At 48.8% G+C, this 126458-nt stretch overlaps 2 protein-coding genes across 3 annotated transcripts; one reads left to right on the plus strand and one right to left on the minus strand.

The window, feature by feature from the left end:
* Positions 1-15961: 15961 nt before the first annotated feature.
* On the minus strand, positions 15962-37411 carry LOC122390516 (ras-related and estrogen-regulated growth inhibitor-like protein). Its single transcript, XM_043383553.1, has 5 exons — positions 36737-37411; positions 34849-34905; positions 34412-34488; positions 17770-17951; positions 15962-16556 (listed from the first exon to the last, which is right to left on the minus strand). Exons 1-5 carry the CDS (start codon positions 36918-36920, stop codon positions 16301-16303), a joined length of 756 nt encoding a protein of 251 aa, XP_043239488.1. The 5' UTR covers positions 36921-37411; the 3' UTR covers positions 15962-16300.
* Positions 37412-57708: 20297 nt separating this feature from the next.
* Positions 57709-115331, plus strand: LOC122390517 (sodium channel protein 60E-like). 2 transcript variants are annotated; one of them, XR_006258168.1, is made up of 2 exons: positions 57709-57725; positions 113806-114196. XR_006258168.1 is itself a non-coding variant. In XM_043383554.1 (2 exons), the coding sequence occupies exons 1-2, from the start codon at positions 79316-79318 to the stop codon at positions 113863-113865; spliced, it is 366 nt and encodes a 121-aa protein (XP_043239489.1). In that variant the 5' UTR covers positions 79250-79315; the 3' UTR covers positions 113866-115331. The 2 variants fall into 2 exon arrangements, 1 of the variants encoding a protein (XP_043239489.1); XM_043383554.1 differs by lacking the exon at positions 57709-57725 and adding an exon at positions 79250-79621 and having other exon boundaries at positions 113806-115331.
* The last annotated feature ends 11127 nt before the right edge of the window (positions 115332-126458 follow it).

Below are 126458 nucleotides of genomic sequence, written 5' to 3' on the forward strand. Positions count from 1 at the left end.
CCAAAATAATGAATTTCGTAGTCGCAATCGCAAGATTTGGCTGCGTTTCTGGCGCATGCCGTTCATTTGTGGCGCAAAATAATACTTGGAAACAAAGAAGAGTAGGCACTATGTACCCCCGAATTAGAATCTAATTAATTCTAAACCGAATTAACTCTAATTCAAATTAGAATCCTTACAACCAAGCAACGACAAGGCGATAACAAACAAAAACCCAAGCGTCGCTGTTTGAAACAAAAGCGCCATATACTGCGACTTTTTTATAGAGAAGGACAACGCATTTCGGTGGGTGTTACAAGTACTGCAAGTACTGCTTCTTTTTTGCAAAAATAAAAACCTTTTTCACATACGAAAATGTGCTAGGAAATTTTCATATTTTATAGAAACTACAGTAGAAATAGTATAGATGTCGAGTAATTTTTATTTAATAAACAAGAAAGCTCATTATCTCCCTTTAAGCTGGTACTGAAATAATTGTTTTACCTACCATGCATTGACAAACCAATTGCTCAAGCTTCAAACCAACCGAAATATAGCCCCGTGGGCCGTTTTTTTTTGGGGGGGGGGGCCTTCGGCATGGGGGGCCCAGTACGAAGGTCGTGCCCCCCCATTCAAAAATCCTGTGTGCGCGCCTGGTTGACCTTGACACATCAAAAGTCGTTTATGATAAATTCCTACCCGTTGGCCACGAATCTGGCATCTATTTTCCCCTAAGCCTTTATTTAGAGCCTCCGGATGGCAAAATTGTCTTATTTATTATTACTAACTTGAATCAGTGAAATAGCCTCTACCAAGGACTCTCTTCTGTTACCTTGACATTTGAGCAGCCTTCTATCGTAAGATGAACCACAAATAGGGACCTGATAAGTCTCAAAACATTTCAAAACATCTTGGAAGTTGACACGCAAGATGTACGAAAAAGTGCAAAGTTTGAGGTCAATTTTGAGCATGACCTTGACCTTGACCTTTGATGTTGAGCACATTTTCGGAATTCTCAGATGATTCTCTTCTTTCGTTTGACACCCAATTTTGCCGGGTTTATGCATCCTGCCGTCCTCTAGAACGCTCACTTTGAGATCACTACACATGTGCCGGTTTTTGCCTTTGACCTTGACCTCTGACCTTGAAATTGACCTGAGGTCAAAAATTTTGGGTGCTTTAGAATTGTCACGTAAGGGCCTTTCGTTTGGTATCTCTTTTGTTTGCGTAGCTCCGTTATTTACGGAGTTAGACAGGGGGCGAAAAACGCCCCTCCCCGGGCTGCGGTGGTTGGAATTACCCCCCCGGGTCCGGCCGGGTTAACAGAAGAGAGGATCTTTCCCCAGAACCCTGCCAGTTCCGAGAAACATCGGTGAGGCGTTTTACCTCGACGGGGCGACTTGCCCCGGTCTACCCTACGTGTGGACAAAAGTACTTCACGGACAAAAGTACGTAAAGCAAATGTACGTAGGGTATTAAAGGGACACTCCCACCTTAACATTAGTTTTGAGTTGAGATAGCCAAATTGGTGGCCATGGCCTGCAAATACCGGTTTGGGCACTCACAACATCGAAAAATGCTTTAATTCGAAGATATGGAATTTCAAACTTGCAGTTTTCGGATTCTAAGGGGCTAATGCATTGGAATGCCCCCTTAGAATTTGTGACGTCAGCGGAGATCTGACGATTTTTAAATCTTAGACTAAAGCCATCGTTAACACGTGGTGGTTGCGCTGCTTTGCGCGCAACGTCTGCCGCACTTTAAAGGTAGTGTGCCACCTTTGAAAGATTTCCCATTTTATTTTTCCTAGGATAAGAAGCTTCTGTTTTTACCTAATATCGCAAAAAAAATCAAAAATGGGCCTGGAATAGTGCCTTTTTCGCCTAAAAGTTTTTCGGTTTTTAGATATGTATAAGTTAACAACTGTAGTGGGCTCACCTGCAAACAGGCGTCGGGCAACAATCGCGAATGCGGCGCACTTGTGACAATAAGCAAAGGTCATTATAGTGTTACGACCATACGACGTACGGGAATGAGTTATCAGCTGTCTAATCGTAGACAACACAATGTCGAGCCTTAAACTGTAAGCCCGTATTGGTATTGTTTCTTTTATTTGGCTGTCGAACATTATTTATGGTTTGAAATATAATTTTATGTAAAATAATTGATATGAAAAAGCCGTCTTATAAGTTATGACCCCATTTCACCACGCGCAAGTGGCAGAAATGACAATGATCAGCTGACGCATTTTTCTTGGCCGAAGTCAGAGCGCGCGGCCCGACGCACCACGCGTATTTGGAAATTCCGACCTCGACGAGCATCAGAAGCCACCTAACAGGCGTGTTCAAAACCGCAGGAGATGATGATGAACGGGTTTATCGAAACTTGATTGGATGAGCATATCGGTAATAGCGATTTCAGTGTGTGCATTTATTGTTCATAGTGGTATGAAATGTGGTTGGGGTACGACCGACAACCCGTCGGGGCGAATTTCGCACTGGGGTACTCAAAATTTGAAGAATTTAAGACGTTTCCATGAGTTTTGAAGGTATGGATAAGTTCTAAAAATCCGGTTCTCCTTATCTGGGCCATTAACTCCATACGGTCCAAGAAAGCTGGCACACTACCTTTAAGGCTGCCAAATTATTGCTTCCAAATAAAGTCGCTAGTAACAGGGGAGATCCCAAAAAGTAAACAAAAGTAAAAGCCTAATATCTTAAAAACCAGTGAATATTTTTCGGTGAAATTTGGTAGATATTCGTTTTCGCTCTTTCTGAACCAAGGGACATCACTTTCATGCCAATTCATTAACTTTTTTGAAGGTGGGAGGGTCCCTTTAAGTACGTACCCAACCCTTGGGTTAAGTTGATCAATGTGTAATACCTTTCTTATTCTTTATTTAATGAGCATTTGTTACAAGGCATAGCAAAATTTCTCGATGAGTAAATGGGCGAAATCGACAAAGCTATATTATTTGGTATATGAATTTATCATGGTCGTTCCCTGTAGTATGGCAACAGAGCAGCAATAAAGAAAAAGTGGCTCAACTTACACTACTATACCCTACTTCTAGCTTACGTACTTAATACACTACGTACTTTGGCATACGAACCGTACGTACTTTTGGCATACGTACTTTTTACACTACGTACTTTTGCATACGAACTTTTGCGTACGAACATTCGCGTACGTACTTTTGGCATACGTACTTTATACACTACGTACTTTTGTATACGTACGGTTCTCCAGTAAAAGTCTTGTTGGTTTTGCTTTTTCGGACATATCTGGTCCTATATGATGTTCAAATGCATAAGTCTCAACCCGAATTATGTGTATGCACATTTGCCACGAGACTGTGAAATTGCATCGTTGTATGCCAAATACTTTCCGAGATATTCACCAAAAACCTCATTTTCTGCCGTTTGGGGTATTCTGGCCGCAGTCTTCCTGGGATCGCCTATGACATCAGTAGAGCCATCTAACGACAGGAACGCGGAAACACAGAATCATGAATGAATCGAGCGCGTAGTAAACGGTGTATGAAAGGGAGACTCGGCAGAGGCTATCCGGGTGGCCGGCGCGCGGCGCGCCCTTAGGCATCGGCCGACCCTTCGGACCGCGTGGGGTCAGAGGTCGCGCTCGGGAAGTCTCGGCTCTGGATTTTAGCGCTGTGCAGTCAGGAAGGGAGGATAGGATAGCGCTAGCCCGACTGACTAGTATCTCGGCTGATTCGTGTGGGGTGGAAGGGAGCACAGAACCATGGCTATTGGTGGATGATGGGATGGTGGTTAGGTTAGTGCGTACTGCGTAGAACGTAGCTGAACATGCATTGTTTTTTTCATGGCAAACAACATGCAGCATAATGGGCGGGATTATGCCAGAACTCATACAAAAAGGAAATAATATTTCGGCCGAGGGAGTGGATGAGTGCCGTGACAAAGCATGACGATGCTGCCAAAATCGGGATGCTTTTTTGTCCCCATTTTTTACCCCTAATATGCAGCACTTGATCCGAACTTAGAGGTCCCCGACTGACCTTAGACCTTAAAACCGCACCCGTCCGGTGCGCCACCTTTTCTTCAGGGGCGCTCTTCTTGGTTGTATCTGTTCTTATCAATAACTAAAGCAAATTGAATGTATCAAGTAAAAAAAAAGGCATACCTCAAACACAGTTTTATTCACACCCGCTCGTGTGCATACTCGTTTTGACCTATACCTTCTTGCATCATAATATATCACTTCAGTGCTTAGCCCTCAATGGAATTTTGGGTTTTCTGCATATACCCCGGCCGAGGGGGGGGGGGGCGATTACGACCCCTCTCCTTCTTTTTGCCCCTAATTGAGCGAGCGCCTTGCGGATAAAACTGAGCGCGTGAGTCGTATGAGATGCAGCAACTGGTACCCGAGTTGAATGTCTCAGGTCAACCGATAAACTCTGAGGTCAACTTATAAGTGCTCCAAATCGCGGGATCGGTTTTTGGTAAACAACAACCATAAGTGGTTACAGAGCCAAGATAATGGCACCATCGAGTTTTGCATGCTCAAGCGCGTCGAATAGTATACGCTTTGTTTTTGTTGAGGTCAATTTAAGGTGTTCATATCAGGTCATGGTCAGGGCAGAGCCACTCAGGCCACGAAGCTGGCCCAAGGAGGTCATATCGCTTCTTAGATTCGGTAGGTCCTCACAAGTTCACTGGTGGCTTCCCGACTCGCTAGCTCAATTTGATCGGGACTTTTTGGTGAAAACTCCTGTGACCTTAGTGACGTCATAAATGAAGTCGCCTATTTTTAAGAATGAAAAAGTGAATGCTGGCCGCTGGGGCTTGCAAAGATTGTATAAAATTGCGAATTAATGCGCTTGAGACAGCTTTAGATGGCTCCCGGCGCCAAAATAACAGCTTTCATATTTCCCAATTGATTAATAATCGTGAGGTTGCGTGACCGACCTGACTTCAGGTGACTCTTGAGAGAAATACGAGATAACTACATACAAGTTGTGAGGCCTATGGGAGATAGTACTAGATCATATAAGCTTCATTCCCCGTTGAAAAGTCCCCCTGGCACGAAGGGTGCTGCGACGTCGCGACATTTTGGGACCTTACAGAGGTTCACTTTTGACGTCATTGGTCAACGGCCTGACCTTAACTTTCGCACTTTTAGGAGGGTGTCGAACAGACCTCCTACCCTCAGTTTTTCGCAAATAACTCGCGCAAAGAGCGACTGATTGCGACGAAACTTCCAGTACCCTCAAGTTAATCAATATTACGCCTACCCTATAATTTGTATGACCCTGACTCAAAAGACCTTTGACTTGTGACCTGTTTTCCGAGACCATGTTTGGCGGGAATCGCGTTTTGGCGTATTTCGAGAAGAGCGCGTTTTATTGTCTTTTTGTGGCTTTAAGCGATCAAACATGTGAAAGGATGTTGATCCCATGGATTGTAGTGGGTATCAAGGTCACGTGAAGGTCAGTCAGGTCACTGACCTTTGATGACCTTTGTTCACTCTTTCGAGTTCTACATGCTTCTAGGGTAGATTTTGGAGTTGATTTCGCATTTAGAAACCGTTTGAACATTTAAGAAGTAGTTTTGGTTCCCTCGTAACATGTGACCTGACCTGACCTGACCTGACCCGACCTGGCCTAAATGCACGAAAACATAATCTGTGATCAAATTCAAAACTAACTTGAAATTCGTGATCAGCACCCCGCAAAACCTTATAACAGCTTCACTTTACGAAGCTCTAACAGGTCCCGATTCCCCGACTTTTGAGTTATATTGTCCTGTCAACCAATGACCTAGGACCTTAAAATTGGGTATGCATCGACCTCCGCTCGTCACGGGCAACACGCTCTTTTTCCGCGAAGCTCTAGCTCGATCAGGGACTGAACGGCAAAGGGGTCCAACGGACCCTCCTCCACCCCCCCCCCCCCCCTTTACGATAGACGCTGGCAAAACACCAATATGGGCGAGGGTGAAAATACAGCTGCTGTCATAAAAATTCAGCTTGAATCAAACGTCAGGCTTGCCAAATTTCAGCTCTCGCAGCTATCAACAAAAATACCACAAACGGGACCAAACGGTGAAAATGGCAAGAAAATCTAACGAGCTGTTTTCGAGGGTATCAAGATGACCCAAATCGCGGCAGAAACGCTAAACACCCCCCTAGAGAGGTAGCTCAGGTTGGGATTTTCAATAGAAGATCACAATTCTAAAGAATAGTGATTTTCTAATTGAAAAGTCCCAACCTTCGGAGAAACATGTGGAGGCGGCCCCCCCCCCCCCCACCTCTCCTCTCGGCCACTGCCAGCGAGGTTTTAAGCGTATCATACGCGTTACAAAGCATCATATCAAGATGACACACCCCAGCAGCCATATGCACTGAACAAAAACTTATTACCCACGCTAGTCTATCGGCACCATAGCACATGGTCGAGACTGTCGTCAGCCACGGACCCGCACTCGATCAGCCCTCTGAGCCCGTTGACTGCGGATGACCTTGACATGTCAAGCCTGATTGGCGGTCGGCCGCTGTCGTGCGGTCGTTACACGCGGAGGGGAGGGAGACACAAAGCTCTACGTTATAGCTGACCTCTGACCTTTCCCTGCGCCCTGGTCACTGACCCCGCTCCATGTCGCTGGGCGGTGGCATGGCGGTGGAAACCGGTTCTAGCCTCTACACATGCCACCATTCTAACCCTCCCCTCCCCACGCTACTACGCGGCGTGGAGTACGCTCGTGCGTAACTGGGCGGAGCAAGGGGTCACGCGATACAGGGGCGGAACTGGTTGCCCTCCCGCTCGCCGAGCGACCAACGACTAATACCCTGGAGAACCGTACTTCTGCGTACGAACATTTGCGTACGTACTTTTGTCATACGTACATTTTACACTACGTACTTTTGCATACGTACTTTTGCGTACGAACATTTGCGTACGTACTTTTGGCATACGTACTTTATGCACTACGTACTTTTTCATACGTACTTTTGCGTACGAACATTTTCGTACGTACTTTTGACATACGTACTTTATGCACTACGTACTTTTGCATACGAACTTTTGCGTACGAACATTTGCGTACGTACTTTTGGCATACGAACTTTATCGCCTACGTATATTTGCGTACGAACATTTGCATACGTACTTTTGTCCTACGTACTTTAGCGATACGTACTTTAGTCCTAAAATCGTAATCCTGGGAGGTCTGAGGGCAGGGGAGAGAGCTGCCCAAATATCTGAGAAGTGTGGCGAAACGATGAGACAACTGGTAGCTATGCTTGGTGACAGCGTAGTGACAGCCATAGTGAACGGGTGACAATATTCCGTAAAAAAGTAGGTAAGATAAATTTCCCTTAATTACCTACCTACCAATGTAGCCAGCTCGAGTCACTTGGCAGAATCATGCGTTGATGAAGGCTGCACAAATTTATCTTAATTTGTGCACACAGCGAAGCCATCGCGTCTTCTAATACCGAAACTTGGATTACGAGCAGTGAGCATGCAGGCGCCTGATGTTTCAGGCCCACTTCCACCCGCACCCACGCACCTACTGGATCAGGATTAGCTGGTTATTGATATAAAACGGATACACAGTGCACACGCCAAAGTGTGACAAAATATAATGAACGTTCCAAGCACCGAAGCCTTGTCCAACACGAGTAATTCCATCTTCACGACCAACATTTTTTTAGTCATGATCAGATGTCCTTGTTCCAAGCTGTTGGTCATCCCTAACAAACAATTAAGAACATCTGAAGCGGGAGCGTGATGCTTTGTTGACTCTGTCGGATTGACCCGTTTGAGCTGCTGGGTCATTTCCTACCAGAGTGTTTGTCCCAAGAGACGTACACATCTACTGCGAATCACCAACCCGTGTTGTATTGTATTGTATTAACATCTTGCAATCATCCATGAACACATGGCTATTATGATTCGCGTGTCAAAAACAATCAATGGGAACTGGGAACAGACACTCATGCACACAACTACATACAATCCGACACCTATTAATCGCCGTTTTGACGCTCGAGCAGGTGTTTACAGAGGTTCCGTGGGAAGAGTCGGGGCTCCATCTCACGGAGCGCTTGTGGTAGCGCGTTATACGCACTGACAGCATCAGTAGCATCAGCAATATCAGCATCATGCGCTCTCTAAACTTCATATCTCACAACCCTTGAGTGATTTAATTAACCGCTAGACCCCAATAAAGCAAAATATTTCTTACCTATTTTCTGCAAAGTTGTTGCAATAACAACATCCAGTAAAAAAATTGTTGATAACTTAACTCAGTCCGAGGTGCAAAGTTAAAGTAAGGCATGGTAAAGCTAATGTAATTGAAAAAAAAAACATTCACAATGCATCCTTTTTATCGACTTCCACAACAATCAATAATATCAATAACTTCAAAGCTAAGCCGCGTTCAGCTATCACTAATGGTACCGATACCGTCTAATCACGCCGTGGAGTGCTGATGATGCACATTGCAACCACACCGCCTCGCCGGCGTGCGCAACAAAAAGGCGACGTCTCTGACATTGGGGAGGGTGAGTGGAGGACTCCCAAGGCGCCGCGGATGGCTACAGAGGAGGCCGACCGGGCCTCGAAGCTCAGAGAAGAGAAGCCGAGAACGTTTCGTTACCAAGCACAGCGGACTGGGGTGGCCAAAATGCTACAATACCTCAATAGCTGTTGTTCGAAGTGTACCAAACGGAAATGCCTAGGAAGACCTGTTTTCATGTCTAACGGAACAGGCTACCACTTAGCTATCTAACATTCCATTTGTTGGTTGTTTCTTACCGTCGCAGGGAATGGGAAAACAGCATAACATGCTATATTTTCCCTTAAAGTTCGGCGTTTATATCGGCGTGCAGACCTTGGTCAATTCCGATCGACTCGGCCACCATGGGATGGCAGGCCAGAGAGAGAGAGAGAGAGAGAGAGAGAGAGAGAGAGAGAGAGAGAGAGAGAGAGAGAGAGAGAGAGAGAGAGAGAGAGAGAGAGAGAGAGAGAGAGAGAGAGAGAGAGAGAGAGAGAGAGAGAGAGAGAGAGAGAGAGAGAGAGAGAGAGAGAGAGAGAGAGAGAGAGAGAGAGAGAGAGAGAGAGAGAGAGAGAGAGAGAGAGAGAGAGAGAGAGAGAGAGAGAGAGAGAGAGAGAGAGAGAGAGAGAGAGAGAGAGAGAGAGAGAGAGAGAGAGAGAGAGAGAGGAGAGAGAGAGAGAGAGAGAGAGAGAGAGAGAGAGAGAGAGAGAGAGAGAGAGAGAGAGAGAGAGAGAGAGAGAGAGAGGAGAGAGAGAGAGAGAGAGAGAGAGAGAGGAGAGAGAGAGAGAGAGAGAGAGAGAGAGAGAGAGAGAGAGAGAGAGAGAGAGAGAGAGAGAGAGAGAGAGAGAGAGAGAGAGAGAGAGAGAGAGAGAGAGAGAGAGAGAGAGAGAGAGAGAGAGAGAGAGAGAGAGAGAGAGAGAGAGAGAGAGAGAGAGAGAGAGAGAGAGAGAGAGAGAGAGAGAGAGAGAGAGAGAGAGAGAGAGAGAGAGAGAGAGAGAGAGAGAGAGAGAGAGAGAGAGAGAGAGAGAGAGAGAGAGAGAGAGAGAGAGAGAGAGAGAGAGAGAGAGAGAGAGAGAGAGAGAGAGAGAGAGAGAGAGAGAGAGAGAGAGAGAGAGAGAGAGAGAGAGAGAGAGAGAGAGAGAGAGAGAGAGAGAGAGAGGAGAGAGAGAGAGAGAGAGAGAGAGAGAGAGAGAGGAGAGAGAGAGAGAGAGAGAGAGAGAGAGAGAGAGAGAGAGAGAGAGAGAGAGAGAGAGAGAGAGAGAGAGAGAGAGAGAGAGAGAGAGAGAGAGAGAGAGAGAGAGAGAGAGAGAGAGAGAGAGAGAGAGAGAGAGAGAGAGAGAGAGAGAGAGAGAGAGAGAGAGAGAGAGAGAGAGAGAGAGAGAGAGGAGAGAGAGAGAGAGAGAGAGAGAGAGAGAGAGAGAGAGAGAGAGAGAGAGAGACCCCTCCCAGAACACCCCCAAGTGGGACGTGCGCTCCATCACGCACGAGGGCCCCACGTCCCCACGTCCGAGTGAGAGGAATCGAGGCGACCAATTAAGATCCAGCCGTGATTAACGACTGCAATTACTGTGTCTGAAGTAGGATTGGTAGGATTCCTTCAAATAATATGACTAAGGCCGCTCGGAACCTCAGAATCGCCTAGGGACGGCACATTCTTGGCAGGGTCTTTGCCCTGGTCTCGTAGCTAATGCGCTCAGTGTTCCACCAACATAGGCAGCTCATGTATGTACGGAGGAATGATCATGGAGGTAAACAGTGAATGTTGAGTGCAACTCATTGACCTGAATATTTATTCCAGTAGAGACAGAGACATAGACATAAACATATGTAGACATATATTTTCACATTCCGAACAAAAGAAACAAGAACAAATACATATGTAAGTTAGATTGCTGCAAAAAATTAAAATTCTTTCTTTTGCAGTATTCATTGCATCAATAAGTTTTCAGCTTCAACCTCAACTTTCAACAAAAGCGTGCATAGAAATGTGTTCACTGAGGACGCACAATATGCATACCGACGCGGCCGTGGCGTGGAGGACGCCCTGATCGACGCTGTCGAGTGGATGTCAAAAAACATCGATTCTGGTCGCTTGATATCGATCACAGCTCTGGACCTCAGCAAAGCATTCGACAGCGTCGATCATGGCGTCCTCAGTAAGATGGGTTGGTATGGCATTCCATCACATTGGTTTGCCAGCTACCTCGGAGACCGGAAGCAGATGGTTCGTGGCGGTACTTCAGTGCTGCCCGTATCCTGTGGGGTCCCCCAAGGATCCATACTGGGTCCTGTTCTCTTCTGTCTTTTAGTTAACGAAGCTCAAAATTTTCTTCCCCATGGACGGCTAATCAGCTGAATCAGCTATGCCGATGACACCCAGTTGTTTGACTGTTCTTCAAAGGACAGGGACAGTATGGCATCTCTCAAGAACCGCCTTGAAGAGTCCATCATGTCCATCCAAAAGTGGCTTGCAGTGAACTCGTTGAAAATGAACCCTACAAAAACCGAGTTTACTCTCATAGGCACGAGACAGGCCGTGAGAGAAAACGCAACTTTCTACTTCGAGATGTCTGGCCATCAGTTCAAGCCGTCCGAGCACATCAAGGTTCTAGGCGTAGTCATCGACCAGTGTATCAGATGGGACAGTCACGTGACTCGCGTGGTACGCCGATGCACAGCAACCCTTATATCTCTTTACCGGTTCCGTCGCCATTTTTCAACTGCAGCTCTGCTCACCATCATTCGTGCTCACGTTTTCAGTCACATTCTGTTCTGCTTACCTGTCTGGGCAAGTGCCTCTGGTGAGCAACGGAAGCGCATACAAAAAGTAATCAATTTCGCGGCCCGTGTGGTGACTGGCACGCGAAAAACTGAGCACATCACCCCTGTCTTGCGGTCTCTGGGGTGGCAGAACATCGAAGGCATGATTTTCGAGCGGGACTGTATCAAGGTGTTTAACGCGCTCAATGACCAGTATGCTCCAAACACGATGCGCAGCATGTTCAGCAAAATGATAGCAGCAGCAAAATGATAAACCGAGCCGCGACAGCGTGGAACACGCTCCCGCCTACTGTAACACAGTGCACTTCGAGAGGGCAGTTCATGGTCAGGTTGGGAGAGGTGCAACAGAGTGGAAACAGTGCTTAGGTGTGTGATATCTGTAGGTATGATTTATCATCGAGTGTTTATCTAGAACGCCTCAGTTTGTCTTATTGTGTGTATGTGCAGTGTGCATTTATTGTATGACGCAAACTTCCGAACAGCTGTGCGCGCACGGATGGAGTTTAATATACCATACGATACCACAGTGAAATGGTATGGATCATGGATGTCAGTGGACAGCTCGCAATGTTAAAACATGATATTGGGTGGTATTAAGTGTTTGGTGTTTTGAATGTTTTCTGGTATTGTTTACATATGTAGGTGACGTTTATATTATCTGCAGTGCTGCAGGGGCCATAAGCTGATTGCGAACTCACTACAGTTAACCAGGGCGAATTCCGTTCCAGCTGCTGTGACATTGCGGCTCAATGTTTGCTTCTGTCATAACCTGTTTGTCATTGGTATCCGAGAAGGCAATTGGTTTTCATGGCTACGTACGAAGAGCGCAGCAGAACAATATGATCCTAAATAGATTCTGATGAAACCGCAGTAAAACCGCCCTAGAATTTGTTACTCATTAATATGCTGGTGAATATGCTTTCTTTACGGCTATATCTTCACAACTTGGATTGATGGCCAAACACTTAAACAGGCAATCACAACACACATTTATGGCGTCTGAGCTGCGTCGTTAACATTTTATGGGGTGTGAAAGCTTTGCTTTATTGCTCAACCTAAACATTCTATTTAGAAACGGAATATCTGACGATGGCATAAGACACTGAATGCAAGTGATGCGCTCGGGTGAAGTTTTTCGGGCGTACCTATGTGATTGCGCAACTTGCATACCGTGGTCTACTTAGGTATGTCTCATTGACTTATTCTTCGTGGAACATACATTTCAGGTAAGAAATTAGACTAACACGGGTCTTGCCAGCGTTTCCCGAGCAATTTGAAGACATAGAACCCTGCTGTAAAGTGGGCGAGTCACTTTAACTCAATAGCCGCACTTCTTTCCTGACCGTTGCCTGCTCCGATCATCATAGAATTGAGGATCATGACTGTAGTGTGTTGTAAATCTCTCGAAACTGACAGGCCGATGTGTAATCACCGCCCATATTTAGGTCCCTTTTCTCAGGGTGCAGCTAATCTGCAATGAAAACGCCTTTGGATCGGTATTAGAGCATAACAATTATACGCTCCTCCCTGGCATATTTTACCTTCCAGTCATGAGTTCCTAGTTATGCGCAATGCTTGCATTAGAGAAAAACGTAATCCCTTTATAGTTCTTTGTAGGTACTCGACTAAATGCAACTTCAGAATGTCTAAAAAACCTAACCACTGGCTAATGAATGTCCGCCCAGAAGAGTTTCATTCCCTCCTGCCTCAGCTGCGCCTGATACTCCTGCCGAAGTACCGTGTCACCCTCCTCTATAAGTGAGCCTCTCTCTCAGCTGCTGGGACTGCGTGTGGGTAGTCGAAGGTCGCCATTACGTGCTGCAGTGGGGTGCTCGCGCGGCGCGGCGGTTCGGGCGACCGTACCTCAGCGCCGCCAGAACCGGACCCTGTGCGCCATACTATCCATTCAATGGCCGGGAGTGGCAGCGGTGCGGCGGACTCCACCCTACGACACGAGGGCGGACCGGTCCGGCAGCAGCGGGGTCACCCCGGCTCAGGAGCCTCCAGACGGCGCAGATCACTGCGTTGAACACTGCGCAGTGACCGAGTGAGATCTAAATTGACAGTCTTTGATAAACCTAACGACTGTTTGCTGCGCCATGCAGCGTGCATTAGCGATGAGGTCAAACCCACGTCGTTAGGGCTCATTTGGAGCACCATTAGCGTGTCTGGGGATTATGTGCAACAAGAGCGCAGAATACCGCTCGCTGAGACAGATTACACTCCGGACTGAGCCCAGGGGATAGGTATAAACCACCGTTAACTGGTGTTCTGCCGGAACGTATAGCTCCATTTGGTAGATGGATGCGGCCAACCACCCTGGTTTCGACCTTTCCGGTGCCTTTTCTGGGTCTGACCTGCCGGAGTCACGCTACACTGAGGGCTTTGTTTATTGCTGCTGAGTAAATATGCAACGGGATGCAGCTAAGCTCATGGCGTCTCCGTGAATATTGAAGCGATGACGTAGTTTTCATATGGACTTTGCCCATGGGAATATATCAGAATGCAAGTTAGTGGATTGCCGTGCTGTTTCCTTCCACCCGCTTTTCATTTGAGTCTCGTACGATGAATGGCATGAACGAAAATCGTTTCGGTTATTTGTTTGTCAATGTCTTCTTACCTCTACCCATTCGCTTTCCATGGGGCGAATCAACGAGATTTGGTCCAATTGACATTGTCGATTAAGCTGTCAGTCATCATCGTTCCTTGGCTTTCATATGTAGTGGGAACACTCAGTAAGCCAGTAGAAACACCTACAAATTCTCATACAATGCAACACGTTTGTAGAGCTGACTCTCGTTTGTATTCGGGCCACTAACGGACCCCGATGTGGGTGGCCTGGAATCTTTTGACAACACACGAGAATAACCAGATGCATGCAGGCCGGTGTTCCTCTCTGTGTGCTGAGCACCTCCACTCTAACCCGGTCACATTGTGCACGGACATACATATAGCGCGCTCGGCGGGGGTCCGTGGGGACAGGCCGGTATCCCGAGCGGTGCTGCCCGCGCTCAGTGTCACCCGTGTCACTCGGTGTCAGTCTGAGTGACACAGTGACACGCTCGCTGCGTGCGCCGTGCGTTCTGAGGGCGGGTGTGCGACTCTGCCTCAGTGACCGACTGTGCGGGGAGATTATGCAGCTCTCTGACATTGGTCTGAAAGAGTGGATAGGGCGTATCTGATGTAAGGAGCGACAGTGAGTGCTAATGCTGAGACAGTCCAGTTATACGGCCCAGGAAGCAGAATATGAATTTGCGATGAGACACCGTCCCAATAAGAGACTGCATAATGACTGCACGTGGCTAGCTCCAGCTCTCTGAGAGCGGATAATCGTCTGGCTCGTGACGCATGCGACTGACGCTGGCAGCTGTAGTGTGCAATGTGCAATGTGCAATGTGTATTGTCAGTCGCTTAGTGGTCGACTGGTTCTTCTCCCGTGGAACGTAAAATAAAGCTCGCTTCTGATAACTACATGCTTCTGACTGCTTTTACAAATATTTTTCTTCTTTGTGGGCTTGTTTTCTGATTCTCTGTCCGTCGACATAGTACGACCACTGAAAACTGAACAAGTCCATTTCTATTGCCAACGCCCCTCTCTCAGTAGCTGATTTACCCACCACGTGAATTTCACGTGCCGATCGCTGGGGTGAGTTATCCCCGCCGCTGGCCGGCTCACTGCCCCCGTCTCATCCCGCTGTGAACTGTGCTCTGCAGAGTGCAGCTCCATCTCACTGAGCCTCTGCAGTGGATGCCGGGCCGGCCCATCACCCCACCCACCTCCGGTCCCCCGGCGACCATATAAGCGCAGCCACCTGTCAGCAATGGCACATTACCCGTCCGCCGGAGCGCCGTTCTTTACCTTCTGAAACCACTGACGTCATCAGCTCTGCAAGGGGACAGTAGGCAAAGGCTCGATAAGGAGATGGAGCCATATCGAGGGACAGGGACCTGTGTCTCCTGTGCAGAGGAGGGCAGCAGAAGATGGGTAGAATGGGGAGCATGGAGGTTCAACAGAGGACACAGCTATTCATGCTAGGTCACGTCCGATGACTGATGGGAAGATGGTGTACCGCAGAGGCCTTCCTTTCAGTTGGCGGAGTAGGCCCTGGGAAAAGGAATACGTAGAACGACGTCGACTGCTGGCTTGGGAGGTGAGGGAACGGAACGAAGTTTTTTTCAAGGTGTGGAAGCTATCGAGGATAAAAACGCTGGATGATCGTTTGCACGATGATGCCCAATAAAGGTGCTTTACGGTCGGCATTTTCAGGAATGCGAGTCACGACGCGCACTGCTCCGTACGACATTTTGCGGCTGTGTCACGAGAAGACTACTCAGCTGAAATTGAGTTCCGCCTCGTCATCGTCATCCGTCTTCGGAGTCGCCGAGTCCGTCATCGTTACTGCGACAGTTCCCATTCCGCCATTGCGGATGTGTCTCGAAGAGGCTTGGCTCTTAATGTGGGCATGAGCTCAGTTAGATCGTGACGCAAAGTGGGTCTTCGGGCTTTGATTGAAGGCTGGAATGATAAAGACTTTTGATGGAGACCACTGATGCTTGAAATGAAGTCAAGCTAAAAAAAAATCTTCGAGCATTTAGGTAGAAGTACGAGGAAAGTGACTATAAAAAAAGCAACGTTTAGGCTCCCTCTCGGATTCCCATCAAAAGCGCTGAAAAAATTATATGGATTCTATACATTTCATTCTTCACACTTGTCAATGTCTCAGAACAAAGGTCATTGCTTAAATCTCATGCGAACATCCTTAGATATTCTATACGACTCAAAAGGCAGAACAAGGCAGTTTCAACAGTATTGTACTGTTTAACAGAACAATGGCATCACTCAAAGTGTAGTAGACCCTTCTCTGAACGCCTATCCTAAAGCCACATATCTAACATCAGTTAAAACATGCCACAAAAGTAGCTTGGCAGTTAATCCAATTCACATCATAAGCGAACACAGTTCCAACAGCGCAAATTACATACATTGACACTCCACACTGTTTTTAAATACTGAGCGAGGGCCTCTTCTTCTTGTACTTGCCGTTCTTGCCGAAGATGTTGCCGAGGACTTTGGAAACGCTGTTGACGCCGGACCGGCGACGGATGGGCAGCATTTTGAGCAGCTGCAGGCTGCGTGCCTCCTTCAGCAGGGTGTGGAAGGCCAGGGCGACGCCTGTTGCGCTCTCGGCCGCTGACACCTCGTAGAACGGACAGCCGTACGCCAGCGACAGCTCGTGCCCGTCCTCCGTGTCCACTTGCCTGAAATGGAGAGAGGGTGTGTCAACGGGGGATTTTTGTGCTTAGGAGGGGCACAACCACAAACAATGCAAATGATTTTTGATATCTTACAGCAATGCATGTGCTCTTGAACTTAATTTCCGTTTAATATTGGAATCTCCGCTCCCATACAGGAAAGATGAAACTTCTTTGTTCTCTGCCTTTTAAAAGTGACATTATTTCAACCAAAATTGCGCTTTTGACTTCATTTCAGGCATTTTAGTAGGCCTTTGAACTGTTTAACCTATTAATGATTACTTATTGAAAGATAGTATTCCGCAAAATGAGTTTGAGACCTTGAGTGGAGGCTGCTGCAACGCTTTGAAACCATAAAATGTGCCTTAATCTTGTTGTGTTGACGTAGGTGTATACCAACAACGTCCGGGTCCTTGACTACGAGAAAGGGTTATCTGGCCCACTTTTGAATGGAAAGCTCATTAATTGCCTTTCTATCAGTCCGACAAACACGATCTTTCTCATGCCACAATCCGCATCTTGCCATGTATCACAGCGGTAACTGCCCCACCGGTCACCTTCGTTGCGATAGTGGTCGGTAGGCTCATTTGTGCGGTATTGAGCCCGTTCCCCGGCTCCCTCACATCTCGGCGCAGAGGCCGCCGCCCGGTCAGAATAACAATGGTCTCAGTACCGGCGCGTCTGGCAGGCTGAGGGAGCCACCCGGGCATCCACCGGACGGACTGGGGTGATTTACAGACGGCACGGACCACCACCCGGTGGGGTGGACCGTCACCGGTCACAGGTCATGACGGCGGGATGGCAGAAGGGACCCACGAGTCACTACCGGTGACAGTGGGGACTCCAGTCACAGGTCATGGCGATGGCGGCTCACGGAAACCCCCTGTCCAGTGTATGCAGTGTAGTGACACCACTACAGAGACGGCACCGGCAGCCACTGGCGGCTCCATGTCAGCCACCCGGACACATGTCATGTATGCGGAAGGAAGCCACCCCCGAACAGGTGCGGCGCGTCACCCGCGGTGTACGCGGAACCGACAGCGACTGGACGTTGAAAAATGCCAACAATGATGACGGTCCTCTGACTTGCAGCAGCCGCTGTATTCCGGACGGCGCAAGGTCTGCCATTGTCGTATACCGGTCTGCGTCGTCCCTGATGCCTTCACCCAGTGCCGTGGTCCCGGTCCCGTGGGACAGCCAGCTGACCAGCGGAGCTCACCTGGCGTGCTCGATGTCGCGCTTGTTGCCCAGAAGGACGGTGGTGAAGTAGCCCGGCAGTTTCTCCTGGCTGAGGGTCTCCAGGAATCCGCGGGCCGCCTGGAAGCTGGACCTCTCACACACGGAGTACACCACCAGGAAGGCGTCGCCCCAGCGGAGGTGGTCGAACAGACAGCCAGTCGCCTGCAAACATAGCACGTGACCCAGCGTTGTCAGTTAACCTTGATAGAATGAAGGACTAGAAACGCCTAACTTATGTGTACGTTTGACAACGATGAAATGTTAACATGGTCCTATGATAGCCGCAGGTTGTTTGAAATAGAGAAACACTTTCCGTTGGAATTGTTTTTTTTTCTATTGGAAAACAACTATTGGTTGCAGCGCATAAGTGCAGCGTGAATTAACAACACTAGACGTGTCCCATCCAGACCCACTATGTAGTGCTGTTTCCTGTACATTCCTTCTCGCACCGTCTGTTACGGTAAATGCCCTTGAACGTGATCCCCGTGAATGGTCTTATATACTATCAACAGATGTGTACAGTGTACAGTATATCTAAAAAGTATGTCCCCTGGTTTGGCTCTCCCACAGGAGGCGAATCGGTAACTTGGCTGAATCCCAGTTGCGGCACCCGGCCGCCAGGGTCGCTGCCGCGCGAGCGGCCTTGACCGCTCGCATGTCATTGGCAGTTCGGTCCCTCCCCATCTATACCGAGGTGGGGAGGGGAGAAGAGGGGAAGAGAGGGGAGGGAGCGGCATCCGCTCGGCACTGGGCTATACCTGGCTGATCCCGCGCTCCCTCGCTGACCTTTGTCCTGCCCTCAGGCGAAGACCGACTTCCTGGCCAGTAGCGGCCCAGCGGAAAACCGAGCTCGCGGGGCGCGACTCCATTGGCCCAATCTTATAAATGGAATGATGTCGTATTCACGGCATTAGATAATATTAATAGTGATACCAGCAGTGGATGTGGTAAAATGCAGTCCAAAACAAACGAAAGCACACGATTCGTGCATAATGCGCCCTCCCATTCAAATAAGCCCGCCCACTTCGATAGATGGTGTAGTTTCTTAGGGCGTAAAAGATGCAAAACACTACCGATTTTTTTTTAGCTCGGCCACTGGGACCGACAATATACAATTGACTGAAATGCATGAAAACCATTTTGCATTTAGGTAATAGCCGTTTTATGCACCCAAACTTTAGCCAGTGACGCCCTGTCCATTCTAAAGCGTTTATAAGATTCGTCCCAGCACCCGATTTTATATGAGGAAGTCGTTTAAAAAGCATCTTATTTCTAACGAATTTATTATTATGGCCACTTTTACAGGACGTCTATAGAGCTTTGATTTTACATTTCCTACATGCCGGGGTATGTCTTAAGCACAGCACGAGCCGGGCAGTAAAACTATGACCAAGAAACTGTCGGTGTCAAAATGCCATGTTATTTGATAGGCCGGGCAGGAGACAAAAGTTTACTGCCCGAGTTTACTGCCCAGGGCAATGACGTCTAAACTATTGTTTATCGCATTAGCCCAGAGGTATAATTGACAGGGAATGTATAATTGACATCATTATTGCATGATATTTGCCGCGTAAATTTAGAAAACTAATATTTTTTGGTAAATATCTGCTCTGCTTATCAACGGTTTTGAAATATTTTGTAATGGTTACAAAGCCGAAATTATGGTAAGATATGCACCTATTAATCGAAATCCGTTATCGCTTGTTGTCTTATCTTCGTTTGATATGTCCACTGATGCCTTGGGCCTGAGTTAATGCGTTTTTGTTTGGCAGTTGTAGTCCTTTCCTCGAAACAAACATGTTAAACATGGAAAATATTATGTATTTAACGAACGTTTAGCCATAGGGCATATCAACAAAGTACCTACGATTAAATAAATAAAGCAAAGATTCTTGCAAGAGCACTGGGAAAATTCACGTTTAATCACTAGGAATATTATACCTTCTTCTTGTTCTTATGTCGTGGCAAATCATTCAAGTATTATGTTTCTTGGATATCCATTTGTTGTGCCATTCTGAGATGATATTTTCAGACGTGATTCTTTTTGAAGTAAGGTATTTTGATGCATTTTCTTCTATAAATTTCCTTTAAGGCTTTATCCACAGCAGTAGCGCAATCACTGTTAGGAAAATATGGACAAAACAATTGCATAAAAGTGTCACCAAAACCTGTCGAAACTAACCTAGCAGGTATGCGGCATGTAGGAAAAATCTTACTGACCTCAGCCGTACGAAATTATTTGGAAACTCGGCTTGCAAAATTTGACTCCGGCCCTCGTGCTTCGCACTCGGGCCTACGTCAATTTTGCAAACCTCGTTTCCAAATAATTTCGTCGGCCCGGTCAGTAATATATATTCTTCCTCGTTCAGGAGAAACGTTTTAACCCTCACCGGACCTTCAGGTTTTCTGAATACCGAGGGGGCGATGGGGGTTGGAAGTGAGGAAACAACCCCCTTCGCCGATTCGCCCCTAATTGAGCTAGAGCCTCACGAAAGAAACGATCGTGTGCGTCGTTACGAAATGCAGCGATTGGTCTCCGATTTAAGGACCAGGGTCAGCCGATGACTTCGGAGGTCAGGTCATGTGGCCCAAGGCACAAGTTCGGTTTTTGGTAAATAACTTCGCTAAAAATGGTCGTAGATCCGCGATTTTAGCAGCATCGTGTTTGTCTAGCTCAGGCGTGTCGAATGGTATACTTTTTCTTCGGGTGAGATCAACTTAACCCTCGCCCGCATAGAGGGAGGGGGGGGGGGGGTCGAACGGACCCCCTCCCTCGGTTTTTCGCGAATAACTCGCGTAAAAAGCGGCTGATCGCGACGATACTTTCAGTACCCTCGCGTTAATCAATTTTACACCCACCCTGAAATTGTCATGACCCTGACCTTAATGACCTTTGACCTGCGACCTACTTTTCGAGACCATGTTTGGCCGGAATCGCGATTCGGCGTATGTCGGCTCGCATTAGCGGCGCGTTTGCAGTCTTTTCGTGGTTTTAAGCGTTCAAACATGGGATATGATGTTGCTTCCATGCATTAGGGTGGATGTCAAGGTCACCAGAAAGTCAGGTTAGGTCATTTACCTTTGATGACCTCGGTTCACTTTTTCGAGTTTTACATGTTTCTAGGCCAGTTTTAGTAGATGAATTCGAATTTAGCAGCCATATGAACATTTACGAAGTAGTTTTGGTGCCCTCGTAACATGTTGCGAAGCTGTCAGGGGCGGTTGCCACCTACTACTGTTAGGGCCAAGTAAAGCTGCATATACCACGACACGGTGTATTGTGCTTCCAGCGACCGAAGACCAAGCACGGACACGGCGACCCGCCGACTGACCCAGTCTGGTCACGGTCGCGCCCTTATATAACCACGGCACAGAGCGCATGCGCGATGACCGCGCGGCGGTCAGGCGGCTCGCCGGCCGGACGGCCGGGCCGCCGACCCCGCCCTGTTCCACGGCCCCACACGGCCGGTCCGCGGTCACAATATCCCAACACTCCTCCCCCCATAAAAGAAACGTTTCCACTTGGTCAAGTAACAAAGAAACGCGACACACTACGCGACCGGAAATACAAACTGATTCAGACACTGGTGATGCACATCGAGAGCATCCGAGGCCTAGCATTGAAAACGATCTGGGGGGAGCGACACTCTGCCAGACCTGGTCACATACGCGCCCCGCACAGATGTACCCCCATTCCCCACCTGATCTCGGGCCCGCCGGCAGAGGTAGTACAACGCCAGTGGATCCGGTCCAGTCTCCTCGGACCCCGTCTGCTTCCTGGGACGCGTTTCTGTGGCTGTGTCCGACGCGTCGTCCCTCCGGGTGCTTCCAGACGTTTCCTGTTTGTGGGACTCCCGTTCCACAGCTGGCTTTAGCTGGTTGAAGTGCAGAGCCTTTTCCTTGCCCTTGTCGTCACGGACGAGGTACGTTACTCCTCTCTCTCCTCCGAGGCGGCCGATGATGGTGCCCGGGCCTTTGTAGTACAGTCCCAGCTTCGGCTTCCCGCCGACCGAGACCCTATTATCCCGAATCCATACCCGGTCACCAGCCGCGAACCCTTTTCCGCTCGCGCGCTGGTTGAATCGGGTCGCAGCCTCCGTAGCACTGGCCCGGGTTTTCCTGATAGTCGTCTGATAAGCCTCTGAAATGGCCTTTAGACGCTCTTCAAGGTAGCACCGGATATTTACCGCCCGATCTGGAGGGTTGATGACCGCGTCGAGTGGCGTTTTCGGGTGGAATCCGTGCAGCAGAAAGAACGGGGAATATCCGGTGACGCTGTGCACAGAGGTGTTGTAAGCCATGCAGTACGCCTTGATGTCAGCGTCCCAGTTCGCTCCTTGAGGGTCAACGTATTTGGCGACCATGTCCTTGAGTGTTCTCATAAAACGCTCTACCATACCATCACTCTCAGGGTGATAGGGCGTTGTACGCGTTTTCTGGATGCCCAGTCGCTTGCACATGCCCTGGAACAATGCAGACTCAAATTGGCCTCCTTGGTCCGAGTGAATCCTGTCTGGCACCCCCATGTCGTAAACCCAATCCAACAGCACCGTGGTTACGGTTTCGGCATCCTGCCGTCTGACTGGGTACACTCGGACGTATTTAGAAAAATAGTCCATGATGACTACTGCATATCGGTTGCCATTCTTCGACACCGGCATCTCAGTGATGTCAATAGCGATTCTGCGGAATGGTTGACTCGTGACCTCCGTCACCAGAGGAGCCCGTTTCTTCGGTGCAGGGCGATGGCGCCGTTGGCAAAGGTCACACGTGCTGCAGTACCGACGGATGTCCGCGAACATGCCGGGCCAGAGGAAGCGCTGTCGCACTCTTTCCGTTGTTCGACTCCGTCCCAAGTGTGCGGACGTCGGATGGTCATGGGCGAGCGTCATGATTCTTGATCGCATCGAATCGGGGACCAGGGCCCGGAAGCCCCACTTCGTCCTCATGCCGAGAACGCCCTCCCGCACTTCGAGCTGCGTCCAGCTCCCACGCAGTAGCTCCCACTCGGCGAGAGAGTGATCGGGCGGTGGTTCCCGACTGCCCAGACAGGCGTTCCGCATGACACTGAGGATCTCGTCCTCTTGTTGCGCCGTCTGCAACTCCGATTGTCCTGGTGCTTCAGTGATTAGGCGTCCCGCCTGGTCACCCTTCGCACTAGGTGGCGCAGTAGGCAGTGCGCAGACTTGGTCAAGTTCTGCTGCGCCTCGAGTCTTCCCCACACATTCCTCCTCTCCACCCGAAGCAGGTTCTTGGGCTCTTGTAGCTGCGGTATGCACGGGTGCTTGACCGGCTTCGGCGGGACAAGACTTGCTGCGCTTGCCCGTCCAGATATTGCCGTTGACTGGTCGCTGCCGGGACATCGCATCGGCATTGCCGTGATCACGGCCCGGCCGGACAACCACCCGGAACTGGTAAGAGCTCAGCTCGATGGCCCAGCGGCCACGTCTTCCCGTCCCGTCACGTTCCACATTGATGGACTCCGGTACACCCGTGAGTGGTTTGTGATCGGTCACGACTTCGAATTCTGCTCCAACTGTGTACTGGTTGAATCGCCGGATGGCGTGAACAATGGCCCAGAGTTCTTTATCATATGTTGGCCATCTGCGCTGTTGCTTTGTCAGCACCTTACTGTCGTAGGCGATGACTCTCTCCGTGTCACCCACCCGCTCCGCGAGCACTGAACCGACTGCAGAGTCGGATGCATCCGTGTACAAGACGAATGTACCACGGAACGTAGGGAGGGCTAACACTGGAGGTGCAGTCAGCGCCTGCTTCAGACTCTCAAAAGCTGCTTCAGCTTCCGGCGTCCACGTCAGGTGGTCACCCACCACCTTGGCTTCCCTCAACGGCTTCGTGAGATCCATGTATTGTGGGACAAAACGGCTGTAATATCCGCACAATCCGAGGAAGCTCTTCATGCCATCTTCCGTCTTCGGTGGAGCCCAGTCGAGTATCTTCTGGATGTTATGTGGGTCCGGTAGGAGTCCCTCCTTTGCGACCCGGTGACCGAGGAACGTAACTTCGCGCTTTGCGAGGCGGCACTTTTCTGGTTTGAGCTTCAGCTTCGCCGACCTCACTCGCTTGAAGACATCACGGAGCGTTGCGATGTGCTCGTCCTCGGATCTGCTTGATATGATGATGTCATCTAGGTAGACTAAACAGCGTTTCGAGTCCAGACCTGCAAGCACCAGTTCCATGAGTCGCTGGAATGTGGCTCCAGCATTTTTGAGACCCATGGCCATCACCCTGAACTGATGGAGTCCTTTGCCCGTGGAGAACGCCGTCTTTTCTCGGTCCTCTGTGGCCAGCGGGACCTGCCAGTAACCGGTCGCCATGTCGAGCGTCGTGTACCACGTTGCCCCCGCTAGGGTATCCAACGCCTCGTCGACCCTCGGCAGAGGATGCGCACATCCGCGAGTTCGGCTGTTGATCGCGCGGAGATCGACGCAGAAGCGGAAACTTCCATCTTTCTTTCTGGCCAGGACGACTGGGGAGCACCACGGACTTGTACTCTCTTCAATTATTCCATCTTTCATCATCTGCGTCTTCTGCATCTCGACTTGCTCGCGGAGTTTAACTGGTACCCGCCGTGGTCTCTGCTTCACGGGAGCCTCCTCCCCTGTGTCGATGTGGTGTTCGAGCAAATCTGTCTTGCCGATATCACCTGCATACTGACTAAAGATGTCTGCATATTCGCTGAGAATGGTTCTGAGCTTCTCCTTTCCTTCCGCTGAGAAGTCAGATCCGTCCACATCAAGTACTTCTGTCACCGTCGTATTCTGACGCCTTTCTGTTCTGCAGCTCACATCATCAACGTCATCATCATCACTGTCCCCAACGCCTCCGTCTGCAGCCAGGCACAACTTGTACTCGCAGTCCTTCTCGTTTGTGGCATCATAAAATGTCCCTAGGTCGCTGCCTCTGAGAACACGGACTTCTTCAGACCCAACATTTGTCAAAATGATCGAGACGCACCCGTCGTCGTCTGCAACAACCAGAGCCCTTGGAGTCAGGAGTCCCTCCCGCTCCGCTACGGTTGATGGCTCGAATATCCCGGCTGCACCCCTTTCATCACTCTGCACGCCGTCCACTCTCTCCAGCTTACCAGCTACCACGCTCTCTGACCGTGCTGGAATGACGACGTTCGACAGTAATCGCACTCGCGCACGTCTTGGTCGAACCTGCTCCCGGCTCGGCAGGGGAACGCTCATGGTTCCAATCTTGAATGAGCCAGCGTCGTCGTCAATGACCGTGCGATGCATGCACGTGAAGTCGCGACCTAGTATCACGTCGTACACGAGGTCGTCTGCCACGGTCACTACCGGGCATCGGAAGCTGACTCCATCAATGCATAATGAGAGGTTTTCCAACTCACCAACTATCTGGAGGGAGGTACCTCCCGCTCCGATAGCATTACGCGTGCTCGGGCTGAGCCGGATTGTTCTTAGTGCTGGGTTCCCCTCATAAAATCCTCTTCGCATCATGGTGAAGTCGGCACCAGTGTCCACCAGCGCCCATGTCGGAGCGCCGTGAATGACGACCCTAACGGCCGACGCCGTGAGTGGGGACGCTTTAGAGAGGACTGGGACCTGTCCCACGGCTCCAGTCCGGTTCAGTTTTCCTGATGCGCACCGGCGCCCCGCCGGGGATCAGCAGCTCTTGTCTCGGAGTGGCCTCCGCCAGTGCTGCCACCCTGGAAGTATTGGCACCCCGCCATTCAGTGGCCCTGCTGCCCGCAACATAAGCAGAGCGGCAGCGCGCGCCCATCCCTTGTCGACGGCAATGAAATGGGACAGTGTCGCTTGAGGTGTCCCAGTTCTCCACAGCCGAAGCATCTGACACTCGGTGAACCACGGCTACGCTCGGGGCAGTCTCGCTGAAAATGACCCGGTTGCTCGCAGCGGTAGCACCGGGGAACTCGGCGAGGCTTACTCGCATCATTTGTCGTCTTCGGCGCCATTGTGATTGCCGATATCGACTCGTGCAGCCCGCGAATATGATCTTCGATGGCTGTGAGCCGGTTGTTGTCTGTCACGGTCTTTTCTCCTTGACCCACGGTTCCTTCATCCCCGACCGGGCGGACCGCCCCGATGACGTCAATTTCATGGTTTCGCACCGCCTTGATCGTCTTCCTCGTCTCCTCGAATTCTTTACTAACGCGTACCGCGTCAGTCAGAGTGGATACGTTTTGGCTGATTAACCTCTCTTGCAATTGCGTGTCGCGGAGACCACATATGAATCGGCCGCACTGGAATCCCTCCATAGCGCTGTGGTCGCTGGGCAGAGCCGGCTGGGCTAGCCCACTCAGCTCTCTGATCCTGGCTGAGAAGTCTTCGACAGACTCCGAAGGTGACTGGCAAACTCGGTTGAGTTCGGCATGAGCCTGCAACGTGCTCATTTGCCGACCGAACCGACTTTTCAGCGCTTCAACCACCCTGCCGTAGTCCTTCCGTGACTCTTCGGTGAGTGACGCGAATGTGTCCAGTGCGACTCCGTCCAAAAGACCCACCATAGCCGCCAGCCGGTCCCCGGCTTTCATGCTCGCCGTCTGAGCTTCGAATCGGCAGAACCATTTCTGCCACAGTTCCCCCGACTCTCCACTAAATTTCGAGGCTCTTGAAAGAAAAATGGTAGATAAATCCATAGTATTGTTATACTGAACTCTACTGGAGAGAACCTCTCATCACCCAAAGTCTCTACTCACCGGCTCCGTCCACCTTTTCCACCGTGAGCTTGCGTAGGCCGTCACAGAACTCTCACAGCAATCTTCTTTCTTAAAAACTCATATGCAGCCCATTTACGTTATCTGTCCTACCGACCGCGCCAAAATATGTTAGGGCAAAGTAAAGCTGCATATACCACGACACGGTGTATTGTGCTTCCAGCGACCGAAGACCAAGCACGGACACGGCGACCCGCCGACTGACCCAGTCTGGTCACGGTCGCGCCCTTATATAACCACGGCACAGAGCGCATGCGCGATGACCGCGCGGCGGTCAGGCGGCTCGCCGGCCGGACGGCCGGGCCGCCGACCCCGCCCTGTTCCACGGCCCCACACGGCCGGTCCGCGGTCACAATATCCCAACACTACGAATACCCTTACTGGTTGACCTGACCTGACCTGACCCGACCTGGCCTAAATGCATGCATCTGTGATCAAAACTAACATGATATTCGTGATCAGCACCCCGTAAACCCCATAGCAGCCACGCTTTACGACTTTCTAACAGGTCCCGATTTTCCCGACTTTTGGGTCATTGACCTGACCTGGAAAGTCAACCGATGACCTAGGACCTTAAAATTGGGTATCATCGACTTCCTCTCGTCACGGCCAACACGCTCGTTTTTTTCCGCGAAGCTCTAGCTCGATTAGGGGCGAAACGACCCCCCCCCCCCTTATACGTTTGCGGCTGGAAAAAAAAAAACACCAATACGGGCGAGAGTTAAGGTGTTAACCTCGGGTCAAGGTCAGGTCACAGCCCGTCAGGTCACGAAGCTGGTCAAAGGAGGTCATATTGCATATCGATCGATTCGGCAGGTCTTTTCATGTCCATTAGTGGCTTTATTGACTCGGTAGCTTTAGTTGATCGGGAGTTATTGACGAAAAACTGATAGCCTTAGTTACGTGATAAATGACGTCACGCAAGATCAACAAAGCAAAATTGAAGCATCAGGCCTTGCAAGGAGCGCATGAAATCACGATTCCGTGTGCTTGAGAATTTGAGATAGTTGTATATCATTTCCGGACCAAATTAGCAATTTCCATATTCCCCTGACTTTTAATGGTGAGAGACCGACCTGATCTCAGGCGACCCTTCAGAAAATCCGAGATATACATTTATACAAGTTGTGAGACCTCTCGATCATGCTACCTATAAGATCCTGTAAGTTTCATCTCCCTATGAAAGCTCTGCACTGAAGGTGTTGCGAAGTTGGAGCATTTTAGCACTGTGCACACAGTCCTAAAATGATCATTTTAGGACAGTTTAGGACAGTTTCACACAGTTCATTTTAGGACTGCTCATTGATGACGTCATAGATCAGTGACCTGACTTGACTTAAAAATGCGGTTGGCGTAAAAAAAAATCCGACTTATCAAATCCCGACTAAAAAAATCGACTTATAATCCGGTTAATCAAATCCCGCCCATGTTTTTACCTGGCCATTGATGTTCTAGCCTTACAGGTGATTGTTTGAACGCGGAAGATGCTGAATCTTGGTTAACCCCATACTTATCGTATGATAAAGAACGTTAGTGTTAGAAAGTTAATTAACAATTTTATTTAGGATAGTTTAATTCAAGTGGGTATAATCCGACTTGACAATTTACTAGGAGGGTTTTGCAGCGCTATTAGTTCGGCATGTAATTATAAATCATTGCTGATTTCGATCCAGATATCGTTATTCAATGCTGGCCTTTGCGTCCTCAGAAAAGTTGTTTATAGTCATGAAGGCTTGCATTGACCCATACTTTCCATTTTTCAGCACCATTATTCGCCGTAGTTGACCAGGTGCTTTTCTTCAGCTCTCCCCTGAATCCTTTGCTTAGACCTGGCGTATCACCCGTGCATCGCAAGACGCACCTACCACACACAAGTTCATGATCCCCACGAACCCACATCAGCGTCCGTTCGCTTGGTGTGTGACCCCTTGACCTTTGGCCGCGACAACTGCCAGCTTGCTGGAGCACCCCTCCCTACACGCGCTCCCCGCCCGCTCCCCCCCCCCCCCCCGGGGTCGTGTCACGAAGGTTCGGGCTTACGCTACTACCGGCCGCTGCGCAGCTGTCACCTAGCGCTTGGGAATGGGTGGTCTGGTGCGGATTCAGCCAACTACCGGCTCGCGACACCAGCGCCACGTAGTGGCGACGGTACATTCTTTTTAGACATACTGTACACGTAGGGACTCCCCTTAGTCCCTGACGTAAAATAACGTCCAACTAACTACTTTTATGTTCATATAGTCACTCTCGTACCCATCTGTATTTCCACACATTTACCAACCGTAGGCTTCTCCATATGCATCGTAAAACTGGGAAGGTCTATGAATGAAGATCATTGAATGAAGTCATAAGTACCGTGACTAGCGATGATTTTATTCGCGTGACTGGCGATGGGGATGATTCGCGTGTGTGCATTCTGCCTCTTTGCTGCATGCTTTTGGAAGTAAAACAGCAGTTGACTACAGAGGAGAGCAGTGAATCATTCAGTTCACCGAAAATTATAATTCGATTTATTCCGGGTACTTGAACTAGTCATGATTTGAAAGGGTGTATCAAGGATACCTAAGCTTGTTAGCTTCTTTTTGCACATCGCTGAAGACCGCGCAAATATAACATCGACAAGGAAATGAAGTCATGATAGGTGCGCTTCTTACAGCACAATCAAAAGTGGCGAATAAATTCACTGACTGGTCATTGATGGTCTTGGTATTAAGATAGTCCTCTCCGTGGCCGAGTGGATAAAAGCGCCGGAATTCGACGCTTAACCGGTAGTGATATCCCGGTCCAAGCCCCGGTGCGGGCGGCCACATTTAGCTCCTACGTGTAATGGCGTGCGTGTCTGTGGCAGGGGCCGCACAGAAACCAGGTAACGTGAGTGAGCGGAGGGGGCCGTGTCCACTGTCCAGTCGTGAGGGCACGCTAAACGTTCGGACAAAATTCTGCCATACAACTGGAATTGCACAATCGGGTGGTGGGGGTCAGTGTCAGCACAACAAGCTATTCTTAGTGCGGGCTCTGATTCCTCAAAATGCGCCCATTCAACCATTCGGACTAAATTTGTAAAAAAGGATGTTAAGAAGCTTGTCTCCGATTCCTTGACCATAAACTTTTTTGTGTTTGTTTTTTAGGTGCATTAATCATATAAATTTATGGCGTTACATTTATTACCACAATAAGTTAATAATTTTCCAGTTAGGTAGCCTTATTCGCTAAGCTATCTTCTTACAAATGGGTGTATTTGCCAGGGACAATACAAGAGCATCCATCAAATGACTGCCACGCTGAATCAAGTTTCCTGGAATATGCAATGAGGAGGATCTTTCAATTGAAACCTGAGAGTCACCATTACGCGTCGCTATTGTCTAGATTGCGTAACGCACAGCGTAATCGTTCCCTGTCCATAGCGATCTGCGCGACCACCTGCGCTGCCGCCCGTTCTCGCGAACATTCATCAATCGCCATTAGACTGTCGTTGAGAGTTTCGGAGCTTCATTGTCCTTAGGAATGTGAATTGTGAAGAACCCCTAGAGGTTTCCCAGGGGAACCGCGGCTACGGCCATAGGTCAGTTACTGCTCGTGATGAAGTCATTATCTATCTCTTGATTATCAATCATAAGGAACAATCACAGATGTAATTGTTGAGGATTCCAAGACGTAACTGGAACGTGCATATAACTGGTCAAACTGGAGTCGACTTCGAGTATTCAATAGAATCAGTTGAGTAATGATGACGGATTCATATAATCTATCAGAAGTTCATTTGGGTGTGTGAGACTTATAGAGTGCTGACGCTATAATTTGCTGTCCGTTAGCGCTTGGTTAGTGCCTTGTGATGTGAACTGTGATACGGAAGTGTGAAGTTCACACAAGGGCGAGAAATTGCGCGAGATCAACTTCAGAAAATCAAGTCGGATTGTTGGGGAGGCAAAAATACAGTGGTTTTTGGGAGACGATTTGTGTCGGGCGGATTGATTTCTCATTTGCTTATCACAAGCTATTTCGGCTTTAACGTATTTAGCAGTGGAAATAAGAATGGCTCCAAGATCAGGGAAGAATAAGACGGGGAAAGTGGAAACAGGGCAGTTTGACCCCCGGCTGATAACGGAATTCGACGGATCAACTGATGTGATGGAATGGCTTTCACGGGCAGAACTGATATGTTCACATCGAGGTGTGGACGCCATCGAGGTGATACCTCTACGTCTTACTGGCGGTGCCTTCGCGGTGTGGTCCCAGCTCTCCCCCGATGCTAGAGAATCATTACCGGCCGTGAAGGCCGCCTTACAAGCCGCGTTTGCGCTCGACGAAAGCGCTGCGTACGATGCGTTCGTGACAAGGCGGCTGCAGCTTGGGGAGTCCGCGGATGTTTACCTCGCTGCTCTTCGACGGCTGGCAGATCGCTTTGGAGGCGTGCCGGAACGGGCTCTGAAGTGCGCCTTTCTCGCCGGTCTTCCCGAGTCCGTACGGAGGACACTGCGAGCCAGCTCCATCGCCGATGGTTTGGGGATCACGGATATACTTGCAAGGGCTCGTTCCGTGATGGGAGACGAGCGGCTGGTGATGGCGACAACATCGACCAGAGGACGGCCTCAGAGCTCCCGCCAAAGACGCCAGTTGTCGGCGGCAGATGCGGAAACGCAGAGGCCGTCTCGCGGTGCAGTGGAGCCGCGCCGTTGCTGGGTGTGTGGCGAACCGACACATCTGGCTGCCCGCTGTCCACACCGCGCGGCGGCGGGAAACGCGCTGGGAGGTGGCGCGTCAGCGCAGGCGTCGTCTCCCGCGCAGTAAGCTGTGGTGCGCTGCCGGTCACCGACATCATCGTGAATGGCAGGAGATGTCGGGCGTTAGTTGATAGCGGTTGCACTGAGACGCTGGTGCATGAATCGGTTTGTCGGGAATGGGAGCGGCAGCGCACTGCTGTTACCACACTGAGCGGCGACCCGGTGTACTGCGCCGGCGTTGCAACCATTGAGCTGAGGACGGTGTCTGGCCAGTCGGCAAGAGTCGAGGCACTGGTGTTGGAAGACAGGCCAATGGGAGTTGACTTGATTCTCGGTGTTCCCGGGATCTCAGCGCTTGGTGGTGTTACAATCGGATCCCCGTCCGACGTGCGATTTTGTGGGATGGCGATGGCGTGTCAGGCCGTTCCCACGGTGAATACGTCCGACTTCACTGTGCAGTTTGATACTGAGAAGAAGACGTGGACAATGGCTTGGAAATGGCGAGACGGAGCTGAGCCAACACACCTCAACAACAATGTGCCAGGGTACGCCGTGCCTGAGGAGAGCCGAAGCGAGTATGAGGAAGAATTGAAGGTGTGGATTGAGAACGGCTGGCTCACACCGTATGAAGAAGACGTTCACGGACCACCGCGCGGACTGATTCCACTGATGGCTGTGATACAAGGCAACAAGTCGAAGGTCAGGCCAGTCATGGACTACCGTGAGCTTAACAGTTACGTGCCCGCTCACACCTCCGATGCAGACGTTTGTGCGGACACGCTAAGGAGGTGGCGCCGACACGGACAAAACCTGGCCGTGGTGGACCTAAAGCGGGCATATCTACAACTGAGGACGGATCCGAGCCTCTGGCCCTTCCAGACCGTGATGGTTGACGGGACACGGTATGCTTTGACCAGGGTCGGGTTCGGTCTCAATATCGCGCCGCTAGTTATGAAGGCGGTGGTGCGTGCGGTCCTGTGCCAAGACGCAGATATACAGCGTGCGACGATCCCGTACGTGGATGACCTCTGCGTGAACGAAGATATCGTCAGCGCAGACCGAGTGGTGGAACACTTCGCAGCTTACGGCCTGGAGTGTAAGCCACCAGAGCGCGCTGCAGATGGAGCTCGAATGCTTGGTTTGCGCGTCAGGGCTGTGGCAGGAGCGCTGCAGTGGAAAAGAGACAACGAGGTCGGCGAGCCACCTGAAGTTGTCACTCGGCGATCGGTCTTCTCGTGGTGCGGCCGATTGGTGGCACACCTGCCCGTGTGTGGGTGGCTGAGACCAGCGGCTGCATGGCTAAAGCGCCGCGCCAACGCGGTGACGAGTGGCTGGGATGACGTCACAAGGGACCCGATGCTGCTGGATCAGCTCCAGTATGTAGCGGAGCGGCTGGTCAGTGATGACCCTGCGCGCGGTCGCTGGAGCGTTCAGGGCGAGAGCGCTGTGATTTGGACTGACGCCAGTTCTGTCGCTGCCGGAGTCGTCCTCGAGACACCAGACGGGCACACCATCGAGGACGCCTGCTGGCTGCGGCGGGACGAGACAGCTCATATCAACATGGCTGAACTCGACGCAGCCTTGCGAGGTCTCAACTTGGCAGTAGCTTGGAACATGAACAAGGTCGAACTGAAGACAGATTCGTCAACGGTTTACCGCTGGATCAGTGACGCTCTCAATGGTCGCGCACGGCTCCGGACTAAAGCCCAAGGAGAGATGCTGATCCGACGCCGGGTAGATACCATCCGGCAGATCGTGGAAGAATTGCACATCGAACTCACAGTAACGCTGGTGCGGTCGGCAGAGAACAAGGCGGACTGCATCAGCCGAGTGCCCGCTGCGTGGCTGCGGGAGCCGGACAGTTCACCGGAGCCCGTCTGCGCGGCAGCCGGGGCAGACGGTGTAACGGGAGTGAGCACAGGTTCCGAGGCCAGTGGCGCAGATGGCGGCGAGGCGACGAGCCTACACTCGGCTATCAGAGACGTGCACGCTCGAGCCGGTCACCCAGGGATAAGGCGCACGCTATATTTCTCGCGCCGTGATGTTTCTCCGACAGTGACCCGGAAGGACGCGCGTGCGGTGGTCACACAGTGTGATGTGTGCAGATCCATTGACCCGGCGCCGGTGAAGTGGCGACACGGCGTACTCAGTGTCAAGGAGACATGGTCCCGTCTGGCCATTGACATCACTCATTTCCGAGGTCAGCTCTATCTCACAGCTGTTGACTGTGGACCGTCTCGGTTCAGTCTGTGGCGGCGGCTGCGGCGGGCTGACACCGCACACGTGACTGAGGAGCTGGATCAAATCTTCAGCGAGCGCGGAGCCGTCGAAGAAGTCCTGGCAGACAACGACACGGCTTTTCGAAGTCGAGAGTTTTCAGCCTTCATGTCCAGCTGGGGAGTGCGGCTGCGCTTTCGCGCGGTCCATCAACCGAGTGGCAATGGGATAGTTGAACGTAATCACCGGTCGGTAAAAGTGATTATGGCAAGAAAACAGTGTTCTGTCACAGAAGCTGTGCATTTATATAATGTGACACCACAAGACGGGGAACGAGCTGAAACATCTCCCGCCGCCCAGGTCTACAAGTACAGGGTGCGGGACAGAGTGCTGGCCGGCGCCACTGACGGCAGGAACGAGGCGCCACCGACAGCACGTGCGGAAGATGCAGAAGATGGCGGGTATAGGATAGGCGACGAAGTCTGGATGAGGGTCCCAAAAACGCGATGTGGGGAGCAGTCTCGGCGAGGGGTGGTAACTGGTTTTATATCGCCTCAGGTGATGGAGGTAGATGGTGCCCCGTGGCACGTCCGTGACCTCAGACATCGCCAAGAGGTGTAATGTGATCTTGAGGATCAGGGGGGGATGTGATGTGAACTGTGATACGGAAGTGTGAAGTTCACACAAGGGCGAGAAATTGCGCGAGATCAACTTCAGAAAATCAAGTCGGATTGTTGGGGAGGCAAAAATACAGTGGTTTTTGGGAGACGATTTGTGTCGGGCGGATTGATTTCTCATTTGCTTATCACATGCCTTTATTTCAGTATTTGTACCATTTATCGGATCTTGGGACACTTAAAATCGGCTTCAATAGCTATAAAAATAACCAATTACCTAAGTTTGTTGTTTCTACGGGAGATTAATGCAAGTGTAACTAATATGAAAAGCAGTGTACTTACTATACATCTGCAGCTGTCCAAAATTTCCACCCCCGTTCGGGCTCCATCCAGGGTCACCGAATGGGTGTACCGCATATCTGAAATAGACGGAAGATTTGATCACACTGGGCCGAGGACACGCTGCTGGTAGACGCAAAGTTGATAATTGTGGGAAAACATTTTCCTACACATGACAAACGTGAAACATTCGTACTTATATAAACATTACCATATGTAACGAGTAACGACCATCACAGTACAACAAAGACTAGCAATGCCGAGGAACTCAACACTCATGAAACATTCATGCCGTCTTTGTGAACAGTTAGCCCTGACCATCAGGGTCCTTGTCCTGCTGCGTAAATGCTCACACACATGCAAATCGTGCATCGTCTCACAGCTAAACGAGTCTGTTGTTCACGGACATGAATATTTAGCTGGCGTGTTGTCAAACTCACCTCCGCTGGAGCTGTATTCACCGATGTATCGTTTCGTCAGGTACCGCACGCATAAAGCTGAAAACAGAAATGACCAGCTCAGCAAGAGACATAACAGATTAGCGATTTTCACAGCAGTCAGTGGACAGGAGCTACAGAGCCGCCCTAAGCTAGGTATTATCGGTAACGGGACGTTCACATGGCGCACAAGCACGTTTCTGTGGTATTGTCGTCTCGCATAAAGTCAAACTTCGAACGGGAACCCATATTGACTGTTCCATGTTTCTAATTGAAACCCAAATTTCGGGAATATGCGTGTTCATGTGTTCGATAACCATCTCAGCTGCATTTGCTTTTTTAAGTTTGCCCAAGACAACTGGCTTATTTAGTCTCAGTAAAATATAGGATTCCTTAGGTCTTACTTACAAGCAAATTAAGTAATTCACTCCCTGATGATCATCCATAAATCACTACAGTACGCATGCGTTATCAACAATCCTATCCACCATCAACGCGGGCTGTTTTGGCGCCAATACCATCAACTGTGCTCCATCTGCTTGACCCATCAGATGGGGTGGCAGGGTGACCGTGAACCGGTCTAATGCCATAATACCAGGGGGATTGAGGTGCTTTTAGCGCGTGCCCCATGCCCCATTAATCGGCCCTTCGCTAATAATCTACCTTCTTGTCTAACCCCTGATCTAAGAGGTCCCTGTTCCCGCTGTTTGTAGCACGTGCTATCCCCGTTTCCCCAAATCTCTCGGTCATCCCCTCCTGTGCGGACCATTCCCCCAGTTAGTCCCTGCCCCTCTCAGCCGTCCCTCCCTCCCGCGCTCCTCCGTGGCGCCGCGTGGGTCCACCAGGTGCTCTGCCGGGACGTAAACAGGGACGGTGACGGCAGGAAACCTGGGCCGTCGTCGCCTTCAAAACTAATGGGAGACGGGGAGGAGATGAGAGGATAGGTTAGGAGAGGGCGGACGAGTTGTGCTAACAAAATAATTACATGGGTTTTTGAAAATGGCTTCAAAATTAGAGGTGGCAAATTGTGGACCCGAGGACCCGGTCCAAAGAACCAGTCTGGACCCATATGGGTCCAGACCGGTTCCTGGAAATTTTTATGACGGGTCCAACCGGGTCCTACCATAAACTATACATCTTGCACACTACACATTATTACAAAATATGAAGGGAATTAAGCGAATGTTTCTTTGCACACAATAGCTCATGAGTATTCCCAGTGGGAAATAGGCTGTTTTACATGATGCAACTAATGATTCCTACAAGTAGTTTGTATTAATTGACTTTTGGGGAACGGGTCCAACTGGTTCCGGTTCCAACTAAGACCGGGTCCGACTGGTTCCAGAAATGTTCAGCCGGGTCTGGTTCGAGTCTGGTTCCCAAAATTTTCATCTTTTGCCACCTCTATTCAAAATAGATCAATGCCTAGCTTGCAGTTATGAACAATCTGGGAAGTGTAGCAGTGATGCAAAAGGGGCCGTGCAAAGTGTGTGTGAGAAAACATCAAATAATTTCAGACCCGAATGCCAAATCGTATAAATGAATCTATCGCGACTAGCATAGCCACTAGCCAGTCATGCCTTTCGTCAGAACCGCCATGCTGTTTGCTACATTTGTATGTCATGCTATACTGTATTTTGTCACGGTAATTATTTTGATTGTCATTATTGGTACGCTCAATTCAAATTTTAACCAAAATTTGTATGGGTCAGTACAGTTACACTACTTCTTCAACGGGGTAACTACTTAGGAATGAGACATCCACTTTCTGAAGCTTTTATACTCATACCATCATGTACACCACATCTATGTAGACTATTTTTCATTTTGATAAAATCACCGACAAAACGCATCATCATCCAATCCTCGGAGACGCGCTCCGTCTTCTCACCTGACTTTCCCACGCCGGGCGCTCCGAGCACGAGCACCTTGATGGGCTCCGCGGCGGCGGCCGTCTGCCGGGGCTCCGTGTTGGTGCCACTCGAGGCGCAGCTGCTGGTCGAGATGCTGCTCTGAGAGGAACACCGACTGGTGATGAGCATCGCCGGCCCGGAGGTCACCGTGCCGGTCACCATGGGTCACCGCCGGTCACCGGGTCACTGGGGTCGCGTCACCGGTCACCGACACGTGGGCTACGTCCGCAGAGTTCAGCAGTGGTGCGTGGGCGCGAGGGAGTTACTTGATTGGTCCCATGCCTGAACCTTATGTCGGCGCAAGGCTGTATTTTACGCCCGCGGTGCTAGCGACCTGTTTTCAGTTGAAGTCTCCGTTACACCCCTACCGGGCGTTGCAGTCTCTGCTATATTCCCACGTGGCGTTGCAGTCTCCGCACCGTATTCGCTCGTGTGATAAATCAAGAGCCCGTTGGTGTCGTTATCACTCCACGAAAACCTCTCTGTCCACACGCTGTCACAGTGTCACAGGCTTCGTCCTCGCCCTCACTCCGCCACCTGCTTTGCCTCGCGTGGCGCTCACCGCGGCTCTCACCCCCGGTCTGCGTGGCGCTCACCCTGGCTCTCACCCGGTCTCACCGCACGCACCCGCCGCCACCGGCCGTCCGCAGCGGACTGAGCCGACACGTTACACCGCGGACCGTGCGGCACCGCCGGAGCCACGAGCGCTGCTCCCTGCGCCGGCCTGAGGCGGCCGTGGAGCGGGTGGTGACCTGGCCATGGTGTGGTGGACATTAGCCGTTTCACGACGAACTATCTGGCGAATGCACCTAATTTGACCAAATCTGCACCAAATCTTGAAAAGAAAATATCTGCATGCCATATATTTTTTTTAAGTGAGCTTATCGATTATAATGTCTTATGATTTGACAAAGCAGGCATATAAGCAATTAATGCAACCCTAGCTGAAAGCTACTCACCTAATTTGACCAAATCTACACCAAATCTGCACCAAATGTGTAGCAGATTGTTAAATGACTCAAGAGACGCAGGAACAAGGGTCCCTCGACATGTGTGGTGCTGGTTTGGTTAGTGAAACCATAGACCACCATATAAACAATGGTAAAATATAAAGAAGTTATGTTCTGTTTTGAATGCAGGAAGCATGATTTTATTGTGGACAAGAAACGCGTCCCCTTTGCATGTTTAGACAGTCTGTAGTCTCGTTTATAGATGGGAACATATCCTGTTTCAGTGTTGTGAAGTCCAGCATTCCAGAAGACAAGAGACAATAGGGCTGCATTCCATTTAACCAGTCCCGTCGCATCTCCTTTGGTTTCTGAACACGGTTCTGGCCGACTTCTGCGCCCGGCCGAGCGTGCGCATTGTCCGCATTGTTCCCCCGTTCCTTGTAGTCAGCAGACGGGCTGCTCTAATTCCCTCTGAGCAGGACTGTCCAGCTACACCGCACGTGCTCGACCACGGCCAGCGTCAGGCTGCGGCGAGAGGAAGCTGATGAGTTGAGTGCTGTGACGGCAGCTTAGACCTCGGACTGCTAGTGACTGGCTGTCCCGCCAGTCAGCCGTAAAAATGTCGCCGTCGCCTGCGCGAATATATGTAGGGGCGTCAGTGACGCGCGGGGCCGCATCAGATCTAAAAGGTGATACGGAGACGCGTGTGGGCGAAATGGATGCGACACTGACGGACTACAGCGGCGACTGTGTGTCGGTGTGAGGTGGCCTCAATGGGAGTCTTGCCCAATCACAACGGAACGTCATTGCCTCTTCATTTCTGTTATATTTGTCTGTTCTGTTCTGTTCTTTTGTGTTCCTCTGTTCTTCTCAATCTGATGGCATTTTCCTTTGTTCATTTGCGTGTGTGTGTTTTTTTCAACGCTTGTGCCTTACTCGAGCCAGTTGCATGGTGAACTGTCTCACATTACGTTGCGTGAAAAGCGTGCTGCGTTTCAGGTTAACAGTTTCAGTAAAAACGAACATGAACTCTGCTGCGGGTCTGAATTACAGTTTGCGTGGGTCACGCCTGCTGATTTGTTGCAGGATAAAATGTAACACATCTGAGCTCGGTAACTCCATACGGGTTCTTTATGCGCCGTAACGCATGCTCACAAACGGGGCGAACCAATACAGAACACCAGAGTCTTACTACAAAGTCAAAGTGATTAGGCGCAGCACTGCAATATCGGCATATCTGATCATTTATCGACTGTGATTTCGCAGCAAGGGCGATTGTCGCTAGTGAATTAGATGTAACATCCAGCCCTGTACCAACCTATTCACCCCCTCCGCCCTGTCTGAGGGCGCTCGGCTAGACATAACATACAGCCTGTCCCTCCCACCTCCCTCCTGCACTTCCCTAGGGCGCTCGGGTGGGCCGGGCAGGCTCAGCCCAGCTGTCGACGGTCCCGAGGTCGCAGCGCTGACCGACCCCGCCCTCCCGGCCTGAATATGCATGGCTGCGCTCGTTAACCCAGTAATTTGAGTTATGCGCGGGCCGGCTCCTCATGTGGTCGGCAGTGGCCGGCGTGGTGGGAGCAGCGGGTTCTGATGGGCTGTCGTGCGTCGGCTGTTGTTAGGGAGGATGGGTGGGGAGGTGGTGATGTGGGCATCCATTGAAAGTCTGATGGTGGACGGCGACGCTGGTATGCCTAACGCGGATGCCTCACTGGAGAGTTTTCGTAAGTTCATGAGCGTGCAATATAGCATTGCATCCAACCCCAACGATATTTAGACCGAGAAGTGTTACGTGATAATGTCCGTCCACAATGTTCTTAGATGGAGCTCGATTTCAATCGATAGGTATATTCATTAACCCGCGCCCCGTTGGGCTCTGCCGAGCAACGCGCCCCGTAGGGGGGGGGGGGGCATTTTGGCCCCCCATAAGATCTCGAGAACCACGCAACCTAGCGACAAGCGGCAAACGGTGTTGGATAGCCCTATCAGGGAACTACCTTGTGACCTAATTTTATTGACCTAGGTCAAACCGATGACGTCACAGGTCAGGTCAAAGGTCTAATTTTCACCGTTTACAGGACAGGCATTTCAAGAAATGCGTTGTAAAATCGAGTAAAATGCATTTCATTGAAAATCATCGATAGGGAAATGTTCTTCAAACACATATTTTGCTAGTTGAGGTCACTGATACCAGGTCAGGTCACAGAGGTCAGGTCACTGGGGGGGGGGGGGGGGGGGGGGTCACAATATGAAAGTGTCGTGTGATACATGTTTTATGGTCTATTTTACATGACAAATGCGATTATGTGGGTCAGGCAGCCTTTGGGGCCAGCGTAGGTCACGTTTTGGTCAAGGTCAGGTCAAATTAGGTCAAATTTCAAAGTTGATATTTTTGCATAAAATGGGTATCGAATCGATGCAGCTCGTCACGGGGAGTTCAATGGTGGTCTTTGTTTTGCCGCACGAGGTCTAGAATCGCTAAAATTGAGTTAAAGATTTGACGTCATCATTTTTGAACAGTTTTTTTTTTTCGCTATAACTTGGCCAAAAAACGAGATATCGATCTGAAATTTGGTAGGTATATAGCAGAGCGCAGGGACTATCACATATATTCCGGTTTTTTTCGAAATTCGGAAAAAATTTTGGATTTTTTTTTGTTTTTCTAAAAAAATAATTTTTTTGATTTTTTTTTGGTCAAAAACCCAAAATTTTGAAAATCCGAGATAGCAGTTTTGTAGCGCCGCTTTTTGTCTACGAGACCATATACAGAACTTTGAAATTACTTGATAACTGTAGATTTGGTGAGCGTTTCAAGATTGCATGTTTTTTGCTCATTTTTGCTCGAACATGACCTCAGTTTGACCTCAATAACTCCTGACCTAAGGTGACCTAAGACTTGAAATTTGGTGTGAAGGTGTCAAATGGATACCCGAGAAGGTATTGAAAATTTGGCGGCGCTGCGCGCCGCCGTTTTCTTGCTATTCAGGAAAAACCACAGGGGGGGGCAAAATGGCCCCCCCCCAACGGAGTGAGGGGTAAAGCCCTAATCACGTGTCCGCCCGAGCTGGCGGAAAATGCCGCTGTAGTGGTACTTGCAGATGAACCGTTTCCGTTGGCCACGTTACGGGAGATTGATGTGTGACCTGCTGTAAGGAAAACAACGTCAGCAAAAATAAAACAGCTCAAACAAAACAGCTTGAGCAGGTAGTCTGTTCAAGGGGGTCATGCACTCAGGCTTATGCAACTCCGGATGTTTCACCTTGCCTAAGGCGTGGGTGTGACCTGCAGCAACATGTCGAAACCGCTGCAACTTGGGGCGGCTCTTGACGGGGATTGATCACCCACGCATGTGCAACTCGGGGTGTGGCTGCGCACGCCGATCTGAGCACAAGCAAACGCTCTCGGCCGCCGGCTCCGCTAGTGATGGTGCCTTTTGGTCATGGTAGGGAGGTGGCAGCTGGTGCGGGTTGTAGGCACTCCTTTGTTCGAGGACTTTCTCCTTATGGCGGGACGGTTTTTGCGCCCGTACGCCGCGAAGGGCTGCTCCCGATGAGCGAAGATATCAGCCCAAGTGGTCCAAATCGACGCAGAACACTTAGTTAATCGTTTGGAGTGAGTTTATTCCATCATTCAGGACATCATTACCGTCCGTTCCATTTGTCTTTGTAAGATGTTAGATAGGATGAAGGCTTTATGTGATTGCGGGGTTGCATTTTTTAGACCGTCATTAGGTGGGTGCACGTCAGAATAGCTAGTGACATTTGAGCTAGTGACTTTTGAACTAGTACAAAACAGCTAGTGCCTCAAAACAGCTAGTGACAAAACAGCTAGCGTCAAAATAGCTAGTGAAGCAAAATAGCTAGTGCTTAGAAACAGCTAGTGACAAAACAGCTAGCGTCAAAGTAGCTAGTGAAGCATAAAGAGCTAGTGCCTCAAGACAGCTAGTGACGAAATAGCTATCGTCAAAATAGTAATTTCGTTGGACCTCTGTTTCCTTCCCATTCACTTCGCTTCAAAAATGCAAGATATCTATGACTGTAAATATGTATTTCCCGCGATATGCCATCTCTTTAAGTCCCCGGTGCCCCGCTTCTAATTTGTTGTTTGTCCTAGGGATCCCGTCCTCTGCCCTCCTAGCATTCCAAATAATTTTGTCAAACTACGGTGCTCTTCTGCTCCTTCTACCCGTGGGGACTCTTCGTCGGGAAAGAATCTATAATAGCTGCTCTACGAATAAGCTATTTTGCTTATTAGCTATTAGTCGACGCTAGCGATTTCTATAGCTACATGGGGATGGGCGTAGGAACGGCTGGAACATTGTGGGTGCATGGGTGCAGAAATCCAGCCATGGCCGGTGAAGCCGGGGGGGGGGGGGGGAGGGGGTAGGGAGCGGCACCCGAGCGGAGGCTCCTTGTGAGCTTGAGGGTGTAGCATGTCGAAAAGGTACCTACCGATGAAAAGTGTATTTAGAAGCGTTGATAATGTCAATATTGACTACCGCAAAAAGTACCTAAATGCGGCTAACTTAGCCATTTTCGAAGATAGGTATCGGGCTAAAACTTTTGACAGTGGGTCATCGGTATGTGTTCAATCACATGTGTTCCGTCGCTTCCTTTTTTACTTGAGCGCAAATGTAAGTTTTGAAGACCATCACAGTAGCAAACGCTTCTAAACGTGGAAAGTGGGCAAAATATCCTGAATTTGTTGTGCTGCATGGGAAGTAGTGTTGATGAGAAAAGGGGTTTTTGTTCCAGATTATTGTGGGTGCAGAATACATTGTCTGCACTCACTGGAGAATTAATGTGGGTGCAACTGCACCCACTGCACCCATGGTTCCTACGCTTATGACTAGCTGTAATGAAGCACTAGCTATTTTGCTCTACTAGCTATATTGACGCTAGCTGTTTAGTCACTAGCTGATTTAATGCACTAGCTTTTTTGCATTACTAGCTATTTTGGCGCTAGCTGTGTTGTCACTAGCTGTTTTGAAGCACTAGCTCTTTTGTACTAGCTCAAAAGTCACTAGCTCAATAGTCACTAGCTGTTTTGACGTGGACCCTCATTAGGTATGTTACAAGGTGCTTAAACCGATATAGGCACCCCGTAAATATGAGGTCGTGGCGATAGGGAATGTGCCGTCAGTAAAGCGACTTATAAGCCCAAAAATTTTGCCATACTTTTCACGTATTGACCCCGGTCGCACTGCGCCAGCAAATCAAAGGCCATGATTTGCTAGCATCAGTGGCGGTGGAACACCTTCAATTAAGGGGGTCCTGCCGACTTTTGGTCCCATTCTTTCCATGCAACGCCAATAGGGCTGATGTTAAATTGACAAAATCGAAGGGGGGGGGGGGGCACGGTGCCCCGGTGCCCTCCCCCCATTCCGCCGCTTATGGCTAGCATGTCATGCGAAATCCCATCACTTATGACTTCCCAAAATGTCTACCAAGTCACGACTTTGTATACGATCGACTGTGTGGGAGAGCAAACCAATTAACCACTGACAGAAACGAGTGAGATCGTGACTTTTGGGCCGTTGTGTCACAAAAAATAGAGTGCTATCGGTGTCTTCTTGCAGTTGTGGGTCACGAGTTTCGATTTTATCTCTCAGCAGGACATAAGTGTTCCCACAAGTCTTCATGACGACCGCATGACGACTACATTCGAGCGAGAAAGCGTGACTCATTTATCAAACGGTGATGTCATAGTCGATATGTTATGTGCTACTCATGTCACTGGAGTGTCCTCGGCAATACAAGAACATATTCTCTGTTCTCTGGTACCGTACACTGTTCTGTGAAGGTATTTTTCTGTGTGTGAGGACCCGGATATCTTCCCCATAAGCTGCCCCACCTTAGATCAGAGGAGACCGACCCACGGACCTCCCTGCCGCGGCGAAAGTTCCTCGGATTCAGCCTCAATGCGCACGCGCCGGGCTATTGTTCAGCCAGAGGAAACCGAAAGCAGATTTGTCATTAGTTAATTGCCGATGGCTATCTGCGCCCGGGTCCCGTTGTTTACGATTATGGGGGATCCGGGGTGCAGTGGGACGGATCGGGCGCGGTGAATAAGGGCCATGGGATGGAGAGGGACGGTGGGGGGGGGGGGGGGGGAGATAGCTGGTGGGGCGGGGCTGAGGTTAACTAGAAGGAGAGAAATAGGCAGCGCTGATCGAACGACACCAACTTCAAAGGAGGGGGGGGGGGGGTGTTAGGGTGGTGCTGCATAGTCAGAGTCGCTTGGACTGCGCAGCTGAGCGAGTGGGACAGGGCCTAAGGGACGTGTAAGGAGGGGAATAGGGATATTGCTGGCGCATTGACATTGCGTTTATTCATCAGAAGTGTCAATGGAATCCCAGTGATACATCACTATTGGCTTCGCAATAACAGTGACAACGCGCAAATAACAATATGAAGAAACAGCAATGGGGAATACTGCAGCTATTTCCAGACCGCTTAGAGACGACGCTCTGAAGTCTAAGGAGTAAACGGCTGCTATGTGGGAGATGCTGGATTGGATAGTCATCTTTCATCACTCTCGTAATAAATCATGTTTTTTTACGATTCGTTCCCCTCCGATTGCGCTGAATTTCCAGCTGCTCTGAACCCTTCCCACACCTGCAGCCAGGCCTGGATTACCCACAGACGACCCCCCGGCTGCCCGAGCCGACGCCGTGAAAACCCTGTTGATCTGATTATCCATTTCTAACCGCTCGGCGGCGCACCTCAGCTGTGTTTTGGCGTTGAGGTACCATATTCGCCCGCAGGCGGTCTTCGTCCGGGCAGGTGCGGTCCGCGGTAAACAGCGGCGGGGTAGAGGCGGAGGGGTGCGGACAGGGTGCTCGACAGGGTGACGACCGGATTAGCGCGACACCCGGTGTGACCTCGACTCGGTGTAGGGCAGGAGGCACGCTCGTATGTCGGCGGCACCGGCCCGCGGAGCTCTATGAGTGATGGTGAATGCTGCACCGGGCGGTGATGATGGGGTAGCGGTGGGATTCGACGTCCACCGCTCCCGTCAATGGGTTAACACGGGTGCCCGATACGATCAGCGGTGGGGCCGGCAAGGTCAGACCGCCCCGTGGTGGGCTGTTTGGCCGATGACCGCACGATAGCAGCGGCCACGGGAGAAAGTTGCGTAACGTATGGCACCATGGGAGGAGGTGGCTTTCCAGGGAACTGGCCCATCAGAGTTGTGAAGGAGCGGGTCTGGCATATACGAACGGCTCACAGCTAGCTCTACATGTTTGTAAATGTGAGGGAAGGCCATAGATGCTTCTGTCAAACGGCACTGTTTATATCAAGGTTGTGGAGCTGACTCGAATCACTCAACCATTGCATCACAAGTAACATTTAGTCCAGACATGTGCTTGGATCCGGAAAAATGGATCTGAGATCCGATCCCATGGATCCCGATCCGAGATCCATTCAGATCATAGATCCAACCCCTCAATTTTGTCGAGAGATCTACTGGGATCATAGATCTGACCCTTCAATTTTGTCGCTAGATCCACTCGGATCATAGATCTGGCTCCCCAATTTTGTTGTGAGATCCATTGGGATCATAGCTCATAGGTGCTCAAAATGTTAACAACTTTCTTTCATAAGAAGTTATGAATACCAAAGTATGGTTAGAAACAAACAATCTTATACAAAGACCATATTAGTAAAGGCATCCAGTTAGGTACATTATACAGAATACAAAATAAAGGAGGCTCATGACGGTCACAACTTGAGAGAATTGAGTGACATGAAGATTGTTCACAGTTCACATACCAACAGAAAAGTTTGCATTAACAATTAACATAGAGGTAAGTCAAAGTAATGACTAATGAACAATACATAACTAGGTACCTACCACATCACAATTCATGTAAGAATCTACATAATGATATTGATAAGACAATCTCATTGATCTTGCATTAGACAACAATGAGGCTTTCCAGTTTCCAGCTACCACAATTGATTGATAAACAATAAAAGATGATACTGACACATGTGGCTTGGTTAGGTAAAGGTATTTCAATCTATTGAAAGAAATATTTGATGAAATAAACTGAGATATAAACAAAAGTATAAAAATATTCAACAGCCTGCGGAAGCGATGGGAAGCGAAATATCAATTGTGATGGCCTTGGATATTTACCGTAAAATGATTATTCATTATCTAAATTGAACTCGTGACGTCATTTCAAATAACAAATGAGCTATAGTTCGTTTTTTTTCAAAAGGACGCTGGCTCCAAGTATGTTTTTCGAACAAGCACGTGTTTTTGCGAGCAAAACGAGCAAAAACTGAACCTGAGAAACTCGAACGTCGCCTGATTTTAACATGTGAATTATTCCCGATAAATTCCATGCCTGCGTTTTGGAACTAGACATGAGAACAGTGGTGACGTCATGCTGTGGAACTTGCATTGCAATGCAATGCATAACTATCATGGAAAGAACCGCTTACTCGATTCGGGCCTCGGTAAGAGCAAAAAACGAAGTTTTCCCAAAATTCGTTGGCAATGAATGCTTTCGTACGGACATTGGGTGCCAGCTGCCACCAGTGACGTAATCATAGTATGCTCATTTTTGAAGTCACAATTTCCATGTATTTACCGAGCACAATTTGAAATCGATCATTTTTTCGGCAGGAAATTCTTAGCCAGACGCTGAAGTTGCCAAAACTCACGTGAGAGCTTCGATAATGAACTTTGAGCCAGCGTCCTTTTGAAAAAAACGAACTATAGGCGTTCTACCTTCGAGTATAATGAAAATAAATAAAAAATCAAGCTGAAAATTCAAAAGTCTGGAGTTTTTTTTAAAGAATGTTCATTTTTTTCTGCTTCACATAATTTTACGATACGATTGTTTGTGAATATCATCTTTGTAGCGTTGAATTTAATGACGTAAACGTAAGCTGAAACGGTATTATATGGCCCTGCACTGAAAGAAAAACTACACCTGAAGTTGGAATATTATTACGGTACACAAATCTCCACCCCTTTTAACTTCATTTTATGCCAGAGTAAAAGACGTTTGCATGGACAATTGGAGATTAATTCTGCCACCCGGTAGTAAGTAATATATCCTCGTAAGCTTAGAACTACACCCGTTGCGGAATAAAAGTACGGTACACAAATCTCCACCCCAAATCAATTCATTTTACACCCCAAGGTAAAGGGTGTAAAGGGGCGTTAGGAAGAATTAAGCATGTAATTTACGATAATAATTTTACGCCACAGTGCAATTTAAGCCAAAACAATTTCTACGCCTTGCGACATGGTGTAGAAATACCAGCGGGCTGCGAAGCTGAATGTGTACAATTTAAGTCAAGATGTAAAAATAGCTCACGTTATAATCCGCATACAAAACAAAAGTGAACGATAATAATTGTATGTTCTTTTCCAGAGGGAGTAAAAATACGACTGGGTAAATATACATCGCCAGCCATAACTATCCCCCAGCGTGATTGTATCTACTATCGTCTTCTGAGCACTTTCGATAAAGTCAACTATGGTGCATCTCTCCAACGTATTGTTTATTTAAAATAACTTGAAACGACAGATCACAGGTTGCTACAGATTGGTTCCTCCCAACACTGACTTCCCTGAGGATATCACAAGCTGCACAAATCACATTTTATTCACAGCACAGTTCATCAGGTCACTAAGTCACGTTTCATCATGTACTTTAAAAACAACTGAGCATTTCTTCGTGTAACGAGTATCGACACCAAACGTACGGTCTCTGAAATCAAAGCACAGGTCCAGGTGTACGAACTAGGAAAGCACTGACAACAAAAACTCCGTTAAAAAAACTGACTGAGGCCTTCTCAACTCACATCATCTTCAGTGCCTATAGGTACTGAAGATGTTTCACGGCACGACACTACAGTGCGTTACGTGTATCGCGGTGCTGAGTTCCTTTTGGAAACATCCATGCACATACTGGAACGCTCTCAATGTTGGAGCGTCCAAGTTTGTAGATGTTTCTATGGAAACTCAATACCGCGATACTAGTAGCGCACAGTAGTGCCGTGCCGTGAAACAGGGCCCTGCTCGGTCACCCGACCACTGCACTGGTGCCTCTGAATCGGCAACAGTGGATTATACGAAGGATGGCATTCTCGGCCGCACTGAGAGGAATCGCGAACTTCATAACCCGTGCATATATGACCTCAAAAAGGATCATGCTGGGCCCTCTAAAAGGCAAATATAGCACAGCGTGCGCCGCAGCGAAGGCAGCCAGCATCTTCATCTCACTGTTTGGGAGACGATATTTCACATAGCTGACCAGGCACTGGGTTTCTGGGTGAACGGACACAGAGTTGCGCCCATCCTGCAGCTCCGAAATCGTCGTGCCGCCACCGATCACCAAGGTGGCCGCCAGGTCGTCATCTACCAAGATTGAAAGATAAAAAGAACCATTAACCACTGCAATCTTTAAGTTAAGAACGACTTCGTATGTCAGGCCGTCCATCCGTCCGTCCATCCGCCCATCCATGTAAATTGAAGGATGTAAAGAAATATTAAGCACTGTAATCTTTAAGAAAATAGCAATTTTGAATGTCGATACTTAAGAATTGACAGATGAATCTATTAACCCGCGCACCGAAGGGGTTCTGAGCCAACTTAGAAGCGACGAGAGGGTGGATGACCGCCCCCCAAAGATCTCAAGAACTAAGTAACTTAGCGAGAAGCGGCAAACGACATTCGAAAGCTCGTAAGAAGGTCTATGAAAAAAGTACTTCGGTCATTTTTCGCTAGGGTTCAAAATGACGTCATCAGAGGTCATCGAAGGTCAAATTATGCGAGTAACCGTAAAAAGACCGACAACATTCAACAAACGACTCCGTAGCTCATGAACAGAAGAGCTAAAAAGTCGTATAAAAAAGGAATCTGATGGACATAAGAATGACTTGAAATTTATTCCATTGACTTATAATGGGCAGGTAAAAAATTACCTATTCGTAGGTCATCGATATGCAATTCTGAGATCAGGCGCGGATCCAGGGGGGGGCGACGGGGGCGGCCGCCCCCCCCCCCCCCGGCAAAGTGGCGCCCTTTCAGCTGTCCGGTGCCCGGCGCCTGACGGCGCCGGGCACCGGACAACGCCATATACATATAAGGCGCGCTTTAGCACTATCAATACCCACGACCCATGCAATGGCGCCCCACACAAAGCTCCGACGCAACAGTAGATGGTAGTGGATTGCATACGCAGTCGCTACCAAGGCAAGGCGCCCCTTTTATCGCATGGAGGCGCCCCTATAAACTTCATAGGCGCCCCTCTTTCACATAAAGGCGCCCCTCTTACTCACCCCATTCCCTTAGGCAATGGCGCCCCCCTTGGGCGATGGCGCCCCCTTGAGGGATGGCGCCCCCTATAAGTTTGTCCGCACCACTTTTAGCGTGGTTACGCCCCTGATCTGCAAAGCATAACAGGCGCCCCGCCCCATTGAAGATCACAGGCGACTGGGCGCCCCATTGAAAAAAAAAACATGGCGCCCCTCAGGCGCGGATCCAGCGGGGGGCGGCGGGGGCGGCCACCCCCCCCCCCCCTCCATCCGAAAAGGCGCCCATAGCCCGCGGCAGAGAGGGGGCCCCGAGCAGAAGAGCGGCGACACAGCAAAGGTTGAGGAGAAAAAGGGCGCCTCCACTCAGAAGTTGGGCTCACCAAGCACGAGAGCGACGCCCAATTGCCCGTTCCCAGCAGATGAGAGTCGCCCCAGCAGAAGAGCGGCGTCTTATTAAAAGAATAAAAAGATACCTTCTGTTCAAGAGGGGCGCCCCTGGCAGCGGAAGGGCACCTCCAGCAGGAGAAAGCACCCCTGAAGAGGAGCGACGCCCCAGCAAACGGAGAGAGGCGCCCCCATTCCGAGAAGAAGAGAGGCGCCCTGACAGCAGATGGGCGCCCCAGCAAAAAAGGAGCCCCATAAGAAGAAAATGGATGCCACTAAGAGAAGAGGGGTGCCCCCGGCAGCGGAGGGGGCCCAGAAGAGAAGGGTTTCCAACAGGAGAGGGGCGCCCCCACCAGAAGAGGGGCGTCCCAGCAGAAGAGAGGCGCCACAGCAAAAGTTGACCAGAAATAGGGAGTCTCCGGGCTCCGGCAGACTTTTGGCTCGCCAAACAGGAAAGGGGCGCCCCATTGACAATATCCGGCAGAAGATAGTTACCCCGGCAGCAGATGGGCTTCCCAGCAGGCAGCAGTCGTCGGGTGCCCCCAGTAGAAGAGGGGCGCCTCATTACAAGAAGAAGAGGAGCATATTCTGCACAAGAGGGGCGCCCCTGACAGCGGAAGGGCAGCCCCAGCAGAGGGGCGGTGCCCCAGAAAAAGGAGAAGGGTGCCCCACTCCGAACAAAAGAGGGACGCCCCGGTAAAAAAAAAAAAACATAAGAAAAAAGGGGGTGCCGCTGGCAGAAGAGATAAGTCCCCGCAGTGGAAGGGCGCCCCCAGAAGAGGTGTCTCTAGCAAAAGAGAAGTGTCCCCTGCAGAACAGGGGCACCCCAGCAAAAGTTGGACAGAAATGGGGCGCCTCCAGCAGAATTTGGGGTCGCCCAACAGGAGAGGGTCGCCCCATTCACAGTAGAAAAGGGGACTCCCCAGCAGCAAAGGGGCGCCCTAACAGAACAGGTGCACTCCAAGTAGAAGTGTGACGCATCAGGAAGAAGAGGGGCGCTTCTAGCAGAAGATGGCCGTCCCAGATAAGTGGGTCGCCTACAGCCAATAGGTCGTTCTTAGAAGAAATGATGCGACTCAAGCAAAGTGGGCCTCCCCATGAGGCATTGGGCGATCCAAGCAGAGGTTGGGCGCCCTCAGGAGAAGTGAGGCAAACCAGCATAAGTGAGACGCTTCCAGAAAAAAAAGAGAAAAAGGATGCACCAGCAAATGGAGGCCACCTTTTTGCTAATATTTTTTGCTAACGTAGCGGCGCCCATCTATGACTTTTAACCCGCGCCGTGCTGGTGGTCTGAGTTTTCCGTGTCGTGCTAGGGGGGGGGGGGAGGTCACGTCCCCTCGTCTAAATCGGCTCCTAGGTCGCGTAGAACTAGAGACACGCGGTAAGCGGTTTTCTAGGATAGGTCAAATAAGGTCAGGTCACCAAAGGTCATCAAAGGTAAAATGTTGCCTATTTCAACAATTTTCGAAACGCCGGCACATAGCTCGGAAACCAATAGAGCTATAGTGCCGCGGTAAAGCGCATTCAATAGCCCTTTCAAAGGTGCTTCTGTGAACTGCCCTCAGAATTGACCTCTGGTCAACGGTCTAGCCTCCAGAGGGCAAAAACTCTAAAAATAGCAGTTTTACGAACAATGTTTTCCTGCAATAGCTTTTGACTCAAGAGAGGCTCGACATTACGTTTGCCAGCATCGCGTTTCTGTCGTCGAGTAATTTTGTAATTTTTTGGTCATGACAAAGGTAATTTTGATAATTTGACCTCAGGTCAAGGTCATGACCTCACCGGGAAATGTCATGTTGCATATCAGTCGATCTGTATCGTCGAGCTGAACACAACGGAGGTGTTTTTATCGTTCTAGCATATGTATCTATCAAAAGTTATTTTCAAAAAACTGTTCAGGACCTTTGATGACCTGGGATGACCTGTGGGACACAATGAATGGTCACAGGTGCAATTTTCTTATTCAGTGTGTTGATTTTACATGTATCCTAATGCTTGCGATTGTCTAGAATGGCGCTCGTCCAAAAGCCTTTCAGTTGTCTCACATAAACTTAGGTATACCTACCCGGTATACCTAATGGAGATTGGAGAGGTCGCAAAACTGACTTGACCTTAGCCCACAAATATCAAAATTCCGAGATATACATTTCATGAATATTGTTGCTTTCATCAATCGTTGACAGTTTCAAAGCGACCGTTCTGTCGGTATAGCAATGGTGAGCATTTTAACATTCCATGGGGTTAGGTCACTTGTCATGACCTGGTGACCTGCCGTTGCATGACCCGGGCCTGACACTTTCACAACATGTGCAAAAAAGGTGCATGATAATGTGTGCTGAAAACGGCGGCGCTGCGCACAGCTGTTTTTTCAGATATTTGCGAAAAACCTGAGGGGGAGCATGACAACGTCCCACACCACGGCGCGGGTTCGACGACTCTCGATTTTGACGACGGTTTGGCGCCCTTTCGTATGAAGCGCCCCCAGATTGCCAGGTCGCCCCTATTTTGACTTGCCGCCCCCCCTCCCGAAAAATCCTGGATCCGCCCCTGTCTGAGATATACGAGTTGTAGGTGCTCATCACCAAAATTATTTCTGTAAGTTTCAAGATCTGCTTTCAACAACGAGATAGCAAACTTCGAAGATTGTGTTTCGAGGTGAGGTCACTTAACGTGGCCTGGTGGCTTGACTTTTTTAACCCTCGCCCTGGCAGGGGGGGGGGGTCGATGCGACCCCCCCCTAAGGTTTTTCGAAGATAGCGTAAAAACGGCGGCGCGCAGCGCCGCCAAATTTGGCACAGCCTATGGGGCAGCCTTCTTACATATGACCTGAAAATTTCAGGTCCGGGTGACCTTAGGTCAGGTCACCAGGTCAGAAAAACCGGTACAAGGTCATGGTCAAATCTCAATTTTCTTTATGCACCTGTCCAACTCACATTTTTTGACTGATTTCCTTCAAACTTTCAGGATGTGCTAAGTTCACCGAGTTGTATAACATATAGTCCGGCTTTTTTGAGGTCACTGACCTGAGGTCAGTTAGAGGTCATTACGTCGTAATGTTAAGCCTATGGGAAAATACTAAATTCGGAAAATACTGGAGATATCCGCTTCGTTCTATCACTTTTGTGCTTTGAAACCACGGTACTTGACAGCAGGTCACTTGGTGCTTCTTTGTTTGGTGTACTTATCCATGGGTCAGGTCAAATGAGGTCAACTGAGGTCAAATGACGTTTTTGCCAATAACTTGGCACATAATGACGCTAGAGCTTAAAAAATGGTATCATTGTGTTCCTGGTGATCAGCCGAATCGAATGATATGGAATATGATGCAATTTGGTTAACTTGAACTTAATTTATTAATTTAAGTTTACTTAAAATTTAAGAAAAGCTTTAAGTACACTTAAGCAAGCTAAAAAGTATATCATTCGACGCGCCTTGACGTGCTGAGTTCACTGGTGCTTTTCTTTTTGCTCTATCTTAATTAGATCAAAAGTTATAAGCGAAAAACGTTTGACCTGTTTTTAGCGAAATTTTTACATTTATACCCCCCAAAACCCCCCTAAATATTGACCTAGAGCAACCAAATTTGCACAGGGGCGAGAACTCCAGGGGGCCCACCTACCTACCAAATTTGGTGTTTCTAGGTGCCATAGGAGCCAATCGCGAGAGGGGGTCGCATCGACCCCCCCCCCCTGCCAGGCCGTGTTATGAAAAATGCCCTGCCAGGGCGAGGGTTAAGATATGAGCTAAAAATTTCCAGAGTGTGTGCGAAATGGATGTATCAACAGTCGTGCCAAATCTGGCGGCGCTATGCGCCGCCTTTTTTATGCTATAACCTGAGGGGGGGGGGGCTCCCCCGTCGGTGCGCGGGTTAAGCACTGTAATCATAAGGGAAAGAACGATATTGTATGTCTGTCCGTGAAAACTGAAAGATATAACTAGTAAGCACTGTAACATTTAATTACAGAACGATATTGTATGTCATGGACGGACGGACCGACAGACGAGACAGACGAAACAGACAAATGTAAAATATTGGGGGGACACGTCCCCCGTCCCTCCCCCCTCCCCCCGGTGGCGGAGCCCATGGATGAGACAGGCGAGACGGACGGACGGACGGACGGACGGACGGACGGACGGACAGACGGACGGACGGACAGACGGACAGACGGACAGACGGACAGACGGACAGACAGACAGACGGACAATTGTCGTCAGTCATCATTAATGGTAGTTTAAAACTCACCTTCAACGGGTGTGGCGCCCTCCGGAGGCAGGAGTTGTGCGGTGTAGCACGCCTGTCGCGTCATTGAGGTGACTTTGTCCTAATGCCATTCTCGCCGGCGTGACCCACGACGAGAGTCAGGTCACCCCAAACCTGAAAGTAATACACAACATAAATTAGCAACTTTTTCAGGCCAAAATTCTAGTACTTTTGTAAAACGTAGAGAAATAAAATTACTAAACATACCTAAACATATATTGATCAATCGACACATTGAACATTTGATGAAGTTACAGTTAACAACCTCAGTAGGTACTTAACTGATTTCTCAATTTGCCCTTGAGAACAAACTGAGAGGGTCAATTTGAGCTTCTGGAATCACTAATCAGAATGCCACGTATTGACACAAACAGCTAAGTGAGTGACGTGCATACAGACAGCAGCAAATCAATTTCATCAACTGCTACATCGAAACATTATCAAGTCAACTTACCCTCAAAGTTATTCGGAAATGGGTCCAGCACTAGTCAGTCATCACCACACCGAACGCACCAGCACACTCGCACCTATCTCACTGTTTCAACCGCCAGAAGATCACTTGCAAGCGCCAGAAGTCTCCGTGGCGATCCGGTCCGGAGCAGACACAAAAATGAAAATGGCGGAAACGGAAGGCTCGCGAGCCGCACGTGGACGCTATCGTAAAATAATGAGCATATGGGTGCAGAACTATTATGTTTAGGGTATTTTAAATCCTTGTCATAAAAAAACACCATCCTCATCGAAACACACTTTACCAAGGATGCATATTTACACCATGATGAGGGTTGAATTATCAGCTGACAAATCAGAGTGCAAATTTATGCTATCAGATGGGTATTCTTATCCCACTTGAAGAAAATACACTATGGTAGTAATTTTACCATCCATCAATTAGAGGGGTAAATATCTCAAAAGTTAGAATTGCACCATGAGTGTTAAACTGGATTGAATTAAACCCCAAGAATACGCTCGTGATAGAGTACATTCGCACCGGAGCATTATTTTATTCTCCATATACGTCGAACAAGGGTATAAATATTCTTGATTTCGGTGTAATGGCGGTGTATAATAATCAAATTCAAATTACCAAGGTGTACTTTTCTTTCAGTGTGAGCGGTGTGCGCCTTGCATCTTTATTTTATTCACTTTTCAAAAGAATAACAATATCTTACGTCATTAGTTTAAAGGGCCTATTACGGGGAATCTTTTGGAATCATTACGGTCTTGGTCAAATTAAGATTTTTCATTGGTCAAACGATAATGACGTGATAAAACCATATTACCAAAACCTGAGCTGTGAATTTCGTTTGTCTTTTTTTGGGAGGCTCTCTCATAACAAAAGCACAGCATGGCACCACACGTGGGTATTCTATGACCGTGACACGTGGCACGATGCCAAAAGTGGCCAAAAGTAGGTAGGTAATCTGAAGAAGTTGATGCCATTTTTGAACTTGTAATTTTATTAGGAAAGTATTAGAGGTTGGTTGCTATTCTTACTAAATCGAAATTGTGTTGCACATACTAATAGCTCATATGAACATTCTGGATTGGGATTTCATACCTGGCAGAAGTGGATTGCTGGATTATTTTTAACAAAACTGACCTATTTGGCTTCCAGGTTTGATTTCCTAACATCTGTCCATAGGCGGCAGAACAGGGGGGGGGGGGGGTGGCACCAGGGTACAGTGCCCCCCATAGATTTTGGCATTTTAGCATTAGCCCTACTGGCGTTGCAGAAAGAATGGGACCAAAATGAAAATCTGCAGTGCCCTGCTGCCACTGCATCTGTCTGTACTGTTTGTTCTTTGAATTAAAGTGGCTGTAGCTTGTTGATAAGATTGTCATCAGTGCTGTCATGAAAAAGTTACAATTGGTCACAAAAAGTAGCAATATGCATGTTCTTGGTTTATTTTAAATGTAGTACAAATGTTGTTTATTTTAATTCAAATTTAATGATGATACCTAATGATCACAAGTGGTCTTAACCAATAACCATGTCCACAAGTGATAATTCTCAATTGTATTGCACTGTAAGGTGTACAATTATGTAGGATAAGGGTTTCATTGGCTACATGTTGTCGTGAGATCCATACAGAGCATAGGTCCTCCACAAATTTTTGCCCACTGGATCCACAGAGATCATAGATCCGACCCCTAAATTTTGTCGAGAGATCCATTCAGATCATAGATCCAACCCCTGAATTTTGTCGAGAGATCCACTCGGATCATAGATCCAACCCCTCTATTTTGTCGAGAGATCCACTGAGATCATAGATCCAGCTCTCGGATCCAAGCACATGTCTGATTTAGTCCACAACAGAATGGTAATTGCGGCCATTAGAGCTTGTGGAAATTCAGCATCGCGTATTCTCGAGGTCATTGACAGTCATATTTGCATATGCGTGAACGGTTACGCATCAGAACAAAGGTCTCGCCAGTCGCCAGTGCCACTCTCTAATGATCCGACGTGTGTTGGCAACTGTCCATTGAACGTTGGAATGAATTTTCGTGAATATTTCATAAGTTTGGGCCATGACTGTCTGTGGCAATGTCTGTAGGTAGGTACTTTCTTAACCCTCGCCGGACCTATTGGTTTTCTACATACGCGCCGGCCGAGGGGGGGGGGGGGCGGGTACGACCCCCCCTCGCCTTTTCGCCCCTGGTGGAGCTAGCGCGTCGCGGAAAAAACGAGCGTGTGCGCCGTTACGAGACGCAGAGATTGGTACCCGATTTTAAGGTCCTAGGTCAACCGGTGACCTCTGAGGTCAGGTCAAGTGCCCCAAGGTACGGTTCAGTTTTTGGTAAATAACTTCGCAAAAAACGGCCGCAGAGCCGCGATTTTGGCAGCATCGTGTTCGCCTCGCTCAGGCGCGTCGAATGATGTACTTTTTGTTCGGGTCAGGTCAACTTGGGGTGTTGACCTCAGGTCAAGGTCAGGTCAGCACCCCAAGGTCACGAAGTTGGTCGAAAGAGGTCATGTTGCATATCATTCGATTCGGCAGGTCTTCCTGAGTCCATTGGTGGCTTCCCCGACTCGCTAGCTCAATTTGATCAGGAGTTATTGACGAAAAACTAATATGACATTGATGACGTCATAAATGACGTCACACAAGGTCAACATTGCAAAAGTGACGCACCTAACCTTGCAAGGAGTGCATCAAATCACGATTCTGTGTGCTTGAGATAGTTGGAGATCATTCCCGGCGCCAGAATAACAGTTTTCATTTTCCCCATTGACTTATAATGGTGAGGTCACGAAAATGACCTGACTTTATATGACCTTTAGGAAAAATCCGAGATATACAAGTTGTGAGACTCATAATGGATACTAGATCCTGCAAGTTTCATTTCCCTGTGACATCTCCTCTGGCAGTGAGGGCGTTGCGAAGTTGCGACATCTGAAGACCGTGCAGAGGTTCACTTATGACGTCATAGGTCAGTGACCTGACCTGACCCAAAAATGCGGTTGGTGTCAAAAGATGCGGCTTGGATCAAAGGTCAGGTATGCCAAGTTTCAGCTCTCTATCGCCAGCGTGTTCGGAGCTATCGCGAAAAAACCCTATGGGGGGGGGGGGCGGCACCCCCCCCCCCCCCCCTCGGCCGGCGAGGGTTAAATCACGTTTTGATGTTTACCCTTGGCTGACATTCATTGACCTACTCATGATAGTTCTTACTGACATTAGCTACCATGCTCTTCAGGCAAGACAGGCTATGATTTGTCAATCGCTGGCTGTTCTTTGTTGATACACATCTGAACGCTAACACGGCCATTTTGGCGGTCATAAACAGAAGGCGAATCTATTGTGCGGAGGATTTGCAACATTTTTTTTTCAGTGCAACATCATTGAAAGTCATTGATGATTTCAAAAAAGAAACTTGAAACTTACTTGCATACATGGTTTTCATGAAGCAGACGATACCTACCTTCCTTATTATGAAGTGGCCAGTGGTCATGCTCATTGCTCAAGCAATCGGTTCATGTTTCAGATGCAGCTCCCGGCTTCTTTGAGACCTTCAGTCAGGAGAAACTGCCGGGCTGCTTCACCACCGTCCTTCTGGGCAACAAGCGCGACATCGAGCACGCCAGGTGAGCGCCGCTGGTCAGCTGGCTGTCCACGGTTCCGGGGACCACGGCACTGGGTGAAGGCGGCGGGGGCGACCAGAGGCGTATCCAGCTCAGAGTTTTTTTTTGGGGGGGGGGGGCAAACCATAACAATTTATCGATTCTTTCCATGCATCGTCCATAGGCGTAATGTTAAAATTATGCCGTTGGGGGGGGGGGGGGAAATGCCCATTTTGCCCCCCCCCCCCCTGGATCCGCCACTGGGTGCGACCAGGTGAGCTGTCAGGTGAGCTCCGCTGGTCAGCTGGCTGTCCCACGGGACCGGGGGCCACGGCACTGGGTGAAGGCGGCGGGACGACGCAGAGCGGTGTATGTACAGTCTGTCAGTCTGGTGTAAGTACCGCGCAAAGTGACGCTGGATCCATCAAGCCTGACGGAGAAAGGGCCTGCTTTAATTTGAAAGTCACCGACCAACTGACCTAGGGAATGGACGAGGATGTCAATTGCTTCGGTGACCCATATTTAGCAGGCCCTTCCTCAGGCAGGCTTGATGGATCCACCGTCACTTTGCGCGGTACTTTTAACCCGCGCACCGACGGGGGTCTGCGCCAACTTCGCACCGACGCGACGGGGGGGGGGGGGCGGATGACCGCCCCCCTGAGATCTCGAGAACGAAGCAAGATAGCGACAAGCGGTAAAGGGCATCGGATACGCACGGCCAAGATCTACAATTTTTACTAAGGTCATTTTCAGGTCAGGTCAAAGATGACGTCACAGGGGTCGAAAAAGTCAAAATGGCGGCGCTAGATATGGAGAGAGTTTTTCGCGAATAACTTTCGAATTAGTCAAGATAGGAACAAACTAAGGGCATCATCGTGATCCTCTCGTCAATCCGCATCGAATGATATATATGTTGACCTCGAAAGGTCAAGGTCAAAGGTTGACCTCAGGTCACGTGACCTCGAGGTCATCATGTATATCATTCGATGCGTCTTGACGAGCTGAACACAATGAGACCATCCACGCGTCTGTATCTTGCTCCTGTACTGAGTTATTGGCCAAAAACCTTTGGTGACCTTTGATGACGTCACATGACCTCAGCAGCTGCCCAACAGCAAAACAGACCTCAAGGTAGTGAAGGTTGATCGTATATGAAGTCATGTATGGTATATGGGGCCATTCCGACCCGTTTTAGTGGTAAAAACAGGGAGTTGATTTTTCCCCCATTGACTTATAATGGGGAGGTCGCGAAATTGACCTGACCTTAGGTCACCGATATCAAAATTCCGAGATAAACAAATTGTAGCTACTAATGACCTAATAATATCCTGCGACTTTCAAGGGCCTCCGACATCTACTGTAGCTCTGGCACGGTGACAAAGTTGCAAAAAAGTGACTTGAGGTTGGGTCATTCAAAGTGACCTGGTGACCTGACCTTCAAAGCTAGGAGGTTCAAACTTGCACACCATGTGTAAAATTGATGAGGTTATAGTCATACCAAATTTCGCGGCGCTAAGCGCCGCGGTTTTCCCGCTATTCGCGAAAAACCGGGGGGCGGATATCTGCCCCCCCGTCGGTGCGCGGGTTAAGACAGACTGTACGACAATGGCGGACCTTGCGCCGTCCGGAATACAGAGGCTGCTGCAAGTCAGAGGACCGTCATCATTGTTGGTATTTTTCAGCGTCCAGTCGCTGTCGGTTCCGCGTACGCCGCGGGTGCCGCGCCGCACCTGTTCGGGGGTGGCTTCCTTCCGCATACATGCCATGTTTTTGGATAGGTGACACGCAGCGTCTTCTGGCTGCCGGGGTCGTCTCATGCACCAGCCTGCCCTCTGGTCTCACTGCATACATGACCTTCGTTAGTGGGGACTGGGGCGCCTGAGTCCCCAGCGTTAGTGACCTTTGACGGATGTCGGTCCATGCGTCCCCTCTGCCATGACCTGTGACCGGTGACGGTTCACCCCCACCGGGTGGTGGTCTGTGCTGTCTGTAAATCACCCCTGTCAGTCCGGCAGATGCCCGGGTGGCTCCCTCAGCCTGTCAGCCGCGCCAGTACTGAGACCATTGTTATTCTGACCGGGCGGCGGCCTATGGGCCGAGATGTGAGGGAGCCGGGGCGCGGGCTCAATAACGCACAAATGAGCCTGCCGACCACTATCGCTATCAGATCGCAGACCGAACTTGTGTTAGCGGAGCACTTCACAAGGAATGTGAGGTCCAGGATATGGAAGGAAACTATTTTCAATAAGACCTGCATCATTTCAAAATTTAACTTACCGTTGTCAGTTCTTTTTCAGAAACCCTTGGCTATACCGGGTGGCCCAGAAAAACGTTCCGAACTTTGGAGGTCTATATGTTACAGGCAATGTGTGGAATCAGACATTCTATAGAATGCCTAGGCATTCTATAGAATACCTGACCGACCAGGCATTCTATAGAATCCCTAGGCATTCTACAGAATCCCTGACTGCTTAGGTATTCTATAGAATGCCTGGCTTAAGCTCCCAGGCATTCTATAGAATGCCCAAGTATTCTGATTGCCCCAAACAACACTTCGAAATTTATGGGTCAGTGGCAGTAATACTATTTGTTTACCTAATTTTCTTTGTTGAATTAGGCCGGTCGTCATCTGAAACCATTTCAGGGCAATGAGATGAGAGGAAGCGAGGGAGAAATTGGGCTATGCCAGCCACCAAATGGTGCGCCGCAAGCAGCAACTGATCCAATCCCGTTGGCACGGGAGAGTCACGGCGCAAGGGACAGGCCAACCAGTCGCTCAAACGGTTACCCTCGGAGGATTATGTTGCTACGGGTACATACTAAGCTGCACTAGTGGAGTATTGGCTGGGTGGGTGAACCGTAAGCTAGAATCGAAAGTGCTTACAAATTACGATTGATTTGTTCTGATGCTAGAAATGACGGTGAAGAATATAACAAAAAAAGCACCATGTTATATCGTTATAAGCACTTCGTGTAACTACTCTCATATACATGGGCAGCTTAACCTACACTGCAATGTCAGGGAAGAAACTGAATAAATGGTTCATTATTCGACGCCGGGCGGTGGCCCGGCCGTAACAAGGTGCTGTTCGATCCCCTTCCAACTTGACTTCTGAGCCTTGCGGTGTTCGAACGGTCGTCAAAATAATGAAATTGGACTCCAGTAATGCTTTGGCAATGTTCCTAAGGATGCCATATCTAAAACAACTGTGTAGTTGAGCCATTTTTAGGTCAAGCCAATTTTTGGCCATTTTTGACTCGAAGCTGTTTTCTACAGTTTGACCGTAAATCGATGCTATGTCTTCCAAAGGGCAAATCCTCCAAAAATGTACGCTTTTGCAAACTTTTTTCTGCGCGAATTTTTGACCAAATGCGTTTCCGATAATGACATTAACACCATCGTCTTTCTAGCGTCGTGACGAAAACTCTGTACTTTCCGAATTACCATTTACCATGCCTTAAAGATGATCTACAACTTGACCTAATAAGGTTGGATTGAATACCTGACATGAAAAATTGACTGAATGAACATTTAACATAGCTGACCGCAAGGTAGCCTGGCAGAAATAATAACGTTGCATATCGGTCCGCACTCATAATCTTATACAGCCTTCACTCATTTGTTGGTAAGATGCGTATATTTCCCAGGCATTCTATAGAATGCCTGAAAATCAGGCACTCTATAGAATGCCTAGGGATTCTATAGAATCCCTGGTGGGTCAGGCATTCTATAGAATACCTAGGGATTCTATAGAATGCCTGGTCGGTCAGGCATTCTATAGAATGCCTAGGCATTCTATAGAATGCCTGATTCCACACATTGCCTGTAACATATATATCAAATTCGAGTGCAAACAACGAGCCAAAATTTTCATCAAGTTTGCGTCATTTCTTTGCGCATTGGTATGTCAAATTACAACACTATACCATCATTTGCAAGCTGGCAATCTTGAGTTGAATTAAGCAAGACGTTTTTTTTTGCCGATGTCAAACGATAGTGATGATTGGGTTAGACGTTCCATGTTATAAAAAAAGAATAAAAAATAGAGCACGTGAATGACACCAACACGTATGTTCTTATTTTAAGTATTTTTGTCTCACTTATGTGCCGAATGTTCAAACACTGAGCCAAAATGGTGCTCATGGATACCATTCGTTTCAACACCAAATCATGTTTCGAGCATGAGTGGAACGGTGCATGGATTACTGCTGATTACCCTCCTTTCAGTAGATCAAACAGTAAATCGACCGGATAAGGAAAACAAACTAAAGCAGACTGGTTCCTGTGTCAGAAGACCACAGAATAGCTTATGAAAAACAATATTGCCAGCAGATGACAAAAAACCTGGTTGAAAAGTTACTTTTTCCTAGGAAGGTCAGCCAGGAAAGCATTTGAGCCACAAGATGGCTAGAAAACTGGAAACTTCTTCCGATGCCGCTGACACAGAGCCATCGTGCTTCCCTGAGGAATGTGTCATCCTGAGACCCGAACCATCAATGAGACTAGCTGCCAGTAGCAGTCATGGCTCTAGGCCGCGGTGCCGTGGGGTGAAAGTGACCCGTTCACTCACATTTTTGAGTAAACATCGGAGCAAAAAAGTAATTTTTACACGGCATGCTTGAAACACGAACTGTTTAACAAGTAATTTACCGAACACCATGAAAATCACACCATTTACTGAAAATGTGTGCCGCATTGACTATTCGAAGTTTCAATGTTGTATCTTTTTCACTTTTTGAGAAATAATGATTTAAAGTTGGGAACGTTTTTTTCTGGGCCACCCGGTGTTCCGGTACATACTCATGCACATTGCTTTTTTTGTAATTCAATCGGAAAAGTGCCGTAACCACCACCCTGCTGTTTGCCTCAGTGGCACAATGCCTGAATGACAGCGCACCGTTATGCATCAGTCTGTGTGCCCTCCTTGGAATGGAACAACGGTAAACCATCCGAGACGAATCTATCAGACCTGCTCTTAGGTCGTCCATCCAGTGCCGCATATGGCTGGAACACATCGGAGTCGGTGTCATTCTTAATTGGAGAGGGCCGTTTAAGGGGCACGCGAGCCCAGATGGCTTCCTTCGATCAAGTGCCCAGCGCGGTCACGTTAGCTTTGAGATAGGTGATAGAAACGAGAGTTTTTGAGGCCATCGCCATTTGTTTTGCCACCGCCTACCAAAACAAGGCACGCGTGTTGTGTTATTGTCAGAAACAGTTACTTACACATGCCTTCCTTACAACTACAAACTATTTGGATCGGGGCTTCTCGGGTCAGGGAAGCTGGACTGGAATTGGCTCATCCGTAAATGGCAAACAATTCATTATCTCTGGTACTGGCCACAGTGTCGCTGGATGGTCAGTCCCGGATCTGTCCTCAATGCCGGTGCTTTTAAAGGGACTATCCCACCTTCTAAAATGTTGTTAAAACCAGTTAAATTGTGCCCGACTTTATAGATTGGATGACCAGGAACACGGTTCTGGCATTTATTTTTCATTAAACATCTTAGGCCTCCCATATTCCAAACACAAACTTTCAAATATGTGACGTCACAGCCCAAAATTACCTCCTTCCCCAGGCCACATTACTGTCATAAAGCTGATTCTTTTTACTCTGTAGGCACCACAACAAAGTTCAGACCAAGTTTTAAGCGATTTTTCAACGAACAAACCCATTTAAATCAGAATGACTAAACGAGGTGACGTCACACTAACGGTCGCTCCATGTTGAAGATAGGGCCTTGCACAAGGCCCATTTTCAAATGAAGGGAACGAATTTCTTCAACACCAAGAGGCCGCGGGGGTTGCAACCTAGATAGATAGTGGTTTCTGAACCTCGCCGCAAACTTGGCTATCTCAACTCAAACCCCATGTTAAAGGTGGGATAGTCCCTTTAACAGCGAGTCTGGCCGCCCAACTAAGGCGCTGTACCCGCGCACATGCTTGAAACAGTCGAGTCGTAACGCTGCAACGACGGTTGCTGTCGTAACAATCATGTCGTATATTAGCCATGCCCTCCGATAACGGCGTGGCTCTAGTTAAGCGACTGTGCTCATCCACTTCTCAGCGCTCCTCCCACATTATTTCCATTCATCCGGCATACTGGCGTGCAATCGGTAGCCCGGCTGATAATTTGTTACGGCGGATAGCGCACCCCGGCAGTCCGGTGCTGCCGGGCACATCTGGTTTATGACGGTGTAACACGGCGGCACAGAGGGCGACTCCCCTGGTCGCCGATCTATGCCATAGTGCAACGGAAAGAGAGACGCACATTGTAAAGATAAGCTGATAAATGTAAGATGGTCAAAGTGAAAGGCTCTGCCTCTCCAGACTCCAGTGTCATCTGAGGCTGGTAGACAGCCAGCTGCTTGAAGTTTTAACCCTATTCCTGGCGGGCTCCGCCGGGACAAGAAACTGGCGGGGGGGGGGGGCGATTCGGCCCCCCCCTGAGATCTCGAGAACGAAGCAAGATAGCGACAAACGGTAAACGGCATCGGATACGCACGGTCAAGATCTACAATTTTTACTAAGGTCATTTTCAGGTCAGGTCAAAGATGACGTCACAGGGGTCGAAAAAGTCAAAATGGCGGCGCTAGATATGGAGAGAGTTTTTCTCGAATAACTTTCGAATTAGTCAAGATAGGAACAAACTAAGGGCATCATCGTGATCCTCTCGTCAATCCGCATCGAATGATATATATGTTGACCTCGCAAGGTCAAGGTCAAAGGTTGACCTCAGGTCACGTGACCTCGAGGTCATCATGTATATCATTCGATGCGTCTTGACGAGCTGAACACAATGAGACCATCCACGCGTCTGTATCTTGTTCCTGTATGGAGTTATTGGCCAAAAACCTTTGGTGACCTTTGATGACGTCACATGACCTCACAGCTGCCCAACAGCAAAACAGACCTCAAGGTAGTGAAGGTTGATCGTATATGAAGTCATGTATGGTATATGGGGCCATTCCGACCCGTTTTAGTGGTAAAAACAGGGAGTTGATTTTTTCCCCATTGACTTATAATGGGGATGTCGCGAAACTGACCTGACCTTAGGTCACCGATATCAAAATTCCGAGATATACAAATTGCACATACTGGTACCCTTACTAAAGCCTGAAGAGAAGAAATTGATCGGTCAAAAACTCTAGCTCTGGCGTGATTGCAAACTTTTTTGAGGTAGGGTCACCAAACCGCCTCTGGTGACCTGACCTGGGGTCAGATCAACTCAAAATTTTCAGACATGTTGCGTAGAAGCCTTTTAGGAAAAGTCAGAAAATTTGAGCTTCCTAGCTCAACGCGTTTGGGAGAAATAACCAAAAAACCTCAGGGGGGGGGGGCTCCTGAGGCCCCCCCCGCCAGGAATAGGGTTAAGATAATTTCATATGATGACTTGTGCTGATATATGTGCTGACTTTTTAACAATGTTGTTCAGCAGTGTGGTGATAGACCCACAGGCCACAAGCTCACATATTGTTGTCTTCCTTGAACTCAGCCAACGGTTTAAAAGTCAATACAGCATTGTCCACTAAGATATTTCCTTTATGAGAAAAATATTAGTTGTGCCCACTCTTTATCGGTCTTTTCTCCCATGTGGAGAGCCTGTCAATCTGTTCAAACCGTAACACTGCGTGCTTCCAATTGTGCTGCCTGAAAGTTACGCTCCCTAATTCGAGGTGGTTTATGACGTAACACTCAGATCGTGTCAGTTCTGTTTCACTAGGCTGATAACCGTCGCTGGTCGTGTGTTGAGGTTGTAAACAAACTCACCAAAGTGCCATAAATTCAACAATCTCGCCGTAGAAAGTGGTCTCATTACAAAGAAGATTTAAATCCAAACGAACCTGAAACGTCATGTGTTGGCGCTTTACGGTTAGAAATTCCCAATTAAGGTCAAAGTGTTGAGCTCGTTTGTTATCAGGCTGCCGTGCGTACCGCGGACTGGTTGAAGTGCAGTACCTTAGTCGCATGGTCGCATATGTTACTGTCAAAATGTTGCCATTTAAGTAGTTTACTAAAGCTATTGAGCTATTTATGATGGTTGAACGACCAGTGAAATGTTCACTCAGTTTTTATTCCTACAACCCATCTCAGGCGACAGAGGTATGCTATGACAAAAACCCTGGTGTGGGCGAGAGAATCGCTAAAAGAAAACACGGCGGAAGTGCGTTTATGTTCGGGTGAGTGACGCCGATTCTCTGATCACTTCACTAATGAGGTGCGCCCAGGCAGTGCTGTGCAGCCAGGCACATGATGGTCCCGTTAGGTATTGGCAGCTTTTTATTTCAGCCCTAAAAACGGCCGGATAAAATGCCTAGCATCGAGAGGCAGGGTCAGATTCCATGGCTTGCATAATTTTCTTCTGTGTTTGGATGCGTGTGTAGTAATATGAATAGTATTGACAAATGATTGGAGAAATAGGCGACATGACGCCTTCAATCCCTTTAGGAGGATGAGTATCCATGACAGACCTGCTTGTCCAGATATTTTTGCACAATTTGCATCCATGCATTGTCATGACTTATTTTACGAAACTGTTCATTGTAATGAGCTACAAACATAATTTCTGGTATCGTAACCGTTGACCTGAGGTGAAACCCAAAACCACATTACATAAGTATTCATGGCATACACTTCAAATTGTCCCTTATACGTTTCCACTTTTTCATATTGTGCAGCCGTTGCTGAAGGGAACGTGATAGCTTCCAAAGAGGACATGGTGGAGCAGTCCACTCATGACCCCCACGGGCCATGGCCCGCCAGCGACAGTCACTTTTTTTCTTGGGTTAGGCTCTTTCCGTCTAAAAAGGCCATCGCATTGCCGGAAGGATGATAGGAATCAGGTGTGGGGGGGGGGGGTACATTGGTGTGGGCGGACACCCTGGTGAGTCGTCGGGGCTGAGCCCATCCAGAAGACACCCAGTCTTAGGTATGAATAAATGTCTTCAGACCACAATTTCTCCCAAATGTTGGGCTAAATTGCAAACTTTTACCTACCTCAGAAAGTTTACGCCATGCTTTCAAAAATGAATGGCGTGAGAAACATCATGTGCATTTTTCACGTCGTGAAGTTCGCTCATACCTTTGTGATTCACTTTGTCTGCCCACTAAAAGTAAAGTGAACACCGAACTACTTTTAAGGGTGCGTTAACTTCGGAGGTGGCTCCGCTCAGCGTTGGTGTCCGAGCACTACTACTCCGATTCTCAGCCAGTAGATGTCACCAGGGTAGAGCGCTTTTTTCCCACGTTAATGACCTTCTCCCCCTCCTCATTTCACGGCCCTTACGATAACGACGTTTGGTTACTGCGCCGGCGCGGCGGGCGGCACCGACTGAGGGAGATCTGGTGTGTAAACACCGCGCGGAAGGAACACGTCTCTCGACAGGCCTTCCCGGCGCCGTCCTTAGCCTGGTGTAGGTACGTCCTACCCAGTTAGAACGAAACTGATTATTTGATATGGATACATGTTATCGAATATTGAGTCTGCCGCAGCTCTAGTCACAAGAATGCGTCTGATATCCTCACATGATTGACCTGACGGCATTGTTTTAGTGAAATGCAGTGCTAGATTCACATTGCTACACATACTACCAGTAAAACGCCTTATAGGACGACAAACGGAGCGAGCGAGAGGGTGGGCCTTGCACGTGGGAAATTGTGAGGGGGTACCTACCTCCAATTGACTTGTGCACGGTACCCTACTAACCGGTCTCTAGCAATGTGCCATATTTGAGCGCAATCGACCCAGCCGTTTTCGAGATCTAGAAGCGGCACCCTGCACGTGCGCACGTGCAAAATGGGTCCCAACTGACTTTTGCACGGCACCCTACTAACGGATCCCTAACCGCGCTAACCAAATCTGAGCGCAATCGGTCCAGCCGTTCTCGAGATCTGGAATCGACCCCTGCACGTGCGCACGTGCAGCAGCACCCCACATGAACTGTGGGACATGAAAATGCATTACCTAGTGGGTGCCTACTGCCTACCTACATGCAAAGTTTCAGCGCAATCGGCCAAGTAGTTACTGAGATATTGCAATTGTTACAAAAATGACTCCTCTTCGTTTTGCACGTGGCACGTGCATAGGGGGTCACCCACATGCATCGAAAGAAGTCAAATACTTGGTAGAAGGAATCAGGCTATACAAAATTACCGCAAGTAAATCGGCCCAGCGGTTGCTGAGTTTTTTTTTTAGCCTTTCAAAAGCGTTACAGCCCGGGCCGGGTTGGGCCGGGCCGCTCTTATATTGAAAAGACTTCGCTCGCTCCGAAACAACAACGGGAAGTTCAGCATCTACTTTCTCATTTGAAGCTAAGCCCCATGCGCACAATCTTATTTTAATGGAGCAGACTATGAGCTGGAAGATTCGTATTCCGTTTCTCATCTATTTCTCATTTGAAAGCATGTCGTTTGAAGCTAAGCCCCATGCGCATATCAAGTAGACTCTGGACTGGAAGTAGGTACAAACTACAAATATTACAAAATATCAATTTTACCTATAGGTAAACGAGGTATTGGTATGCTTGCTTGCTTTTATAGCAAGCTGTATTTTATTGACTGCTAGCAACCATGTAATATGTTCCTTGGGAACTTCACAGAAATATCTATACCTACCAACCATCCACCTTTTTCTCAAACGGCTGCTATACTTATGGAAGGGATGATTATTTAACTTGCTTCTCCAGTGCCACTGCCAGTGCTCTACCTCCTCCCCCTCCCCTCCCGGACGCCATCCACTCCGTCCATTCCATAACTGACTACCTCCAACTGGTCAAGCAGAAAATGGATCCTATCGTCAATATCTGGAGTCGGCTTACGCTGCCCGTGACCTCAGTCACAGAGTGCACAACGGCATACAGTGTCCTAAATACCAGGGTTTCGGAGTTGGAATCGTCCGGGGTCGTGGCAACAACTGAGGAGTCAAAGTCGGAGCCGTCCAAACTCTATCGACGTCGACTCTGGAACATGTAGTACGTATGTATTCTATGTAGTCTAAGAGCATGATTTGCCCATGCAGTCGATAATCAACACTTCCGTCTTGGAAATAAATGTTGCATATGACTTACGAGTACCTTTGTCCTATCTGGTTTGCATGACAATTTGGTACCCAGCCCTGTGCAACAAAAGTAGAAGTCTTGTCGTTTACGACGCTACCAGCAACCTAGCCGAAAACTTGATGTCGCAGGTGGCAAAAACCCTCGGCGGTAAACGGGTAAACCACTACCAGAAACGTGGATACCATGACCGCTGTGCCGCAGCAGCTTTAGCCTTCCAGTCCGGCAGCCAGATGCACATCGATGTTTTCAAACAAAAATATCAAAAAAGTCCAACAAAGATCATGAAAAATATGTCAATGTCGCTCAAAAGAAACGTCTCCAACGTCCCAAAGATCCGGCCAAAAGGGTTAGCAGATACGTCCGGCGTTCTCTCGCGGGGGCAGATGGGGACTACGGACCCGGCTGTGCAGCACCCGACTTAGAGGACCGCGATATTCAGCAATATCAGCTCAAAACAAAGGAGTTCTTAGACAGCCTTGGAAGCACTGCTGTGGAGCGTGCCCAAATCGCTGAGAACACTGCTGATGTCAAGGAAGAGTGGCACCGCGAGCGACGCAAACGCGTCACTGCGATAACCTTTCACCAAATAGCGAATATGCGAGACTCAACGTCAAACAAAAACATCATGAACAGACTTCTTTACGATACAACAAAAGATTTAGATACACCTGCTCTGCAGTATGGCCGCGTCAACGAGGAGCTAGCTATACAAGCATATGAAAAGCAAACAAACACTGAAGTGAAAAGACCAGTTGGGCTGGTAGTGCACCCGAAGCATCCATTTTTGGCCGCCACTCCTGATGGAATCGTTTCTGATGACATCATAGTAGAAGTGAAATGTCCCAAAAGTGCAGAGAACACTTCACTGGAAAGACTGGCTGCGTCTCCTAGTGGACTAACTAGTTTTTTTTTCTTGACGACAAACTTGAGCTAAAAAAGAGTCACCAATATTACACCCAAGTTCAGTGCAAGTTGGCTTGCACTGGTGCAAAGTTCTGTGACTTTTTTGTCTGGACACCAAACGAAACGTCATGTCAGCGCATAGCTGCTGACGAAACGTTCATCGCAAACAAACAGACTGAAAAAGTGAAGGCATTTTATGATGAGTGCATCGTGCCTGAAATGAATCCCCGCAAAGCACGACACATGCCGTTCCGTGAGCGGTCAAGGTATAGGGAGCCCAAGGGCAAAGACGTGAAGAAAAAAAAAACATACGGGATGAGGCGACTAGCCCTGCCACACATCTAACAAGCTGAAACTTTTTTTGTCACTCATCCCATCATGGCAAAAAGGGTAAAAAGGGAGCGACTCACAACAGTGAATGAGACTTCGATGTAACAATCATTGGCTCAGATGTCGACCACGCATCAGCTAAGGTAATTTCAGCAATCGTGTCAAAACTGAAGCATTCGCTCAGCATCATGCCGATCTCATTTTGTGTTCCTTGTTCTGTGTCAGTTTCGTGTCATGTACGAATGCAATATGTCAATGCATGCCATGGATGCAATATTATGTACCGGTTATACTGGTATGTTTTCATTGGCTTCGCCTCTGCACTGTGTCAGCAGAGCAGACGCCATACTGGGGATTTATGTGTGATGCATCGCTGATATATGTATAATTACTGATGCACTGTTTTATTACTTTCCGTGAGTATTACAATACATAGTAGTACTGGTTCTTCCTTCTTGGTCTTGAGCTTCACCATGTGGTTGCTATACCTATACCGATACCACATTATTTGCCGACGTGTTGTGAATTGTGATCGCTATACAAATGCAGCTTCAGAGTAGGTACTATGCGATTGTAATATTACTGACGTATAGACAGACTGGCCACAATCAAATTCAAGCATGCCATCACAGTTCACATGCAATACCCATGTTTATTTAGGGGAGAAGGTAAAGTATATGCGCCAAGGTTGGTAGTTGGTAACCTGTGTATCGATATACTACTTATATAAAATCCACTAATCTCATTCCATCCACCCACCATCCGTATTTTCCTCCGACAACCCCGAGTTCGCTTCTGTTCCGGCAGAGTTTCACGGCCACCGGCACACGCGGGAACCCCAGACCGTAAATCACCGTGTGTTGACAGTCCCTCCCCGCCGGTCGGCGCGACTCGCAGGTTTTATTACATGGGGGAACGGCAGGGACCGAGGCGGAGACCCATACGACATCTAGCGGCACTCCCTTGAACCAACAAAACCGTCAAAAAGTGGATATGAATCGGGCTTAATTCCAGTCACAGTTCAGATATTTCTGAAAAGTAAACTTCATTTTCGTGTGAAGAAATGTTCTGTGCACATTTCTATGTAGCCGGTTTTTTATTTTATGCCTCACACAAAAAATGAAAGATGAGCAAAGTTTTACTTTCATTTTTTGCAACATTGCAAAAAGAAAATGGAAAATCGGAGTACATAGAATTGTTGTCCACTTTGAGGAGATGCGGGTGCCATTCAATTTTTGCGCCTAGTTTGAATGACATTTAATGAATTTCGGCTCAAACTTTTCAGTTTTTCCACCTTTATCGTGCAATATCAACGTGAATATTGCACGGAATCAAACAACTTGTCCAAAGTAGGCTTTGTATACCCATGGAGCAGGTACATGCCAAATTTGAGGCTAATATCTCTATCGGTTTTCAAGATATTGCGGTTTTTCGCCTCCCATTGACTTAACATTAACATCGCACCCTTAACAGAGTAGCAACGGCCTCTGTCACCAGTTTTAGCATTTTATGAACTGCAGCTTTCAGCTCCCTCCGTTAGATGTCCCTACCTGCCGGTCCAACCACCAGGAGGCGCCGAAGCGTCCCTAGCGCCGTGCAAACACAATAACACGGGCGGGACTGGATCGGGGAGGAGCGGTCGGAGCCACTTTCCGGGGGGCAATCCGGTAACGAGGGCCCTCGAGTGTCGATGGGGACCAGCCTACCTGAACAGTCCTGTGCCGCCCATGGGCGGGTTATGTAACGCGGCGCCACGGGATGCTGTCTCAGGGTCAGGAAGATATTAACACGTTGCGGCGGACTGCATGCCGATGACTATATCTGGTCCTGGCGATTATATTTTGCTTAATTCGAACATACAGCTTACATAGTGGTACTAGTACCGAGATCAGTTGAGTTCCTTGGTATGTTGTCGATTTTTTTTATGAACTGCGTGTTTTGGACTCGCCCTGAGGTCAAGACCGCCTTTCCTGATCCACCAATGCAAAGACTTCTGGAAACTTAAAGGGACTGTCCCACCTTTGCATTAGTTCTGAGTTGAGATAGCCAAGTTGGCGGCCAGGTTCAGAAACCACTATGTCGCAATATCCGCAATATCGAAACCACCTGGTCGCAATATCCTCAGTTTCGTGGTGTTAAAGAAATTCGTTCCCATCATTTGAAAAGTGGGCCTTAGCTAAGGCCCTATCTCTTAACTATTAACGGCCATTTGATGACGTCATTACTCATTTGCCTTTTGAACGCCTGCCACACATTCAAGGTGAAGTATCACTTGATTTACGAATAAGCTAATCAGAGACACTCTTGTTATTGTATGAGCCGCGTCATATTTGAGAGCAAATATATTTGCTGCCAAATTTCCCCTCACATTGACATGAAGTGAATCCTTCATTACGTCACAGATTCGATGTAAATGACGTCACGATGAAATATGAAAGTCGCAATATCTCAAAAAGTATACGATGAAAACGCGTAAAAACTTGCAGAATTCGTCAAAATATCATGAGTAACATTTCCGAGTCCTAAACGGTACTTTTTTGAAGGTGGGATAGTCCCTTTAAAATGTGAGCATTGGTCTACCTATTCAAATAGTTACACGTTTTGTCTTCATTTCGAAGCCATGCAATCCGGACTTACCAAAGAGACTAGGGAGAGCTAATTATCGGATTAAGTCTGACCCAGTACCTACAGCATGGGGGCGCATCAATGCATCATGTTTGTGTTACGTAATGCGGTGCTCAGGTGGCGGTGTTGTTTTCTGCTAACGGAGCCCCTCTGGGAACAGGCGTTGACTGACACTTCTCCAGCACCCACATTTGCAGGCGATGATCAGAGAGCGCTGTTTTATGGAGTTGGACTGTGGTATCGGTCTTTACCGTTTGTTGAAAAGGTGTTGAATGACATACTTTCTATTTTAATTGTACGTACAATTCGTACGTACAATATTATGCAATTTTTCGTATATGCATTGTAGCTAGTTCATTGTTTTCTTTTCCGATTAAGGAAAGCTTATACAATTTATAAAATGTTATAAATATTTCCAGCATTGGTACCCCTCCGAGTCCGACCTTTGTGTTACCATTACAGGAGAAATTGTCTTGTCTTTATAAATATGATAAAACAAACAATTAGCCCCAAACAATTATTCCGCCCTCTTGTCCTTTCGCAACCCACGCCGATCTATCGGGGAATAGACCGAATCGATCCCAATATGTTGGCACTCAAATTGTACTAGTCAACACAAGCGACAAAAAGGTTATGTTCTAGACTCGTACCAATGGCACTGAATTGTACGAAGTGAGGGTACCTGAACTCTAACCTCAATTGTCATATGACCCCTGACCTAACCTCGGGGGTCAATTGAATAAACATTTCCTGGAGACGTCTTAGAACGTGATGAACGTTAGCTGCATGAACGTGACCATGCGAAATAAATGGCCAACTTCTTGTGCCAAAGCGTGTCATGATACTGACCGATGTTGACCAACTCGGTAGATGCCCCATGAAAAGCTCACTGTCACCCGTTTTTGTTTTTGGAGTACCTACCTAATGCTAATGCTGTTTTCTGAGGAAGAGCGGCAACATACCTTTGCTCTATGCTATCTCTAAACGCGCAGGAACTTTAGAGTAAATTTCCTTTATTTTGTCCTTTGGGTCTATGTAGCCATAATCCTCACATTATTTATTTAGATTATAATTCAGCACTACCGGACCAGTAATCGCCGAGTGAGGGTGGGCGCGTACCGACAGTTAACTCCCCCTCCCTCCCTCCTGGTTCCCAGGTCGATACCGACTGTCGGCCGGAGGGGGAGGGGAGGGGTGGCACTGTAGGTCAACCTCTCAGCTCCGGGAGGGAGGGAGGGAAGGGGGATAATAGGGTCCCCTGGGACCGGGGTGGCTGCGGTACACAGCTCCACACACTGGGCCATCTGAGACCGCCCTGGACGGGGTGGGGTGGGGTGGGACTGTGTGGGCTTGTGGGCTGGGTACTGGGTGCAGTCGACAACTGCTGTCCCTGACCCGCCACGGCCAACATTGAGACGTAGGCCATCCAGCACACGCACGCGCCAACAATTAGCATGTCTGGTCGGGTTTCCTGTTAGTGTTCTGCAGCGCACCGACCAAATATTTGTCGTTCGCGGTCGGCGCTGCCTCTTTTTCAGTATGCAGCCATTATTAAATTCTGTCAATGTTTGAGGACGATATCTTTTTATGCCTTGCAGGTCAGGGTAACATTTCCGATTGTAGGCATTGTCAGTACATGTAGATGGTTATCTTGTAAATTGAATGTTGCAATCTGTATCTTGTTAAAGAATAAACATGATTGTTTAATGTTTCTTGTTCCTAACATAAATACATAAATGAAGCACCGTAAGCATAGAACATTGACGTTATAAAGCCTCTTGGAAGCTCGCATACAAAACAGCCATCTTCTTTCACCTATGTACGGCTGGAACAGCCCAGACACGGTCCTCCTGTTTTCCACAGTCGGCCTACAAACCGATTCCACAGTCGGGCTGCAAACGGACCGCCGTTCGCTGCGTGTTGGCACGGTGCGACTATTATGCAAAGTGCGCCGACAATCCCAGCCGGTGCTAGTGTTGATCTCTGCGTCAGCCCTGCCCGCTCCGCGTTTGCCATTTTCCGGACTGGATCGAACAAACAACGCCGCCATCCACTGTGATTTGAGCCGGGAGGCTCACGAGTTGGAATGAGTTTTGGTAAAACGCGGAAGCACAAACACTTATACATGCCGTGCACAACTGCAAAGACGATAGCGTCACGCAGCAGCTGCTGGCTCTTACTTTAACCCGCGCCCGGCTGGGGGTCCTGGATTTCCACGCCCTGCTGGGGGGGGGGGGTGTTTGAACACCCCCCCTTCTAACTCGGCTCCTGGGCCACGTAGCGATACGCGGAAGGCGGCGTTCGAAAGAGCGTCAAAAATAATGAGGAAATCACTTCGGTCAATTTTTTGGTCAGGTCAAAGGTCAGGTCACCAGAGGTCATTGAAGGAAAAATTTCGCCGATTTCCAGGTCGAATGTCGACAATTTCCAAGAAGCCAGCGCATAACTCGGGAACCAATAGAGCTACAGCGCCGCGGAAAAGCGCATTCGATAGCCCTATTAACGCCCTTTCTGAGTAATTCTCTCAGATTTGACCTAACGTCAACGGTTTTGCCTGCAGGGGGCAAAAACTGCAAAAATAGCCGATTTTTTCGGAAACAGTTTTTCTGCAATAACTTTTGACCCAAGCCTTGTACGAGCTTACTTTTACCAGCATCGTGTTCCTCTCGTCAAGACGCATCGAATGAACTATAACTTGACCTTGAAAGGTCAACTTGAAAATTTGACCTCAGGTCAAGGTCATGACCTGACCGGAAAGGGTCATGTTGCATATCAGTCGATCCGTATCGTCGAGCTGAACACATCTAGGGCGTTTTCATCGCTCTAGCATGCCGCTATCAAAAGTTATTTGCGAAAAACTGTTAGATACCATTCGTGACCTAAGATGACCTCAGGGCATAAACAGGGGTCACGGACACCATTTCCATGTTCAGTGTGTCTAAACCACTTGTAATTCAGTGTTTGGGAGTGTTTATAATGTCTTTCGTCCAAAAGAGGCGCATTTCAATTTTCTCCCATTGACTTATAATGGGGAGGTCGCAAAATTGACCTGACCTTAGGTCATCGATATCAAAATTCTGAGATATACATTTTGTACATGCTATTGCTCTTAGCAATCGCTGAAAGTTTCAAAGCGATCGGTCACTCGGTGTAGCTATGACAGGCATTGAAACTTTTTATGAGGTGAGGTCACTTCAAGTGACCTGGTGACCTGACCTTGAATGACCTTGGTCTGAAATTTTCACAACATGTGTAGAATTGATGTATGATAAGGTGTACCAAAAACGGCGGCGCTCCGCGCCGCCGTTTTTGAGATATTCGCGAAAAACCACAAGGGGGGTGTTCAAACACCCCCCCCCCCAGCAGGGCGCGGGTTAAAAGTTGTTACAAAACTGTGTTTTTCCAAATAATTTGCTAGCCATCGTACCCTTTGACGTTGCATCGAGCAGCGCTCACACACCGGCCGTAGATTCCTCCTCGTAAAACTTAATTGCAGTGCCCGTGTTGCCAAGCGATCGAGACGAGTTCCCGCGAGGGCGACCGCCGTTTTCTCCGAAACGACATTGTGGAAATCGCCACTCAGGCGAATCGCCGCCAGCGGCTGGGTTCATCAGCTCGGGGAATAACCGTCTCCGCCGTACGGTTCATCAGAATCACCGTCGCACTACGTTCATCACCTCGGACGATCAACGACGTCGACAACGACGACGACGACGACGGCGTCGATGTGGTGTCGGCGGCGGGTTCTCGGTCAACAGGCCGTCGTCGGCAGGTGTCGACTGGGGGCGTGGTCCGACTGGCCAGGCATCGATCACGCCCATCATCGGCGAGACCGTCGCCGGCGACGACCCCTCTGTCGCCGACGACGAACCGTCATCTGACTGTCACATAGTGGAAATCTGACAGACATCAGGCGTTCTCTGCCACCGATCGGCCGCTGCAGCCGCTGCATTGAGGAGAGTGAGAGTGCAATGGAGAGTATAAGAAAAAGAGTAGTGCTAGAACGCATGAACAGGATGGGGAGAGCAAGTAGAGTTAGGAAGGGCCATTAACAAAATATCAGACTGGAACAATAAGCTTAGTTTGACGGGAGATTATCCGTAGTCATGTTCACTGATTTTGTATTTTAACTGTATGTTTTTTGAAGATACAGTTTATGAGGTCAAGAGAGGAGTTATAAATTATAATCAGGTTTGATGCGAACTGCAGGCTGTTTGTATTGTTTCTCAGCTGTGCCACGGAATGTCCTCGACAAAAGAGTCCCCAGATTTCCTCTACCACTTCCTTTGTGTGTGATGACGAACCCTGTATAACAGCTCGTCACATAGCATGCTGGCAAGGTGGACACGCACTATACATAAAACCATTACAAAAACACCACGCAATAAACAACACAGCACACGAGTGCCAACACATCATACCCCCACACACCATGCCACCATCCCTCCCCTCCCCTCCCTCCTCGTACCCCACCTCAGCGCCCATCAGACGGTCGGGCCGGGCGCACCTGCAGATGGAATCGGCGGCTGGCGTGCCGACGGTGCCGCATGTAATCAATATGGGAGCAGGCCGCGGGCCATCGCCGGCCCGCCGATCGGACTGCATTGAAAACACGCCGGCCCAGATCGCTCCCGGGTGATATCGAGTCGGGGACAGCAGCAGCGGCCGCGCAGGGACGCTGATCTCCACAGGCCGGACGGCGGAATTGAAACCAACCGCGGTGATTCTGCTGGTCAGATTAGGGCGAACGCTGTGGGTCCCGACCTGACTTATAAATACGTTCTTATCTTTTTTTACTATACAACGAAGTGCGGGGTTATGAGCACACAATGTGGATACCAACTGGATGCCCAATGGGCATTGCCAGTTTTTTTTTTTTTTGCTGCATTTTGTTCTTTCCAGCATTTAGGTGACTTTTCAGGTATTCAATAATTATTTTAGGGCTGGCTAGTTCTGTAATGTGGGTGCTGCAGGGGAATTACTATTGTAACGAATGGTTTTAAAGAAAGGCTTTCGGACGAATGCTGAAACTTTCTCACACCAGCCGGATCTGCATACCATTTGCATGGTATTTCCAGACCAGGCGCTCATCCTGTTGCTGGTATTTGACCAGTACAATGTAATGCCTAATGCTGCATACATTTGCTCGATTTCAGCGGTGTTCTTTCCCTTTGTCTGAATACCTAGGTATCTATTTTTAACTGAGTTTTTTAGCAGCTTGAAATGATGGCAATGCCATCCGGCAACAGTCACAGTTTCTGATGCGCAGGCAATGCTCAAGTTTCTCCCTCCTTCTCAAAGGAATATTGGCGGATGGCCTTACGTCAAGCAGAACCTGACGATACACTGTCCACTGGATAAATTTAGCCACAAAACAAACCTAAACAGACGTCGACGAAAAGTTCTCCGGTTTTCCCCTTAGTGGCACAAACTTTGGGTCAACAAATTTAACTTATCCAGCAGTTCAAAAATTAGTTGAGAAGGCAAATAGGTACGTGTAATACGTTGTGTTCGGGCTTGTCTTAGGGACGCGATACTATACGAATTTGTTGTTATGTAATCAATGTAGAAACTGTCATACATTTTGTCGGAATGCGATACAAATAATCAAAGGCAAAGCAGAATTATTCATGTCGGGTAATCCTAATTATTAATGATTTTAATCGGTTATAGGAAATACTTGGTGGTCTTACGGGGCACCAGCAACGAGGTGATTGGGGGAGTTATTGTAAGTGCGACAGTACATTTGTAGTTATAGCAAAACTCGATTTAGTTGGCCTAGGTATAATCCATAACTTGACTTTTAGAAGCATAACAAAGGCATTGCCCATATTCAGCTTCGAAAGTAATATGTAAATACTCACCTTGTGCGTTACCGTGCGCCGTATATACTAGAGCCTCGTGAAAAATGCTATGTAAACGCGACTATTGCGGCATTTGCTGGTTTTCCAGGCGGCAGCCTGAACCGTTCGGGGACACAGCTATTCGAACTGCTGCTCGAGTCCGTGGGTCAAGGACGATATGCTCGGGGCCACTGAGATATGCCGGGGGCGTCATTGACACGACCGGTCACCACTGCAGGGGTAGGGGTAGGATGTTAGCTGACATTACTCTAGTTAGTTAAGTCAAATCTTGGGAGGTTCTACGTGTATGGAAGGTAAAGGATGGTAGCCAAAATATAAACTTCCAAACTCGTTTGTCATGTTTTTTTTTCTGAGGACCTGATTATCTTGCGTCCTTCAGCCTCCTTGCAATGATTGCCTACATAGTTTGAAAATGAATTGATGGTGCAGCACATTATGTAGTATGTACTTATATTTTTCAATACCTATTACGAAATGGATGGCAATGTTTTACCTAAACATGACTTCGCACGTCAATATTCGTTTCAGTGTAAAACCATTGGGACAGGTTGAAGTCCGTAAGATAGCCCTTGAACCGGCGCCGTGCTCGCGGCCCGTCTGTGGTCCGACTGTGTGCGAATGTGTGCGCGCTGGCGGCGCCGGGTCGGCGCTGCACACGACCATTGATTGGAGACGGGACCGGCGGGCGGCGGCGGCGGCGGCGGCGGCGGCCCGGGCGGTGGGCGGCCGGCTCGGGCGGCGGCCGACCGCCAGTGTCGCACCATGCGCCCGCCGAGCGGGAGTCGCCGCCGGCAGTGTCCGTGACCGGTCAGCTCGGAGTCAGTGCGCCGGGCCGCCATGGGCGGCGGTAAGCCGCTGCAGTGGGTGCTGCGCCGCGGCCGGCCCGGCCGGCGGCCCACCGCCGGCAGCGGCACGGCCAGCGGCGGCAGCACGCCGCCGCCGGGAACCATCAAACCCTTCACACAGGCCTCGCTGGAACGGCTCGAGACCAGGACGGCCGAGGCCCGCAAGCACTTTGGCGTGCTGCCGCGCCGCAACGCGCGCCTGCAGGATGGCTCTGTGCTGCCCACCAAGTTCTCGCCGTTCCCGACTCACATGTACGGCCGGCCGCTGGAGGAATTCGACCAGTTCATATTCGAGGAGGTGAGTGGCCCTCGGCGGCCTCGAGGGGTGCCGGGTGGGACACTGAGTGACCCCGGCGAGTGTGTCTGAATAGACAGGGGGGTGGCAGATGGGGATAGGCTGCTTTTACACAGGAATTGATATCAGCGTCTTCATGCTACTCGTATGCATTCGCTGCCTTTGATGTCGCAGGAAAATGCAGAGTGCACGGCAGCTCCACATTCTACTAGGAAAGACGAGGAGTTTGATAGTGATAGATCTGGTTACACGATTTGCATCATGTCATAGGTTTGTAGCAGTATGTGGATGACTTTTATCAAGTTGATCTTCATTTATTGGGCCCCGTAAGATCAATGACCTAGCGAAAATCATGCTGATTGTGTCATCAGTGAATTAGCTATGAACTCAATCTATGGACCTTGTAAACCTGGGGTCATGGTACCGGGTTTCTTCCACAAACTGTCCGGTGCTAGTTTGTTCTGAGTCCACAATGATCGTTTGATCCCCTGGCAAATCATCAACAATGTAGAAAATGCACAGTATTACATACCTATGCCATACTGTTTCCAAATATCATCAGTATGTGTAATAGAGTCAGCCATATTCTGGGAATCATTTCCTATTGATCAGCCCCCTTTTATTCTTGTTTGACAGTCAATGCGTGGGTGTCGCTATATTTTGAGCCGTGTATGCCTTACCGACGCTATGTGAGTTGGCGCTGGGCAAATACGCGACATGGTTAGAAGGCGCTGGCCAATGGAGGCTTTCACTTTCCAGTGTGTCTTGAGCACTGTTCCTGAAATCAACGACAATTGCCTCGACTATTGTTGTATCAGTAGGCAATCTCTTGTTTCCTTTTATTTACGTACTTATATCGTCCTTTTGATGCATGACCATAATGGCATGGATTTCAGAGTTGAATGGAATATTTCAGGCGAGCGGAGCCGGGTATACCCGCGGTCAGAAATATTCTAAGCGGGCTTGAGACGGGTACGACCTGAGGTCAGAGGTGGAGGTTGGGTACGAGGTGCAGTTAGGGGAGAGTTCACGTTACAAGCCAGGTGATAACAGAGCGTAGAATGGGCCGTGTCCGGCTACTGGAATGCTAAACACTCGACTCTAAATTCTGATGTGAACCTGAAATTTCCCTCTTGGGCAGTAAAGATTAGAACCTGTGCTGCAAAACCCGCTTAGGTGGTTCCGGCTTCGGTTATCTGTCCATTTAACTTGTAAAAATGCTCCGACAATTGAAAAGGAGTTTGAAAGGCTATTGGCATGCTAACTACACTATGGTAGAAAGAAGAGTGGTGATTGAATTCAGTTTTGCAATGTAGCCACTCGGTAATACGATAAGCCGCCCGAACTTGTTCGTTTTGTCGCTTTGGAGTTCAATGAATACTTTAGGGACGTAACACATTGTTGCATTTTCTTCCTTTGAAACGTATGACGGTAAAGGAGAGCTACATTATCGCATTAGCAAGTAAAGTACAACTGCCATTCATTAATTATCTGTCCCTTCCTGACGTGACATTATTTTTTGTGATAGTAGGTATTTTCGCGTCACCATCGAGGCGAGCTCAAGCTAGTCTCACTTACAATTGCATCATGCGATTTCTACTTATCTTTAACGAAAACTTTTTAATTTGGTAATACTAGTTGGAAACTGATGTTTTCACCGGTTTTATTGATGCAGTTATATGAAACAAAGTCTAGATCGTCTCATGTGATCACCTTGCCTATCTACGTTTGTGTTTACATGAAACCAAACTAGCCCTACCAAATAAGTTACTATATAATACCATGGATGATTATCTCATCCACGATAATACTATAACTATAGTATAAGTATACTATATTATACTAGCACTACCAAATACATACAATAAGCCGACCCTCCTACATCCAAGTAATCCTGCAGTACGTATGAATTCAGGTATTGAAACGTTGAATTGAGCATTGTTGATAAGATTATCAGGAGTATGAAAAATAACCTCTTGCTCATATCTGAAGGAATTAACCCATTAATGCCGGAATTTTTATTTTTTGATTTTTAAGTTGTCCTTCACAAATGTTAGCCACATGGGTCCTAGAAAGAAAACTGTGCAAGCTTTAAAAAATTGTTCCATCGGTTCTCGAGTTATAAGCATGGGTCATAAATGACCCAACCGGCATTAGTATAGTCACAAATAAGGAGTCATCACGAAAACCGATTTATCTAGATACCATATTGTGTATACAGGGTGTCCGGAAAGTCCTGGCGCTTCTTTTGGACGCCGTGTAACGCGCGCTGTGATTATTGGACATTCAGCCAATCATCACAGACATGACCCCTCGTTGATTGCTCAGCCAGGGGTCGTGTAAATATGACCTTGAAATCGTTTTCAGTGATGGGTAGATGGGCGAAGATGCGCCTTGTCGCTGAATGCCTGCGCGCGGCGGCCGGGTGCGACTTGAACGAGGCGCGAGTTGCAGCGCGATGCGGCGTTTTTCGATGAATGGTTTAGCAGGTAAAGGTTTATTTCGACTCGGGAATTCCTTAAAAAATATCCTCAGACCGTTTCGAACGCGATATGGGAACGGAGCAGCATTTCAGCGCGGCAATCGAAGAAAGTGCGGGGGTCTGATGGACAAAAATGTCCCATCATCTTCGTCAATGTCGAATAAATGAATAACAGGCTGGCCCACGAGGGGTTCCTGGACAGCCACATCAACCCGAGGGTCAAGACGACATGCCCTAAGGGTCACTTCGCATTTCAACAGCACAGAGCACCCTCCAACAACGCCGCCGCCATTCAAGCTAAACTGACAGAGGAGCTTGCCGGGCCAGATCACCGTGGCGAAATGAGATTAGGCCGCCTTATTCTCCTAACCTGACCCGCTCGACTAAGGCGTGCTACGCGTTTTGTAGAACAGGATCTAGGCCATTTCTCACCACAACCTGGAGTCGCTGAAGACTCGCATCATGACAGCATGGGAGGACCTGGAAATGCCCCGCATCGTCAAAACCCGCAGACGCTTCCTCCGTCGTCGAGGCCGTCGTCGGCGCCGACGGTGGTTACATTGAATGAGCACGTAGCGGAAGCATGTGGCTTGGTGTCCCTGGTCATTGTTTTGATCCATTGATTAGTATCTATGAACCAATGGCATTTGTTTTAGAAAATGTTGAAAAGCGCCAGAACTATCCGGACACCCTGTACTGTATAGCGGTTTCAGCCAATCAATATTAAGGCACTGCATTGCAATGCTTTGCAACGTCTCATTTGCGAGGCCGGTGGTGCTCCTGCTAGGCCTCTGGTGCCCCTGATGACACTGTCAGGGGCACCATAGGCCTGACAGGGCTATGGTGTCCCTGGAAGGACTGTGGTGCCCCTAGGCCCTGGCAAGCCTGAGGTGCCCCTGACAGGCTTGTGGTGCCCTTGGCAGTCCCGCGGTGCCCTTGCTAGGCCTGTGGTGCACCTGGCGGGACTGTGGTGCCCCAGGCGGGCCTGTGGTGCCCCTGCTAGGCCGTTGGTGCCCCTGGACCCTGGCAGGACTGTTGTGCCCCTGACAAGCTTGAAGTGCCCCCGACAGGCCATGGAGCACTTGACAAGCCCAAGGTGTCTCTGCGAGGCCTGTGGTGCCCCTGCGAGGCCGGTGCGTGCCCCTGCGAGGCCGATGGTGCCCCTGGCAGGCCTGCCTCTGGTGCCCTGGCAGGTCTGTGGTGCCCCCTGGCAAACCTTTGGTGCTCTTGTTAGGCCGATGGTGCTCCTGCGGGCCTGTGATGACTCTAACAAGCCTTTGGTACCCCTGACAGGCCCGTGGTGTCCCTGCTAGGCCTGTGGTGCGCCTGCCAGGCCTGTGGTGCCCCTGTCAGGCCTGTGGTGTCCCTGTCAGGCCTGTGGTGCCCCTGTCAGGCCTGTGATGCCCCTGCTAGGTCGGTGGTGCCCCCGGGCCCCAAGGGGGGTCATGAGTGACCCATGTGAACCCCCTCCTTTGGATCCGCCACTGTGATCTGATCACAACCCCTAGAAATAAATAATCGTTTAATCATCAGTTGCTTTCATTGTATTCAACATACGAGTAAATTGATAACACTATTGCCGGTTGGGTCATTTATGACCCAAGCATATTTATCGAGAAAAAAAAGTTATCCGAGGACGACAAGAAGGGCAAAAACACACGTCATGCCCTTTTCAGACAAATTTAGATGGCAGTTAGACGATCATTGAACAGAAAGTAAAGTGAAAACATAATGTAATATTACTTTTTGGGACGGCGCGCCATTGCCAGTGACCGGCGGCTGTGCAGTCCCGTCGTCTTTTGCTCCAGAAACTTCAGCGGACCAGCTCACACCAGTTTTATGCGGCTCCGACGCTCGTCACTAAACCCACGAATCCAACAAAACACACGCGCTTGTTCCTCAAAGTGTCACGTGCCTCAGTTGAGAAGAAACATTAAGATTTTGTTTTTGGGTCATATATGACCCAAGCGGCATTAATGGGTTAAAAATCTATCATACTATCACTATCATACTCCTGATAGTACGTATGAATGTGAAACACCCACAACCATATCGGACTCATGTATGGGCTGCAGAGTGCAGAGTATACTGCAGTGTTGTTAACATCACATCACAATATTTCACTTTCAAACAATGCACTGCACCTTGGACGTTGCAATTTGTGTATGCGAGGTCCTGGTAACGCGGCAAAAGCGTCCCAGAAAGAGCCCCTGTTTTTATACCGGTGACGATTCTTTCCGGCTCCACATCTCTGTATGTCCGCAGCCGCTTCCCGCAGTGACCATTGGGAGAAGGGCGCTCGTACCCGGCGCCCCAGGCAATTCCGGCCGCCCTGTCCAACACCGGTCCGACCCATTCCAGGTCCTGACGAGTCGGTCGGCGCTGTGTCCGATACGAATTGAAGACGCGGCCGCTCGCCGCGCGTCCGGGTCGACAGTGCCCGATGGGAAAATAACCACCGAATTCCGGCTCTGCCCCGGAGGATAGACCCGAGGGACTGCGCAGTGTCAGATGCGGCTGTGTCAGACCCGCCGGCCATCTTGGCTACGTGTCCCCTCCCGCTCCCGCTGGGAAAAAGGAGCGTGACGTCACGTGACATGCCGTGACGTGACGGCGCCGCCAAACAGTTGAGCGAGACTCACAGTCACGGCACCGGTCGATACTTGCTTTCTTGGCCGTTCGGCGCCCTGCTGTGTCCAGGCCGAGCTGCTTCTACCCCGGTTCGATGCCGGCTTGGTGGCCTTGGTGAAACCATATTACTTCAACTGCCGGGCCGCGGTACGCCCGCTGACTTCCATTGCAGCGAATGTGCTTACCTGTATAGTGAGTCAGCCGGGCGCCTTTACAACTGACGGGTTATTTTATGATGGATGGGGCGACCGCCTGGCTAATGGCCGTTGTGGGGTTGGGTACGTGCTGGCGGAAATGTAGCGACGATTATGCGTCTTGTGGCGCGCTGCACGTAGACGTGGCGCACATTGGGGTACTGTTTATGAGTGACTAGAATCCTGGCATCCTTCCGATTCCAAACTCTGTTACTACCTGACGGCAACCGCTCCTTTGGTTGAAAATTTTGTGAACAATTTGACGTTCACTTCTTTTCAGCATTTCGTGCTGTGCCAGTGTTCAGGGATTCCCCGTTGATTGTTCCATTTGCAACTCTGCCATGTTGTCGGAAGTCTATCACCATTTAAAATGGACACCGAGGAGCAGTTATGTATGTGTATGTCTTCAGGGATCTTGCAGCACATCTTGTTTAACCTAGGACATCGCGGTCTCATTTGGTGGAATCAAATCAACTCGATAGAAAGGAAAAGGCGACATCTGTCACACTCGTCTGGAGGTTATCTGGCTTCCTGTCGCACTCAGTTTCAGGCGATCCGTGCCACAGGTGACCGAACGTCCGGCTTCTTTGTCTTGTGAAGAAAACGGTCCATTACCGGCCTGTTCATCTCCTATGAGCTCATAACGGCGTGTCGTACCATTTTATCGCCGGGGGTGGCACGACGCCGGGGACGACCCAGCGACGGCCAGCCATGCAAATGGGGTGTCAACGGCTCATCAGCTTAGCTTCTTGCGCTGTTTTGGGCATCATAGCGAGCCTGCATAGGGCCGTTTGTGGGGTTTAAGTTGAAAATAAAATTTGATGGTCAGAATCGGCTGGCATGGTAGTGGGATGAATGCAACAGTGTTGCTTTCTCCGGCTTGCTGGTGGTCTCAAGAGATGTAGGGTCACCGGTCATGACTCCCTAAAATCCATTACCCTTCCAATGACACATTTTGAAAAATCATTGGAAGGCTGATTAATCTCCGTAAAACAGTATAATTATGAAAATGATATTACCTTTTTGTGTTTATCCATTGGCGATCAAAACCAACTCAATGGTATCACAGCAGCTGTTTAGAGTCACTATTTGGCCGCGTTTCTGTCGGTGATCTGCTGACCTTTATCATCCGCTAGGTGAGTGGGCTGTTTGATGTTAATCTCTCTGTCATGTGGACTGACCCGCCGAGTTCCAACGGTGCCGACCTGCCGGCAGTGATCACCTCGTCTTGATCGGCTGACCCCACTCACTGCGTAATACCGAACAATGCAATACAGTGATCAACTCCCTTCGGTCGGCTGACCCCACTCACTGCTTAATTAATACCGAACAATGCAATACAGTGATCAACTCGTCTTGGTCGGCTGACCCCACTTACTGCTTAATCCCGAACAAAACGTGCTGTAGCACTCTTCCCACTATATTTATTGACTGGCGCCAGGGCAACTGGTGCTGTGATGCAAATTTGCCTGACAGTTCCTGAATTTGTATAGGATTCCTGTCTAAATGTTTGCAAGTTGGGCAACCTATCTCTCTACGGTAGCGTGTGAACAGTACCTAAGTTACTTAACTCAAAAATATGAGTGGAACGAGCTGACGCTGCTGCTCACTAGCGCATGGCTGAAAGTGAACAGACCGAGATAATTTCCAAGAAACGTGGCTCAGTGATTACATACGCGGTGCACTAATAAAACACTTCAAATGACTCTAGTTTCGCGTTTAATTGCTTATCTTGCAAACACGCGAAATTTGTTGGCAAAGGTCACGTAGGCCAGCGACATTTAGGCAAATGAAAACACCACTCGTCTCAACATTGCGGAGCACAGGTCGTATAGTGCTTTCGCATTAGTAGCAAAAATATGTAACAGAAAACAACGGTTTTTATGACGGCGTTTTAACAACAGTTTAAACAACTGTTTAAACGTTTAACAACGGCTTAATTGCAATACAGCGCAAACATTACATCTGCCTTTTGATGTAAAAGACAATCCATCCATCCATATTCATCTTATAACCTCGGCTAATCAGAACTGCATGTAGGCCAAGCTGATCAGTAAACAGTAAACGATGCCAATTATTTGTGTTATAATTATTTGGCCTTGCTGGCAATGGCTTTTACGACTGTAGGCTTCCTGGCTGCTTGCTAGATACAATACAGGTGCACGCTATTACAAGCATGATTAATTGCTCTGATTTTCTTTGGAGTTAAACTTGAAGCCTGTCAGTCAAATCTGTATCCACTTGAACTCTCATTTAATTTAAGATGTACTAATGTTTTTTTATAAATGGTCAGCACCATAGATATTGCACAATAAATATAATGTGTATCTGTCCACCGCAACCTTTGTTGTTATGCCATCCAATCCAGCCGACTCAACATAACCAAACATTGTAAACAGCGCCCTGCCGCTGGTTTACGCCAGGCAAAGTGTTGCCGAGATGGCGAGGAGGTCGTTTTATGTCCCGAGCCTTGCTGCGCAGGCATGTTTTGATAGCCTAAAATGGATGCATGAAAAACACACTTGCTTATCTTCTTTTGATCAATAACGCAGAGCACGAAATCAGATGTCTATATGGAAAAATATTTATGGTGAAGCATATGCATGGCGGCGAAATGTTGATGTTTTGCAATATTTGCTGGGGCCAAAGAAGAGACTGTGAATTGCTAAGACGATTCTGGCCGATTCATGTTATGTTTGCAGCATGTTTTTTTAAAGGGAAAGGTGCTCTGACTAGTGATTATAGTGATTACAATTATCTCATTAACTCTCTAGTGTCCATTACTAAGCAATTGAGCATAGTAATTACGGCCTTGTCCAAGAACGGTGCGCTAAGTGTGAGTGGCTTTTACTCTACTGTCGAGCACGGTATTGGCTTATTAGTCCAAAGCCGAGGTCCTTATGCATTGCTTGGTGTGTTTACTGACTTGTGTTTGCACTGCAAGCGTAAGCTTTTGGTTATCCATTAGATTTCCATTATTAGCCGGCGCAAATAATCGATCTATATTACACACCAACATGGGCCACATGTGGCTGATTCAATGAAGTTGAGCAAACACTTTGTCATTTGTCATTGACTGAGTTTCAGTGACTTAGTTGAAACCTACCACCAACCATGGCCGTTTCCTCCATGGGCACGAGTTTTTGAAGAAGTTAAAAAATATTTGATCCCTCACTATCGGCTACGCCGATATCTCTCTCCCTCTTCCACTCCCTGTTTCACTCCCTCTTCCTCTCTCTCTCTCTCTCTCTCTCTCTCTCTCTCTCTCTCTCTCTCTCTCTCTCTCTCTCTCTCTCTCTCTCTCTCTCTCTCTCTCTCTCTCCTCTCTCTCTCTCTCTCTCTCTCTCTCTCTCTCTCTCTCTCTCTCTCTCTCTCTCTCGTCTCTCAGAGTGCCACGCACGCACTCTATACTTGCACTGACAGAAGCGGCGCATTGACGGCGGAGTGTTTTCCATAGGCGACGGGAGCGGAGACCGATGTTCTCCGGTGCTGGCTCAGAGCTGATGTCCACTGACATCTTCACCGCTGGTGTCAATTGGCGACAGGATGGGACGCGTTACGACGTCCACGGAATTGAAAGGGAGCCGGAAATAAGCCGGGATAATGAAAAAGATTAGGATCTTTTTCATATGTTATTTTCCTTGGAACGTATTTAGACGCGCAAGCTATTCACTGGAGGTGGAAAATTCTCGGATATTCTACGTCTTGATTTGACTTTTTGCTGTTTCATCTTTTGAATTTACTTTATTCCACCTGTGTTAAAAGTAATCAGTACTATTATCTCAGCACAAGGTCACAAGATCTTTGTCAGATTTGACGATTATACAACTCAATGCTTGAGGTACACTATATGTAGCTAAAAAAATTGTTTGTCTAACATGGGTCTATGTAGTTCAAGCTACAGGAAACAAATAATTGCCTGGAGACGTACTTGGTAGTTGGTTGAGGGATGACTTTAAATCTCAGCAATTGCACTTTTTTAGTTGTGATCGAATGATGCTTAAAAGTTGCTGACAAAGTAGATGCCAATTGATTTGAATTGGGACTCACCCAATGATGAATGGTGACGCTAATTACACCTGAGTTATGGCCAGTTAACGCAACAGCTCTTAATGGCTTTAGTATGCCAGAAGAATTAGAAAGATGATACGTTTCCACAAAGCTGATGATGGGAATTGTGTTATCGGCTTCCATTTACAATCTCAAAGTGTGCCGGTGTGTCATCTGAGATGTAAAAGCGTCGCCAACAAAATTTGGTCATCAATTCTGGTTTGCGTGCATCCAACAGATCGTTTCTGATGTCACATTGTAGTTTTTGTAATGTAAATGCGCATTGTGTAGACGCACTTATCTTTGTTTTTGTTTCACGACTCATTCCTCCGCATGTCTTCGTCTCATGCCAGGCAATAGGCTATCAAGGGAACCTTTTTAGAGTCATATGTGCCTTAAAATCATACTTGCGGATGCCCTAAGAAAAAGCTAACGTCATTTGGAGACCCGAGACATCGCCACTTTCTTTTTCGCATCGGTAAGGTTAGATATCAGCTCCATAAACAGAATACTATATTTCCCTTATCGAAGTCTGTCGCGATCCTGACCTCAGCACCCCCCGCCGACCCTGTCCGTGACCCCCAGAGCAGAGGTCGACGTCGACCCTAGCCGTTGATCTGCCTCCCTCCTTACGCAGCTCTGTCTGCAAACGTTGAGCAGCAGTGAGCAGTGGGCACCTTGGCCCACATGGCGGCCCCCTTCAGCCGTCAGCGGCCGGAGCGCGGCCCGACGCGAACATACCTCCTTACCTGACGTCAATAGCCCCCTATCGATTCGTGGTGCCGGCACGCGGGCCGCGCACAGTGGGCCGGGCGGCCGCCAGGAGCGCTGGAAATTATTTGCGCTCGAGTTATCGTTCAACTGACTGTGAAAACATTTCATTTACAACGTTTAGCGAGATACCACACCAATAAGATGTAAATTCAAGACTTCTAATACCATGCATGCATGCATGTTGCAATTTGCATACACTGCACTTAGTTTACTGAGGAGTTCAAAAGGCGTCATTCCTGGTAAGATTTTAACACACTTCCCGGCACTCACAGTTTCTCCATTAATGACCGACACATGAATTGGTCAAGGATACAATCTTCTCTCTCTCTCTCTCTCTCTCTCTCTCTCTCTCTCTCTCTCTCTCTCTCTCTCTCTCTCTCTCTCTCTCTCTCTCTCTCTCTCTCTCTCTCTCTCTCTCTCTCTCTCTCTCTGTCTCTCTGTCTCTCTGTCTCTCTGTCTCTCTGTCTCTCTGTCTCTCTGTCTCTCTGTCTCTCTGTCTCTCTGTCTCTCTGTCTCTCTGTCTCTCTGTCTCTCTGTCTCTCTGTCTCTCTGTCTCTCTGTCTCTCTGTCTCTCTGTCTCCCTGTCTCCCTGTCTCCCTGTCTCCCTGTCTCCCTGTCTCTCTCTCTCTCTCTCTCTCTCTCTCTCTCTCTCTCTCTCTCTCTCTCTCTCTCTCTCTCTCTCTCTCTCTCTCTCTCTCTCTCTCTCTTTCTCTCTCTCTCTCTCTCTTTCTCTCTCTCTCTCTCTCTCTCTCTCTCTCTCTCTCTCTCTCTCTCTCTCTCTCTCTCTCTCTCTCTCTCTCTCTCTCTCTCTCTCTCTCTATCTGAGGGTCGAGGCTTCGCATCGGAGGGTCGAGGCTTCGCATCGACCCTCCCCTGCCTGTTGTAGGATATAGAACCCCTCATATTGAAGGATATATTTCTTAAACTAGCAGGGAAAAGCATACAAAATCGACTACGGTTGGAAAGTGTAACACTAGCCCAATCTTTTTATACCGTCAAAATTAGGTGCCCGAAGTTACATTTTTATAAACGTATAATTTAATACATCTTTAATATTTCCTCTAATATTTTTGAAACCTGCTGCAAGCTTACTATATATAGGATCAAGTGAGTGATCCCAATGAATTCGGTTATGAATACGATCACAATATGCCCCTGTAGAAGGTATTGTAAAGTTCAGAGCGCTGGGCATCCCCGTTTTTGCACTGTCGCGAAAATAAGGTTTCGCATCGACCCTCCCCTGCCTGTTGTAGGATATAGAAACCCTCATATTGAAGGCTATATTTCTTAAACTAGCAGGGAAAAGCAGAAAAAATCGACTACGGTTGGAAAGTACAACACTAGCCCAATCTTACTATGCCGTCATAATTAGGTGCCCGAAATCACATGTTTGAAAGAAATGTAACTCAATGTATTCTTAGTATTTTCTCTAATATTTTTGAAAAATGCTGCAAGCTCACTTTTTATAGGATCAAGTGAGTGATCCCAATGAATTCGTTTATGAATACGATCACAACATGCCCCTGTAGAAGCTATTGTAAAGTTCAGCGCGCTGGGCAACCCCGTTTTTGCACTGTCGCGAAAATAATGTTTCGCATCGACCCTCCCCTGCCTGTTGTAGGATATAGAACCCCTCATATTGAAGGCTATATTTCTTAAACTAGCAGGGAAAAGCAGAAGAAATCGACTACGGTTGGAAACTACAACACCAGCGCAATCTTATTATGCCGTCAGAATTAGGTGCACGAAATCACATGTTTGAAAAAAATATAATTCAATGTATCCTTAATATGTCCTCTGATATTTTTGAAACATGCTGCAAGCTTACTATACATATATAGGATCAAGTGAGTGATCCCAATGAATTCGGTTATGAATACGATCACAATATGCCCCTGTAGAAGCTATTGTAAAGTTCAGCGCGATGCGCATCCCCGTTTTTGCACCATCGCGAATATAAGGCTTCGCATCGACCCTCCCCTGCCTATTGTAGGATATATAAATGAAGCAATTTGCAATTTTCAGGGCTCAAACGATAGAAAATTGAATTTTCTACAAGATGGTTATCTCGGATTTTCAAAATATTGAGTTTTAGGGGTCCAAAATGTCAAACCAAATTTTGAGAAAAATTTGATTTTTTCAAAAATTTGAATTTTTCAAAAAAATGAGACAAGTTGTCCTCGGGCATCAAAAGAAGAATCAGCATGCAAAATTTCAAGTCCGTAGCTCAATATTTGGTTGCTATAGAGGGCGCAAAAAGTAACAAAATATCCAATTTCATTTTTCAAACTCAAATTTTTGGTACTTATAGGGGTCGTAGAGCAAAACAAAAGACATTTTTGGAATCCTGAGATAAAACTGCATCAGATAGCATGTTTTGAATTCAAAATTTTGAATTTTGAAAATTTCGAATTTTTAACCCCTTTTTTCACTTTTTCACCATTTTGCGGGGGTCAAATCTCCAAATTCTTGCCACCATCGTGTTCTACGTCCAAAACTACCCCAAAAACATGTGTCACACGGTATTTAAATGTTATTTTGAAAATTCGACTTTGTGTGACCTTTGGTGACCTGACCTTGACCTTGACCTGTGCTCCAATTCGCTTTAGACACAATGAGACTTTTCTTACATCTTTTGGGCACATGCCAAGAAATTTTGAGCTCGCTGCTGTCGGTAGTTCGGTCTCTGGGGCCCAAAATGAAAACCCCTATTTTTTACCTTTGACCTGACCTTGACCTCAAGTTTGACCTGAGAACCAAATTTAAGTATTCATCAGATGCGTCTTGTTTAGAGCTTTCGTTTGCCGCCTCGCCTGTCCCGCTGCGACTAACCGTTCTCGAGTTATGGGCTGGGGACGTCTGACGGCCCCCCCCCCCCCCCCCAGCAAGTGGTGTTATGAAAATACCCCAGCAAATGCCGGGTTTAAAACAAGTTTTAAATGCTAATCGAACACATCTTGTTGAGACCTTTCGATCGCTGCCATGCGCATCTCGCTGCGACCATTTGTTCGCAAGTTATAGGCTAAGGACGTTCACTACCCCTCTCCCAACCAGATGGTATAAAAATACCCCAGCAAATGCCAGTATAGCTCCTAAACTAGCAGCGAAAAGCAGAAAAAATCGACAACGGTTCGAAAGTACAACACTTGCCCAATCTTATTATGCCGTCAGAATTAGGTGCCAAAAATAACGTTTTTATATAAGTCTAATTGAATATAAGCTTATGTAGATGTCTGCAACATGTTGCAAACTCACTATTTAGAGTGCAATCAGATGAGTGAGCCCAATGAAATTGGTTATGAACATGATCACAATAACCGTGTGCATCATGTGCAGTCGTTTATTTTCACCAATAAGATGTTCATTCATGAGAAAAGAGCAATTCAAAATCTAGTCGAAATCGTTCAGATAGCCGCTTCATTCCCTAACCGTCAGTTAGACTGTGTTCGGAGCTGAATATTGGCCGTGACATCGGTCTCATACTTATTCACGGCACGGCATCGTATCCTATGATCAATTTCGAGTCTGTGGGTATTAATTTTTTGCACCCTGAGCACGTTTCATTTTTCGGCATTTCTAGCGCTCCTGGCGGCCGGCCGGCCTACTGTGCCGCGGCCGCCGGCCGGGGTGCTGTGGTCGGGGGCAGGGCGGGCTGGACCGGCCGACCGCCCCACCCGGCCTGTGGCCCTGCGCTCTCGGCGGAGAAGGAGCCAGGAAACATCCTCAGCAGAGCGCACAGAGCTGAGCGCGACAGGCGCCGGCGGTACAGTCTGACGGCCGTCCGGATGTCGAGGACGTGTCATTGTTCGTGCTCTATGACGTTCTCTGCAGATCTGTGCGAGGCAGAGTCGGCGCCATTTCTGCTAAAAGCTGTAGCGGATACGGCCAAAGTATGTGAGTGTATTAGCGTAACATGCGGCCCCGCAACTACCTCATTGACGTGTTATTCGGATCATCTACTTGGTTATTAGCGCACTCACAGCCCGCGCTGGCCATAAACACAAAACCACCATACCCCAGAACCTCGACAGACCGGCACGAATTAGACGTAAAGGAGGGTAAGCGCCCTCCTCATGCACATACCCGCATGAAGGAACTATGGCCTCACCGTCGAATCGACACCTTTGCCTGTAACGACCAGGCTGCACGAGTGGTCTCACGAATACAATACACCCGTCCGGTGTTACGGAGCCTACCCAACAGTGACAGCAACATCAGTCATCGGCACATGGCATCGCGAGCGCGCTGCCGACGCGGCGGTTCATTGGTCGGCCGATCGGTCACGTGATTGCCCCAGGGAGCCGGCAGCTGGCCTGCGGACAATGGCCGGGTCATGACCCGCTCAAAGAGGCGCCGACGCACCTGTCGACGGCCCGCGAGACCGGCGGACTGTAGTGCGCGGCCCGGCAACAGCGACTGGTGCACTGGCCGAGTCAGGGGGAGGGATTGTGAAGGGGATTGGTCTGATGTAGAAAATGCTGGTCTGTTGAGACGATTTGGGCCGAAGGATGCCATCAAGGCCCTTATCCCTCGTTACTGTCCTTTCATACCAGCTGGCGTGAGATAGTCGAACAGTTGTTAATGAATTTTCCTTACCAGGAAACTGACTCTAAATATACGATGTTTCGCCAGTATTCTCCCAAACGTTTTTAATATCGATACATATCAATTGATTGGTTCAAGTGTACCTTTGCCAGCGTACTTATCATTAGGTATATATTTTATCAAACAGGGTGAATAGCAAAACACGCCATATGGTATAAATGTGCGAGGTGAAAGTCATTCTGTGATGTAATCCTCTGAGGACTTCTGTAAATATCACCGAGTCGTTTGCCAGCAAGGGACGGTTATGCAACCTGTCCAAGTTCTCGGTAAACACACTTACCAACGTAAAACACGCACGCTTTTACGCATGTATCCTGAAAAGGTTCAGATGTTCCGTGTCTGGTCACCAATGCATCAGATGTTCCGTGTCGGGTCACCAATGCATCACTGAAGGTGATGTATCGCTGAAGGAATTGAATGGTGTATGGTTCTACATGATTTTGTTGGTTTCCCTGCCCTTCGATTATGCTTAACAATTAAATAGGCATACTCAACATATTGCTGCTAATTGATATAGTTCTTATGACTCACATCAGCTTGCGCCATGCATATTTAATATGATATATCTTGATCACGTAGTTTGTTACGATGTGTTCCAATACAGTGGTCAATACAGACAGGCCTAAAAAAATGTGGCTGAATTTGTCTTCATACCGAGCACCATTGGGCTCAAGGCGCTTTTATCAAAGGTTCTTTCCATCATTTCCATGCAGCTAGACGCATACAAATATTCAGTTCCGATGTGCTCCGGCTCCGTTGCTTTCAGTGGGCTGGGATAAGAAAACAAGCTACAAAGCATAGGAAGTCTTGTCGGGGGCGGGCTAGGTTGTCGTATTCTGCGAGTACTGTATTTCTTGCTGTGCAAGATTTGAAATGGAAAGGTAGAAATTGAGACCACGGTTATCTGTATTCTGTATTGACCACTCCCTTCACCACCAAACGTGCCTGCGTAGCTTGTCGCCAAATGCTAATCCACCGGAACTAGAAGTGTCGGGCCTCACGAGCGACCGCTTCTTTTCTAGCAGGAATTATGCGCTAATGCTACTTGGCAACAAACTTTGGCTGGCCAAATTATATGGTGGGTGGTGATTCGGGGTGGCTTGGAGTGAATGTATGGGCTGGGAAACTTTTGCTATTAAGTTTTCCTGATCTCCAATAGTGACGAGAAGTGTGATTGGTTAGTGTGATCAGGGCCGATGCAACAAGTCCAGCTGATTTCAAGAATTAATATGTCGGAAAATAGTGTTTGCTATTACAGTCCTTAGCTTCCTTTACTGTTGTAAATAATGTTTCAAGAAAAGAAAAAGACAAGTACTTTGAATTCATCTTAAGTTATAGATATAATTAGGCGACACCCGATCAATGTGTATGTTTAATTGCATGATAAAGCAATTAACTCAAAAAGCTACAAATGTCTTTTCCTAGGTAGACTCTGAAATATCCTTTTTACCAGCCTTCGCTACGCCAATCCTCACGAACACTCAATTTGAATCTCTTTCACTTTGAGTTTTTTGACAGATTGCTCATGTTCCGTCTCCTATAGACCAGCCTACTCGGCGAACTACAATCATATATCTTTGCTGGCATCTTATGTCACAAACTTGTTTCTTGTCGCTTTTTTCGGCTTTTATATACTTCTTTTCCTCTCGCTGTGTTCCTCTATCTTATGGCCTTCACACGGCTTCCAGCCCTCTGCTGCCTTTGTTGTCAGCTCGACAGCGCATGCTACCCCGCCCTAGGCCTCTGATCTGCAGTCTCAATCATTCGATCTTTTCCAGATGTCAGCTCGGTTCATCTTCCCCACATTTCTACAGGACCTGTTGCCTCTGGGGACAAGGAAAGAAAATATTTTGTGACGTTTGACGTATCATGAACCTCGAATTAGTGTCGATAAAGCCATCATCTGAGAGAATGGCGCTGTTAGATAGACGATGACCCAGTAACGTTTGTCTGTAAGATTTAATGAAGCACTCGTCTTTGTGCCGCTGTTTTACGCCTTTATTTTCGTCCTTCGTGGCCTTTATTTTTTTGGCGGTGACCGTGTTTTCTGCAGGCCGTTGAAAGTTTCCGCCATCAGGGCGTTGATCTGTTGATTTCCCGTCATCAGGGTAGGTCGTTTATCGCAATGGCCCCCTTCAACCCGTCGCTTAGGCGGCTCCAACTTAATCTGTAACAAAGCAGCACTCCATAAAACTCTGAACTTCGTAGACTTCTTCACCTCCTTCTAGGAGTTTCTTCCCTACTTTGTCAAGTAGTATTAAACTCAATTTTCCATCTGAGAGACGTCTAATATAGTTTGATAAAGTAGCTTATGTCGTTACTTGTGGCTTTGAATGGCTATTTTTGTAATTGTCTTATCGCTAGTGTGTGACGGCATTAATAGGGCTTACTGACTGAAAATGTGGAAAGGCATGTTGCCCGGTCATTTCCTTTCTTACGTGTTAAATGTGAGGGTGATTAGTATGACTTCAGACAGACAGACAGACAGACAGACAGACAGACAGACATATAGACAGACAGACGGACAGACAGCGTTTCTCCTAGCGACGATCTCAAATGGTTATGTATATGGCATTATACAGGGTCCTTCATAATGAATGTTACTTTTGAACATTTAGTTAGGAGCTCTTAATTTATCACTTCCGCGTGAATTTTATATGCGTATTGTTGCAAATTGATTAGGGTTTTGTCCCAAAAAAATAAAAATTCACAACGCCAATTTTCCTTCACGGAAAAGCAGAGTATGTCGACACCACTAAAACGCATTACGGATTACGGTCGACGGACAAGTCTTCATCCATTGGCTCTCCCCTGGGTCAACACTGAACGGGGTGGCTTACCTCAGGCTGCTCAAGGAATGCTTCTGCCTCAGGTCAGGGACAAGGTTCAAAGAGACGGCCTGTGGTTCCAAATTGTCTTATCGCTAGTGTGTGGCGGCATTAATAGGGCTTACTGACTGAAAATGTGGAAAGGCATGTTGCCCGGTCATTTCCTTTCTTACGTGTTAAATGTGAGGGTGATTAGTATGACTTCAGACAGACAGACAGACAGACAGACAGACAGACAGACAGACAGATAGACAGACAGACGGACAGACAGCGTTTCTCCTAGCGACGATCTCAAATGGTTATGTATATGGCATTATACAGTATGTAGTTTGCACCAGTGTTTTTAGTTTGATAACAGTTGGCCTTATCTTGGTATAGATAACTTTCTCTGTTTGGAAAACGTCACTAACTTTTATATATTATCCAATTTGTGGAAGCTGGCTGAAGACAAAAACTCTGGCCCCAGTCACGGAAGCAGTGCCGCAGCCGCAAAACATGGGCCCCTGTTCTTTGTCCGGGAACCAATTAGTCTCTGTCGCTGTTAGCCACATCAGGCCCAGGGGCAATCTGAATGGCTCCCGGCCACTATCACTCTTAGCAGGATTACCGAGCCACCGACAGACTGGCCGACCAACGGACAGGCAGAGATACCGACCTGCCGGGCACCGGCGGGGGGACAGACACAGACCAACCCACCAATAGACCCGCCGGGCGCCGACAGACAGACCAGACGATGAAAAGACCTACCGACGGACAAACCACCTAGCCGACCCACGGCCGACCCACCAACTGACAGGTACCGACCGACCGACCGACAGGCAGAAACAGGCCTCACAACAGACCGACCGGCAGACCAACCCACCGGCCGACCCTCCTAACAAAAGAAAAACAACGGGAATAAAGGAGGAAAGTCGGCCGACCAACCGTCCCACATACGCACAACGCACATCCAAGATGTGCGTTGACCCCAAGGCCCCAAGACCGATGGTCGGACACATTCTGATCGACTTGGGTTCCAGTTAGAGCAAGCTTGGTCGCATTGAAGCTCGTCAACTTACGCCCTGGAAGGAAATAACGGACATGTACCAAACCAGCACACTCAGCGATTTCCAGCACATATATTTCGTAGGAAAATGGCAGAAATCCTCATGGAATAGCACGTTCCCATAAAGCTGATGCATGCAGGCACGCTCTCCCTAAGGAGAGAGTATGGTCAGACCTTGTGCTAAAGTATAACTGTTGTCGGATCCTCTCTATGGATACTCTCCTATCTCGCTACCCCACGGATTACACAGTCACGTATCCCTTTCACAATAACATAGTGCATTTTTCAGCGGACGTCATAGATATTCTGTTGACCACCGTCAACTACCGTCCAGTAGGACCCAGATGTTCCAAGTTCCCCCACTACCACCGTCATCACCGCTACTGTCACTAACCAACACCACACAACCACCACCATAGATAACATGAGTCATGTTATCTATGCCACCGCCAATCGCCAATGCCAACAACCATCAACCACCAACCACCATTGCTATTAACATCGCCACCATCCACCATCACCACCGCTAGGCCACTATTCACCAAGAACTGCACACCGTCGCCACCACCAGCCACCATCACCACCGTCACCGCCACCACCAACCACCGCCAACCGTCACCACCTCCTGCGGCGGGCCGGCGGCGGCGGCGAATTGTTTACACCGGTGCAGGAGGTGGCGGCGGCGCTCGCTGGCGTCCCATCGGGCCCCATTAGAGCCGGAACGCGTCACTGGCGCGCCACCATTGCCGCGCCCCCACTGCCGGCTTTATGGTGATATAGGCGCGCGCCGGCCCGGTCCGCTGCTGGAGCGCGAGCCAGCGGTCTTCATAGCGGACAAGGGAAGCGAGCTTAGTATCTTCACCGCTGCAGCCATGGCGGTCTGTTTGTTTGATGTTATTCACCGGAGACTGGTGAGTCCTGTTGGTGAATTGATCTTGGATGTGGATGCTGGGTTGGTAAAGGAAGTGCGACGTGCTCTTGTTTCATTTAGCTTGACACGCTACATCTAGAACGTCAGTTACGGAAATGTTGCAAATATAGAGCGATTGGGTCGATTGTTTCAGTCTCCTGATCATCCTCATTAAATCCACGAGATTTCCAAATTGTTCTCAGATTACCCACGTTGCGGAATAAAAACCCGAGGATCGTCGGACTAAAAAATGGAAACAAGATCGCGGAGATGAGAACCGCGTTGTCATTCGGCTTGACATGATGAAATTTGCATGCCAAATGTAAATCTATCTCCGATCGTAGCACATGTTTTCTCCATATAAAGTAGAGTTAATCTTGTCCTGTTCTTGCAAAATAATTGTAATAACTAGCTTCCTGATGAATTATACTTTATAAATGAAGCAATGAATGGTAGGTAAATGAAATTTCAATCGCTTCATTGACTAGAGCAAGTAACGCTATAATAACTAGTTTACATTTTTTTTACAAAATCTTACGGACACCTCCTTTTCTGAGTCGCATTGCGGAGTCGCTCTGGCCCCGGCGCTGCTCTGACATCAATCACGTTGGTGTTCTCTTTTTTTTTTAAGGGCTACTACGACGCGGTCAAGTCCAGCTCATGTATATCGACACATGTTTTGGCCGCTGTGTATCATGTAAACCAGATGCGGCTGGGACGGACGGCTCTGCAGCGTCCTGCATTGTTACCGCTGTCACGTCCAGGCGAGCGGAGGGCCGGGTGGGACCCGACTGGGCCGCTCAGGTCGAGCTTCAGCGCGATACGGAGCCGGCAGCCAGCGGAAACTCACCCCCGGAGAAGTCTGACCGAGTGCCGGCGAACGGTGGCTGACTTCCAGACCGCCCGATCAGAATAACTATTGTTAGACTCAACTGGTCGGATTAACTATTGCCCTCCATGGGTTTGGAGTCATCGAGAAGTTTGGACCTCGGTTAATCTATTGGGCTAGGCTACCCGCTGGGGACCGGTTCTAGGAAGTACTGAGAGAACTTATGAATTCTCTTTGTACTAGAGGGCACCTGAATGCATCTTAAGTCGCCGATGGATGGTGGCGTGTGATTTGCTCTTAGTTCTGTTGGCTGGATGATAACGTTGAGACCATGAGGCGATGCATGTCTTAGTTTTCACCGACAGTTATCGGAAATCCTCGGGCTCACAAAGCTATTCAAGATGGCGCGGACAGAATGTCTACCTTTTTGTCAATTATTGAAACTGGAGGCAAACGATATTGTCGCAACGCAACCATTAACGCTTTATCAACCACTAACAGTCGCCGATCCCCACTGAAATTACAATAAACCCGCCGCCGTTCGGCGCACTCGACAAACAGTTGAGTCTGTCGGCCGCTACCTCAGTGTGCCCAACGAGCGCCGGGGGACGGTCGGTCCGGGCTCTGAGCGCATTATGGCCCAACCAGGGGTGCTAGCCGGTCCGTCCCGACAGCAATGGCGCGACAATAGACTGCTGTCAGACGGTTAAACGCTCCCGCTCCATCTCCGATTCAATTTCCATGCCAACTGGGGAAAATGGAAGGAAGTGGCACCGAAGAATGCTCGTAGAAACTTTTTCTACGCATATTTCTACGATTTGTGTAACTGTAAAGTCATGTTCAAGGAGCAGTTCCTGGAGGGAAGTGGCGATAGAACTGAAATCGTGGCAGTATTATTTCTTGTCAATCGTCTTCTTTCATTGATTCATTGCGACTACATTCAGCATTGATTTCTCTCGACCCATTGTCAATAGTGGGGAAAGCGCTGTAGAGGATCAACAAACGTGAATATCACACTCGGTAGACACGCACACCTCCCACCACAGCCCACCGTTTCCCGAGCCGCTGTCTCGCCCACTACCACTAACCACCACCGGCTTCTGTCCACTGTGACCGCCCCCTGTCAGGTGCCCGTCCACTGTCTGTCCCATCTGTCTGACGGGTGACCCGTGTCCGTCCCCCCGTCTTCTGCCGTCCAGCGCCTGACAAACCTGTCCGATGGCCGGCGGTTCTGGGCCGCGCCGCCCGACCTGATTGCATGATGACGGCATGGCCGAGCCGGCGTTTGCTCATTAATTATGAACTGGCTTTCTCGTCGCCCGCACCGGCCATTGATTAGACCCGGTCTGAGGAAGCGCGCTGCCGTGGCCGCGGGGCAGTCGGGCCGAGCCGGGGCCGGCGGCAGCGGCGGCGCCAGGACAGGTGGGAGGGGAGGCTGGGGTACCGCCGCAGTGGCGGAGTCAGGTGGAACGGTGGGAGGGTGATGGGTGGGTCATCAGTATAACTTTGACCCTGCAAACCCCGAGCTGGGAATACCATGAAAGAAAGAAATATGCGGCGCTTCACATTTCAGCTAGAGTAGGGGGAGCCAATACATACAAATTAGAGCTCCAAATGTCCATCAGTTATTGACATGGCAGGTAAGACTGACCAAAATAAACCAGAGAAAGATTGAGCAGTTGGCAATAGAATGTTGATGAGTAACGGTCATGGCGCAGTACGGCATGTATCTTTCAATTCTCCGCTGCATTTTCTATCGGACCGCTCATGCAAAGCTCACTAACCCCACATTCCAAGGCGGATTGCCTTTCTCGGCCGCTGGCAGTGGTCGGGTCGCGGCCCGGGCGCCCCCCGCCGGCCGTTCTGTAATGTATGACCATCGGGTAGCGTGCGGTGTGTTTTGACCGTGTATCGGTCGGCTGCACTGCCTAGTGGATGAGCCCTCAATGGCCCGACTGCCATTGCCGGGCTGATGGCTGGGGGCCTGTCAGCTGTAAAGGTCACGACACTGCCCCCGGCAGTGCCGCGGCGGCCACAGTGGCCAGTGACGGAATCCAAGGGACGGGACGGCCAGTGGGAGCCTCCTCTCTCTCTCTCTCTCTCTCTCTCTCTCTCTCTCTCTCTCTCTCTCTCTCTCTCTCTCTCTCTCTCTCTCTCTCTCTCTCTCTCGCTCTCTCTCCCCTCTCTCTCTTTCTCTCTCCTCTTACTTTTACTCACTCTCTCACTCCTCACTCACTCCAGCTCTTGTTTTTCCCTCCATCCCACTCTTCTATTCCCTTTTCCATTTCCCTTTCTATGTCACTTGATACTATCATTAAGTATGGTTAATTGCTTTTGAAGGCCACCCACTGTGTGCCAGGGCACAATATTGACCAGAGGTGCACAACGCACGTGGGGTGAATGTACGGAACAGTTTGCAGCATTGTTTTCCACGGGACTCAATTTTGCATGATTATTTCTGTGTGCATGTCAGCCGCACTCATTTGCGTGGTGTACACTGGATTGTGGTGTAGGGTGATGATTATTGTCGTCATTTTATAGGCATAGACCACTATATGATCATTGAGCTCTCCGACTATATGAAAAATTGGACCCGGCTATATCACCTGTTCTGTAACTACTAAAGTGAAAGGATTTGTGCAAACCCCAACGTCAAGCCACTCCGGCACCCGGCATCTTCGCGACAGATGCATTTCGTGTGGCCATATACTGACGTACTAAAGGAATGTCAATTATCAAGTTTAATATATTTGCAAACAAAAATGATAAACGATTAAAAATAAGTAAAATGAAAACTGACTGGTAAACTAGCCAACTTCTGCCAGTGACATACAACATTTCAGTCTTGTATGTGATTGATTCTGGCTGGCGTGATCAAAGTGATTGCGGAGGGTGAATGTCTTTACGTAAAGCTGGACAGATCAGCACGATTCCACGAATTCTAGCATGTTTCTTTCATCTAAAACTTCCAACTTCACGGGCTCGTGACTTCACTGACTCACTCGCTCCCGCCCCCTCCCCGCCCCCGCCTCCGTCTTCAGCCCCGCCTATACCCTGTCCTGTCTGCTCGCTAGATCGCCAGAGCCGTTCCGGAGTGAATTTTTCAGACCCTGCTCGTTGGTGCCGATTGGCGTCTTGGGCCTCCAGTCAATGTTCTTGCCTACAGTGTCTACAGCCATGTCTACAGTGTCTAGTCATTGTGCCTAGTGCAATTGCATACAGCAGCGGTGGATTGAGCCAAAATGCCACACCGTCCTTTTCGACCAGGGAAAATTCAGTTGTGATCTTCGATCATGATCAGAACAAAACGCTGATGTTCTTACAAATTAGTGAGTATATCGGCTACACATATCTTATCGGCCACACATATCTTGATTGACATCGGATAGCCCAAAGTGTGCCTATGTGCTCCTACTTATTCTGGAAAACGCTTTCTATGTTCATTATTCAATTCATACCCTAATACGAGCATGAGTTAAACATGCTTTGGTGTATAAGTACGGCGTGGTGCCCTGGCATAGGTACGTTCGGCTGTAGGTATGTCTGGTCGATTTCGGTCGATTGTCCTCAAAGGTGACCCGGCGTGTGTCGAATACCGCTCATCTATCTGTCGTCAGCTTATATTTAGCCCACTCAAGTCTCAGCTCCCATACCGGTCACGGAAACAAACATATGCAATATGAATGGCTTCTTAGAGGCTCCTGGGCCACTCAAATGCTTTCTGTATATGCCAGTGTAATGCTTTTTGCCGGTTATATTAGGTATTTATATGCACTGTGATATTAGATATATTAGTTCGTTTTGAGAGATAATGAGGGCATACATATGTATATTATGCATGTAAGCTGTCTGATATTTTATGCTCGATGTGCTATGAATGGTATGGCATTTAGTTTTAGAAAATACGCATGTTGCATATGAACACGCCTGGGGCATTCGGTCCAGCCTACTCCTCGTGTTTCTTTATGCATCTTCTCTTCACTTCTACCACGCTGCATGGTTTTGTTATGCTTGGTGTTGGTTGCACCATGTTTTATGACCCATAATTCAAACGGAGAAGCTGGGTCTGGTCGCGATTTCGTCTGACTGCCATGGGATGCAATGGAACACTGGAGACCACTTGTTTGTTGAAACGGACTGAAAGCTGACATGGTCAGTGAGTTACGAGGTAAAGTTTAGGATGCATGCTTTTTCTGTTTGTTCCAAAAGATTTTCCATTGTCCATATCGTGCCTACAATGCGTTCATACCTACATGCATTCATATTGCTTCAATGTGCTGCGACAGTTGTATGAAGGTATATTCGCAACCTTTCCAAACTCGTAGACGCTTAGTCTAGATCGCTTTTTTGTGTGTTAAATTCATAGTCCGTTTGGGACCAGAGCAGCACTCCATCTATCATATCGTCTTAAGCATATGTAAAATCCGACAACCGTGTCGTGTGTTATAACGCCAACGGCGCAGAGACCTCAAAGTGGACCGTGCCTGGCGATTTTCGCGCCGTCTTTGTGGGCTAATGCGTCCCATCGGTCTCGTTGGTTCGTCTGGGCCCTCGCCGCCGCTTAGGGGCTCGTTTAGTCACCCACTTGAACGGTCCGCGGGCGTGCTAATTGAAGACCAGCGGTCAACGACCTTCAGAGGTGCAAATCAACTCGCCCGCAGGAGTGTATTGACCTGGTTGGTGTGGTGTGGTCGGAAAGCTAAATATATCAAGAAACGGCTCTTTTTATATTTGAGTTTTATTCCAAGTTTTTGAAGAGGCTCTCGCAGTTTGAAATTATGACACAGACATTCATTAGAAAATAATACTCATTTGAATATTTGCTTATGTGAACTGATAAGCTCACCATGAAAAAGGGGATTCACTAACAATATCAGGCTGTACACGACTTTTATTTGAGGCTCAGATTAACACATGCGGCGCTCCAATCTTGTGAAACTGTCCTCACTTGTGACACATTACATAAGACGCGACAAGACCATTAAAATGCTGTGAATCCAGATGTGTCCACCTATGGCGTGATGTGATCGAGAAAGAGCTTTTGGTCGGTAATTATTAGTTTCATTTATTGCCATAAATGTCATTCAGCTACTTACAATAATGAAATTCAATTAACCAGCATCCTTTTACGCTAGAAAGCAAATTTAAACTGAGTACTGATCCATTTATTTCCAGCCGGATATCGGATTTGCAGATTTGCAGCCAACATCTTCCTACACAACAGCTGTCGAATATTGATCAGCCCCTCGCCACCTGATACAGGTCAGCCCGTGGCTAAAGTCAGCCTGCTCGCTATGTCTGTCCAGCGAATCTTTTGAGGGCTCCTTGCGCGCTATTTTTATTCTGCGGCGCATGCCTCAACAGTGGAGTGCTGTTGTTTTTATCGATTTCGCAGAGCTGGACGGCACCGAGCCGCCTGTTTATTCAACTCGGCTGAAAAATATCCCACTGTTTTCTGGTGATACAGGCTACAGAGCCTCCCAAATGTCTGAGGAACCGCTGACCAAAGAAGATAAATCTTCACCAGTCTTTACACTAATGGCTCCTGCAGATATTGTGTTTTGGTATCCTGGCTTTGGAGTTGGTATTGGTTGTTCTTGTGCTTTTTTCCCGATCTTTTTTTTCTCTGTACATTTCATGATAAAACATTTTTCAGCGGCATTTAAACTACGTTTTAAGAAATTCGCTGGTTTCTGTTGATACAAATCGCCGCGGATAATTTTGAATCTTACTTTTAATAACTGCTGAATTAAGTGTACCAATTTCACACACCAACAAAACTACACACGTGCAAGCGCTCAATTCATTAGAACATTCACACCCCGCCTTTTTATTTCCCCCTTATCATGCCGATACTTCCCGGCACCTGTCGATTTCGGCCATCGATAGGCGCTGATGTGTGCGGTTCCAGTGAGCCATTTGCGCTCGATCCGTGGTCCGGACCGTGGCGTGCCGGGCCCCACTCAGCCCACTCTGTGCGCGACTGTCTTAGGGAACAGCACCGGTCAATACCAGCGCCCTTTGCTGAGGTGGGCGCGCGGGTCGGCGTTTTTAGGGTTGGAATTTCCTCGCCCATTCTTCTACTATTGCTTGGAGGATTACAAAGCAGCACATGGTTAAGAATACATTTATGTATTGTATTCGCTCTAATCCAACCATAAAATCCCAGATCCGAAATTTACGAGAGTGGCAGCTGCGTTGAATTTATGCAATAGCTATCCTAGTTACTGGCTACTGCTTAGCGCTTGCGAAGATAGGTAAATGGCAGTTTATAAATATAATGTCTCGTACTGATATGAATATGATGCTATGATATGATATGATGCCGACTGGTATATGATACGGATATGATAGGGTGAATATGTTACGAATTTCGTGACGGCAAAAGTTCATATCCCGCAAACTCTGCACAGGTCTTTAGCAATTTTAAGAAAAAATTATATTTGAGAGAAATATTGATACTGTATTGTTTGTGCCGCTTGGCAATGCCAGTAAAACGGAACTGAACAACAAGGAATCCATTAGTAGACGGAGTTGCTCTATCAACATCTTTTGTTTTCCCGGGAACGCCTGTTATGATTTTTGTTGCAACACCTTGCAATTTGGATCTATGCTACGCATTTATCTCGGGCGCGCTATCACATTAGGATGGCTTAGTCAAACGAAGGAACATAACAAATACCTACCGAGCAACTGCTGCTGATGATAGAACATGACCCACCCCAACAACCGATGCTGTTTTATTTGACAGTCGCAGTATACGGTCCGCAGTTGAATGTTCGGCGCATTCTTTTCTTTTCCGTCGGTGACCGCCAGTTGGGTAGTCTCTGCCGCCGACTGCCCGCGGCGCGTCCCACAGCGTTTGTTTGCCACTAGACCGGGGGTAGTGACGCGGGTGGGGGGAGGGGGCGGAGTTAGGGGGTCCGGGAGGGGAGACTGTGTTGTCTCGCGCCACATAACCAACTCGTCCGAGGCGGGTGCGTATTATTTAGGCCAGGGTTCATAATGTCCAGGGCACAATGTGTCCAGTGCTCGAATTGGCCAGTGCCTTGAATTGGCCAGTGTTCACATTGTCCAGGGATTACATGGTCCAAAAGTGGCCAACTGGCTGCAGATAGGGTATATTCAAAGAGGCCAGGGTTCATAATGTCCAGGGCACGATGTGTCCAGTGTTCAAAATGGCCAGGGATCATAATGTCCAGGGCACGATATGTCCAGTGTTCGAAATGGCCAGGGTTCATAATGTCCAGGGCACGATGTGTCCAGTGTTCAAAATGGCCAGTGCCTTGAATGGGCCAGAGTTCATAGTGTCCAGGGATTACATAGTCAACCCAACCCAACCAAACCTAACCTAACCTAACCTAACCTAACCTTACCTAACCTAACCTAACCTTACCAAACCTAACCTAACCTAACCTAAGGTAATGATGTTTGCCTACCAGGGATAAGGAAATAGTTTCTCGCATGAATAGATTGCAAGCAATAGTAAATCAAATATTTTTAGGTTAAAGGGACCCTCCCACCTTCATAAAAGTTAATGAATTGGCATGAAAGTGATGTCGCTCGGTTCAGAAAGAGCAAAAACGAATATCTACCAAATTTCATCGAAAAATATTCACCGGTTTTCAAGATATTAGACTTTTACTTTTGTTTACTTTTTGGGATCTCCGCTGTTCCTAGCGACTTTATTTGAAAGTGCGGCATTTGTTGCGCGCAAAGCAGCATATACCACCGCGTGCTACAAAACGTTTTAGTCAAACATTTAACGGACGTTCGAAAGCCTGATGACGTCATCAGATTCCCGTAATGGTTAAGAGATAGGGACCACGCTGGTCCCACCCTGCAAGTAAAGGGAAGAAATTTCTTGAACACCATAAAGCTGCGGGGGTTGCGACCAGGATAAATGGTGGTTTCTGAGCCTGGCCGCAAACTTGGCTATCTCAACTCAAAACTAATGTTAAGGTGGGAGGGTCCCTTTAAGTGGTTATGCATCAGGCTTCAGGCCTTCGGCCTGAAGCCAGATACATAACCACTTAACCTAAAAATATTTGATTTACTATTGCCTGTAATCTCTCCTAAGGCATTGCCTTCGGCACTGCACTGCTTTGCATTGAGCTGATTCCATGTTTTTTTACATAATGACGTCACTTTCAGTGACTATGTAATCCCTGGACATTATGAACTCTGGCCCATTCAAGGCACTGGCCATTTTGAACACTGGACACATCGTGCCCTGGACATTATGAACCCTGGCCATTTCGAATACTGGACACATCGTGCCCTGGACATTATGAACCCTGGCCATTTTGAACACTGGACACATCGTGCCCTGGACATTATGAACCCTGGCCTCTTTGAATATACCCTATCTGCAGCCAGTTGGCCACATTTGGACCATGCAATCCCTGGACATTATGAACTCTGGCCCATTCAAGGCACTGGCCATTTTGACACTGGGCATAGCGTACCCTGGACATTATGAACCCTGGCCAGAATGAATGCTCCCCTCCGAGGCACGGCCGCACCAAGGGAGAGACGGAACGAAGGTGGAACGAGGCGGCGGGAGAGAAGTAGAAGATGGATAGTGGTGCGATCGGTGAGATGGACGAAATACAAGAATTCGATGGACGGGTAAAGACGGGCAGAATAACAAGATAGACCGCTGCAGACCGTCGGAATTTGGTCGGAATGCTTGGCGGGCAAAACGACAGATATACTAGTCGAGGTCGAGACGAATGAGAAAAGACAGACATGTAGGTAGGTATACCAACGAAAAATGGAGACAGCCTCACAGCCCAGACACTCATTCGAACGGACAAACAGACATGCATATACATTACACAGGCAGACGGACAGACAGGCCGCAGCTGCAGACATCTCTATCCCAGCGCTCCATGACCGGCCAGCCCCATTCCTCTCGGTCTGCCGGGCGCCGGAGGTCGTCCCGTCGCGGCCGACGCGGCTTTGTGAGGTGTCGGCGCCGACGGCTCCTAACACGGACCGGATCACAGGGGATCACGCTCGAGAGAATGTGGGAGGTGGTTCGGAAAGTTTGGACACTGAGAGCCGGCGAGTGGCTCTCAGCCGTCCGACGGAGCCTGAAGAGGTCGGGAGTGGGCTCTCAGCACAGAGCAGATGGGGCAACTTGGCCCAGAAGAGGCAGACCCGCAGGCAGACAGAGTGGTGCCTCGCCGGCCGAGGAGAGGCGACTTCCGCCGCGACTGGGTGTCCGCGCGACGCGACGGGACTGTCCGCAGTTGGCTCGAATCAGCCGCTCACAATTTGTAAATAGCGGAAACGCCATGCTGGATCGGGACCGGGCTTGTTTATAAAACAATGGCTTCTGTGTATGTCAAGCAATCAATAGGGTCGCAGCGAGGCTGGGATCGGGAGGGCGGGACGGCGAAAAGAGTCCGCCCTGAATCACCAGCATGTGATGCATGTATCACTGGAGCTGATGTAGCCGCCAACCTACCAGAGCTTCTCAGAAAGGCAAGGTCCGGGGAGTTACCCTCAAGAGTGGGGTGAAATATTTTGACACTTTTGGTGGTGTCTGTCTAAGGTGTGATAATTTTGCATTAATGCCATCTTGAGTTGTTTTGACGCAGCACCTTTAGTAACCGTTCTCAATGATTTGAGAGCCGACCTATTGGTTGGCGATTATCAAAAGCCCGTGATATTTTTCCAACTTTTTTTTAAAAGAAGCTTTGTTACTATTAAAAGTCATGTTTTGTGATGTCGATAAGCAAACACTTTGATATGGAGGCGAGGGGAACTCAGTGTCAAGCATCAGAAACAGTAACAGTTTCGATTTATATCAAAAGCTCAAATATTTCATTGAATAAATAAGCTATTTCGTTAAAGCATACGCTGTGGAAGAGAGACATAGTACAAAGTGGCCTTTCAACCAAGTGACATGCACGTCACGACAGCCTTTAATCTTGACGTTTGCCCTTTGCCCGGTTCAGTGATTTTCCTTTCACGCAATTAGAGGATATAATGGATAACATCATAGGCGGCGGAACAGGAAGGTGGGGTGCAGGGGGAGAGGAGATCACCGCCTAGTGCCCGATTTTCGAGTCTGTTACATCGGTGAGCTCTACACATGAGTAGCCATATTGTCAGACCGTAATGTCGATTTGTCTATCGAAAACCAATGCTATCTTCCCGCCAGTATTTGTTATTTTATTCGCCCTTTGATCTGGTGCAATATTGCTCTTATTTTTCGCTGTGCTGCTTCGCTACCCTTTATGTTTTTGTTCCAATAATCCAAGGAATGAAAACATTTCTAGTGGATGTGACTTCGTATAATTCTTTATCTTGAATATCCGAAATATTTCTGATTACATTTCTACTCAACCGTTTCATCACCAAAGAGCAACAAACACTCTCTAAACCCAGGGGCGGCGCCACGGGTTTTCGATAGGGGGGGGGGGGGACGGGGACCGAAAATCGAAAATCCCAAAAGTAGATACTGATCGTGTATGCAAAAAAAAAAAACGAGGCACGTAACGCCGCCAAAACTTGGCAAAGCCCAAAACACATCGAATGGTGCATCCCGTTTCCAAACTTATCCTAGGACACCTAAGATCGATCACCTTTTCAAGCATCCTTGCCTCTAAATCAAAATTTGCAGTCTTGCCAATCCCGTTTCCAAACTTATCCTAGGACACCTAAGATCGATCACCTTTTCAAGCATCCTTGCCTCTAAATCAAAATTTGCAGTCTTGCCAACTCAAAGCTGGTTTCCTACAAGCTGCGAATTGCTTAGGTATGACTTATGAGTAGCAGTGCCAACTATTCTTACGTTTCGTACTTTCAAATTTTCGATCTTACGTCTCGTCAGCTTCAGGGCTTCACCATCATATAGTCATGGAGGAAAAGTGCGCCAAAACTGCAATATAATTTCAGAATCATGACATCACCACCTGATCCATATGCAACGGGCAGGGTGCAGCTAATGGCTAGCCGTCAGTGGTCATGTCATCGGTGGTCACTCAAAAGGTCATGCTAGGTCATGGAAGGTCATCAGCCGTTATTTGATCACACTTTCTGATGGATTTTACTTGCCAAGAGCTTCGCGGGAAAAACGAGCGCATGTACCGTTGAAAAAAAAAAAATTGAGTGAAAGGGTCTCAACTCTCAGGTCCGGCGACCTCTGCAGGTGAAATGCCCCAGGGTAGGATTCCGGTCCTTGTTGATTAACTTCGTCAAAAATGGCAGTAGAGCTGTGATGTCTGTACCATTGTGTTCGTCATGATCGAGCTGGCACGACCTGCATCGTTCTCATATTCACCCTCCAATCGTAACAACTACAGCAGGGATTGGCAAATGGCGGGGGCCGGCGGGGCACCCCCTTTGGGTGGTAATGAAGGCCTCTGGAAACCTCATCCCTCATCTCTTTAGCATAAGTGGCTCTCCTTATGGAACAGGTTTCTTGACTGGTCTGTTTCACCCCAGAATTCACAGACTAGTCAAGGTAAAACCGAGCGCACCACAGTGAGCACAATTTGATAAGCTGGTGTATCTCAATTTTCATGTGAAACCTTTCACGTATCACGTACCTAAAACCCTTTCGTGCACTCATGCAAAAGCAACTGCCATGTTTCAACAGCTGGTAATGGCATTTTCACAGCCGCTGACGTAAGAAGGGGAGGGGTGGGAGGCTCGATTAGACCCCCAGCCGTTCGGCCGCCGACCGAACTTAGTTTTGCAGAGAAAAAAAAACGAGTGCTATCGAACCCCTTGACGAGAGGGAGCCGATGCTATCCAATTATAAGGTCTTGGGCTACTGCGTGCTTCTTTAGTCCTGCCTGTGATCTATCCGAACACTTCTCCCCACAAGTGCTGGGGTTAAATGGCATAGATTTCAAATGGTTCCTGTGGTGGAACTGCCATGCTTGAATTTGACTAATTAGGAATGGAAAATATCCATATAGTAACGGAAATCTATGAAATTTCAGTGAACTTGGTTTTGTCGGCAATGGGGTTTGGCAGTGGGGTGGGGAGGTAATGGCGCCCCAAAAAGGGGGGGGGGCACGATCCCCGAGGCCCTGCCGATCACCTTATAACTACAGGCATCACAGCTCCACACCTTTTGCAGATGGCCAGGACCCCCTGCGATACATCCCAACAGCAATCTTTATTCAGAACCTGCCTTGATTAACCAACGATGCATTAAATGCGACGGATAACTCTACAATGCATTATTATCAACTATTGAACGGGCCTCGCCGATAGGGGGGGTACTGTACCCCCCTAACTTTCGATAGCGGGGGACCTGTCCCCCCCGTCCCCCCCGGTGGCGCCGCCCATGCTAAACACGGCGTTAAACACCGATCAGGGGGCCCTGAAGGGAGAAGGCGATCGTTTGGCGGCGGTCCACCGCTCCCGACCGGCGGGGTTGGTTCGGGCTACTGTCTGCTGACTATGGTGGGACAGCACGGCAGCCGGTGTTCACCATTAGCTGATTAGCCGGCCCCTGCGAGAGGACAGCGGCTCGGCCTCTGTACGACCGGTGCACCTGCGCTCCCAGCGGGTCAGGGTCAGGCCGACACGTCCAGGGCAGCGGGACAGGGAGCCGCTTACCCAGGGACCGACTGTATGACCGCCTGAGACGTAGTGAAGGGCGAATTCAGGGGGGGGGGATTAGGATCATATACTGCGGTTTTATATGAATATTTCCAACGCTATCTTATTTTGTGTGTGTGTTTTTTTTTACTCCACAGTTTCCTTTTTCTGGTTGTTTATGTCACTAAAATAAAAGTGGCCGGCCAGACCCACTCCCACCGTCGGCCCGGTTCTCTACCTCACGTCCCTCGCAGTATATCTGCTGTATATCTGCCGGGTGCTGTCACTGTTCAGTGTGGAGGCACAGCGACTGCAGGGAGTGGGCGCCGCCCCGCCCCGGTCCATTTTCAGCCGCCCCGCCCGGCCTGTAGTCGGCGGTGCCGTCTCCGCCCCCTGTCCGTCTCCCCCCTCTCTCTCTCTCTCTCTCTCTCTCTCTCTCTCTCTCTCTCTCTCTCTCCTTGTCCTCCCTCCCCTCTGTCTGTCCGAAGGCGTGGCGAAGCCTGGCGGAGGACCTGCCTAGTCGCTCTGACGCCAGCTAATCCCATCACGGCCTATCCGATAATCAGATGACGATAATAGGCGAGTAATGGGGACCTCACCGTCCGTCGGACGAGCTGGCTACTTGGGCTGCGCGGCCGTCCTCCTCCGTCTGCGAGCGACGGAGGCAGTCGCCCCCCCCCCCGCCGCACTCTGTGAGGGGGGGGGGGCGACTGACCACAGGCGGGCCGCTGTCAAATTTGTCTTCATCAGCCACTCGTTCGCTGACTGCAGTAATGGAGCCGGGCACGCGGCTACCCGGCCCGGCGCAAATGAATAAACAATGCGGCACATACATGCGCAGAATATACAGCTTCAGTAAAGAATGGGAAGGATTTTTCTTGTAGACCTTACAAAATGAAAAAAAATGTATCTTAACTTTGATCAATATGTTATAGATTAAACTGTACACGAAAACAATGTTTTCCTGTGCAAATGTTCCACGCCTGTGTAGAAAGAAACGTTAGCTTTCGTTGGTATTGATTGGACTCGAACAGGTAACATACATAGTGTGTCATTGACTCTATGATTATATCGACAGTGACTCGGCCCATTTTTTCCTAAGCCTGTTTTGTATGTCCTCTGTGATGCTAACTGCATAAGTTACAGTTAATATTGTCGGCAGGGGACTGTCCAGGATGACACATATTCAGTAGGCTCCCGACTTTCCCGAGATTAGACGTAACGATTATCGTGACTTCCTTACTGATGACGTGTTTCTTTCTATTTCAGGTAAGTTCGCGTACTGCCACCGGCAGCGTATCCTGTATAAGTGTATGGTCCGCCGTCTGAAACGCATCACCTCGTTCATCACGGCGTCCTGGTAAGTAAAAGTCTTGGTGGCTCGACATGAAAATTATGCGACGGCCGCTGTAACGTGTACAAGTCACACCATTCTCATCAGATCTGCATCTGGACAGCAGGTTCCACACATGACCTGTTGCGGCGCCGGGGGCGTCGGCTAGCGCTCACCCGTTCCCGTGCGCTGCGTCTCGGGCCGTCAGCGTGACGTCACGGCGTCATCGGGCGGCGTCACTCGGTCATCGGGCGGCGCCGATCCGTCAGCGGGCCCGCCCCGACGGCGGCCGCCACTTCTGGTGCTGTCGCCCGTCGGGCTAGCCTTTCTGTGTCCGCAAATCAATGACAGCGGTAATAGCCGGTGGCATGGAGCCGCCAGTGCTGGCCGCCACTCGCCAGGGATACGGGAACGGACGGCGGCACGGGAACGGCGGACACCGACACCGGCGGCGGCACGGGAACGGCGGACACCGACACCGGCGGCGGCACGGGAACGGCGGACACCGACACCGGCGGCGGCACGGGAACGGCGGACACCGACACCGGCGGCGGCACGGGAACGGCGGACACCGACACCGGCGGCGGCACGGGAACGGCGGATACCGACACCGGCGGCGGCACGGGTACGAACATGGACACTCAGAGCGACACAGCACGGGCAACGATACCAGAACCGAGAGCGACACGACACCAGACAGTAGCAACATCGCACAGCCCTGCAACGGTCTTTGCACCGGTACCGGTAACACGGGCGCCGACATGCTACCGGCGCAGACAGCGACACAGACACAGGCACCACGGCACCGGCCGAAACAACGACACCAACACCAGCACCACCGATAGCACCGGCAACAACAGGAACACTGACAGCAACACAACAACTAACGCCAGGGTCACTGTCACAGGCACCGACCCCGACGGTGGAATCAATGTGGCATTGTGGCATAGTGCTGCGGCAATACAGTATACTGCAGGGGCTCTCCAGGGACCCTTCAGGGAAAGTTCAGTCTAGCTAGTTGGTCGGCCCGACTGTGTAGTGTTTACAGTCATGCAAATAGTTTTGGTGTCGTCTGTGTAAAACATATCACAGCGACTTTCAAACAAGGCCATTAGTGTTGTACCAGGCTTCAGATACAGGTTCTTGCAGATGGAACCGTAGATGAAAATTTATTCATTGTGTCTTTATTATACGGATACATTTATGAGTACTTCTGAACGGACCGCTTAATGTTTTCTACATGTTCTTTTTATGGCGCGATTCATGAACCGATATATTCGCATGCATTGTGCTAAAAATGAGCCTGCCTTGATTTATGTAACAATGAGTGAGATGCTCTGCAGAAAAGAATGACAGCTGTCTGACCAATAATGATAATTGATAAATAATGTGGATAGTATTGTACATTCTATGTCTCCACGTCTTCCACTAAAATATACCGCCACCCACGGCACGCATCCAATCCATAATTCATCGTAAGATCGAGCTGGTCATGCATTATTTACTTTTTTATCATTCCGATGGTTATTTATCTCCATATGAAAATAAATAACATTTTCAGTCGTACCTTCCTTCCGCTCGGGCCTCTTCTGAGCCTCGTGTTCCGCTGCTCCTCATGACAGAGCTCTAGCTCCGTCCTCCTTGACGCTGCATTGGTATGTGTGCGATAGCAGCCGCAACTATCGCCCGTGGCCAGACGGTGGGCGGGCCACTCCGGGCCAAATTAGACAGACGCCGGCCCCGTATCGACCTGTCGAGCATGCCTGATGAACCTGCCCACCGGGCCGGCCACGAGCGTAAATCGCCGACTCTGCCGGCAGTGTCCGACCCGACATGGCCGTGCGTCTGTCGATCCAGCTTTGATGTAGCGGGCCCGGTTGTGAGCCGATCAGTCAGCCGGGATTCGACAGGCGTTCGACGCCATCGGCATGCCAACGGCGGCGTCGGCTCCGGCTTGTTGAGAGGACGTCTTGATTGGGCCGGGGATCTGAGTGGGATTGTCACCAGTTGCTATCGGGCGGCCGCCGCCAGCCGTCGACTTACGAACGGTCGTAACTCGGGCTCGAGGTGCCGTCCGGAGAGCCTGGTGAAGAGCCTGCCGGAGAGGCTGTTGAGACGCCACAACTCATTGCCGGATGGTCCGACCGGCTCCGATATCCGGGAAACGACACTGCCGCCCGATCAGGCGACTTTCCGCCGCGTCCGGGACCGGCGAATTGACGGTAACCGTCTGCGCAGCGCTTTGACAGGAAAGTGGGATTTATTTCGGGCCTTTAAATGCAAATGTCGCCGGCTTGACTTCACTTCAGAACTGGTCATCTTCACCCTGACACATGGCACTGGTCGATGGACGTTTCCCATTTAGCGAGAATGACTCTGTTTCCGGGGCAGAGGTCAACGCCTTTGGCCGGGCGGTCACGCATGCCTCACGGTCCGCGGGCCAGGCGCCGTGGGGGTGAGGAGGGAGGGGGCAGAAGGGGTTGGGGCGACGACTGAGACTGTGCGTGCCGCTGTAATCCTGTCAGTCTCACGCACGCTCCGCGAACACAGGACAGACGTCGCGCTCAATACGTGCCTGGACCGTACCAACGGTAACCAGCGGCGCATATCTGTCCGAATCTCAGTCATTTGGTCATGTAATGAGGTCATTATGGCACTTATTGCGAAACCCTTATTAAATTGTTTAATGCATGCATTGAAGTCAATAAACCAGGTAAGTGAACCGAATTTGTACTTTTAAATGATAAAGACGGAATGTCGCAGCGTATCGGGCATCGTTGAAGTTCAAGACGTTGCGATCGTTGCAGCTCCTTATCAAAATACACTTGACGAAAACAAAATCAAATATAGGTAAGCGATGTCATCTTTTGTAATCCTTGGCAAGCAACATGGCTGTCTTTCAATGTAAGTACGCTGCACACCTATTTTTGTCTTAGTTGGTTTTGTATGGCGTTGAAAATAATGAAAATTGTATCATATGTCGGCAATTCTATTAATCCCACCGTCTGCGAATGTGGATGCGTTTCTTTCCTCTTCTTTTTTAGGCGACAAACAGCGGCAATCTCTTCCTTATCCGACCTGCCACATCTTTATTTTCCGTACGCATGGTTTGAATATAATTAACAATTGCATTTTCTTTTACCCTGTAAATCACTGACAAGGTACCTATCTGAAATTCGTGGTCCGCCACTCTGTACAGTGTGCAAGCTGTTTCCCCGTCCCGTTCGTACGAGTCTGTTGCAGCTTCCTCCCTGCTCCATTCGTGTGAGCGCTCCGCTCGCCTGCGCGTTAGCCTGTGCCGCAGTACATTGCTGCGTTGCGGCGCAGTATCGCCGGCCGCCGCAGGCCTTCGGCTCGCAGAGCCGAAGGCCGCAGCTCAGCTCTGAGCTGCGGTGGCGCAGTGTATCAGTGGGCTTTTCACACCGCGAATGAATGCCGCCGGGATTTGATTAATTAATGAATCAAACAGATCGATGGAGCCACAGAGCGTGCTCTTGGGGTCTGTGTCCAATTTTCAGCACGTTTTCCGCTCACTTATACATTCAATTACGAAATGCTATTAATGATTCCGGGAAGTACCGTCAAGTAACTTTTCACGGCCTAAGTGTAGGTATGAGTCACACCGAATTGCCGCTAGATGGGTACGAATTATTTAAATTTTGGCACCATACAGTTGGTTCTCAAGGAAGGCTTTCTAAACCCTTTCAAGGAAACATTGGCTGTTTTTTAACTGGGTTTACACGAGTGTAATGTATATTCTAGGAGACGTCACACCACATTGTTGAGTGAATGCTGAGTAAGAGTTTTGGAGATGTTAAATGTGGTGGCCAGATGTCTGCAACAGATGAAGATTGCTCACGATGCATTATTTTATTTTTGCGATTACACACTGCACGACCTACAACTTCACACTGACGGCTGACTCCTCTTTGTCGTCGAAGGAAGGAGCATTAACAGCAGTCAGTTTAACAAAGACGTCCTACGGATGCCGCTTCTCAGCCACTGTCTGCATAGACACTGGCTTCATTGTGCTTGGTCGTGGTTTGTAAGGGTGTAGATTACGGAAAGATGTATGAAGTTACGCCAGACCTTTGGGAAACTGGGATCTATTGTTCTTTTGGAATATGACCGTCAGCCAGTGTGTGAAAGAAACACTGAGTTACTCGCACGTGTCTGGTAAATGGAGAGTCAAATAGGAGGTGAGTGATTTGACAGAAACTGGATGCTATGACATGTTTCATAGTGAATGGCCATTCTAAAGTATTTGAAATTGCAGATTTATTGGGTGATAACGTTTAATTCCTTGAAATTCCAATTGCATTCTCTGCTAGTGGTACAGTGTGTTTCAAAGCCAGTTTCGAATCCTGGGTCGAAGTTATTTTTAAAGATAGTGTTATATATGAGTTTCCAGGGACTGTTGATCATGAAGTCAAGATTGATGGACTGAATGGGATGCTAGTATCCTGTACGGAATGGGCATTATGTCATCTGGTACAGCCGAGCAGCTGGTCTTTCCTTACATGCTGAACTGAAGTGTCGCTACCCATGACTTTGTTCGGATTTTGCACGATTCCCGTACATACTACTGTTGTTCAAGCGGACCGAGAGCCTGCAAGACGCATAATTTGGAGTTAATTTGCTTGTTCCTATGCATCAGTTACACTTGTCTGGATTTGCATAATGATGAGTATCTGTATGTCAACAAGTTATGTAGGCATATGCTCTTAAAGGCTGTAGTCTGAGGTTTCCAAACATGGGGCTACATGCCCTCATGCTCTCTGTATAGGCATGGTGCCGCTCTTCGTGGATAAGTTAAAAGTCGCCCTCTATGGACTATGGAGGATGTGGCCGCTGTCCGCGGATACTTCGACTTCTTGTCTTCCTCTTCCTGCAGGCAGGGGCCGCTCTAGCCTCTCTCAGTAGAGGCTGTGACCGCTCTCCGTGCAGACTGCGACCGCTCCCTGTGGCCGCTGGGGCCGCTCCCCGCGGAGGCTGTGCCTCTCTCTCTCCCTGACGGCTATTGGTCTCGGATCGGTGGCTGGTCGCCACGCCAGCCGCTAATGGAGAGCGCCCCAGCTGGGTACCATCGCCCGACCGCTGGCTTTTCTCCTCATGCCCCGCTGCCGGCGCGGTCTGTGATCACGGCCGCCAGACCGTCCCCAGCTGCCCGCCGTCGGACGCGTCAATCTGCCCCCAGTGCTGTCGGTGGCGACGACGGCAGCGTCGGCCGGTAGGCCAGGTAAAATGACTAGTTGACGGCGGCGTCAGCAGGTGGCAGCACAGGTGCCGTTAATCGCCAGCACCTCTGCCGCGGCCACTGATGGCCCGGGGCGCTATGGGCCCGACCGGGAGGACGGAGATAGAGAGAGAGGGGTACTGCCGCAGCGCCGTGGGACGTCCCCGGGTAGAGCGGGGAGGGACAGCGCGGCAGGACAGCGGCCCGCAGCTGCTGCCCTCCAACGAAAACACGCCAGACGGCACATATTGCCGGGAGCTGTCTCCGACCGAGACGTCCGACCGCCCGGCCGATCTCGCCCCGACCGACCGACCGACCTCTACCCCGACTGCGGCGGCGGAACAGACCAAAACAGGCTCTCTGCACCGAGAGCAGCGGATTTCTAACCGCACGCGGCACTGCGACGCCGAATCTGCAGAGAGGAAATAGGGATCTGGAAGGCAACAGTCGATTTGGATCCTTCTAGGAGAGCTCTTGCGATAAATGAGCTATTGGTTGACTTTCTACGAACATACGCGGAATGCGGAGTGGGATATATTATGATACGCAATGCGCGGTTTTACCCGAACCTTTTCACCCCAGTCCCCAAATATGCGTGAAGGCATGAAAAGTACTTTGTCCCCAATAAATATTGGCCAATAATTATTATTAGATTATAATTATAGATTATAATCTAGCATCATTATGCAGTAGCATTGATTTAATAGTTGATGTCCTTGCTCTTCTTTTTAAGTGATATATATCTCGCGCCTTAACGTGAAAATAAGGTGCCGAATATTATGATTTGAAGGTTTAGCTTGAATTGATATTGTTGGCAAGACAATTAAAATGTGAATGTCGATTTATTCTTTGTCGTTTATTGTACAGACATCGCAGCGTCGTGCAGCGTGAATATTGGCATTTCCTTTTGTTCGATATATCATCGATGGTCGGGCTTTGCGTGCTTGCTGAGTACTCTAAAATATTGTAAATGAAAATAAGCTTCAAGGAGGCACTCGGGCTTTCATGCGGCCGAGCCGGTGGTGACGGCCAGTTCTTTGTGTCGACCACCTGGCCATACACACCATGCGCTCGATATCGTTATTGTTGTACAGACAGCGATAAATAACATCGAGTGGGCCGTACAATCCACCTGATGGTGTGCCATCATGAAATATTGCTTCCTCGATATTCCTCGGTGGTGTATAAGAAATGACTGTAAATATTGGGTCTAATTATGTTAAGTTCATTAGTTGTAAATCGTGAGCTTTGTATAAGACATCGTAAACTCTTTAAGGGTCAATGTCCTATTGAACTCCTGAAAAACGTAAACCGATTTTACAAATAATTATGTAAGTTGACGGCATTTGTTCAAACATCATATCTAATGATGAATCTGTTACAAAGCATGTAAGTCGATCTTTTAACTTTACTGTGCTTTTTTAGTTAATCGAGTTTGAAATTTTCAAATTGGATATGAAATGAGTTTACGATCATTGCCTTATACTGCATGATCAACAATGCGCCTAAACTTATTCGTCGCAAGAAAACAAAACAGTCGACTGGGCTTCCATAAGCTCTTTTGAAGGCAAGCACACCCATTGGTTGTCTTTTTTTGTAGATCGCTCTTAATGTTTTTTTTTTGAAACATATTTCACAAAATGCAATTTCTTAATGATTTTAAGTGATAGCATATATCTTTTCGAAGCTTGAAAACGTTCACCAGACATTTTTTTTATGTATTGAATGATTTCAACAGCGTCATTTAACGTTATGCTTCATATCAGCATTGTTTGTTTATATGCATTGTGCGCGGATCATGGTTACCTATTTTCTTCCCGATCTTTTGTCAGCTTCTTAAGGTAACCTTTCTAAAAAAAAAAATATGTATTGAGGTATTCCGAAAATGCGCAGGCAAAACGGACAGAATGATCGGTCATATCGCTAGACTCACGGCCGAACAAATGCAAACCATCCGAGATTTCAGCGAGCTTGCTGTATTACGGTACAGCATAGCTTCAGGCGTTTGTTGCTAACGCCATCTATGGACTGAGTTTGCGTTAGGGCATTGCGGCACAGTGTACATTCAGGCGCTACTGCTACTGCCACCTATCAATTACCAAGGAAACCAAGCACAGAGCAGCTATCGACGTTGCATGATATGGTTAGATTATGTATTACGAATTTTATGATCCAAGTATTGCAGCACCAATTTAACTAACAAACTAACTAACTAACTAACTAACTATCTAACTGATTCTCTGTTGTTTTACTCATTGCAGCTGTTAACGTTTCCCACCTCTGGCGATGCGCGATCTCCGACCCCTCACGATCTTGCATCCCACGATTATTAGAAAAAAATAGAAATAAATTCAGCAATCTATATAACAGATGTGGCATTCATTTTTAATGCATTTTTTTGCGTCAGTTTTTGCCTACATGTAGCCCAAAATCAAAATGCATGCTGCTGCAGATTAGTTCGGCATATTTTCATTGCCTAGACTTTGTTGATTTTTTTGATCTTTTTAGCGAAGTTTTTTTTTATTATTACATTTTACTATGAGTATTTGATTCAGGTAGGTACATGCCACAATTCAACTTACCTTATACCCGTCACAAGTATGAACAATTACGTAAATGACTTTTGATAACCCGTGACAAGCCTAAGAAATTCAGTGGCTTAAACCGACCACACCTTCCGTGACCACTCAACCGGTTGGCGTCCGGTGTCGCAGCCGTTGCGGCGCAGTTGACACTCATGTCGCTGAATGTGACGCGGCTGCGGCGAGCTCTGCGCGCCGCGGCACCGTCCGACTGTCTGTTGCTAGGGCCGTTGCCATGGCAAGAACGATGCGGCGGTCCGTTCGGCTGGGTCGGTCCTAGCGAGTTCACAGCCGTGCCGTGCCGCTGGCGGTGCCGGCCGAGGACTGCTCGCGGGTCCTCGGAGAGGGACTCCGAGGGACTCAGCTGTGTGGGAGGGATGAGCGAAACTGAGACGTGAGAAGGTGAAACTGCGAGGACGTGTGAGCGGTGTTGAGAGGAGAACGTGGGGGATGGAGCTGAGTGAGGCGCTACTGTGATAGAAAGATGACTCTTCTAAAACTGGAAGGCGCTTTGTGGTATTGTAGGGACACGATGGTGCTGTCAGAATGCTGGAGGTTCGACCTCAGTGTCGTCATCGCCAGACTTCGAACAGATCACATCAGCAGTGATCCGCAGCCGCCATCTCTGTAACCGTCATCACTGGAGTCGAGTTGAGGGATGTCGAAACAGCTGCCGGTCCTCTCCCGTGCCTAACCGCCTCACCTACCCACCATGAGTCGTTTCGCGGCCGGCCGGCTGGGCCTCCGTGTGCGGAACTCCGCCCGGATCCGTCCGCACGTGCCGTTCCGGCCGGAGACTCCGCGCGCGCCCGCCAAGCCGGGGGTATGGGTGAAGCTGCTACAGGTCCTGGAGGATGGCCTGGCCAACGGCGGCGACCCGTTCTACGAGATCCCCGAGAAGAAGCCGCAGAACTATCCGGTCTGGTACCTGAAGCTGAGGGGGATGGTGGGCTCGGCGGCGGCCTCCGTGGACGACATGTGGTCCCGCAGCTGCCTGGGACCCATGTTCAAGGAAGAGGACGACGAGGATGTAAGTCCATCGGGAAAACCCTGGAGGGCGAGGGGGCTTTCCAGCGAGACATATCTCATCTTATTTGAATCGGATTTTGATTATAGATGCTGTGACTAATGGTTTTTGTTGTTCTTTTCGGTTTGGAGGAAATGGACTAGAAAATTAAATGTAGGATTTTTTGCCAAGAACGTGTTGTATGCGTCCAATGGAAAACTCAACATGCGCCTAGAAATCAGTCGAAATCCATGGTGCTATTGTATTTGGTCGTTCTTTTAAAAGCTCGTTGAAACCGAGGAATTTGTTTGAATTTGAAACTGGTGATAACGGTTTAACGTCTTGACTAGAGTACTCTACTGTACCCAAAGAGCACATTCAATGTTGGTGCATCTACGTTTTACATGTATTGTTTTGCATTGAACATATTTAATTGCAACAGTAATAATACAAATAAGATCTTTTCGAGTGCCAAATATCTACTTGAAATACAGCATTAGCATTTTTTCCAGAGTAAATTATGCATTTTTACTGCCTACTTACCTATTAGGTATATTTCATCCACATGGTATGCAAGTGCTGTGCTCGTATTTCTTTTCTATCGCATCATTCCCCATCTTGGAAACTGGCTACCATTCCACACACGTTCGTCAACAACTATTTACTGCGTTATTCACTGCTGAGCTATCTTACAGCCTTATAACCGTAAGTGTGTGTTTTCGGCGTATTCCAGGCAACGGTAAGGTCACTGGCACACCACCTGTACTTTTTGATCAATACGGCTTGTAAAGTCGATCGCCGTGGCAGCGTCTATAATTCAGTGTTGTGGGCCACTTTGAGCTCCACTTTTGTCAGCGGTGCTGGCACGATAAAGACGCTTCTGCAAGACTATCAAACAGTTCCTGTTCATACTCAAACAGGGTGAAAACAGGACAGTGCAGGCCGCTAGGATATGCTTAGTTCGATTCCTTTCTCGAGAAAAGACATCTATATGAAACAATCAAAGGTTTTATTTTTTATAACTACTCATGGCACATTCGTTCTTTCGTTCTTGGACTTATTAGGAGCAAGAGGCTAACCATACTTTTACAATGACAGCATGCTTGATAATAGCTTCTCCCTTCTTAAAGACCTTGACATCATGACCTTGCATCACGGAATCGTAATAACAGCCGCCGCATGCATGTTCCAACTACAAACTATTGCTGCGTCTGATCTGAGCTGCCGGCGCTATCCCGGCCCGGCGCGGTGCGGTATGGCGACGCCATGCTGGCGGTGATGTGATATTGTGGTCTCCCAGGGGGGACTGCAGCGCTTCGGCCTGAATTTCCCAGCTCTTGGGGAGTTCACGGATCTTGTAAAAAGCTACCTGTGATGTACGCTCATAAAAGCCGAAATAGGTGGCAACATTACTATAATGATGGTGATCCACTCAATCAAAACGCATTGGCAGTGGGAATAGCACTTTTACAACAAAACTTACAGCCATCTTTCAGCAGCGATATAACTATAATCACACATTTTTATTACAGTTGAATTGAGCCGTACCTTAGCTCAATCAATGACAGTGAACCAGCCGGATGCAGGGATCACACCACACATCACTCTTCACTTTCTCAAGCATTTACCGGACGTCTGACGAATCCGAGTTGCATTTGCTATTTGACAGGTCTCAGGTCCGTTAGCTTTAGTGCAGCGTTTGAGATTTATGTTTAGTTGCCAGGGTCAACAGAAGGTTGCTTGTGAGCTGTGCGTACTTTTCGGTTGAACTCGGCCGCTGACGCTCACGATCTCTGGCAGCTGGCCATTCTACCTCAGATGATGCCCGCCCTCGCCGCCTCCCCAGCCCCTACTGCCGCCACCGCCCCCGCCGCCCTGACGGTTCTCAGTTGACTGATGCTCGGCACCGAGAAGCCACCGGTCGTGATGTGGCCGTGATGTGGCCATCCGTGATCCAGTGACTCGTGACCTGTTGCTCCGAGTTCCCGCCACTGGCTCCGATAGCTCACAGTTCCACGGAGTCTGGTCCGGCCCGGAGTGTTGTACCGCGGTGGCCGTGGCTCGACTGCCGCCCCAGTGACTGACGGGCCGCCTTACGTCATCGGAAGTCTGCCGTTCGTGACCGGTGACCGGTGCAGAGCGCGTTTCGTGACCGCCGGTCGGCGGCGGGGCTCGTGTCGTGACCGGGTGTGCTGTGAGTGCCGTGTGTCATGTCCAAGGGCTGTGATCGGGGCCGGCACCTGGTGCTGCGTCTGCGGCCGTCCACCTCCAGCGTGGCGCGCCCGCTGCGGCTGGTGCCCTCCGAGCGCGACCGGCGCCTGCTGGGCCGGCTGGTGGAGCGGCGGCGGCGGCGGGGCCCGGCCGGCGCCGCCTGCCTGCCCACCCTCCACTGGCGCACCGCCGACCTCTACTACTACTCGGACCGAGGAGACCTCGCCGAGCTGGTGCGAGCCGTCCGAAACCTGCAGAAACGCGCCCAGGCCAGGGTCGAGAGCCTGGGATGGCACGACGATGCTCCGGTTGGTTCACGACAATGCCGTCCAATTAACTGGGCTTATATAACCGTAATCTGCCGACTAACAAACACAGCGCAAATAATTTAGTTGGATTGGAGCTGTTCTGTTTGGTGCGTTTAACGGATTCTATAATATGCTGCTGACGTGGTACATAGTTGTTAACACTGAGGAAATGCATCCATTTTGTCCTGGGTCATCACCCACGAGTTTGCTCAACTGCCCACCTTGACCTTTAATTTAGGGCGAGCGGTGATGCACTATTTCAAATGGTATCACGGCTGCAATCGCACTCCTCGGCGACTCTTGGCGCGGGCATTGGCGGCGTAGCTCAGCTGATATTGGTGAGCGGTGGCGTGGCTGACGTTCCCGCAGTGAGATATGGGCTATTATAGAGCTGATTACCGTCCGCGGGCCGCGGCGTTAACTGTGAAACGCAGACTTTGTCCACCTGCCGCTCCCGGTATCAGCGGCTTCCGCGAAATTAGGCCGTCCACAGAGCGGCATCGCGTGGTATTGGAGTGGATTGAAATAAAGAAATGGGTCGGGCTGGTCAGAGCGCTGCCCAGTTTTTCTTCGTTCTGATGAAGCTATTTTGCAGTTTGTTTCTAGATCATTTCAGTTTTGATCAGTACTTCTTGTAAAGAACGTTTACCCGATAAATACGCATGGCATTGGGAGTATTGAACCAGTAGAACGAAAAGATAAGCATATAGGTGCACCGTCTTTGCTCTTATGTGTTTTCACGCTATAGCTACACTTTTGCTCTGGAATCTTATTTCACGCTCGACCGAACTATGCGGACTCAGCTTCTCCATACTCCGTCGCCAATTATTTTGCCTCCTCCCTCTGCTCTTCCCCGGCTCCCCGTTCTCTGCCGGCACGAGTCCGGCCGCCCAGTCGACATCCATTTTTAAAGGGCCATCGGGCGCGGGCAGAAGGGTTGCGTGCCGCCGCTAACAAGACAATAGCCGGCCGCGCAGTCTGTATCGAGCGCGCCAGGTCAGTGTGCGAGCCCGACCCGGGCCGGGCCGACCGGTCGGGCCTAAGGTCGTCTTTACCGGTCAGGGTCGAGTAGACCCGTGGCATTACATTATGGAGGATGCCTCTGCCGGCCGCGCTGTGGTGAGGATCTGTGAGAACTCACTGAAAAGGATGGTGGAAAGGTGGATTATGGCTAAAATGCTCTGCATATTGGTCGCTTATAGCATACGAGGACAGCTACATTATATGGAATGTGGTTGTCGTCAGG

The sequence above is a fragment of the Amphibalanus amphitrite genome, unplaced genomic scaffold, assembly GCF_019059575.1.
Source record: "Amphibalanus amphitrite isolate SeventyFive unplaced genomic scaffold, NRLGWU_Aamphi_draft 000398F_arrow, whole genome shotgun sequence".
NCBI lineage: Eukaryota > Metazoa > Arthropoda > Thecostraca > Balanomorpha > Balanidae > Amphibalanus > Amphibalanus amphitrite.

What these genes read in the sequence shown, in the direction of transcription:
- LOC122390516 (XM_043383553.1), bottom strand. Translation starts at nt 36,920, where the DNA reads ATGGTGACCGGCACGGTGACCTCCGGGCCGGCGATGCTCATCACCAGT. An exon ending in GCCCGGCGTGGGAAAGTCAG is followed by an intron (nt 34,906 to 36,736) that starts GTGAGAAGACGG and finishes TTCTGTTTTCAG; the next exon opens with CTTTATGCGTGCGGTACCTG. An exon ending in CGCGACATCGAGCACGCCAG is followed by an intron (nt 16,557 to 17,769) that starts GTGAGCTCCGCT and finishes TCTCCATTTCAG; the next exon opens with GCAAGTGGACACGGAGGACG.
- LOC122390517 (XM_043383554.1), top strand. Translation starts at nt 79,316, where the DNA reads ATGGGCGGCGGTAAGCCGCTGCAGTGGGTGCTGCGCCGCGGCCGGCCC. An exon ending in ACCAGTTCATATTCGAGGAG is followed by an intron (nt 79,622 to 113,805) that starts GTGAGTGGCCCT and finishes TTTCTATTTCAG; the next exon opens with GTAAGTTCGCGTACTGCCAC.